At 38.7% G+C, this 144,179-nt stretch overlaps 4 protein-coding genes across 6 annotated transcripts; 2 read left to right on the forward strand and 2 right to left on the reverse strand.

The window, feature by feature from the left end:
- Positions 1-22,731: 22,731 nt before the first annotated feature.
- gtf2f2b (general transcription factor IIF, polypeptide 2b) lies at positions 22,732-48,545 on the reverse strand. Its single transcript, XM_052142141.1, has 8 exons — positions 48,477-48,545; positions 44,199-44,269; positions 44,090-44,108; positions 43,787-43,928; positions 29,642-29,723; positions 29,450-29,549; positions 29,223-29,366; positions 22,732-22,863 (listed from the first exon to the last, which is right to left on the reverse strand). Exons 1-8 carry the CDS (start codon positions 48,543-48,545, stop codon positions 22,732-22,734), a joined length of 759 nt encoding a protein of 252 aa, XP_051998101.1.
- On the forward strand, positions 36,803-38,613 carry kctd4 (potassium channel tetramerization domain containing 4). Its single transcript, XM_052142138.1, has one exon. It carries the CDS (start codon positions 36,814-36,816, stop codon positions 37,672-37,674), a length of 861 nt encoding a protein of 286 aa, XP_051998098.1. The 5' UTR covers positions 36,803-36,813; the 3' UTR covers positions 37,675-38,613.
- A 7,109-nt stretch (positions 48,546-55,654) lies between the features above and the next one.
- tsc22d1 (TSC22 domain family, member 1) lies at positions 55,655-112,757 on the forward strand. 3 transcript variants are annotated; one of them, XM_052142129.1, is made up of 3 exons: positions 55,655-58,778; positions 110,321-110,372; positions 110,948-112,757. In XM_052142129.1, exons 1-3 carry the CDS (start codon positions 56,185-56,187, stop codon positions 111,203-111,205), a joined length of 2,904 nt encoding a protein of 967 aa, XP_051998089.1. In that variant the 5' UTR covers positions 55,655-56,184; the 3' UTR covers positions 111,206-112,757. The 3 variants fall into 3 exon arrangements, with proteins under 3 accessions (XP_051998089.1, XP_051998091.1, XP_051998090.1); XM_052142131.1 differs by lacking the exon at positions 55,655-58,778 and adding an exon at positions 103,558-103,888 and having other exon boundaries at positions 110,948-112,700; XM_052142130.1 differs by lacking the exon at positions 55,655-58,778 and adding an exon at positions 109,527-109,882 and having other exon boundaries at positions 110,948-112,677.
- Positions 112,758-115,390: 2,633 nt separating this feature from the next.
- serp2 (stress-associated endoplasmic reticulum protein family member 2) lies at positions 115,391-119,120 on the reverse strand. Its single transcript, XM_052142142.1, is given in 4 exon segments — positions 115,391-115,431; positions 115,568-115,640; positions 119,038-119,060; positions 119,063-119,120. Coding segments are annotated over 4 exon segments (195 nt in total).
- Positions 119,121-144,179: the final 25,059 nt, after the last annotated feature.

The raw sequence follows: 144,179 nt of genomic DNA on the forward strand, positions 1-144,179 counted from the left end.
TTAAAGATTGTGTCCCATTTTTTATTAACTTAATTAACTTTCTTTCTTCCAAGGTTGAATTTTTGAAAAAAATCCTGGTTGTTTTTTCCATATAATGAAAGTGAAGTGGGAATATTGCTATCAATCTCCAAAATAACAAAAAAAGCACCATAAAGTATCATAAAAGTATACCATATGACTTCTGCATGTGCACTATATTCCAAGTCTTCTGAAGCCATACAATAGCTTTATGTGACACACTACATCAGGTTTGACATCAGTGACATCAAACAACATTGATTATCACTTGTCTCGTGACCAAACATCATTGACATCAAACATAGGTGCCATATTTGAATTGAGAGCTACAGTACAGCAGAAGGGAAGAGTTTGATTGAGTAATGATTGAAATTTGTTCTGTCCCTCATGTAAAAGTATCATATACAGTAATTTCAGACGACTTGGAAATTTATGATAACTTTATGCAGATTTTTTTGCCACTTTGCAGCTCACCAGAACCCATTAGGATATTCTTCAAAATTGCACCTTCTTGTTCCACAGCCATTAGGGTTTGAAACCACATAAGAGTGTGTAAATGAAGACTACATTTTAATGTTGATGTGAACTAACCAGTTAATACAGAGTGGTTAAAAGGTGCCATGCCCATGTCAGTGTACTGGGTGGGTGGTGGGGTCTCTTTTCCTCTCCTTTTCATTGACCTGCTGCTTTCTGACGGCCCCCTGAAGGGTCGAATCAGCCTAAATCTACAAACTGCCAATGCTCTCCCACAGTGGTCCCACACTCTACCCTACTCCTACAAACACAATCATTGTAAACTAACTGATTTAGAATGGACACTGAGGTTAATGCAGGAAGCGATCCGTCAAAATCCTGTCTTGTCCCCAATTAGGCTCATCAGCTGGACTGGCCCTTAACAATTCAGCATTTGAATTTAATAGTGCATTGCATGTAGTACTGAGTCCCAAACAGGTCTATTGACTTACAAATTGATTTGTTCTCACATTTTACCTACAGTATGGGCCTGATTAAACAACGTATTATCCATTGCTCCCATATAATGCAGATGTGCGCAGAACATAGCAACAAGTGATGTACAGGTAATCCAATATGCCCATAAAACAAATCTAAGTTTTACCTACAAACTACCTTTTAATGTAAACATGACACCATTGCAAACACCTTCACTGACACATATTAAGTATTAGGCCAGTGTTTCTCTACAATGTTTTGTTTAACCAAACAACCAACCATCCATACAACCAACCAATCAAAACACCAACCAACCTTCCATCCACCCATCCATCCATCCATTTAACCAACCAACCATCCATTCAACCAACCAACCAACCAACCAACCATCCATTCAACCAACCAACCAACCAACCAACCATCCATTCAACCAACCAACCAACCAACCAACCATCCATTCATCCATCCATCCAACCAACCATCCACCCACACACCAACCCACCCACCCATCTACCAACCAAACACACCCATCCATCCATCACACATTTGATTTAAACTAATACCTGTCTGTGTCTCCTAAACAAGCAGGTGAAGTCACGTGAAGACATTCCAGGTGCAATGAATGTTAGCGGAATAAGTGTCGCCAACCATATTTTCAAATTCATAACCCATGATACCACCTGCACCTATTAACACAGTCGTGAGAGTCAGGGGAGGGCTGACATGACAGGAAGGAGGCACCTCACATATGTAAAATGTCTCCATGAAGACAGGCCCCTTAAACAAGTGTCAATCAGTTGCTCTAGGAGCCAAGAGGAAGCCGAGTAGGTGAGGTGGGTGTGTGCAGTACTGGGCCGGGGCTCTTGTCGCTCAGACTAAGACAAGCCCGGCAGGGGAGCTGATCCAGGCCCTACCCCAACCCAGCAGGCCAGGCAAACTTGCAACAGCCTCTCCATGGGTAAGCCAGGCACTAAACAAGCAAACCTACCAGGCCCCTAAGAGATCAACCCTGTTGCTGTCGAAGACTGAAGCTGGATGGCAAGATAATGGTGTGTGAATATGGAACAATGGAGTTAGCTTCCAATTTGTATTACTTCCCCTATGGATTGAGACGTCTTATCCTGTTAGGAGCTTCTCTCTGCTGAGCGACACATCCCTGCTTTGAGGCATGAGAGGGATAAGCAGCCTAAAGCCCTTGTTATCCCACTTTTTTCTTAAAGAGATTACAATCTTAGCTGTGGTGTGGCTTTTGGGTGGCATGCACACGTCGACTGATGCTTCCCACGCTTGACTGACACCGGGCCCCGGGAGATGTCAACTCTTCAGGACACATCAACTGTCATGGCATAACTCTCCTCAGGTGCTGAGAGGTCTTTACGACACTCAGAAATCTACATTTTCCGGCAGCTTCCGTTTAGTTTTTGCGTGTCAGCTGGAGGCAGGAGCACAAGGCAGGTGTAATAAAGAGATCAGACCCTCTGAAGAGAGCGGGTGAATGGAGGGGAATGCACTCTCTTGTGCGTCAGGGGGCAGTATGAGTGGAATGTGTGAGTGATAAAGACCCTTGGCGGGTTGGTTCTGTTCGGCTCATGCCACAATGGCGTCTTTGACAGCTGAGAGAACAGCGCTTTTGTGGGGCCCTGCAAGTGACACTACACATTGTTGTGAATGCTCTGCATAGCCAGCATTCCCCATCGAGCCTTCCTCTGTGCTCAAGGCTTATCAAGAATTCCTTCTTGCTCTCGCACTTCTTTTTGTGTGGCTGTACATTGTGTTGGCAGATAGTGTGGAGGCTGAAGGACTAGCACAGATTGTTGCTAGTCTTGCTGATGACCTCATTCAGACATGAACAGTACAGTAAAACATGGGCGGATGTGGTGCAGCTCTAGAGATCAGATATTATATACAACAAATTAAAGGCAAATAATCCAGCAGTGAGAATTTGCAAAAATCACCATTACATTACAAGCATTTAAAACAGCATTCTTTCCATACTATGTTCATTTTATGATGAAGTTTATCTAACAGATCTATTAGTTCTCACCAAAAAATATGTAATTTTTATGATCTCATGTTAAATAAGAGACTAGAGATTAGGCAAAATTCAAACGCAAAAGATGATCAAAACAAGTGAAAAAGAAACTGGTGACCAGCTAAGGACCTAAAATGTTCATGTTGACGAAGAAATGCTCATTGACATGTTTCTCATTTTGCCATGTAGAGAAAATAAATTTTTGTCTATGCTGCATCTATCTGTGATCCACATCTGCTGAACGGGAAAACAGGATGAGTAAAAAAATTGAATACGTTTGAATCAGTCCACAACATTGGGAAGTAAAGGAAAACACTTCAATGTCCTAATGCTTCTTTTATAATATCTCTGGTTTGATAAATTCGCTGGATATTACTGAGTTGAATTAGATCCCAGTTGCAACCATAATGGGCAAAACTAATTTAATTTCATCTCATGTTATATGAGTGGATTTGAAAACACACACACACATTTATTTGTTCCTGATAACCATTTATTTTTATTTATTTATTATTTATTTTTTCTATATGCTTAGTTTAAGTCCTGTGGTGTGGCAAATAATTGTTTTAAAGTACAAATATTCCATATAGTATCTGATTTAATACGAGGTAATGCATACATAATAAGCAATAAGTAAAATGCATTTTAAATTAGTTTTAGAAGAAGTTTATCATATCTGCTTTACAAAAGTATTTTGTGCCAATTACTGAAGAACTGTGTGCATGACTGTGATGTTATTTACATTCAAAAATGATGTAGAGACACTCATTTTTGGAAAACAAGGGTTACCAAGAGTTTTGTAAATGATAACACTTGCTAAATTTACATTTAGTTTTACTGCTACAAATTTATAACATATAATTAGGTCTGTCATTAACAGATACACAAAACAGGGTCACTTTAATTTACTCCAATGTCCAGGGTCTTACATTTCACTGGGCCCTGCCAATCGTCAGACAGGGCATGGGGCTTAAGCCCCTGTAAGCCCACACAATTGTCCCAAGTGAATGCCTTGAAGCTTCATAGGCGGTCTCGCAACGCATATCTAAACTTGGAAAAACCTTACACACTTAGCAAGACATTGGTTTTGCCTTCTGCAAAAGACATGTGCAAAATCATGTTCTGTGAAATCTCTGCAGTGCAATGAAGTTTAATTCAGGAGTGCCATCACATGCCACAATTTAGTATTGCCAAATTTGTAAACTTTTTTTTTTGTTGTACTTTTTTGCAAGCAACATAAAATCATATATCAATATAGATAATTGAACCGTTCATGATTTATTTCTTTTTTTTCCTTTTTGAGGGGATCATAAAAGTGAAATTTTTTTCACTGTCTGCTGCATTTTGTATTAAGGTGTTTTTAGGTTTAATGATTCTAATCATCATTTAATTTACTTGGTTGGAACATTTACTTCATCTAACTTAATAAACTGTTTACTAAAAGGTTCACTGCTGGGTGATGAGGTACCAGCTGACTCCTTTTGCTGCTCATGTGTATTTACAAAAAAACCACTTACTCATTTGGACCTGACAACTTGCTGCACTCATTAAGTATGATGTTTATAATTGTCACTTTTAAGGGTGGGCGATATAAGCAAATATTGTACTGTGAAGTTCGTATCACTTTTGGTTAAACATATATTACGATATACAATTTATTTTTATGGAAAGTGATTAAACTTCTGAAAGAATCAAGTTCCTATTTGATTTAACTTTGGATCCACTATGTCCAATGAAAGTACTTAAATAAAATATTGTTTTTAATTATCAGTTAGTAAGCTCTTTGTTCCAATATTTACTGAACAAATTTAAATATTGCTGAATAAAAATATTATCAATGTCTGCTTTCATTTTTAAATTTCAGTGAGTTTTCATTTTAAGCTTCTTTAGATGTCTGCACTCTCTCTGCCCTGTATGCCGAGAAATGTTCACATTTAAATGAAAAATAATGCACAACCAACTAACAATGGCTACAAATGCACATTTCCTACCAAACGGCGGCACTTTGCGTCACCGAGATAGCGAGGATACACAAACATTTTTGTGGTTAACACATTTCTATGTAATTGGTATATCGCCCACCTCAAGTCACTTAAAATAGTTTCTTGACATTATCTTTTAGCCTCCCGCATCCCTTGACAAATCTTTTGAAGAAATAAACTGCTCTTTTGAGCATGGTAGTTTTGGAAATGTATCACAAAAACCTGTCTAGCTATTATCCACTCCTGCACAGAAAACAGCTCAAACGTTAATCAACAGCCAACATTTGCCAAGCTAGCGATCAAATTAAACATACATTTACATAACGCTAAATATGACGATCCACATTTTGTTTTATTACTCCTGACACATTTCCGCAGGTTATCAAGATAAATGCGAGAATGTTGACTCACTCAGCCATGCTATACACATGTACGGTTAAACGTTAGCCTTTTAGAATAATACAACGTTAAAAATTAAATGGTCAAAGTCTAAATCTATAATAAGCTATAAAAAAATAATCAATATGCATTACAGATAGCTAATTTATCTTCTCACATTCATTGCTCATGCTTCTCATCTTCTCCAGATGGGAAATACAGCCGCTCTGCAGCAGCACATTCAGTTAAGCAGCAGGACAACCAATTGATTTTGACCAATCACAACGATTCCAATCACAACACAAAAGGTAAAGTCAAGACTGGATCACATATGTGGATTCTATTTTGAACTACCAGAGCTAAAAATGCAGGTTAATGAAGCTGAAATAACGGAGAATAGTATTGCCGGCAATACTAGCGGTGGCAGCGGCCGTAGTTTAATTTCACTGTCAAACAACACCATCAGTCACAGAATATGAGACATCGCCAATGATGTTAAAGAAAAATTATTATACTTAGTTAGGCAGAACCCATACTATGCATCCGCGGATGAGAGCACGGATGTAGCTGGGCAAACAAAAGTATACCCTTATGTAAGGTTTGTAAAAGACCATACAGAGGAAGATGTTCTGTTTTGCCACCCGCTTTCATCAGACACAACTGGCAAAGCGATTTTAAGTGTTTTCGATCATTTCATTCTAATTGAAAATGTTGATTGGAAAAAATGTGAGGTATGCACCGTTGGGGCTTTTGCAATGATGTGGAGGTTAAGTAGATTGGGTGCCATTTAATGTGTCTGACTTACTTACATTTGAGAACCCCTGATCTAATTTATCCACAATGATCACAGTTCTCTTGTCTAAATACGTTGACCAAGGCCTCTGAATATAATCTAAATGCAAGTTTGTAGTGTATCGACTCTGCCCTGCTATTGTGGGAAGATTGCACATTGTGCAAATTGAACCTCTGCCAACAGAGCTGACATTATAGCAGATTGAACCCTATCATAGAGGGCACGGTAATGGGGCTGGAATTGGGCCGGTTTCGTGTCTTTCACCATCTGACAGAAAACAAGGGATTTTATTAAGACAAAACATCATTCTTTGCCATGTTCCATGGCCCCTCCCTTTTCCTGCAACTTTATTCTGTCATTCTGCCTAACATCTCCATTTGTGTTCTAGAGAAGAAAGAAAGTCTTATGGGTTTGGACTGACATGGGAGTGAGGTGGATGATGGCAGAATTTTCATTTTTGAACGAACTATCCCTTTAAGTTCTTCCAGTAAACTCACTGTATTCTTTAATTAAGAAAGTAACGCAATCCTGCACATTTGAGCATAAAGTTCATAACGTGGTGACAACATCAACAGATAATTGATGTGAAGCTGTGATGAGTACACACATTAAGTGCAAACAAGTGTTTTCACACATATGCACGTGCAATCAGACCCAATCACAGAGCTCAAGCCTGGCAAACGTACACCTCCAGCTGGTGGGGCCAGCTTGCTAATAGGTACATTGTTTGATCTTTTAGATTGTGCAGCTGTAACCTGAATCTGCTCTTATTTAGAGTGTTTATATCTCCTTCACACGCATACCCTGACATACGACACAGATGTGACAGATAACACACATCAAAGACTTTGTGCAATGTAAGCATTAATTGTGCACCAGAAAACTTCTGTTAGACACTCAACATCCCAAAGCAAACAAATATGCTCTTTTGTTTATTTTCATCTTTGTTCTCCAAACCAAAACTCTTCTGGGAGGCCATAATCAAAGCTTTTATCTAATTGAGAATGTATTCTTTAGAACAACTTTAAACATTGATTTTGCATGAAGTGTATTGTTAAACTTGTTTTAATGATGTCATAATTGTTGATGGACACAAGTCACGAGAGGCCGTGCATTGCAGTGATTTTACCTTGACTACACTGTAAAATCGAATTAGTTGACCTTGCTTTGAAAAAGCATGCAAATCAATTGCCTTAAAAAATGTAAGTAAACATTCTTAATTGGCTCAAGCAAACTGAACTTAATTTTTTAAGTAACGTTATTTAGTTACAAGTAAACTTAACTAATCTGTGCTAAAATACCATTGTTTTTGTTTCATTATCTTATTTTCTCCCCAACTTTCAAATGCCCAATTCCCACTACTTACTAGGTCCTCATGGTGGTGTGGTTACTCACCTCAATCCGGGTGGCGGAGGACAAGTATCAATTGTCTTCGCTTCTGAGACAGTCAATTAGCGCATCTTATCACGTGACTCTTAACCACTTAATCATGACCACAAGGGGGTTACCCCATGTGACCCTACCCTCCCTAGCAACCGGACTAATTTGGTTGCTTAGGAGACCTGGCTGGAGTCACTCAGAACACAGATTTGAACTCATGACTCCAGGGGTGGTAATCAGCGTCAGTCCTCGCAGAGCTACCCAGGCCCCCTAAATTATCATTGTTTTTATTTCATCATTTAGAGTTATGGCACTTCTTATATAGTATAAGTTAAATTATGACTGGAATCTTGGTTAGCCGTATGGCACATTGAAATCTCCTCGTGACTTCTTAGTGCATATAAATCTGCACTTATGTAAAATACAATTGATTAAAGAAAAATGGCTTAAATGTAACAGGTTCACCAGTGGAAACACTGATCACCCTAATGGTGACTTCACACAAATCACAACCATCAACCAGCAACATTACAATTTTTAAATAACAAAATTATTTTTCTAAATAAGTTCCCTTGTTTTGACAAAAAACACCTCATTTATTCAAGCGCAAGGGCTTGTGAGTATTCCACACAGCAGCAATTTTGTACTTGATAAAAAGTTAGTACTCGAACCTCATCAAAATATTGATGACTCATCCTGCCCTCAAGGGTGTGGATGGTGACCAATAAAATGTTCTTCAGAAGAGAATGTCCGTCCACCTTATAACCACCTGCCTCTGACTAGCAATCATGGTTCACAGCTGTGGTGTAAGCTAAACATTGTAGGCTACTTAAAAAATGAACAAGCCTTTCAATAGGGTCCCACCCATCGCAACATCCTGTTTCTATGGGCAATACCTCAAAACAGTAAAGTCAAGTTATTTCATGGGACTTTTCAGCATCTCAGATCATGAAATACTCTCCAATTTGCCAAACATTTCACAGCAGTCATAGCGTCAGTGGAAAAAACACAGTATTACACATCCACATTCAAATAATCTTTTCCTTAAAGTCAGACACTCTACTGCAATTTATTTCCTTGATTGAAGTGCATTTATTTTCTACCCACTACAAAACCCCAGCAGCATGTGATCACTTCGACATCACATACCCTCAGAAACACAATACATGATGACAATGTGCTAATGTTCCACTCCTTTCCATCCTCCAATAGTTGAATAGCCCTTACCAAAGATAAGAGTGTGCATACTCCATTAAACTTTAGGGCTGCTCTGGGACTTTCTGGAATAGTTTCAAGATGAGTTTGTTAAATTTATCACCCCCCCCCCCATCATGGGAATAAAATAATGAAAGGAATTAACTGTTGTGGTCCACCTGGGATTTGGCTTGTAAGGCAGTGTGTCTGTTTCTGCATGGGCAACATTTTTATTTGCTGTAAGACGTGTAAGGTAGTATACTTAGGGATGGGAATGGTCATTAAGACATGCCCTGAAGAGGGACAGAGATGAAGAGAGAACCTTCCACTATGCTTAATATTTCATCCAAAAAGACTAAAAGTCTGTATGTTGTTCCAAACACATATGATTTTTCGGTAACATTATAAATTAACGTTCTTTTTGTTAAGGGTTTATAAAGGGGTTCATTTATGACTTATAATTTATTTACAAATGCATTCTAAATCATTGATTATAACAACATGCATAAAAAGGGTAACTTTCCTGCAATACCTGCCAAATAGTGAACTATGTCACCTTACATGTTATACATACTTAATGAACATTAGAAACCTATGAAAATGTACTTTATTGTAAAGTGGATGCATATGAATCATTTATTAAGGAATTATCAACATTAAAAAAAAAACTACAGTATGTAGAAAAAGTTTAGTATGGCTTAATGGTCATCAGGATTTATTTTATGATATATGCTGTGAATGAGTATGAAGACCTGACAATGTGATGTATTTGCAGAGTACTTCATGTGAGAAGTAGGTAAGTGGCACCATTCTTTTGACATCCACGTGACAAGAAAAGTGACAACACAAGTGAGTAAAGACATTACAGTATATATAAACCCAAACAGCACTGTACTAAAATGGCATAATCCTTCCTTTTTATGTTTTTGATCAATGTAAGCATGAATAAGTGTATTTATTAAGCATTTATAACATGCAGGCTAAAATGTTAACTATTTGGCAAGGTGCAATCCTGAATGAAAGTTGCTCTTTTTTATTCATGTTGCTATTACTGATTATCAATGGTTTGTAATGCATTTGTAAATGACTTATTAATCCTTAATGAAACCCTTTATAAACCATTAACAAAGGGAAGGGCATTTTATGTTTTTGATCAATGTAAGTTTGAATAATTTTATTTATTAAGCATTTATAACAGGCAAGTTCAAATGTTAACTATTTGGCTTAACGTGAGGATTGTATGAATTCGCCCTTTTCAGTCATGTTGTTATAACTGTTTTACGCTGGTTTGTAATGCATTTGTAAATGACTTATTAGTCATTAATGAATCCCTTTATAAACCCTCAATAAATGGAAAAGTAAAGTAAAGTGTTATTGATTTTTCCTCCATAGAACACAAATGTAAATATTTTGTAGAATGACCAGGACATTCTTTTCTATACAATGAGAGGAAATGGTGACCACAGTTGTCAAGCAAGATTTTCATAGCAAGATTTCAGAGATTAATGAGACATTTCTGTCATTACCTCACTCAAAGCTGTCATATAGCTTCAGACTTGGAATCAATTTGGTAAGACTACGTTTATGGTGCATTTCTGTCCATTTTGGAGTTTGACAGCCCCGGTGCCCAATCACTTTCATTGTATGGAAATTCTGCTAAATATCTCCTTTTGTGTTCCCAAAGAGAGTAAGTCAAACGGGTTTGGAACACCATAAGAGTGAGTAAATGAAGTCCGAATTTTATTGTAAACTATCCCTCACAGCGGGAGAGGCTGAGGAGTATATCTCCATTAGTGCCTACTCTTTGCCAACGCATCGCAAAGCACTGGCCCTGAAACAAGAACATTAACAGTAGTGTCCTCCCTTTAGCAGAAAAAAAGAGCAATCTGCAAAACTACCGTTTAGATTCATAATGGGATATTGCTCAAGTGTTATGGAGGCTATTCTTAGAAGAGTTTCTCCTTATTTCATACTCCTCCATTACTGGATGCTATGGGAGGAAAATGATGAAGATCAGTAGTACCTGCCTCCCGTCTGTCTGGGTGTCCCTGAGAACCCTGCTATCCGGCCCAGTTGTCTCCAAACACAGCGCTGGCCCTGAGCCTGCCACACATTCCACAACTTCCAGACAGCTCCAACTTTATTTTCAGGCAAAACGACATCAGCTCACTCAAATGACATTCCCAAAAAAGGCACTGCGGCCCCAGGCTACCCTGACTTAACCATTGAGGAATTAAAACAATATGAGTTATGTCAAATCCAGTAGAAGAAAATGACCGAAGTCTCCAGTACACTAAATATACAAGATAAAGGGATAGTTCACCCAAAATGACAACTTTGTCATCATTTACAAACCCTCATATTGTTTCAAACCACTATAAATGTCATCAGTGGAAGCTGCTTAATGAATGAATGCAATATTTCAGTTAGAGGTGCATTCAGTAATTTGTGGCTAATTTAAAAAGTTTAACCAATGAAATGTGTTTTTGTGAAAAAGGATCTGAATGGTGTACACTCACATGAGATGAAGACTGTACTCATAATAGTTTTCTATAAAAAGTGTTTTTATTATACATGTTGCATGCGGGTCACCCCCTTCAATATGTTTCGCCATGTTGAGATGACATGGTCCGCTGTGTTTCACTAAACGTCAAAGAAGAAAATCCTCTCACTCACTGGCTGCCACGCATGTAGATACGCATGTCTATGCTTAGTGTTGTTTGGTGATGCAAAGAGTGAAAAGAACACAATGGATCATACTTATTCATCGTGCATTAGAAACGGAGACAACAGGAAATTCAGTAGCTGTTCTGCCGAAGAAGCCAAAAATGTCCTTAGCAAGAAGACAGAAAGACCGTCAAAGACAAAAAACTACAGTAAACATCGGTATGGCATACACAAGGTGGAAAAATTTGATGATGGGGAAAAACATTAGTGATGCCAATCTTGCTTTTTTTTGTTAGACAGGTAAGACATTAGCAATTGTTTAGACCACTCTCTAAAATTTTATCAGTAGAATTTACAGAAAACTCCCATTTTCCCAACAACAATTTTCCCTCAGACTGTTTCAAATATGTGTTTAGTCAACGTATAAAATGGACAGTTTTCAGCTGTATTTACAAATACAATCAGAAAGCACATGTCTTCATTCGTTTAGTGCAAAGTAACTTGGCACAGTGATTGTTTTGGATTTTGTTTAAACCATTACTTTGGTCTGCTTGGAAACAAACACTTGAATTCTTACATTTGTTTTTAGGAAAAGCAATCATATTATATTTGTACAAAATAACTTTAGAAATGACCTCAAACGCTGAGATTTTCCAGATGCAAATTATATTCCAGATCTGGAGGGGGCAGTAGAATCGATCAAGCTAATCCACGTCGATAGATGGCAGTACAGCGTCTAACAACACTGTCGTATCGGTACTTAAAGTACACGAAGAAGAGACAATGCAAGCGCTAGCTAGAGAACTAAATGACCCTTTAAAGCGAGTTAAAGGGACAGATGACGGGACACCCTACCAGTCCGACTTAGAAGTTTTGAAGACATGTAAATTAAATGACCAAAAACTACAAAACAATATTTGCCAGATTCCTCAATTGCAAAATAAATCTGAACAGTTTTTGGTTAGAACAAAGAATATTTCATTTAGCCATCTGTTCTTAACTCTGATACAACCAATAATATCTCATCTTTCATTGTGAAGATAATGAAATATAATCTTGTTAAATTATTGTTAACTTGAGAAACCACAACAGGATTCAGACAATTCTTTAGCTGATTTATTTAAGTGAACTAAGAGAACCTGTGATAAATCTAAAAAGCTTGAGAGCAGAAATTAATTTTTTGGCACAGATACAAGGCAAGCGCACCTGTTATTCACATGATTTCCATATTTACCTGTAAATTACTCAATGGAAATGTAAAACTTTGAAATTTGATCAGTTCCAGACAGACTTCCAGAGCAGATTTAAATGAATCTGATGAGTGAACCGTACAGTCCTTAGTTAATAATATAATACAGTTAATATTCATGCACTGTGCCAATAATAAACCTCATATAAAATCCTATGATTTTAGAGTTTAACACTTTCCCCTTTCTAAAGGCACTTTATAATTCTGTGATTAAAATCACATTTTATAAAAGTTACGGGTCTAGGCTACACATTAAAATATTCATATTCCAATTAAATACAATAAAATTATGGCCATAAATATAACATGACAGCATTAATGAAACGCCAATAAACATAAAATAACGGTCAAAGTAAATCTTTGAAACCATTAATATTGCAGAACTTTAATTTTCCAAAGTCTGAATGAGTGCTCAGAATAGGATCCCCAGTAAGTCTAGATTTGATATCATCTGCAGAATGTTTGAGCTTTAAACAGGATTGACTGGTTTGAATGTACTGTCAGTCTTTATATGAATGAGTTAAAGGCTTTTGACTTAGTCTGAGATGTTGAGAAATCACTGATTGTCTTAAACCCAGTTTGAAGACTTAAATTGCACAGGACATATATTACACACTACAACTCATTTGCATGCAGCATGTCTCTGAGGATACACAAACCAAAACAGACTGAGGGACAATAATGTTTAATTGAGTCACTAACTGTTGTATCAAGGGGGAAAAGATTATTGAATAGGCAGCTGAACATGGGAAGATGTTGGTAATTTCAGAATTTGATTGCTTTTCTTGTTATCTCTGAATCCGTGTGGATGTGAAATGTGGTGTCAAGAAATTACTGACACATATTGTTATCTACTATAATTTCACTGTCAAAACATTACTGGAGGACATTGTGAATCAATTATTGTATTGGTTACAGATGTGAAATTCCATTTATTAAGAGTATAATGTAGCTTTATGTTCTCTATGCAAGTTCAGTAATGTACTACTGCCCTCATCTGGCTTGTAGTACCACTTACATACATCACAAGTGCAGATTGTGCTTTGTTATCATGCAATGAAGCACAATATTGAACAGGAAAAGTGAATTTTTCCTATTCAAAACCATACTATATCTATATCCCAAGGGAAAATGAAATTAGTTGCAAATGGCTTAATATTGCCCAGACACTAATTTGACAAAAAGGGGCAGCATTAATCATCTGTCTGTACTTAAAAGCCCAGTTTTCCAGCATTAGATTAAATTGCACTTACTGTAGTATATCAATTGTTTTAATATTACAGGGATGGTTGATCATCAACATTGTTTAAAAGAGTGGTGGTTTAAGATCTGTAGGTTTATTTAAGATTTGAAAGAATATTCCGGGTTCAATACAAGTTAAGCTCAATCATCTGCATCAACGTTTGCGGATTGGCTCCATTGTAAGTTCCTCACTGTAACCCAGATTTTTGCTTTTATTGTATTGTTTGGGGGGAAAAAGGAGGGGCATGTTAAAATAAATGTCTATGGTAATCAATATTATGCCACAAATGTTATTGATTGAGCTTAACTTGTATTGAACATTGAATATTCCTTTAATTTTTATAGTTAATACAGTGTACACCCCCTACTGTATCGCACATGTGATATGGGCAACATTTATGGTGCTTTTATGTACCTTTGGAGTTTGACACAATCACGATCCTCTCCAATATGTTTGGGGGGGGGCTGGGTAGCTCAGCGAGTATTGACGCTGACTACCACACCTGGAGTCATGAGTTTGAATCCAGGGTGTGCTGAGTGACTCCAGCCAGGCCTCCTAAGCAACCAAAATGGCCTGGTTGCTAGGGAGGGTAGAGTCACGTGGGGTAACCTCCTCGTAATCGCTATAATGTGGTTCTCGCTCTCGTTGGGGCGTGTGGTGAGTTGTGCGTGGATGCTGCGGATAATAGTGTGAAGCCTCCACACATGCTATGTCCCCGCATTAACGTGCCCAACAAGCCACGTGATAAGATGCGTGGATTGACGTCTCCAATGCGGAGGCAACTGAGATCCAGTGCCACAACCGATTTAGAGTGCATTGGGAATTGGATATTCCAAACTGGGCAGAAAATCATGTGATCCCAAAAAAAGATCACATGACCAGCTGAATAAAAAAAAAGGATTAATTCACCAACAAAAATATATTTTCGTCATTGTTTACGCACCCCTGTGTTGTCATAACCCCATATGACTTTCTTACTTTTTCTTAACACAAATATGTTAATTTGTAAAAATTTTCACTGACCGTTGATATCTTGTGCACGTTCATGATAGGACACGAGAGCAACAGTTCATGCAGCCCCCTCATGTTATTGGGGTGTTCAAGCAAAACTCGTTTGTTTATCTAAAAACAGGTCATCTACAGTGATAGTGACAAAAGAACCCAACACAGGCAGCTGCACACAAACCAGAGAACACAACATACTAAACATGTCTGAAGAGTTTGTAGTCGAAGAATTGATGCTGTATTGACTTTCCAATAAAGCCAAAGGTGACTTGGAAGTGGCTGTGAGCAGGTCATTAATTTGTGTCAATAAATCCAAATCATTTGGTCTTGCACATTGTCTTTCTTTATTTTGTCCATAAAAGTTCAAATACACTCCATCATTGTTCCACTACCATTGCTCGGTTTGTTTCTCATCAGACCTTATCGTATGCTTTCATGACAAATAAATAGTTCCTGGAATGAAATTATTAATTGAATGATTTATTAGACTTCTGAATTATACTTTTGAAGCTTGAAGAGGTGGTCACCAGTTATTGTGTGACATCACTGAGCACAACATTTTTTCAGTTTCTTCCTTTGTGTTAAAAAAAGAAACAAAATCATATGGGGTTATAAAACAATGACTGAATTTTCATTTTTGGGTGAACTATCCCTTCAACATTGCTACTGCAAGCACTGCCACTTTTTTATTTATTAAATTTTTGGATATTATACAAGTAAATAAACTATGTAAATTGTTTTATTTATGTTACACAAGAAGTATACAGAAAATGTAGGCCTAATGACAAAAAGTTCAGATTATATTAAGATTATTCTGTTACTATATCAAAATTGAGCTAGTTTCAAAGGTGAGCAGGACCAAATAAATTGAGGACTGCTGATCTGTACCATGGCTGGTTGAACAGCGCCACCTGCTGCAATAAACTCCGAGAATATGAGGTCTTTTGGGACTATATAGTGTTTTATAGCTCTAAGTTCCGAGTACATTTTTGTCGGGAATGAAAACGAGGCTGCGAAGGACAGACTCAAAACATTATGATATTGCTTCTGTGATATGTTTGGCAGAAACAGTACATACCGGCTGATTCTTTAGAGGGTGTTCAGGCGGCGGGGTGAGAAGAGTGATGAACTTCCTGCTTCTCAAATGTTCTTCCACAGAAGCCCAAGAAGCACATGCTTAATTTTTCACGTTACAGTACGCTACAATGACCAATGACATCGTAACAGGCAAGTCCAATTTTAACAACAATCTTTAATGCATATACAGTAGATTGGAAAATTATCTGCTGACAGTTACAACAGGCTTTATGTATGGAGATAGCTAGGACATTGACTTAATGACTTGTATTTAGGCTACATTTTAATTTAAATTGTAGATATGTGAAATTTAATCTGGAGATGTTTGAGGCATATTTTACAAATTGGTATTTCAAAAAAAAAAAATTATATATTATATATATATATATATATATATATATATATATATATATATATATATATATATATATATATATATAATTTTTTTTTTTACATGTGAAATAAGATACAAATATTCAGATTATAAAATGAAAGGTTCTCAGTTTCAGAAGATGAAATTCAGAACTCTAGCACTGAGGGTCCGTGTAAAGGCCTATTCAAACCAAGACTGAATTTGCAGTACGAATGTTCATTATGACCTGTTAGATCATTTTGTCATCCAATGTATTTAATTTATTTGTTGATCTGCGATATGGCTCAGCTGAGGAAAGAAAGAACTGACAGACACGAATGGTATCAAATCCTTTCTTCAACGTTTATTGTCTCAGCATTCTGTTATATGGTCCAGAAAACCACATTCCACTGGACCCTCACCAATGAAATAGTTATTTACCTTATATGGGGGTGACATACATTCGAGGTAGTGTGAAACATGAGAGACAAAAACACATTCCTTAGAACATCTTTAGAGCAGGAAACAGCTGTAGCTACCCCCAACAAGAGATACATAAAAGAGGCCTTCATTATTCCACATTACATCACCAGAGAAGTTGAGAAGCATTAATTATTCCACAGACCTTTGACTAAGAACAACGGATTCCTATGGCGCTATTCACACTGGGTCCGACAAATCGTCCGCCGACAATCCGAAGGTTTTTTTACAGAGAGCAGTTGGACTGTGATGAAAACTGACCAGCCAATGAAATTAGGGCTTTTTGTCATTTTTTCCTAATCAACTAGCAAACACAGGCACTCTTTTACTCCTAATATGCATAAATAAGAAGCTAATGTAGAAGCTGTAAACACTTTCTTTTTTAGAATATTTATGTAATGTGTCGTTACCTCATATTATATAATATACCAGTTTTTTGGTAAAAATTGTAATATGTGTAGGCCTATTATTTAATATTTGTGCCTGTTATATGAACCAGGAATTAAAAATAGCAGTGAGGTTCAGCATTTCGTGTGGTCTAAGCTTGTATAAAATCTCACATAAAAAGACTCTATAAACTGCAGTGAGATTTACCACCTCAGCCTCCTGAAACCATGGAGAGAGGCGGCCCCCATATCCTTGGTGACAGTAGTCCCGGAGAGGGAGGAGCTTGGACCGGAGGTGAATCTAAAAGCTAATCAGTTCACCTAGGTCCCTTGTGGAGACTACCTCTTGCCTTCACTACATACGGAGTTTGCCAGGTTGCAAAAGAATTTCTCTGACATATTCTTACCTCTCTCTGAATCCACTAATCTCATAAAACACCACATCGAGACAACCCCAGGGGTAGTGGTAAGTAGTCATCCCTACTGCTTAACCGAACACAAGAAACAGGTGCTATGGGAAAAATTAAAGGCCATGCCCGATATGGGGGTAATAGAAGAATCCCACAGTGATTGGGCCAGCCCGGTGGTTCTGATCCCTAAGAGCGAAGGCTCGGTCAGGTTCTGTGTGGATTATTGGAAAGTTAACATGGTGTTGAAATTTGATGCTTATCCAATGCCTCATATTGACGAAATGCTTGATTGGTTGGGCATGGCTCGCTTTTATTCAACATTGGACTTAACAAAGGAATATTGGCAGATCCCATTAACGTCGATGTCCTATGAAAACGGCCTTCTCCACACTGTTTGTATTATACCAGTCTTGGACTATTCCGTTCAGTTTGTTTGGGGCCTCGGCTATGTTTCAGCGGCTTATGGACAGGGTCCTCAGACTATGCCCCTGCCTATTTGGATGATATCATTATTTACAGTAATGATTGGCAGCGACACATGAAGAATCTGGGGGCCGTTCTGAGGTCGCTGCGATGAGCAGGGCTCACAGCAAACCCAAATTGATAAAACCGCAGTTATTGTGACCTGCCTGAGACTAGGGTTGTGCCGATGGACGATATCATCGTCCATCGTGATGGCTGACCAACATCATGATGTAGAGCCACCATCGTGATGCCACGCCCCCTTTTGCGAGTCTTGCTAGTGTGACTCACTAATCCTAGTCTCTTCTATAGTTAACCTAAAAACTTTGCAGGGATTGCTCTGTAAATTAAATTGAGAATATAACTAATGCATATATGCTATTTTACATACTGTAGTATATGCCAGAGACGTGACGTGTTAGTCTGTGAAAATACCGTGTCAGGCAGGCTACACAAATATTGATCTTGACATTGTTAGCTTCTTGTCTTTTTTTACATGTCTTACACTGTACATTTAGATTAAAATATTTTATGTTGTAGGCTACAAACAAATAGCCTTTATTAATTAATTATTAGTAGTTGTAGTGTCTCAGAAAATCTTGCTCATTGTCACATAGCTCTTGTATACACTGAAGCGGCAGTTTAAGATAAACCCAGACCAGCTGAGCGTCAAATAACTTTTGTCTGGTTAATACTTTTAAAGAAAAATTTCCTTGGCCATAAATCCATAATGTCAAATCAAATGAAAGAAACAAGGTGAATATGAATAACACACATTTATTAAAACATAGAAGAACAACAAATAAAACAAGAAAACGGGAACAACACTCAGACCGAAACTCGGCATTAACATTTCACTTATAATTAGCAGCACAATTAACTTCAGCACAGGCTACAAATTAAATTATGTTATTGAAATATTGTAAAGTGGTCATATGAACTACACAAATGAACGTTTAAAAAATAATATGCAAAATCGAATAGCTCCATAACGGATGGCGAAAAATGCGTAAAGAAGTCTAATATCTTTCACCATAGACCATGTTTAAATTTCGATGTTTCTGGCCAGAAATACCAACATATTCACTTTATCTGGTTTTTAATAAGCTGCGGATTGGAGTAATTACACTACCCGCTGTGCTGAAGACCAGCTCTGATGGAGTACTGGTAGCACATATGCACAGATATTTCCGTGCTAATATTGCCATGAACGGAAACCTTTTGTCGTTCGTTTTCCACCAAGTCAGCGGGTCCTCTTCCCCATCAATGGCCATTTCCTGCAGGTACATGGTCATTTCTGCCTCGACCTTTTGCTCATCAGTGAGTAAAATAACGAAATTATAGTTTTTAAGTGGAAAATAGTATTTATGTAAAGAGATATATTAAAATAAAAAGTGCACAACTCTTCTTAAGTGAAAGCAAAAAAAAAAAAATGCTTCACGTGTCGTGCAACCTACTGATAAAGCGCCGACGAGTCATTAGTTGGGTTAGTAAAATATCGAAATTATAATTTTTCCTATAATTTTAGAAAATTATATGATCCCCCACCACCCCACCACCCCACCACGACGATATCATCGTCCATCGCCATGTTTTACTGTCAACATCGTCAACTGCCAATTTAGGGAACATCGCCCAACCCTACCTGAGACCCAAGACCAAAAAGGAGGTGAGACAGTTCTTGGGGCTGGCTGGCTATTATCGAAGGTTTGTCAGACGTCACCAGCCCACTTACTGATCTCACCAAAAAGGGAGCCCCAGACCCCATACCTAGAGGGGGAGGAGTGCTCGGTGCTGTACATTATTTGGAAGCTCTCTATGGGAGACGAAGTACAGCAACATAGAGAAAGAGTAATTGGCCATCAAATGGGGGGTCATCACGCTCCGCTACTAATTGTTAGGACAAGCATTCGTCCTCTGTTTAGACCATGCCCTCTCCAGATTACCCATTTGTCTCTAGCACTCCAGACGTTTAAGTTTGAGGTGGCCCACAAGTCGGGGGTGCAGATAACTGTTGCGTACTTCCTCTCCAGAAGGGGTGGGGTAGTGGGCAGGCTGAACATTTCCCCTGGCCTGAGTCGGGGGGTGCGGGTATGTGGAGGCGAGAGCATGGTTGAGCGTTTGTCTGGGGAGAGAGGAAGCAGTAAGGGTTTTCATCTGAGATTAATTGCTGGTAATTACTGTTTCTTTGTTTGAAGTAAGAGATGTGGGAAATAGAAGGAGCCAGACCTCAGAGTGAGGGGGAGAAATCAGTTGAAGCTACGAGTGTGCTAGCCACTGCCAGTCCAAAATTATATATATCGTTTGAGTGTTTGTGTGAAATTTCACTGTTATGCAACGCAGTCAAGCGAACGTGTTTTTGTGTGAAGAATAATTCTATGTTTGAGTTGGATTCGCTGTCTCCCGCTTCCTCAATCCTTGATCTTTGTTGCACTATTATGACTAATAATTGCTCCTGATGCAGCATCTGTCTAAATTCAAAGGTTTCTGAAATTTAGCTGGTTTGTAGAGATTAATTAACTCCTTGACGTGCTTAATCACTTTATTACTGAATTGAGGTAACATCATCTATGATTCACACTTTGTTTATCATCACAGTGATGAATTGAGCCAAGGGAGAGCTGCCTTGTTTAAGTTTGCTAACACTTAGTTATGAACAATAATTAATTTGATTATCGGGTATGAAAGATTGAATGAATGGAGTAATGAAATAACAAATTGACACATAACCTCCCTCTTCCTCACTTAGATGGGATTCAGAACACAGGATATATATGCTCTCTCGCTAGGGTCATTGCATCAGTTGAGAGCAGGTGGATGGTGCCCTTTTAAATAAAAATGCATTTATTTGTATAGGAGACGGCTGTTAGCCTACCTATACCATCAAGGACTGCACTTGTATGCAAGTGTTCATAAACAATGTCAAGGGCCCTTGTGCCTCATCATATGAACACATTACGCCTGTTTGGCACATATGATGGCAAGTTTGCTTAATACTGTACTTTATATTTGCAGAAGTAAAGCCAAGCTGGAGTCAACCATGAATGTGGCAGAAAAAAAAAAAAAAGATATTAAATAACTCAAAGGATTGTAAGGTATAAGGCTTTAAACTATCCTAAATACTGTACATCTTCATTGTAAATGGTTTGGCAACATGGACTAGATGTCAAGAAGTTACCACTGAAAAGATGTGCAATGATTACTGCAAACTGCTGAGGTCACGACCAGAGAAACTACATAATAGCATGTATTACCTAAGTACATGCTTTCTGTGGAGGTTTATAGGTTCTAAAGGCTCTATTGTGACTCCTGTTTCCTTGCCAGTTTTTCCACAGGCAAAACTATAAATCCAAATAGCATGATGGATCAGCCCAAGCAGAAGAAAAATAACTGCATTTCTTTGAGGGCCGAAAGACTGAAAAATTTATGAAGGTGATGATGAAACTGAATTTCACACCTACAGTACCTACCACACATGACTTTCACACATTAGACAGGGCTTGGACAGAAACCCCAGATGAACAGCTATATAAATGCCCCCTTTATGAATATAGGACATTAAAGTTATAATTGTCTAATGCTTTGTTCTCCCACAATGATATTGGACCAGTTTCATAATAAACATTGCTGTTTATTATGGATGCTGCTATTATAAGATTGTTGTATGCATGTTATAAAGAAATAAAATTACTTTGTGGTCATTTGATCACATCTCATTAACACATGTTTGTAAAAATGAGAATGTATAACATTTCTAAACAGCATTTCTGTGATGCATTTAAGGCATGCATTTTTAAAAGGTCCATTTGGATCCTTAATTATGATTTTAACATTTATGTAAATGTTTTGAAGGAAAATATAAAAAACCTTATGTTAACAGTCAGAGAACGAACATTATCTAAGGACTTGCAGATGAAACTTACAAAACCAACCCATATTTCACCCTAAAATCATAAGTAAAATAATTGTACTTCTACTTAAATGATACTTTTATAAAGTACATGAAGCTGAACAACTAGGGCTGGAGGATATGGCCAAAAATAAAAACAAATTCATATCGTTCATAACAAACATGGGAAAGGAAATGCATTCCACATGTTTGTTAGACCTCAACATTTTCTAAATAGTATTTAACTAAATAGTACATTAATAAACAGAAATGGAGTTGATGTCAGAGTTGCTGTTGTGTTCAGTCAGTGCTGTCTTGTTCGGCACACAGCGATATCATATTAGCTTGATAGTTAGCTAGCAACCTAATCTCATTATTGGTTTACATGACTGCATGAAGCTAGTACTTTCTAACTGGCTAATTTCATGACTGTGAATCAGTTAGCTAGTTGTGTATAACTTTGCCGAACTGCTTGCTTATCAGCGACACTCACATAGGGTGACCAGCCGACGACAAAAAAAAATAAACAGTCAGGACACAACAAGAGTTGCCAAAGTATACTGATGAATATCTCACACACACACACACACACACACACACACACACACACACACACACACACACACACACACACACACACACACACACACTTTTCTTTTGTTTGTTTTTTTTATACTCGTGTTGGTTTCTCAGAGATCAAAAAAAATCTGGCACAAAAAGAAACAGTATGTGGGTGAAAAAAACGAAACTAGGTATTGTGCGAACAGTGGCATTTATGCAGCATTATTCTAACTTTTCCTCATCCTCCTGTCCTTCCTCATAGTGGCGATACTCTGGCTTCAGCTCCCAGGTGCTCTTATGAGGCCCTTTTGAATTGTACACTCCAATCTCTCTCAAGATCTCCTTCAAGTAAATCTAGAGGAAAGAAATTTATATCAATAGGCAACCAGAATCTAATCATACATGCAACCTTGTGCAAACCCCGCTTACACATGTATGGATATTGTATTTTAAATTAATTGAATAATACTAGTCTCAGTTCAGGAGACTCTGTGTTGTCAGTAAAAGGTTAAATTTTCGACGTACGGAGTCATGTGACAAAAGAACATGGCACCGATCACAGTGGATTTTGTCTTTGGGAGAAACGCCAACAAAACTACATCTGGTAAGAAATCTCAGATTTGAGATTTATCACAAAACGCCACGCTGCTAAACAAAATGTACACTGTGTACTTCAGTAAATTTTTTCCTTAGACATCCTCTATTTACTGTTCATTTACATGTTGAGAATCAATGGGATCATCTGAAAAATCTAAAGCTGAAAAATGTTTATGTTCAGAGGCTTTATATGGAGTTAGGATTTCTAACTGTTCTGAGACCAGTGCAGACAGACAGCACACTGGAGGTTAAATCATACACTAAATAGGCAAGGGAGCATCCTATATCTTTATATGAATGCACACTAAGTGCATTCAATCCTAAAATCCATCTAAAAGTTCAGTTTCAGACTGCAGATGATGTTTGGACCACTCAACATGTTTGGCAGACATGGGACAATGGTAAGCAGCACATAGATTCTGAATTTATAATGTATAATTATATTTTAACATGGTTGGCAGTGATTGGTTGATGCTGGCCATTACTTTGAATCAGATTTAATTATGCACATTTCTGATGTAATGTCTGTAATGTCTCAAAAACTTGAATTTATTATACATTTATTCATAGGAACATCAAGCTTACTTGTAATATAATCAACCATGCATGGCTTCCAAGAAAATAGAGAATATTTGTGCTTTCTTGTTGATTTCTTGTTCATTTTTAACAATTTAGAATGTCTGTACATAAGACGATATGCAAATGCAGATTTAGAAGATTCAAAGTATCACATTTGCATTAGAGCATAAGCTCTTGAGCATTTTGAACTGTGTTTTTACACTCCTAATTTTGTGTGACCTGAAGCTATTTAAAGTTTAAAGTACAGTTAAATGGAGCATGATTTTGAACCAATGATATTTCATTGTGGGTCGGGCTACCCAGCTTGACAGCACAGAAATGGAATCAAAGCAATCAACCAAATGTCCTGTCGCTCATCATGGCTGGTTAGGACAAAAACTAAAATGCTTTCTTTTTCAAAACATTCCCTTTATTAAAGTTTCTTCATTGGCACACACACAAAAAACATTCACTTTACAGACACAGTGTGCAATAATATTCTTCCATATGTAATCAAATGATATTTTAACACAAATAATGACATAGGGGGAAAAATTAACTAAATCAATTTAAAAAAAAAAAAAAAGTAGAAGTAGTGTGGTTATGGTTCAATTATTGTGGTCTTGTTCAAATTAATAAAAGTTTTCCATACTGCATAAAAATGTTCAGTCTTAAGAAAATCTAATCTTTTCGAGTTGAAGGTGGTACATAACATCTTTAATCAGGGCAGAGCAGTGAGGTGGATTTTTTTTGTTTCCAATTGAGCAAAATCAATCTACGTGCCAAGAGTGCAACAACTCAAAGCAAAATACGCCAAAAAAATGGGTCTTTTCCCAACACCTCTGACAATAATTGAAAAAAACTGAAATCCAGTAATTACGAATATTAGGACACTTCCAAAACACATGTCCTAATGATGCTGGAGTTTGACTGCATCTATCACATAATGGGTCCACAGAAGAAAACATCTTAGAGAGCTTTAATTTAGACAGGTGAAGTCTATGTAAGATCTTGAATTGTACTAAACCATGTCTAATACACAAGTGAACCAATTCTTGTGCTTCCTCCCATTGCCAGTATGCAATATCTATTCCAAGGTCTTCTTGCCATGCTGCTCTTACATGCTCTAATGAAACATCACATTCCAACTGTGATAATGTATTATATATAACGGATATTCCTCCTTTGGTAAATGGATTCTGTAGAAACAGTGAGTCCATCTGGGAGGTTGATGGCTCATTAGGAAATGATCAAAACTTTTATTTTAATTTTACACATTTTGGAAGGAACATACCCCTTTTTTGGCCCAGATCTGAAATATTGAATCAATTTAAGCAGTTAATGGGCTTAAAGTAGAGCATGCCTGCCATTTAAAATGCCTTCTTATCTGATTCCAAATTTTGAGTGAGTTTGAAACCACTGGATTACTCAATGCCTTCCTCTTGGCAAGCTGAACAGATTAAAGCTTGCCAAGAGGAAGGTGAGCATGATTTATTTTCCATATCGCACCACTCTATCGACCCCTCCTGTATACCAAATGAGTGCGCTCTTATATTACATGCCCAGTAATACAGCTAGAGATGAGGCAGTCCCATCCCACCTTTCGGTTTAGTCCTCTGTAAATATATATTCTTGATTCTGGGGGTTTTATTATTCCAAATAAATTGGGTAACTATTCTATCCAAAAAAATTTATTAAATGTAAGCTGGGATACACTGGAAAATAAATAAATATTTGGGGAAAATACAAATTTTCACCATATTAATACGACCTGCTAAAAAATAGGGAGATTGGACACTTCTTAAAAATGTGTTGGGTGTATTCATACAGCGTCAGAATATTTTCTTTAAAAAGTATAGAAAAATATTTAGCTATGGTGATCCCTATGTATTTAAATGAGTTTGTTAAAAGGGAAAGAGGAAAGTGTTTCAAATTGGGCCTTAGGATTGATTGGAAATATAACTCTCTTAGAAAAATTTACCTTATACCCTGAGATATTCCCAAATGTATCTAAAATTGACATAATGGTTGGCACTAATTGCAAGTAGTTGGACATGTAAACTAACAGGTCATCGGCGTATAATTATACTTTGTGTCTTTTTCCCCTCTCATTATCCCACTATAGGCTGGAGATGCACGTAGAGAAATTGCTAAGGGTTCTATTGCAAAAGCAAATAGCAGGGGTGAAAGAGGGCAACCCTGTCTCTTAGAGCAACTTAATCGAAAATAACTAGAGCTATTATTATTGTTTTTGCATAGAAGCTTGGGGTGGGCATATAGTATTTTAATAAATGAAATAAAATTAGAACCAAATCAGTTCTGGCGAAGAGGTAATCCCACTGAACCCCATCAAAGGCTTTTTCTGCATCCATAGAAATAGACCTCGGGCTGAGTGGGATTGGGATATGGTGTACTGTTCTATTTGAAGATCTGTCTAAACATGAACTTAATACGAAGTTTAAGTCACCCCCCATTATCAATTGATGAGTATCTAGGCAAAATGTTCAAAATATACGTATATAAATATAAATTGTTCCTCATCTATATTAGGAGCTTATATATTAACTAACAATATTGGTGTGTTATAGAATTTTCCAGCTACTATATCATCCACTGGAGTCAGAAATAACAGAAGTAACTTTTCTTTAGGAGTATTGCTGCACCTCTAGACTAAGTTACAATTTGAATGAAAGATTTGTCCCACCCACCTTCCCCTTAATAGTCCCTGGTCTTGGTTCCTTATATGGGTTTCTTGTAAAAATGCAATATCTGCCCCTAGTCTCCCAAGAGGAGCTAGTACATTACCTGATTTATAGCCCCATTAAGCCCCTTACAATTCCATGAGACAAACTTAACTGAATTTTTCTTAACAGCATTTACTTTCCTTCTAGCCACGGTCAGAGACTCGAAAAATACTGTGAAGTGTGGCTTTTGAAGAGGAATGGGAAAAAAGAGAATAGAAAAAATGTGCCAATTCATTTTCTTAACAACATCAAACAACTTGAACAATTTAAACAATAGCTCCAGTTACCTTTCTCTGATTGAGAGGTACACAAAAAAGGGGTCGGGAACCTTTTTTCACTAAGGAGCCAATTTTTTTATTTTTGGTTGATATATTTGTTCGATAGAGCCATACCACAAACAAATAATTTAGTATTTTTTAAGTTTTTCAATAAAATACAATGTTGATATTGCCCATAGACTACTCAAAAACAAACAAAAATGCAAACATTAATAGGTAACATGTTGCAATATGGAATTGAGTACACGTGTTTGTGCAGGTCTCCATAAAATTACTTAATTTTACTTCATGCAAATTTGTACTTCCCTTTTGGGCTGAGCGATATGTAAAAAACATTTTAAAAGATAAAATCGCATTTAAAATATCAATATCCGATTATATGGTCAATCCCAAAGGTCGGTGAATATTTTTGCTTTATTGATTTTGCTTTAAAAATGTAATTTATTTATTGAAACGAAATGTAATTTATTTATTTTAAAAAATACATAACCACCTCCGCAAATCCGAAAAATAACGGTCTCTAACGGCTCCATTTGCGTGATTTGCAATCATGCAAGTATCAGTATGTGGCAACAGGTGCAAATTACTAGCATACAACTTAAACTAAAGACAGTTATAAATGTAAATATAATTATAATAATCATCATAATAAATAAGCCTAAAAATTTTCCCAAATGTGTGTTCTTATCGAATTTGGTTGTATTGTTTTGATCATATTTATGCTGCCTAAAGAAAAAAAATAGAACTCAATTTTAGGTTCAAGGTGAACATTTCTTGTATTACCTTGTGATTTAATCACTTTCGTCTTTGTTTATTTAATACAAAGATACCTGTATATATTACTGAACCTGCAGAGTTGTGTTCACAATGTGTAAGAGCAAACTAAACTCGCAGTACCTCACAAGATGATCTGAGATCATTTGCAGCATTCTCATGGACTACATTATTCTTCCAAACAGTTTTCAGTTGAATGAAAGAGAGAGATGGTCTGTTCTTGAAAATATAATGAAGTGTGTTTCTTCAAACACATCAGCATTTCTTGTCATGATCTTACAGGTCACCCACCTTTTGCAGTTAGATGAGCAAAATTACTCGTGCATGAAATGCATTTGGAGAGAAGCTTGCAAACTGGATTGAGTCTCGTCGCATTTTGCGGGTGCTATATCACACCCTGGTCGCACATAAAAAAAACGAACGTTCATAAAATCGCTCGTAGAATATGCTCTTAACAGCTAAGATCAATAGTTATTGGGAAACGAGTCCCAGAACTCTATGAATGTTCGTGTGTTGGAGAAGCACTTTCATTGCACTAAACAGTTCACTGCACACACACATCAAATCAGAAGCGCATTGGCAGCTTTTCTTTTGTCGGTTCTTCAAAATATAATCACGTTTCTTCAAACGCGCGTCTTTGTGTCTAATTTCTTGTTGTATATCTCTCTGACAAGTCTTTCAGGTCGCCTTCCACAGTGGCTGGTACATCAGCAAAATACTCTGCATTAAAAATCTGCATTTGGCGGGTGTTCATTTCAAACCTTGTTTACCAGATGTAAGCTGTAAAATTTGTGAGAAAGGAAACCAAAACGGTGTAATTTACTTCAACCTTTGCAATCGCACCCACACTTTCTGTTGGAAAAGTATCTCTACAAAGTTTTAAATGATCATGTGTTGGTGAACGGTGAGTTACCTGGCGAGCCACTTGATTTTTAACAAAGAGCTACTTTTGACTCGCAAGCCATAGGTTCCCGACCCCTGGTCTAGGCTTTCAGTTCATCCATCTAGGTTTGAGTTTTCTTCTCAATAAATTTCTCAGCTTCTCGAGGGTGTTCGAACGTGTACCTGATTCAGTCCACGGCGATTGAGACAACCTTTATTTCTAGACAACTTCAGGATTTTTTGCTTGTCAGAATAGTAATGAAAACAAGCAATTATTGCTCAGGACCTCTCTCCCGGCTTCGGTTTTGGCACAAGAGTCCTGTGCGAACAATCTACAGTCATACTGGAATCTCCCAAGTCATTAGCTCTGAATCAAACCGGACTTCCAACCTCCACTCCCTTTGGAACCCCAACGAATCTTAAATTCTGTCTCCGGCAGTATTTATTTTTATATAATTATTATTTATATATAATTTTTCATGCATTTTCTTGTGTTTTTTGCCATAATTCCATGAGACTTCACTAGTACTGCCACCCAGTCCGTCATGTCACTCAGTGCTTTCCCCAGCTCTGTGCACTCGTTTGTTGATTCGCTCGTTTTTCTTTCACCGCTTTCTGTCTTCGTATTATGCTGGATCATCAATGTAACTTTTGTACGAGCTCAGTTTCATGTCGAAAGGTACATAGCTACAAATCTTTGACAGAAATTATATAGTTTCATATGGCTGACTAGTCTATTGAGCAATAATCACTTTTTTATTCGAGGAGCTCCCTTCTCTGCTGCTCAATCCATTCGGGCGGAAGTCCCCAAAAACTCTTGTGATTTCCAGTTTATCAAGTAACACCTAGTTGGGAGTTTGCACTTAACTGGTCAACTCACCACTGGTTGCTTTGTGATGTCCACCAGGTCTTTAATATTGTAGTACTGATGCTTCTCAAAGGCAGAAAAGAGCATTTCCAGAACCTTCTGCTTGTCAGCTCTTGCACGTTTGCCTTCCTCTTTCTTCTTCTTCTCATATTCCACCTAAACAGAAAAACAAGAAATCAAGAGGATTTATCTCACTGTATTTCTGACATATTTCTCTTGCACACCAATCAAGCACTTACACTATGGCTGTGGTTAGACACAGGTTTGTAATTGGTTGTAACAGCTTTGTCAAGCCTCTGAGACAAACGAAGAGGTTTGGTGGATTCTTCAATCTGCAGCCTGGGAATAAAACAAATGTCTAGAGGGTCAGATGTATGTGATTTGAAATGTATTTGACAGGATCAGATCATTCTGAATGAAGACAGACATACTTCTTTAATTTCATGTAGCTCTCAGTGACTGCAGGTCTGCACTCAGCTCGATGCACAACCATGCCTTCAAGAGCCACCTTATCTGAACAACAAGGACATTTGATGTTGTTATTCTTTACACAAAATTAGAGGAATAGTTCAGTACATTTCTGTACTCATTTACTTATCCTGATGGTGTTTCAAATTGTATCGACTTTCTTCCAGGGGACATAAAACTAAATTTTTTAACTAAATGTCCTGATCGCTCTTTTGCATATATAATGAAAGTAAATGGGGACCGGATCTGTGAAGCTGTGAATTACTGATTTTTTTTAAGTGATCCACATGACTTTTGAACTATATTCCAAGCCATATGATAAGCTTTTTACAAGGAGCAGATGATGGAAAGTGGTAGGCGCTGGCTGTGGAAGATTACCTCTTGAGGATTCATTCAGTTCACAGAATTTTAAAGCCCTAACATTAATAGCCAGCTGTTGAAAACTATCTGCTCAGAGAAACTGACTGGGCACCACTCTTATCTATTGATAATTTAGAAATTGCACATCAAGCTCCTATAGATAAAATAAACAGTATAAAGAGTAAATCCATACGATAACAAAGTGTTTTTTTCCCCTACAAAATTGACCAATGAAATCAGAGAGTGGATGTTTTTAATAAAAGACATTTCTTTACTCACTGAAAAGCTGCATATTATGGACATACACTTTCCATGGAAAGCCTTGGGGGGATAAAAACACAAGCACACATGGTTTCTCCTTGAATCACTTCCTAAATCACTCTTTTATAATCGTTTATGCTCACGTAGGACTCCTGTTGTAATTTCGGTGAGCTCCACATGACAGAGAATAGAGTGTTGTGGTGAGTTGGCACGTGTCATCCCTCCAACATTTCGCCACGGCAAGTTTATCATACCTCTGGCTGAAGAGAGCGAGATCTCAGCAAACGGTTGGCAAGCATGACACCCTTGGCCAAAATAGAGTTGTTTTGAGTCTGTTAGGGTGGCGCCAGCTTTACATGCGCACCAATGTGCTTTTAACTCCAAAAAATCTGATTATATTAAAACTATCAGACAAAGCATGTAAATCGCGTTTACATGAGATTTGAAATAATAGCTTTTAACGTCAAATTGCAAAGGAGGCATGCGCACAACACCTGCATACATTGGATAAGACGGGAAGAATGGCAGTAAAAGGGGTAATGGGCAAAAATCTGCCAGTGGCGATCAGTGTCTTCTTAAGCCATTTATGACCTTACATTGTTTCAAGAACTGATGAGGTAATATGCATGTGTGTCATGGTGCAATCCACTGGTGTGTCAACACAATTGACTCCAAATGCCATTGGATCTTGCGTGTCTTGTAAACAAAACACCATTGACGAAGCACGTCTAGTGGGATCATATTGATTTGCAATCTACAGTAAAGGGGAAGATTTAATACATAACATTTTAAACTACTCGTTACCCAAACATATTGTATGGCTTTAGAAGACTTGGACTACTGCACACAAGTGAAATTGACAACTTTTATGAAACTTTTAAGGTGCTTTTTTTATTATTTTGGAGCTTTGAACACTTTAGAAGGGTTTGGAATGACATGGAGAGGAAATTATGACAATTAAAATTTTTGCAGAAACAATTCCTTTAACATTGCACAGCGATGCTCACTCACCATTGTGTCATGCATAACACCATGACTCAGTACAAAGGATAAGCTAAAATTTGTGCATTTTGCCAGGCCCCCCAGCACAACCAATAGCTCCACTTGGCACTGAACATTAATGTACTTCAAAAGGAAGTGCAAAACACAAAACCCCCCTTTTCAAATTCAACTTGACATTTGAAATTTTATGATTCAGCCAGTGGGTTTGTATGCTTTTGTCCTGAAGTGTTTGAACCAGCAATGAGTGATGATTTTAATCAAACTCCAATGAGCTTCTCTGTACCTCCCATGCAACATTATTGTATTGCTCTGCTGTCAGCCAGCTCCCATTTGTTGGCACATTGTGAAGTTAGTCTAATGGATTGGCTTGCTTCCACTGATTGTATTAATTGTACAGCAATGTCTGTAATACCTTGCGGTCATTGCCCCTGAGGCCTTTAGAAAGGGCAGAAATATTTCACTCACAAAATCCATCAGGGCTTCACTAATGCGTACAATTATTGTCAATTATTGCCAGATGAGTGTTGGAGCACTTGTTGAGTAAGTCCATAAAAACGCCCACTTGTGTTTCACAACTTCAACAAAGCATCCATTTTCCTCGCAATTACCTAGAGGCTATGAAGAGGGGTCAGGGCAATCCAAGACCTAAAGGTTCACACATCTCCTCCCCAAACATCATGTGACCCCCGCATCTTACGAGCCCTGTAACATTACATAAGTATTTCCACAGGAACAATATTCAAATCAGCAGGAGATGCATTAACATGGGCTCTGAATGGAGTAGGACTGTTTGGGGGTGGTGTGAGTTGTTCAACCTGTTGGTGGGCTGAAGTTCCGCTGCTGAGATGATAGAGAGGTTACGGGTCAATCTTCCACCTCCTCAAAAGATCCCACCAGATTTCCTTCCACAGATGCAGAGAAAAAGAGCAGCAACATCCACGGCCCTCATCAGGACACATCCTCCCTTCCTCCACTCTCACACACCCACATGCATCCCAGCATCATTCTTCAGATGTCTCTTCATCAGCATAGAACAGTGCAAAGAGTCTTTTCAAAGCCTTAAGGTCTCTTTAGCTCATCACTCACCACGGACCCTGCTATTTTGATCATTTGTGTCTCCTAGCAGATATTTTCTAAATTTTACAATACAGTAGCATTTAATTTATGCTTTTCAATTAAGATTTTTCATTAGTTGTGACACTCCTGGCTTTTGATTGAGTACCAGTCTTTTCAACACTGAAGTTTCATAGGTGCCTTAACACTGTGGAATTTCCATAATCTTTTGTGAAGACCTCTGAGTGAGTAGAGGGAGATTTATGACAATAAAATAATAAGACTCTTAAATCAGCTGCCTCAACACCTTTTTAAATAATGTGTGTGGCACAATTTTCCCCCGCTCTAACTCTGTTGGCTCCATTTACATGTTTGTTTGAACTACTGCGCACTTGATAATTCAAGTGTCTGCATACATTAATCACATATAGCAAACCAAGTAAATTTAGTTTTTTTTCTCTTATTACAACACTAAATAAAGCATAGATTTTACAGTCATGGGTGTAGTACATACACTACAAGTCAAAAGTATGTAGACATCTGAACACCACACCTATCTGAGCTAGATAAGATTTTAAATTTCAAAACCATGACAATTCATCCCCACCTTTGCTGCCATTTAGGATCTAGTCTAGTTGTGGGGATTAGCGTACGTATTAATATATATATGTATTAATTTAGCAGATGCTTTCATGCAATGGAATGTGGAATGAGGAATACAGCAAAAGCAATTTGTCCATTCCTCTGCAATGCAGAGTTTCAAATTGCTCATAGAAGTAAAAGTACAAGTTCCCCAGTGGTAAAGACGCTGGCTACCACCCCTGGAGTTCGATAGTTCGAATCTCAGGGTGTGCCGAGTGACTCCAGCCGGGTCTCCTAAGCAACCAAATTGGCCCGTTTGCAAGGGAGGGTAGAGTCACAAGGGTTAATCTCCTCGTGATCACTATAATAAGTTGTGCATGGATGCTGCGGTGGATGGCATGAAGCTTTCACATGCGCTATATCTCGACAAGCCACGAGATAAGATGAGCGGGTTGATGTCTCAGACGCGGAGGCAGTGGAGATTCATCCTCCGCCAACCGGATTGAGACGAGTCACTACGCCACCAAGAGGACTTTCCAAATTGGGAGAAAAAGGGGAGAGAATCCAAAAAAAAAAAAAGGAAAAAAGAAGACAGTTAGAGCATTAGCAGGATAGGGTCAAGTGCTCACAAAATAGATGTGTCTTTAAATGTTTCTTAATAGTTTCAGAATCAGCTGCTCGGGTGGTGCTCAAAAGGTTGTTCCAGGTTGAAAGGTTGAAACTCAGAAAGTGATTTTTTGGCACCAAGTGGCGCCCATCATCTGCCAATTGCAAGCTTCCAGTGGGCACACACTGCAGACTCGAAGTAGTAAATGGGGGGCACGGAACCAGTGGCTGTTCTGTAAGCGAGCATCAATGCCTTGAAATTGACACACGCAAGCATTGGCAGCCAGTGCAGTTTGATGAAGAGAGGCGTGGCATGCGTGCTCTTGGGCTTGTTGAAAATCAAACACACGCTGCATTCTGGATCAATTGCAGAGGTTTGACTATACATGTAGGGTATCCTGTGAGAAGAGCATTGCAATTGTTCAGTCTAGAAATAACAAGAGCTTGGACAAGACGTTGTGTAGCATGATCAGGCAGGAAAGGTCTGATCTTTCTAGTATTGTACAGTGCAAATCTGCATGATCGAGTGGTCTTTGCGATGTGGTTAGTGAAGTTCAACAGATCGTCAAACACTACCTCAAGATTTTTGACTTTCCTGATTTGCAAACACAGACACAATAGAGATAATCAGCCATGACGTCAATTAGTAGACAAACACGGAAGGCTTATTCCCCAAGGGTTCCCTCAGGATTTTCTTTAGGGTTTTTATAATGGGGTTTTTCAATTTATGAGTAAAATAAGGTCTGTGGTTAACATTACTTGACGTTACATGGACGTTTTGTTCTACAACATAAAATTACACACTTTTATACATCAAGTGTGAATTTTGAAGCCGCCATGTGTTTAAAAAATGTATGCTATTCTTTTAGGGCTTCATAATTCACTGAAGTATGAAAGTGTGTAATTTATGTTGTAGAACAAAAAGTCCATGTATCATCAAGTAATATTTACCATAGACCTTATTTTACTCATAAGATGAAAAACCCTATTATAAAAACCCATAGCAAAATGCAGTGGAAACCCATGGCGAACTCGGTTCATAGTTTTTGGACTACAACCTGTACAGCTCTAAATCACACACTTATGTTGGGCAGTTGGCATTCCAACTTATCCTAAATGTGTTCAATGGTGTTCTGATCTGGACTTTCTTCCACAGCAGACTTATGCTGGAACAAAAGAGGGCCCACACCAAACTGTTGCCTCAAAGTTGAAAGCATACAATTCACTGGTATGTCTAAAAAGCACAGCATTTGCTCCATTTCGCCTCCATTAATTGACTCAGCATTTGTTGACACGTCAAATTCTTTGGCGGAGTCTAAATAGAATCTCTTATTCATGTGCTCTAATCTACATTTGCTTTCTTGTGCTTATCCATAATAAACTAAAATTAATTTGAGCCTCCCTAAGTTGCACAAACAAGTGCACTAATTAAAATAATAAATGAGATGTATGGAAAAGCAGGTCTGTGGCATAATTAATGCCTGTTTGTAATTCAGATGCAGCTGAATAAAACCAATTATCAAATGATGATTAAAACCATGACTGTGCCATCCTCTATAACGTAATCAGTCATATGAATATAATGAACCTTCACTGGATCTGTAATCAGATAGCTGTGTGCGTCACTTTGTTTTTAAAAAGTAGTGGGGACAGTGGAGCCGGAACCATTTGTGCTGTGTATTTGGCTTAGCTCTTGAACATTATTTAGGCTATCTTTAAATCATTTACGATCCTTTATTGCAGTCATAGCAACAGGTCTGAAAGCTCAATTTTTTAATAAAACCAAATTTGCAGCTTTGTGTTAGTGGATGTATATTAGGAGCAGGGGAAAATTTATGAATTTTGTTTTTTAGTTTTTTTTACTGAAACATACAGCTAGCAAATTCTTTTTAGATTAGAGCACACATCTGAGAGCCGTGTGCAGGAGAGGACATTGCCACTTTACGCCACAAATGAAAACCACAACCACTCAAAAAAAAAAAATAATTAAAAAGTCCAATCCCAGATCACATGATAAATCACACACAAACAAAATAAAAGCTCCGAGTCATTTTAAAAAGTGGTGGGGACAGTAAATGATGCCTATGACTATTGTTTATTTTATCAAAATTAAGAATCCTTCAGTGAAAAAGTGAGAAGAATGTGTCTTAGGTGATAACACTATGTATACTCTATATCAGCTGGTTTAAATAAAGTCAAATCGACTACAGACTGCAATTTAGACTCCATCCAATCTCAGCTGACAATGACGTACATTGCACAAATGCTGGCTCCAAAGAGTCCCTTTCCCCAGGACTGCCGTTACTCTTATAGTGTTGTTTAGAGTCAACTTACATGGCACAATTCAAGAATGACTGACATGCTTTGTAAGTTTTAGTGACATTACTCAAAGAGATGTCACAGTAATTCTGCTGCTGTTTAAGGGCATGTCTTCCTTGAGACAGACAAAGGCTCAGGCTCTTTTCTGTAAGACAGCCCATGTATAGATGGGGTTATAATAAGAATATCAATTCCAGGTTCTCATCACTGGGTGGTTTACTTGGTGACACAGGACCATACGTCTCCCTTTCATGTCTAACACCCTTAAAGATGGCTTGAGGCCAATTACAGGCTCGGTGCCCATAACTTCAAGATAAATCTTACTTAAAGGCTTCTTCTTGGCTCTACCATAAAACATTGATAACTGGGTCGCTCAAAGCAAAAGCAGCCTTTCTCTCTCAAAGAGAGTGAGAATGCTTCAATGCATTCATCCCTTTTGAAATGAAGAACAGACAAATAATTTACATAACTACACCTACATTGTACTTCATCTAGCTATCATTTACCGATAACGCTGCCAATTGTCGGCAGATCACACCGATAGCTCTTCAAAGCAAGGACTTAAGATAGACATGAAAACATCTCCCACTTCTCACAGTTTAATTTGAAGTAGTTCATTATGTGTGATCCCTGTGATATGGCTCTCTCGGTGAGTTCACGTGCAGCCACCCAACAGAGGAGCTCTTTCATCACAGGACAGCAGCGCTAATTGCCGAGCCAGAGTCAGAGAAGGTGCTGAAGTGGAAAGGTGATTAAATTCAGCCTGTAGAGTGGAGGGCAGTGTGTAATGCGCTCTCTTTCCCGAGCCCACACCACTGACACAGTAGAACCCACCCTTAACACCCCTCCTCCTACTGCAAATGTAAGAGTGCATGCGCACACATATATGTATGTGTGTGTGCTTGGCTGTGAAAGGCTCAGACACTGCTGGCAGCGCACACTCCTGTGCTCCATGCCAGCATCGCTCAGCTGCGCTGTTATTTGTTCGCCCGCCCACTCACGCGCACACTCCACCAGGCTTGGTGTGAGGAACGGCATGGAATGGAATCTCAGAAGGATGGAGAGCGAACTGAGACACATCAACCCAGACTTGCTGCAGCCCAGCAAGAGCTTTAAGAAACCTTCCTCGGGCACCATAACCATCAATGTGGGGGGCTACCTGTATGCAGCACAGCGGCAGACCCTGGCAAAACACCCTGGATCTATGTTGGAGGAGATGGTGAGCGGGAAGATGCCTGTGGTGCACGTGGACTCTATGGGCAACACCTTTATTGACCGTGATGGCCCCATCTTCCGGCATGTCTTAAACTTCTTGCGTCTGGGTGAGTTGGTACTGCCCGATGACTTCAAGGAAGTGGGCCTTCTACGGCGTGAGGCCGACTTCTACAGGCTGAGCGAGCTGGCCCAGGTGCTCCTGGACTGGGAGCAACAGCAAGCCACGCAACGAGAACCAGCCTTCCTGGAGGTGACGGATAGCCACGAGCGCTCCCAGGGTCTGAGGATCTACTGTAGTGACACCAGCTTCACTGAGAAGGTGAAGAATCGCCTGGTGCAGATCTCCAAGAGCCGGCTAGATGGCTTTCCAGAGGAGTTCGAGGTGTCATCCAACATCATCCAGTTCCGGCATTTCATCAAATCAGAGCAGGGCTCTCGGCTTGTGTTAAAGCAGGACAGCACGTTTGTGTGTACAGTAGAGTGCCTGAAGCTGGAGACCGTGATGCTTGCTCTGAAAGGAGGCTTTCGTCTACTTACCAGCCTAGACAGTGGTCGTGGATCAGTGGTTCAGTGTGAGGCTCTGCATTTTGTCAAGTGACCCCACCAGAACTAACCACATGGCCTGCTGAAAAACCATTGCATTTATAAATGCACCAGTGTCGTCAGCCGAAAACATCTTCTGGAATTCTCCACTCTGCTTCTACATGACATGCACTAACAGCCTTGAAAAACAAGATATTATGTATTTCGTAGGGTTTGTGTTAGTAGTTTCTTCTGTTTGCAAGTTGTTTTTACTGATGATGATGGTGGAGTACTGTACTTCAAAAGGCTGAATGCAAGTGCAATAATAATTTCATTTGTGAGCAAATTTTGTGATTTCTGGTAATGTGATACAGTGTAGTGAACAATGTGTTGTAATTTTGAGTATTTAAGCTTTATTCAAAATTATTATTATTTAAAGCACTGTTTAAATGTGAAACGGTTTAAAAAAAAAAAAAAAGACTGTAAATCTAAGTGACAAATCTGGACTGCAACACTGTGTATGAGTTTGTCTGTGAACTGTGAGAAATCTTATGGCTGTGCAATGTAACTTGACAAATTACTGTGTGCTGTATAAATATAGCTACATTTCTTTTTTCTTATATGCAGTGAAGTCAGCTTGTAAGAGACAGCACCACTGTCCTAAATTGAAAGTTTTCATTATTATGCAGTAAAATGTGACCTACAAAGCTCTGTTTAATAGTTGTCACATTTCCTCCAGCATTGATCCAAATTCTAAATGTATTAGTGCAATGTTGGAGCGTATGGCATACATACAGACATACATCAATCACTGATATTCCAGTATCTGTGCACTGAATCTGAAGCAATTCTTCTGTATACCCAGTAGGACATAAAACTCATTTTTTACAGAAGGAAAGTTCAGCCAAAATAATTTATTCTGTCTTCATTTACTTATCATCGTGTTATTTTAAAGCTGTGGAACACAAAATTAGATTTTAGGCAGAATGACAGTCACGGTCACCATTCACTTCCATTCTGTGTGTGCTTGGGAACTACCAAACATCATCTTTTGTGACCCACAGAAGAAAGTTATATGGTTTAAAACAATATGAGGGTGAGTGAATGATGACAGAATGTAAAGTTTTGGTTGAACTATCCTTACAGAACAAGCTCATGTTTAAATCAGTACAACAACATATTTAAGAGTATTAAAATGTTGCTGGTGAACATTTATGAAAATAAATATGGGAATGCATCAAGTTCAGAATACATTAATCATCCTGAGAGTTAGCAAAAAACATTCAGAGTGCATTCAGGAGAAAAACATCTCTGTTTAACACAGCTAAATTCAGTTACAGTTCTAAGTTGCCCCTTTCGAAATTAGGCAATGGCAGACATATGGTCACACACACTTTGGATTAGCTGACATCTCCACACACTAGTATCCATCTGTTTTCATCAAATCTGTCACGCAATCTCCCATTAAAATGAGTCAGAAGCACATTTCTGACACTGGGAAAGAGTTTGTAGTGTGGAAATTAAAAACAGGGTCCTTTTTAATTGCAGATATTAATCATTTATTTTTGGTGAGACAGGGCAGGGCTTATAAGCCGTCAACTGTGGCTGATGTGTTTCTAACTTATTTAAATGGAAGAAACCCATTATTAACTGAAATATTCATGGATTAGTCTTGCATACAATTGTTGCCAGGCAAATGAGACTCCTACACACCACAAAGATGCCAAATATTCTCATCATGTGCTCCCAAGGACACATGACTAATGGCTCCTTTTCAAATTGATCAATGTTAGAGGTCAGGCTAACATGTGGCTTCAAGAATATGCCCTTAAGAGACCAATTTGTCAGTAACAGAGAAAATAGCACGAGAGAAAAAAAAAAAGATTTCTGGTTCAAAGTGTGAGCTTTAATAAAAGTCACACCGCTATGTTAGACCAATGCGAAATAGGCAAGAGTCAGGGCCCTCTGTAAAAGAAAAGGCACAATTGGAACAAATCAAAGCAAAGAATAGTTTCAGAAAGTGGTGGAAAATAAAACTGCACAAGCCAAAGGCTGATGCAAACACAATGAAGCACAAATTAAATGCCTTCAATTTCACATAAACTTGCAAACAGGAAATTTTAACAATCACCAAGATATTTTGTCCATATACATAGTACACACAAGTCAACAAGCCTTTTGATCTTTGTCCACCTTTAGGTTAAATTAACTTCATGTACAAGGAAGGACTTCATGGACTTTTGGTTAAAATTCAACAAGATTTTTTAGATTAGAGGATTATCATTAACCAAAGATGCATTCACCCATCTATTACACCAAGATTCATATTAACAGTGAAACTGCTGATTTTAAAATAAAAATATTTGTCACCAAATGGTAAGTAGAGTGAAATGCTTAAATCATAATATTTTATCTTATGTAATTTAAAGGGTTTAATGCACTAAACACACTTACAAAATCACAAATGTCACAAAAATGCAATTGAATAAAATACATAAATCTACATAAAATGCTAATAAAAACGTGACATCCATAGCAACAAGGTCAACTCCACCTTACTAAAATTGCTCCTAGCAGTTTTGTGAATGGGTTAAGCAAAAACTCCTAACTAGGAACTCTTTGGAGAACTCCTAGTGGTAAGAGACAAATCTTTGTGAATAAAATGGCCCCTGATAATCAAGGTCACATGACTCTTTTTGTGCAAGCTGAAAGGCGACATTTCTATTTCTAGCCACAGATGGAAAGCTGTGCTACTGTAAACAAAGACGACTTTCAAAAAGATACCGCACATGTGTGCAATCAAGTCCAACTCTTTGGGTCTAACTTTAACCTGGCAACTGGCTTTATGTGCCATGTCAATCAAGTCAAACGGCCTCTCCTCAGCCTTGTGGAGGACTATGTGCGATTCACAAGCAAGAAAAAAAAAATTCAAACTTGACAGCTTATCAAAATAACAGCAGCTCCTCCAAATATCACCGCATCTGGTAGGCTACATCCACTTCTGCTTTCTGACAGACCGACTGCTCACAAAAGAACATAGAAAGAATTCAAATCTAGCAGTTATGTAATGAGGAAAAAAGGGCGTGAGGTTTTACATTTTCTATTTACACTGCAAAAATCAGTAATTTTGTCTAAACATCCTTAAAAGAATCAACATTTATTTGAGAAGCAAAATTACAAAAGATATTAAGACTTGCTTTCAGAGAAATCTAAAATAATAAAGTGAAAATTTTAGTACATAAAAAAAAGCTCTTCACCACTGGGGAATTTTTTTTTTACTCAATTCAAAGGGAAAACAAGTTTACAAAATCATGCTAGTAAATAAATAAAATCAACATAATTAAATTTTGCTTCAGGTAAATGTATCTTGTTTTAAGGATGCAGTATTCCAATGATGAATCTAAATTCTGCAGAAACATTTCACTCAAGAATCTGTGCATCTATAAATCAGTGAGCCAAAAGCCAAGCACACGTGTAACGTGTCTGAATCACATATTTTAAACCGAGGGCCATTAGACGTGACTCTTCACCTCTACTTGCTGGTTCTCCTGAAGAGTTATGAAATGAAAATAAATAAATGTAAAGAACAGTTCAAAGTAATCACTGTTCATGATCCTAGTTGCAGGGTTATTTTATTAGTTTTGGCCTCTAAGACACAGACAAACAAGCATTTGCTTCTGCTCCCTAATCACATAATGACGTACAGTATTTCTCTCAAACAGCTTAAAGTCTTCTTCAATACTAATAAAAAAATAAAATACCAAAGAAGTGTTTTTGCATTACCCTACAAATCCTTTCAAAACCCTGAACTATTTCAATTCACAACTTACTGAGAAATACACATGGCCACCATTCCACCCCCAGAAAAAGCTTTTAGCTGTACAAGTAGAGCCTACTTCGGTGGCTTACCTGTTGCTTAGCAACTGCTTAATCAATACCTGTGGCTTGTAAGAGCCAAGCAGACAACAAAAAAAAAAATTGGGAAAATTATAATCCTAAGTGAACAAAAGCACAGAACAATTGCAATTCCACACTTGGCATTGAGTGCATTTCAGTCAGGCTGCTATTATTATGTTGTGCATATGAGCTGCACTGTTATTCAGTATAGTGATCTATAGAGCGATGACCACCCCCAAAAAAAAAAAAAAAAAAAAAAAATCAAACTTTTCATCTATTCAAAATTACATTAAAGAAACTGGCCTTTGAAGACTGCAAGTTTATGTGACTTAAAGATCCTGGTGGACTAAATGCTTATTAGGGCAAACAAGCTTTGTTTAGTTTGCCTTGAAATTATGACAATAATTATGCACTGACGTTTTTGTTCTGCTAAGGTGTTCGTTTGGTGATATTTTTCATGTTCGCACTCTGAAATTCCAGACCTAGGAGAACTCCACTAGTCAAAGAGCGTTGATGATTGGTTAAAACTAATTGTGGGAATGGTTTGGATGTGGCTTTTTTATTTATTTATTTTCCTCAACTAACTAATTTAAAACCTCAGAGCATAGTATAAAACTTGTTTGCCTAGGGTGCTTTAGTTAGTTTAGGAGAAAATGTTTGGCTTCGTTCATCGTATACTGCAAATTAGGCGGGGTGATCCGTTTGGTGATACAAAATTACACAGTTCACTTTTGATGAGTTGTACATAAAATGTGTAAACAAATTTAAACAAACACTTATTTTACACAGCATTTTCTCAAAATGGCTACAAAAATATTTAGAAATATCCATACACTGATGAGCCAAATCATTATAAGCACCTGCCTAATATGTTGTTGGTCCTCTGCGGGCCACCAAAACAGCGCAAACCCGCCAAGCTATGGACTCTACAAGATCCCTGAAGGTGTCCTGTGGTATCTGGCACAAAGACATTAGCAGCAGATCCATCAATTCCTGCAAGTTGTGCCGTGGCTTAGACTTTTTGGTCCCTCACATCCCACAGATGCTCAATAGGATTGAGATCTGAAGAATTTGGAGTCAAGGGCAACACTTGAACTCTTCATCATGTTCCTCAAACCATTCCTGAACAATGTGTGCAGTGTGGCAGTGCACACTATACTACTAAAAGAGGCCACTGCCATCAGGGAATACCATTGTCATGAAGGAGTGTACCTGGTCTGCAACAATGTTTAGGTAGGTGGCAAGTGTCAAACTGACATCCACATGAATGGCCGGTCCCAGTGTTTCATGGCAGAACATTGCCCAGAGCATCACACTCCCTCCACCGGCTTTCCACAGTGTATCCTAGTGTCATCCTTTCCCCAGGTAAACAGAGTACACGTACATGGCCATTCATGGGATTTTAAAGAAAATGGTACTAATAGGACCAGGCGACATTCTTCCAATGGTCCAAGGTCAAGTTCCGACATTCACAAGCTCATTTTAGGCACTTTCGACATCATGGGAACTCTGACCAGTCTATGACTACGCAGCAGGGTGCGATGCACTGTGCTGTGACACGGTCCTTCCATAAACATCATTAACATTTTCTGTGACTTGTGCCACATTAGACCTTCTGTCAGTTCGGACCAGATGGGATAGCCTTTGTTGCCCTTGAGCATAGATGAGCCTTGGGCACCCAACACTCTGCTGCCGGTTGAGGTTTGGCCCTCCTCGGACCACTGTTGGTAGGTACTCACCACTGCTGACCGGGAGTACCCCACAAGTCTTGCCATTTCATAGATGCTCTGACCCAGTCGACTGGCCATAACAATTTGGCCCTTGTCGAAGTCGATCAAGTCTACTGCCCATTTGTCTTGTTTTCAACATGTGGACTACGAGAACTGATTGTTCGGTTACCATCTAATCTCCCCAAACCTTGAAGATGATCAATGTTATACGCTTCACCTATGTGTGTTATAATGTTTTGGCTCATCAGTTTAAAATGTGTGAAAACATTACCAAGGTCATAGACTTTGGAACTGACACCAGGTGGAGAGACAACTTCTGTTAATTGGCTAATCAGGTGCAATAATTGACCAAGGCTGATCACCTCAATATAGTCAGATATCAAGCAAATAATCAGATAGGCCTATTCTAAAGATAGAGCTATTCATAAAATTAAAAATTAGGGATATTAAACTATCCCTTAACCTTTGCTGTTGGACAGAAATGTGTCACAATTATCAAATTCCCTAGTGTAACCCTTACCTAATACTAATTACAGTGTCTGAGACAATTCTTAGACTCACCTGGACTCTCTGTAAAGACAGCAAGGGTTTGACCCCCCACCGCCTGTATGGCAAAGGGATGTTCTCTGGGGGTGCGCACTGATGAAACCTTCTCACCAGAGCACTCAACAACTGTCAGCTCCTCATTCAGATTGAATGACACCTGAGGATATAATTAATCAGTCTCTCTATTAAGAATGTTCTCTCTCCCAAGCCCAGTATCAGAAAGGATTCCTATCATTCTAATTATGCAAATCAACAGTGACATCTTACAAACATAACCCATAAGTGAAAGTGTCTTTATAAATATTAATAAAAGCTTACCACAGTCTTCCCTTGAGCTCTTGGAGAGAGAAAAGAGTATGGGTGAAAAGATTTAATACACAAGTGTTTAAAAAAATTAATTAAAAAAACGTTTGTAAATAGACCTTACTTGCCAATTTTAAGTTTGCCTACTTCTCCTCCAGAAGCTTTGGCCCATTGCTGAGAAAGGTATTTGGGAACCTAAAGAAAAGTGAATACACCTTAGCTATTTTTCTGTTTCCGAAGATATCTCTGTTCAAGCACCTGTATTGTAAACCAATTACATTTTCGGAAGATGATGTTAGTGGTCCTTGCCCATGCAAAACACACCACCACTCTGCCAGTGTTGCTATGTGGTCACTACGGGGTTTTGTGTGGTTTTTAGCTCATTGTTAAGCAGTAGATAGAGTGTTTTAAAAAGTGTTTTTCTGTCCGTCAGTGATATGTTTTTCTCTGTAAATATGCGCTTGGCAGATGCTTTTGACTGTTGCACCACTTTACAATGTTTTTTTGGCAGGAGCCATGTACACTAAGTGCAAACAGTGATTGATGCTATATATTTCCTAATTAAATACTATCTGTGTTTATTCAGCGTCCCACAGACACCCTACAACCCCTACCCATAAACCTAATCTTCTTTTACAAAAATGAACCATGGTTTTACTATAGTAACCATAGTATCACCATGGTATTTTGTAGTGATATAGTAACCACAAAATTAAACATGATTACTGTAACACCATATTATTGTAGTGACACTATGCCTAATTGCATTAAAACTATGGTTTCCATGAAACAAATATGCTTACTACAGTATTACTATAGTAAAACCATGGTTAATTTTCATACGGGTAAGAGGAGCGATACAATCTACACATGGCTGATGCCAAGCTGCAACAGAAAGCATCACCCCACTCTTCTCAGGTGAGGAAGAAATGCATGTGATTGACAAACCCAAACTGTGGTAGGTGCTATTTTCACCTGGAGCAAATAGTCTGTTTTTCTCGTGCAAGGGGCACTGTATTTTTTCGGCACCATGTCAAGTTTATAAGTGTGTCTCAATACACTTGTTATTCTATTTTTTACCCAGAACAAGAACGTGTTTGGCCTGAACCTGAATTTTTTTTTTGCCTTTTTATTGCACTCCAGCATAGAAAAGTAAAGCCAAAATGATACTTTGGTTGTCCGCATCACAGATGCAAAGTGGCGTCACGCTAATTTCATTATCAGAACAGTCTGCGCCGACTATCCAGGTGCGTCTCAGATTTTCATCATTCGTATTTGCTCCTGGTCAAAATAGTATACTTTGAAAGGTGAAGCGCTCAACCGTGTGCATCGCAATCCAGAATGCAGAAAAACAAAGTATACCAGAGCCTTTAGACACGAAAGCTAGGGATCTGGGTACAGGTTGTGTGATGTAAATTTCGTCATCAACAGAGAGCTCAAGCACTGAACGCATGTGGCCCGGCTTTTATAACCACACGTACTTAGATCAGCAGTATGCGCATGCGCCTGGAATTATTTGCAGTTATTAGTGGGTCCACAAGGTGGCAGCACTCATAACTGAGCTGTTGCTTCCACATAGAAATGCAAGAACATGTTATCACCAGTAAACAGCAGGAGACAAAGATGGAAACAACAACAGTGGATGTGCAAGTCAAGAGCGCATGTGTAAGGAGGTCTGGAGATACCTATATTTGTACAACTCGAGTCTGAAGGAATATAAAGACATCTTTATGTGCCTAAATTCCTGAAGAGTAACAGTCCAGTGTCCCGTTGTAGCATGCATGCGCAGTCAAATGGTGGATACTTTGAAACATAGGCGTCATTTATGGGTGGGAGGGGGACATGTTGCTACCACTTTTTGCCTTTGCCAAATTTGTCCTCAATACTTTTTGAAAAAGCTTTCATCAGGTAAGTGTCTAATGCAGAATAAAAATCTCAAGTTTTTTGTTCAGGAGTTTCCATTTCGTTCATGTGTGTTAAAATAAGTGGCAATCCAGTGCTGAAGTTTTTAATGTAATGATGAGTGCTTGTTGTGGCTGTTTTCAGTGGCGTTTGGTGGCAGCGGACTTTGATGTTCTCTTGTGCATCCAGACACACGCTGTACTTATTTCGCTGTCCGCAGCTTGCACTCATGTCCAGTTAATTGCAAAGAACAATGCGAACAAACGTGTCCCTGCTCATGACATACATCAACTAAATATATAAACTTCATTTATTAAATTCAAAATTTGTATTAGGGCATATTATAACCCAGAACTAGAGCTGAAAACTTCACCATAAGACCAATTAGCTGCATGTTGTATTGATCCATGTATTTGTCCACTGACTAACAAAATCCCGGTACTGATGGTGTCACACGTCTGGATCAAGTTAATGATCAAGTTATAGTGCTTGAACTGGTCACTAAGAATGACTTTTTATCAAAACAGTAAAAGTTTATTTGACATTATCTACACATAACCTAATTAATATTCTCGAGTTTCACCACTTTGTGATGTCACAAACTGTCCCCACCACTTTCTAAACAAAAATGACGCCTGTGATTCGAAAGGCTGCTCGTTCAACTGTACACATACGCTAACCATATGTGGTCAAGCGCACGTTTTCAGCAGAGCTGAGTGGACATTTTCAATTCATTGCTATGCTCGCAATGTGGACTGTGGGATTGAAAGGGGTGTGGAGAAAGCGCTGAACTTAAGGGTGGTCGAGAGCACCAAAAAGTTGAGAAATGCTCAACCTCTTGCAAATAAGAAGTGGAAAACACCAGGGTGACTGAGAGCTGAGAGTAGTTGCGTCTGTCATAAGAGCTTCAAAATCTGACAATAATGCTTACGTTTCTGCTGTATTCACTGCTTTGATCACATTATAATTTTTATTTCTGACTTAAAACAGACTTCAAATGGTGAATGCACAAATTCTTTGTGCCAAAAAATATGGCTGGGTAAACAAAAGTTTTATCAAATTAAAACTATAAATCGCACATATGCATTATTATTGCTCGTGTTCTGAAAACACTGACACTCATTTTGTATGTTACAAACATGCCCCAAAGCACCAGCTCTTGAGCATAGCAGGAGTCATCCAGTGGACGTATCATTAAAGCAAGTTCTACACTAAAAGGCTCAAAACAACTCGCTTTGGCCAAGGGTGTCACACGCAGACTCTTTTGCTGAGATCTCTCTCTCTTCATTCAGAGGTATGACACACTTACTGATTAAAAATGGCGGAGGGCTGACACAAAAAAACAACATGAGTAATTTAGGGCATTTTCCGACCTGTAGCTTGCTTCATTTTAATCAGTGTATGTGATATGTAGCGGAGTGTGATAACATTTTTAAAAAAAAGTTACGATCAGCTTGTCATCTTATCAGTTCATCTTATCAGTTTTTCCAGTACTTGAAGCCATTAACTCAAGGAGTCCCAACGGTCAAGTGATTAACACCTCCTGCTTAGAAGTGCTAATGCATGCTCCGTCTCCCTCTGCCCTTCAGGTGATTATGTTAATGAGGCTAACACCAGAAAATCATTGGAAAAACCGAAGTATACTTTGGGCTTAAAGGAATATTCTGGGTTCAATACAAGCTAAGCTCAATCAACATCATTTGTGGCATAACGTTGATTCCCACAAAAACATATTTTGAAATACTTTACTTTTTTTCTTTTTTTTTTTAAATAAAGCAAAAATCAAGGTTACCGTGAGGCACTTACAATGGAAGTGAATGGGGACAATTTTTGGAAGGTTTTAAGGCAGAAATGCAAAGCTTATAATGTTTATAAAAGCACTTACATGAATTCTTCTGTATTATTTGAGCTGTAGATTTATTTAAATCTTAATTTTTACAGTCGTTTTAGGGTTTGTTGACATTAAATTATGGCAAAGAAGTTGTAATATTGGATATAACCACTGATCTATATATATATTAGATTTATTGTGATAAAATTTAGTTTTATATATATATATATATATAACTAAATTTTATCACAATAAACTCATGTTAACGCGCATATTGTTTATGACGTATGGCTATACTTGGAAATAGTATTTTAACGTTTATGGATTGGCCCCATTCACTTCCATTGTATGTGCCTCACTGGTAATTTTTTTTTTTTATTAAGAAAAGGAGGGGCAAGTCAAAATTCATTTTTGTGGTTATCAATATTATGCCACAAATATTGTCGATTGAGCTTTTTTTTTCCTCTCCAATTTATATCGACCGAGGAAAATTACTTGTGCACCTCTTCTCAACGAGCAGCACGATTTTAACCATTCATTTACACAAGTTAAAATGTATGTGTTCATTTTGAAAACGCCCTAAGCCAGTGTATGAGCAACAGTAGATGCTTGCCGTAGCATTCACCATTATACATACATCCCAGAAACCAACTTTTGAAAATCACAAACCTTCACCAGCCAGACTCCTGTATTTTGTTTGGCTCTAGTTAGATCGACGTCTTGTCCTTTAACAGACATGTCTGAAGTGCGTTGTTGTTGTTCTTGTTATTAAGAAAGCCCTAATTGAACTACAGTAATATCCTCTTCGTTTAAGAAAGGAAATCACGTTTTAGACAGCATGCACGCTGGTTGACACCAGTAATTTGCCTGAACGTCTGATAGATTTTATATGTCTGTATGCACTCCCATCTAGTGGTCACGTAAAGAGATTGATTCTGCAATGTTTTGTATTCAACTAAAGACTAATCTGCCTACATTTGTTGTTTAGCCGGCCGAGTTTCATTAACATTAAAATTAAACGATAACCATGTCTAAAGTGATTACTATACGTCTTATTCGGAATAGGCTATATAAAGTGATGGCAATTGTGAAAATAACCCATATATTAATATATATTTTATATTTGTTATATATAATATATACTTAAAAATGAACGTTTTGTTATGTTTTTTCCTCTAAGGTAAGCTGCCACTAGATGTAGCTAGTGTAGTTTGTAGTTTTCAAATGCTAGTCCTGTTTCTTATGGCTTTAGATCAACTCATATTGAGATATTTTCAAGCGTAAACTTGCTAATGGTGGAGCATTAGTGACTGCAAACAGATATAATGTAATACAAAAAAAAAAAAAAAAAAACGATGAACATTGACAAATAAATCAAATTGAAGCTGAGAGACTCAATTCAAAGCTTTATTATCTTTTGCTTGACATTAAAGGACACAGTTGGCATTTTCTTAATGTCAAATAGTTAATAGTTTGATACTGTTGTCAAGTATCTTCCAACTTCTGGGTTTTATTTTTCTGATCTTATTTCACTTCACAATATCTACCTATTTTGAGATTGTAGAGATCATCTTGGACACAAATGGTTTACACCAAAATGCATTTCTTTCACCACATGTTCATATTTCAAAAGAATTCAAACCTTCTCTTAAACGGGTAGCTATGGGTAGATTATTTGCATATTAGACAGTGCTGAAATGTAGGGTCAGCTGTCCTTGCTCTCACTGGGAAGGACATCATCTCATGAGGTAGAGGACATTGGAATAAACTACATTCATTCAGACATACATATCGATAACTGAACATTTTAAGGTCATTACAAGCGTTGAAACAATTACAAGTGTTGTTTTACCCAGCAGGCTACACAGAGAACAGGAGAGGAATTTGTCAGGTTGCGAGCAAAAACGGATAATGTCATTTAATGCCTATAATCCATTACTTGCCTTGCCTATTCACGTGCCCCATAAATACACTGGCTCATGTTAGTAAACTTGTAAAACCTGCTTGAGCATGTTTACATAAAGTATTTATTAGTAATTTGCCATGCAATTTGTAAGTTATTTATAGTTGAATACAGAAGTTTACATACACCTTAGCCAAATACATTTAAACTCAGCTTTTCACAATTCCTGACATTTAATCATTAAAAACATTCCCTGTCTTACATCAGTTAGGATCACTGCTTTATTTTAAGAATTTGAAATGTCAGAATAGTAGTAGAGAGAATTATTTATTTCAGCTTTTATTTCTGTCATCACATTCCCAGTGGGTCAGAAGTTTACATACACTTTGTTAGTATATGGTAGCATTGTCTTTAAATTTTTTAACTTGGGCCAAATGTTTTGGGTAGCCTTCCACAAGCTTCTCATAATAAGTTGCTGGAATTCTGGCCCATTCCTCCAGAGGGAACTGGTGTAACGGAGTCAAGTTTTTAGGTCTCCTTTCTCGCACATGCTTTTTCAGTTCTGCACATACATTTTCTATCGGATTGAGGTCAGGGCTTTGTGATGGCCACTCCAATACCTTGACTTTGTTGTCCTTAAGCCATTATGCCACAACTCTGGAGTTATGCTTGGGGGCATTTTCCATTTGGAAGACTTATTTGGAACCAAGCTTTAACTCCCTGGTTGAATTCTTGCAATGTTGCTTCAATATATACAAATAATTTTCCTTCCTCATGATGCTATCCATTTGGTGAAGTGTATCAGTCTCTCCTGCATCAAAGCACCCCCACAACATGATACTGCCCCTCTTCACGGTTCGGATGGTGTTCTTCGTCGTGCAAGCCTCACCCTTTTTCCTCCAAATATAACGATAGTCATCATGGCCAAACATTTTAATTTTTGTTTCCTCAGACCAGAGGACATATCTCCAAAAAGTAAGATCTTTGTCCCCATGTGCACTTGCAAACACTTTTGGAGCAGTGGCTTCTTCCTTGCTGAGCAGCCTTTCAGGTTATATTGATATAGGACTCGTTTTACTGTGGATATAGATACTTGTCTACCTGTTTCCTCCAGCATCTTCACAAGGTCCTTTGCTGTTGTTCTGGGATTGATCTGTACTTTTCGCACCAAACTACGTTCATCTCTAGGAAATAGAATGTGTCTCTTCCTGAGCGGTATGATGACTGTGTGGTCCCATGGAGTTTATACTTGCATACTATTGTTTGTACAGATGAATTTTGAAATTTCTCCCAAGGATGAAACAGACTTGCTCCACAACTGTTTGGGTCTTGGCTGATTTCTTTTGATTTTCCCATGATGTCAAGCAAGGAGGCCTTAAAATACATCCACAGGTACACCTCCAATTCAGTACAGCTCCTATCAGAAGCTAATTGGCTAATTGCCTAAAGGCTTAACATAATTTTCTGGAATTTTCCAAGCTGCTTAAAGGGACAATTAACATTGTGTATGTGAAATTCTCCCGCGACCCTGTACGGATGGATGGATGTGAAATTCTGACCTACTGGAATTGTGATCTAGTCAATTAAAAGTGAAACAATCTGTCTGTAAACAATTGTTGGAAAAATTAATCATGTCATGCAAAAAGTAGATGTCCTAAACGACTTGCCAAAACTATAGTTTACTAATATTAAATCTGTGGAGTGGTTAAAAAATGAGTTTTAATGACTTCAACCTAAGTCTTTGTAAACATCTGACTTTAACTGTAGCTGATCATCTTCATTATTTCTTAACTGACAGTTTTGTTGTTTTTTTGGGTTTGTGCTTTTTTTTTAAACTAATTAGCTTTTTTCCTGCTTTACACTTCATTGAAAAGCCTGTTGATTAAGACTACTTTCAGACACTGCTCTCTGGGCCTCAAACAATGGTTCGGGATCATTGTCAGTGGTTTTTTTTTTTTTATACAGGGCACTTTGTCTTTAAGGTTCCTCAAGAAATGTGTGAAATCAGAAGTATTTAAACAGTTGCATTTCTTCATAACAACAGGAAGCATGTCCAGGCCTTTTTGCTGACTTTATAAGGGGAAAAATTATGGGAGGGGGGGTATTGTCTTTGTGCCCCCTCTGAAACTTCTGAGTCCCCTCGGACCAATGCCAAAACCTCCTCCCACACCCATTGTAAGGATGTTGAACAACAACAAGCGAAATTATCAAGGAGGATCATCCCTCATTCTGAAAAAAAGATAAACAGCCTCCACCCTAAAAGGTCCACCCTAAGGATAAAAATTCCCTAAAAAAATCACATCCTAGGACCATCCCTGATCGTGTCCCATATTGAGGCGACATTGGTATTGGTATTGGTATTAGGGGGAGGGACATTCTCTATTTAGAGAGCATTTTATTGCAAAAAACTTGGATTAACACCTGAGAGCAAGATAAGGTATAAATATTTTTGTGTCTGTTTTCCTGGAAGAGAGAGAATGTGAATTTTAAATGCATATATCTGCTAAAAATTTATTTTGTCAATTTTTAGGAGTACACTAGCATATAGATCAGCATATAGCCTCAAAGCAATCAGACATACACTAGAGGCCAAAAGTGTGGAATACAGATTTTGCTGATTTGGATTTAATTCACCAAAGTGGCATTCAACTGATCACAAAGTATAGTCAAGAAAATTACTGATGTAAAAAACAGTACCATCACTATTTTAAAAAAGTCACTTTTTATCAAATCTAGACAGGCCCCATTTCCAGTAGCCATCACTCAAACACCTTATCATTGAGTAATAATGCTAAATTGCTAATTTGGTACTAGAAAATCACTTGAAATTATATCGAACACAGCTGAAAGCTATTTGACTTGTTAAACGAAGCTTAACATTGTCTTTGTATGTGTTTTTGAGTTGCCACAGTATGCAATAGACTGGCATGTCTTAAGGTCAATATAAGGTCAAACTGACCTAAACTGTCAACTGACATACTGACAGCTAATGCCAAAAATGCTAAAAAAAAATCTATTTTTTTTTGTTCTCTCCACCTTTTCTCCCCAATTTGGAATGCCCAATTCCCAATGTGCTCAAGGTTCGCGTGGTGGCATAGTGACTCGCCTCAATCCGGGTGGTGGAGGACGAATCTCAGTTGCCTCAGTGTCTGAGACCGTCAATCCATGCATCTCATTACATGGCTTGTTGTGCACGTTAGCGCGTGTGGAGGCTTCATGCTATTCTCTCCGGCATCATGCACAACTCACCACGTGCCCCACCGAGAATAAGAACCACATTATAGTGACCACGAGGAGGTTACTCCATGTGACTCTACCCTCCCTAGCAACCGGGCCAATTTGGTTGCTTGGGAGACCTGGCTGGAGTCACTCAGCACGCCCTGGATTCAAACTCACGACTCCAGGGGTGGTAATCAGCATCTTTACTCACTGAGCTACCTCCACCCGTGTGGAGGATTTGCTGAGAACACTTTACAAGAGTTTAATATTTGTTAGTAGTAATTTTTTACAATGTTAAAGCCCTGACAATACATTGTGATCAGTTGAATGCAATAAAAGTGAATAAAAGTACCAATTTATTTGGTGAAAAAAAAGTACCAATTTCTTTCCATAAGAGCAAAATCAGGACATTATTCCAAACTTTTGGCTGGTACATAACTGAATTAAGTTTGTTTTTTCCTTCTATACCTACTCTCTTTTCATATATTAAATGAGTAACAGTGTTTTGCTCCACTCATCCTTCAGTAACAGCCTCTTTGCAAAGTCTCCATTACATTTTGCTAAGTTTCCAAAACAATCCACACCAAAATTTGCTGCACAAACGGTTAAGGTAACACAGAAATAATTAAGGACCATGATAAAAATAAACTTCAGCTACTCTTTCCAAACGTTAGGATTCTTTAGTTTTCATTAAGGCCCTAAAATTTAAAGAACAGTGCTAATTCTTATAAAGGATCTCATTATATATATATATATATATATATATATATATATATATATATATATATATATATATATATATATATAAAATCTAAAATACCTGTTTACAAAATGAAAGCAGACTCCAGTGTATAAATTGCCCATTATTGTTCAGGAGCACAAAAGCGCTCTCTATTTTTTGTTGTGGAGTGCCAGTGTACTTTAAAGCTGCTGACAGCACAGACGCTTACATTGCAATCAGCTCTCGCTGGCTCTCTCCCTCACAAATTTGTATGGATGGGCACAGCCTGTCTGCCTGGTCTGGACATCAGGGCACGCCCATTTTGGGACTTTCAGACCTCATTTCCTCGTACTTAATGTGTTGCATTACAATCATTCATTCCATTCCATATGTAAGAGCACAGGCTGGGCAAGGGCATAGGGATGTGTCAACCTTTTCTAAAGGTACTTAAACTGTAAATTAGCTATTTGTGAGACTTCTGGTTCCTTGTCAATTTGAGCACTGTCTGTGTGTGTCAGGCACAGATTGCATACACCAACGCTGCATATTAGTCCCTATAAGAAAAAGCACCTGTTATATTAGGCATGCAGCATAGAAGTACATTTTAAGCAAAGGCCTTGAAAATAGTGAATTTAACTGAATGTAACAGTAGCTTTTAAAAGGCCATATGGAATACACATGTATTTTGATGCACATGTTATCATTACCCCTAAACATACACTGTATAATGGAACACATTATGGTCACACAGTCCAAAATGCATTCTTCAAACGTGCTTTCAACACATTTTGACCTAGTTTTAATCATTGACCATTCCTATCTAAATGTAGCCATTTTTATAACTACATTTTAACCAGCAGTTATGTGTTACACAGTTTTACAACTTAGCAGCGATAATGGCAAATAATTAGAGATATACAAATCTAATCTTATACATTTTTATATTTTATTCCCTTCCATGTGACAAAGATGCTATTCTCATTGTTACAGCTGCCCTAAGCAAAATATAGTTGTATCAGTGCACATGAGGTACATTTTTCATCGTAATGCCATAACCTAGTTTTTATTGTTTGACATAAAACACACATTAGAATAAAGGTTTAAGTTCACTTGAAGTTAAAATTATATTTGGATTCAAGGCTTTTACAAGTTCATATCAAGACTTTAAAGCAAAACACGTGAATAGTAGACACATTATCTATTCTGTGTAGGTGTGCTGGAACTTTAGTTCTCTACTCCCCAAACAGAGGAGACTAACAATCAGTGTGGGAAATAATTGTGTCAGTGTGGATGTGTTTGGTTGTTCTCTTCTGTCTGTGGAAATATCTGGCTCCTCTTTCAGTGTAGCTGTTTTGTAGAAACAGAACGAATCTCTGGACTATGTTGACAACATTGTGGTCAAAAGGTTTGTTTACATCTTGTTGATTTAGCCCTGTAGAAGACTACACACAGTAACACAACCTAATATATATATATATATATATTTATTTATTTTAAATTTTTTTTTTTATTAAAGATTATAAGTTAAAAACTATTGCTTTTGAACATATACAATGAATTTGGCATGATAAGATCCTAATCCTGAAACCTTTTGTTTACAAAAAGTTTACAAAGTGACTATATGGGGCCCTGGTAAAAAGCATGTTTTGTCCTGCTCTTTTTGTGTTCGTACATCCCTTCTTCAATGTCAAATAATAATAACTACAGCGGAAAAATAGATGTTATTCTGGGTGTTTGCTGCCACCGCACAGTTACCGATTGCTATGATAAGAAACATCCCACAACAAAGCAGTTGCCTTTATTTAGGTTCCATTCGGCATTTTACGGAACACTTCGCCAGCCGTCTCTAGGAAACCGACCTTCCCCCCACCCTCCGCCCATCATCCTCAGACTCGCTCGGCTTTATGTCTGGTCGCTGCTGTGAACGTGAACTGCCATGCGCGGTGGCCATGTTATCGTGCTCTCCTCCCTCTTTCGGGGGACTCGTCAGAGACTCCAGCACTCATAGCACTAGCTACATTACAAGGAGGCAGCTGGTGAATAGGATCATAGTGGGAGAGAGAGAGAAAGGGAGAGAGTCACACCGCTAACACCGTACTAAAACAAAAGAAAGGACGTGATGGAATAAAGCAGGACCTCGCAGAGTCGCTCGGCTTCTCACTGTCATCTGACACCGGCTGAAGGACTTTGTTTTGGCTGATTTCGCGCTTTGTTGACAGCTAGACAACAATTCAAAATGCGCCTGGCAGTTTGAACTGTGATGGGGAGAGACTCTGCCGTTGTAACGTTGGATATCGATCGCCCTGCTTATCTCTTGGCAGTCTGTATCTATTTCCTCACGTTTAAACTTAATATGCTGTGTTGAAGTGTTTTGCGTGGATATACGCTTAAAAAGAGCGGCTGAAGCCAATCCATTTCAGCTAGCTGGTTAGCGGCTGTTAACTTAGCATTGACATTAGCCTGCTCCTCATGGTGGACATTTAAACACATCTCAAGTGGAATAATTTTGGCAGTTACAGGAAAGTGCTGGTTATATGTGGAAATTACTCGTGTGGATTAAAGTTCCTTCTGAAAAAGAGCTGTTGAACACGGCGGTTCTCTTAGGCTGTATTTATACCTCTGGCAGAGACTATCCTCTCGACATGAATCACCACGACCGATCCGGGGAATCCGCTAGTGCCCGAAAAACGGTTTACCCAGCGAGACGGGAGAGTAGCGGCAGCAGCACGGGTGGTGGCGGCGGCTCCTCATTGACAATTTCTGGTAGCACCAGCCTTAACAGCAACAACTTGATGTTGGGGGATGATTACTCACCACCTGTGCTGAGTCAGTCTCAAACACCAGCCACATCCTCACTTGGGCCTCAGAACCCTCCTCAAAGCTTGAGTATTCCTTTACAGTCAACCCTGTTACCCCCAACCCTGCCCACAGCAGTGGCACAGATGAAGAAGAAAAGTGGCTTTCAGATCACTAGCGTTACCCCGGCTCAGACATCTGTCAGCACTAACAACAGCATTACAGAAGACACAGAGAGTTGTGATGACCTGGATGAATCCCACACTGAGGACCTGTCCTCCTCTGAGATCTTGGATGTGTCCCTATCACAGGCTAATAATGCTGGAGGACCGGAAAGGAGCTACTCTGAGGAAACGCTCAATAACTTCCATGAGGCGGATACCCCAGGGGCCGTGTCACCCAACCAACCACCCATCCTCACCCAAGGATATTCACATGGCACGATGGTTAATGGAACCATTCACCACCACCACCACCACAATCATGGGCAACATTCCACTCCCTCCAGTAAAGCCCATCCTTCTGTGGTTGGTGCTAGTGGAACACAGATCGGAAAAACATTGGGTGCTGCAGTGACATCTGGTGTGAACTCAAGTTCTGGAACTTTAGCCAGCACAGGCCAGAAAATGCTTTCAAATGTGGTGGGAATTATTGAAAATGCCTCTGTTGGCACAAACAGTGTCATCTGTCAGCCTTTGGCTACTGTTGCCTCAGGAACTGGAATGATCTCTATGGCTTCAGGTGCCAGTATTAGTACTGGAAATCCTGTAACAAGTAATGTTTGTATGTTAAATTCTGCCAGCGTGCCTGCTTTGTGTGGCATCAGCACCAATAGTAGCAGTGGAAATAACTCCCCTGGTTTGAATGTTAGTAACCCAAATGTAAACTTGACTCCGATTCAGAGTGGAATAATTGGCATGAGCTTCACTATGGCCACCACTGGTACCACTTCAACAGGTGTGGGGCCAGCTGTCATTGGCCAGCATGCCGTGTCTGCCCCCTCTGTCCCTGTGGTTAATGCTCAGACTCAACAGGCCCAAGTTCCTACTCCTGCCTCCACCAGCTCACGTTTTAGGGTTGTAAAATTGGACTCTACCTCTGAGCCTTTTAAGAAAGGTAGATGGACGTGCGCTGAGTATTACGACAAGGAGGCCCCTGAGAACACCCCCAGCACCCGAACAGCGGAAAGCATCCGCCAGTTTATGCCTGAGAATGTGGTGTGCCTGGAGAGAGACTGTGTAAGTGGGAGCTCTGTCAGCAGCTCGGCCAGCAATTACACTGAGAGCCTGGGCAGTGGTGAGAAGGGTGGCCCCTCAGCTGTGCAGCAGCAGACCTTCCAGCAGCCCCCCTCTCAAATGCATGACTACTCATCTTCTAACATGCCCATGTCCCAAATGCAACCCCAGGATGTAGTGCATGCACATCATAAGACTAATGCTGTTGCCCCAATGCCAGTGGGCATTCAACAACAGGCAGGCTTGCAGACCACTATTGGGCTCTCGTCTACTGCTGTGCCCCCTCATATGCCCAAGCTGACATATGCTCAGGCAGCGCAATCATCTTCCGCTCAAGCCCTGCCTGTGGTCACCCAGCAGCAGATGGGCTACCCACCTGCACTGCAGCCAGCTGCACCAGTCCAGGTAGCACCAGTTGGCAGCCTGCCACCTGATTTCCCTCAATCCAAGCAAATCATCAAAGCTGTGGCACCTGCACCATCACAAACTTTGCCCCACCTGGCTACATCCATCCCACCTGTAACGGTGTCGGGGAACGGTCAGCAACCTGTGGGCCCTCTGCAAACCCCTGCTCCTGCTAAGCCACTTCCTCAAGGACTTCTACAGCCACAACAGACAACTGCCCCCCAGATGGTCCAGGTGCCCATTGGCGGTGTCATGCCACAGCTGGTGCAGTCCGCTGGGACCGGTCTCATCCATCAGACCCAGGGGCAGCAGCTCACCTCTCACCCCTCCATGGAACAGCAATCACAGCTCAGCGGTCAAGGCTGTGGCCCCCAGTTTGTCCCGGCTGTGACTGCTAGCCTGTCCACATCAAGTGTGCCTCATAATATTCAGAGTGATGCCCAGTCCAGTTTGATGCAGAACGGCTCAAAAGAGGCTGGGCCAAGGCCCACTGTGGTGCCCACATTGCTTGAGGATGCCCAGCTTCTTCTGTTACAGCACCAGGCCCTGCTCATGCAATCCAAGCCAGCCAGTGGTGAATGTGCCTCCCAGACCGGCACCTTGCGTGGTCAAGAGGGAAGCAGTGGAGTCAATGCCTTAACTGCCTCGGCCAGCCTGCTGAAGAACTTGCCAGTAGAAGGAGAGGAAGATGGGTAAGTTTTAGTCATGTTTTAAAATCATGTACTTCACTTCCCACTCATTTGCCTTTGTTATAAAATTACAATATGAATAGCTTTTATTAAAAATTATGCATGCAGGCATTCAGAGTTGTGGCTTAATCTAGTGCTATAAACATAATTTATGGTGTGCATTAATTATCACAGCAGGCGTTTTTGTGGACTGTTGAGAAGAACTATAGACTTCCACTGTGGAGTTATAAATGTGGTCGTCTGTATAGAAAGACTGCTTCTTTGCTTTCTTTATATAGATTCTCAGGCTGGATTTAAAAGGATTTTTATTTTTTTATTTTTTTTAACAAATTTCTGTCATTTACTCACTCGCATGTTTTTCCTGTCATGTTTGACTTTTCTTTTGTGGAACATAAAAGGAGTTTAATACTGTATCAGTCGCCATTCACTTTCATTGCATTTTTATTTTTTTATTTTTTTTTGCATACTATGAAAGTTAATGGTGACTGAGGCTAACATTCTGCTTAACATCTCCTTTTGTTTTCCACGTAAGAAAGAAAGTCCTAAAGGATTGGAACAACATGATGGTGAGTAAATTATCACATTTATATTTTTGTTGATCTATCCCTTGGCCCACTCACTGACTTGTATAATTCAGGCCTCAACCCCTATTCATTAAAGCCATTCTATCATGCATTTTGGGACTAAATGCATGACTATATAATAGCTTAATTCTAATGCTTTTAAAATGATAATAACTGATGTTTTGTGACAAGATTGCTTATAAGCTATAACATTGTTAAATCCAAAAGAGATCAATGGTGTACTGTCTGTTTCAGTGGTTGGGTTGTCTTGATTTTGCGCAGATATAGCAGTGTACGCTTTCGAAAGTGTGTGGTAGACCTCAGCAGCGAATTAACATACCTTAAAATATTTTCTCATATCATAACTCTATTGAGCTTAAGAGAGCCTTTTTACAAGTGTAAACTATATTTTCAGTCTTTTTGTTTTTTTGTCTTCTGTCACTGCAGTCCCTAGGTGCATGCAGTATGAAACCAAGCTCTGCATTTACAGTACATTTCTTAAATTAAATCAACAAGACTGTAATGCATTGCCAATCCACATAGACATACTGTCAAGGCAGTGTGAAACAAGCTTGCAAATGTCAAGATTTGTGTTAAGTTGTTGTCAAGAAACAGACGTTCATGTTTATACTGTACTGTCTTTATGCTTTCTTCTAAAAAGAAGTTTCCTGTGCTTGACAGAGCTTGTCTAACAGATGTCCCAGGGATGACAGAGTGCTCTGTAATATGACACTCCTTAATTAAACACAGATTTGTCACAGTGCACACATCATTCTGGCACCAAATGTTTATTTCAGGTGTTGGTCTTAATCGTACTGTAAAAGCTTTTTCTTTTCTTTTTTTTACCTGGCTCTACTGTATAACAATCTCAGATCGCTAGCTCTTCATGTCTTTCAAAGGACCAGACTATCTGTGTATTTGTCATATTCCAGACACAAAGTGAAATGTGGTGGTCCCAAAATATCAGGATCTTTCACGATCTGGATTTTCTACCCCCTTTTCTCTTGATTTGGAATGTCCAATTCCCAATTTATGCTCTAAGTCCTTGTGGTGGCAAAGTGACTCGCCTCAATCCAGGTGGCGGAGGACGAATTTCAGCTGCCTCCACGGTGGAGACCGTCAACTCGTGCATCTTCTCACGTGGCTTGTTGCACATTAGGGCTGGGATAAACTATTAGTTTTTAAACGATTAATCTAACAATTAATTTTTCCAGTCCGATTCGATTTCGATTCGATTATCTTCCCATTAATTGACTAATAGCAATTTATACATGTTGATTTACATATCTCAATGAAAAAAAAAAATTAATTCCTTAACATTGCAATATATGTTTATTGCTCTTAAAATTCCAAAATAAAAGACTATACAAGTGCAAAGTAATGCATTCTGATGTCTAGCGTTCAATAAAACCTTGAAGCCATGAAAACACATAGGCCTAGCTTACTGAAAAAAGTGCATCTTGTAATTCTTCTTTCAGATTAAAATAACAACAACTTCATGTCTAGCATTCAATAAAAAGGTCACCCAAAATACTTGTTTAGAACAATTGAAAGAATACAGTAACCAATGTAAACATGAGGGCTTTAAGCTAATACAGAAGTGCTTTTCCAACAAAAAATAAATAAAAATTAACAGCGACAGTGGGAGCCAGCAGCCTGTCATGGCGTCCTTCCTGAACCAACAGAATTGAACATTTATGTTGAAAACACATAGTCCAAGCTTACTGAAAAAAGTGCATCTTTTAATTCTTCATTCACATAAAAATAACAACAACATATAGTAGTAATACACTCTGCCACTCACCTTTTTCTTAAACTCAAAAATAAAATTCAAGTAAAAGTGTACAAGAGCAAAATAATGCATTCTGATGTCTAGCGTTCAATAAAAAAATAAAAAGGTCACCCAGCCACCCTTTCTTAGAGCTATTGAAAGAATACAGTAACTATTGTAAACTTGGGGGCTTTAAGCTAATACAGAAAGTGCTTTTCCAACAAAAAATAAATAATGAAAATAAACATTCAGAATTCAACATTTATGTTGAACATACTGAAAAAAATCATCTTCATTCACATGCAAATAACAACTTACACTCTGACACTTTCCTTTCACCTTAAGAATACTGTGCGTGCGTACGTGCGCGGCGCCTCTTCAGGTGCTGGTGCATTGCTGTGGTGCTAGAATGGAAAGCCATCTCCATTTTGCAAAGACGACATATCACAGAATTGTTTCCTTTAATGTAAAAGAATTCCCATACTTTAGAGGAACGAGTGCCTTGCACTTCTGATAGTCTGAGGAGCCACTCGTGTTGCTACTACTCTCCGGCGCCGCCATCTTTGTTTTGGGTCTGATGAATCGACGCGCATATTTTGCATCGACGTCGCGTTGTCCCAGCCCTATTGCACATGCACAACTTGCCACGCACCCCACCGAGAGTGAGAACCACACATTATAGCGACCACGAGGAGGTTACCCCGTGTGACTTTACCCTCCCTAGCAACAGGGCCAATTAGGTTTCTTAGGAGACCTGGCTGGAGTCACTCATTATGCCCTGGATTCAAACTCATGACTCCAGGGGTGATGAGACGTCTTTGATTTATATTGTGATTATCAACAATCTCAAAAATAAAATAAGGCTCCTCCTTGAGACGTTGTGTGTAGTTGTCAGTGAAAAGTCACATCAAGCATTTTCAATCATCGTTTTCATGATCGATCACTGCGGTCACTTCTGAGTACTCTAGTATTCGTGCCCATTCCTAATTGTGATGAATCGTGTGATATAGAATCCTGACCTGTATCGCTTGTATCATATCGTGAAGTGGATGCCGATACCCTGCCCTAAAAGATACAAAATGTTTAATGCAAGAAGTAAAAAACATTACAAATAATCCAGGCATGTTTTTTTCACACTGTTATTCACTAAATTAACAAAAGGAAGAATTGTATAGTAATACTATAAAAACATTATTATTAATAATTCTTAATATTAAAATGAATTGTATTATATCACCTGCAAAATCTGCACAATATATTGAATATTAAATATATCACGCAACCCTGATTCCTGCAGATAAGGAAGAGCAAGTTTATTTATAGTTACATTTATCTTTGTATGTTGACATTATTATGTAGCTAATTAGAAAATAAACAACCGCATGCCTATAAACTCATTAAAATGATTAATATCCTTTTGAAGTTAAAGCATGTGATTGACATGTGATGTGAAACTAACACACCTGTTAGAGTCAAGTCGGTCTTCCAAGGGTGTTTTTCCTGTCGGAATAATACATCTAATTTTGTTAGGTTGTGTGTAACATAGCTGTCCAGCAACCTTGTTGGCATATTTTTGGTGTGTTTGGATGAAAGTCTTCAGCACTGCTTTCAAGAGAGCTGGCCATTTGAATTATGACTTCCAAAGAGCCTTTTGCTTCTCAATTAGAAAACGGTTAGATCTCAACCTGATGTATCAGTCTTTATTTCTCTGTTTTCAAAGACTATCAGCCAGTCCTGTTTTGGTTTAGAGAATGAGCTCACTGTAACTGATGAGATCATATAGTTTTCTCCCATTTTGCTCATGCTCAATAACAGATTAAGTCAGGGCATATATATATATATACACACATATATACATATACATTTTTCCCCCTTTATTTCTTTTTCACGGTCATAGGTAACTGTTGACCGGCAGCCTCATATTGAAAGATTATCATCTCACATTTGCTTTTTTGAATGTAATCTGCTCTTGGCACTGATAGAAGCATTGAGAGTCAATGAATCACTCACTGTGTGGAGATAAAGTAGATTATATCTCCAATTAATGACCCTATGGAATGGGAGAGGAGAGGAAATGCTTTCACTCAGCCAGATCGGGCCACAGCAGATAATGTGGTAGTACAGATTTTGACCATGTGTACTTTCTCTTTTAGTCCCTGAATGATAGTTGTTTTCACTGCTGTTCCTGCCTCGAGTTTTCCAATGTTCCTCTCTGCCATAGCTCTCAAATTGTATTTACTGTTTGGTGTGTACACTTCTTGTGGCACAATTTGTAAGACTGGGTAAAAATATAGCTTTTCCAGACTAGCCACAAGCTTCGTTTAAACAGTCTTGATTTCAATTCTTAAAATTCCAAGATTGATATATATATATATATATATATATATATATATATATATTATTTTTTTAGGTAAAAGTTTACTTTAGTTTTGGCTGATATTATATTTATTAAATAAATAGCAATTTAACGTAATAGTTTGGGCCATGTCATTTATTGTTTTAAATTTCCATTTTTTTTCTCAATGTAGGAAGTAACTTACAGTAATTTACAGCATTAAACGAGACTATTTATTTAATATGTTATCAAAATATACATTTTTAACTAAAAAAATATCCACAAATGAATCAGAATTCAATCAATGGAGGAGCTTGTGAATCAGAATTGAATTAAGAATTAAAAGCTACAGCAGATAGGATGATTTTCAGCAAATTACATTTGTCTCCTTGCACAAAGCTGTCTTATGGCTTCAGAAGACTTGCAAGATAGTGTACGATTCTTATGAAGTACTTAATACTTTTTATAGTACTTTTTTGGTGCTTGGAATATACATTCTCTTCCACTTTTGTTGTATGGAATAGAGCAGCGGGGACATTCTACCTCACATCTCCATTTGTGTTTTCATGGAAGAAAGAAAATAATACAGGGTTTGAATGACACGAGGGAAAGCCGAGAGTAAATGAGAACAAAAGTTTTAGTTTTTGAGGTGAATTATCCCTTTTAATGTGGTTTTCAGCCACATTATTACTGAACATCAGAATGGTCAATGAAAAAAACAGCAAAATGCAGGTTGTCTGATTTAATAAATAATTATTTGTAATGAACACAAAATTGTTTCTTTTCTAAACTTGTTTTATTTGCTTTGGATTAATGTAATTCTCTAAAATGTTAGTTAATAAAAATACAATTGTTAATTTTTCATAGTGCTTTAATGTTACTTAAACAACTTCAGATTTTTTTAAATGCATTAAATGTTGATATTAACATTAATAAAGATTAGGACTGCAACTAATGATTTTTTGAACGATTATTCGACTATTCTTTCAATTATTGCAACGATTAATCATTAGCTCTTAACTGACTATTCAGCTTGTGTCTCGACTTAACAGGTTTGTATAAAATGTGCTTACTTACAATAGCGGACAAAATCATATTTTAAAAATACCTCTAAAGGACATTCCCTGAATTACAAGAAAAGTTTTCAAGGAAGTTTACCCTGCAAATGTTTACTTCTGCATTCCAAAACCTGGAGTGTGACAAAGGTCTATAGAGCTGCGTTTCACTGATTTTCTTCACAATTAGATACAAACTGTGACATACAGTATATGATTCACTGCGTCGCGAGCCATCATGTTATAATCTAGCTGCACCAAACGCTCACGAGGGACGAGCGTCCCCGCACCAGAGGGTGCCTCAACCGGGTACAGTTTTAATCTGTTCCCCCTTCACCCGACTCATAGAAGTGGTACTGACCGCACAGAGAAATGCCATTTTTGGAGTTTGTTAATGACCCACTTCCTTATTATTTGATCTTCAATAAAGGATACATTAAATGTATAATGCCAGGTTGTTTGCTTTTTAGATGCTCTGACATGCAAATTTTGCTTAAGCAGAATGCCAGAGCCGGCTCTGATTTATTTCACGAAGACAGTGCTTCTGTATTTCCTAATTTGGTATTTTTGCATTATAATTCCCTCATACTTTGCGATTTACATCACCTGAAGCTGTTTGGAAAGTTTAGAGTGCATCTGGACGTGTTTTTTCTTCCTCTCATTACATGTCATCGTTTCATATGATCATGTTTTGTTAAATTACTTCAAACGACTATTCGACAGTGAAAATTTTTGTTGACAATTTGTTTATTGTCGATGTTGTCGATAACGTTGACCAATCGTTTAAGCCCTAATCAAAATTAATGAATGCTGTAAATGTTTTGTATATTGTTAGTCATATTAACTAATATTAACAAATGTAACCTTATTGTAAAGTTTTACCAAATCAATTTGAGGCTACTTAATTGGGTCATTTAAAAATAAGTTAATTCCATTATGTTGAAATTACGTGAATAAATATTTATAAGAATTAAGCTAAACCAAGAGGAAAACAAATGTTGATGTAACTTGATTGTTTCATGTGACACTGATGTACATGGCTTAATCATGTAAATATATTTTGTATATTTGTTTTTTTGTGTAATCCAAGACAAGAACCTTTTTTATTAATTTCTTTTGCCCAAAGAAAGCTCTTTGTATGCGCTTCTCTCTTTTAGGATGATGTCATTTGGATTAGAACCTGTCCTTCCAAACTTGAGAGCAGAGAGCACAGCAAAAGTACTTTAGGGACTGAAAGCTAATAGGGGCAGAGACCGCATGAGGTCAGCTGAACTGGTTTCTCAAACACATTCACAAAAGGCATTTGCGCTTGTCTCAACTCTTTTCAGGTTGAAATCTGCTGGCTTGTATATTCTTTGGTGACAACATACAATCCTCAGTTGCTTTGCTACTTCCTACTTCGCTTGATTGGTGAAGTTTTTGTCAGATAAATGACAAATGTCGACTCTTAAAAAGTAAATTTTGCGATCTTTTACTCCCTTTGATAAGTCCTTTTGAGATTTCTGAACGCACATTAGGCAAGAGATAGTTATAAAAGATATCTGCATGATCGAATCTAGTAAAAGTGTTGATTCTTGTTTTTAATAATAGTTTTGCTCTGTTCAGCACTGTCAATTGTCCTGGCAGGATTTCATTTGTTTAGGCCAAATTGCACAGCCATTATGCAACGCATTCGCATGTAAACATTTCATTAATTTGAGGCCTCACGCCTCAACACAAAGTGTAAATGAAAGCGCTAGGGCACAGCTACACATTTTATTACTTATAAAAGCATATTTGCTAAGTGGATATGTTCAACTGGCCTATTTAGCCAGCCCCATTTATTTGCGGTTCGAACAAAAGAATGGAGACAACCTCAGTCTAGCTTGCTCTGAGGCTGTTGCATTGTCATGTTATAGCGGACAATTAATGTCCTGCTTTGATCTGCTGGATACAATCATTGAAGTGCATGGCATCTTTAGTTTTTATTTTCATTGGTTTAATAATGTTTGTTCAGTGATGAGAGTAATTAGCTGTTTGTGTTTAGCAATTGATGAAGAGGGTCTTGTTTTATCAGTAAATATTTCTATAAATGTATGCTGTATTTGCATAACCATGCCCTGGCCACTTGCTCTATAATCCTCTGAAATTATTTTAGAAGGAACAGAATTAATGTAAAACAATAGTAAAACAAAGAGAGCGTATGCTTTTTATTTTTTAGCATAGTTTTTTTTTTATTAGCATTCTAATATTTTTATCTTCCCAACTCCAACACTCTTCACAATCATTTCTGACATGAAAAAATATTCTTACTTTTCATTTAAGGGTCAGTTCTGTGTTGCCTGATTAAAATGCCTTCTATGAAATCCAGATTGCTGCTCTGAAATGAAACGGTTCCCCAACCAAAGCTGTTATTCATGCCTCAGCTACAGCCTGTAGGTCAGGAAGTTTTATCCCTTTTTATTTTGGCTTTCTAAGGGCAGTCTGCACATGAGTCAGCATAGCTGGAAAGCTGCCTTTAGCTGTGGTTTCAGACTGGCCAGGAAATCTTGTGTGCAACCTTAACCTTAATGTGCTCATGTCGTGTTCTTGCTCTGTTAAACGTGTACAATGAAATTTCCTCTACATGTATCACCAGGCTGGATGGAGTAAAATAAGTTCTCCATGGAAATAAGTTCTCCATGTTATTGATTTCAGATAAATGCAAAAATTATTTTATCTGGCTTTTTGGGGTGGGTGGTATGATCATGGTATGAGTAATTTTATATCATGGTTACAGTATGTATCAGATAGAAAGACAAAATAGTTTATATTTTAAATGACAATGTGGTATTGGCTATTTGTGGATAATCCAGTAAATTAGCCCAAGTACTTTTCTTATTAAATTATATTCTCTATTTATTTAGAACTTTGGTGCTAACCACAAAATATATTAATATCACATAAATTATAAGTCTGGCATCAGTGCAAAGATGAATTTACAGTGTAAAATTAAAACCAATTAAATAATATTATATACAGAGCACTTTATTAGGAACACTGGTCCTTTTGAAGTGCCCGAAATGGTCGTCTGCTTTTGTAGCCCATTCTCCTCCAGGTTTTGACATATTGTGCATTCTGAGATGCTATTCTGCTCACTGCAATTGTACAGAGTGGTTATCCGAGTTAACATAGCCCTTCTGTCAGCTCGATGCAGTCTGGCCATTCTCCATTTACCTCGCTCATCAACAAGGTGTTTCCGTCTGTAGAACTGCTGCTCACGGGATGTTTTTTGTTTTTAGCACCATTCAGAGTAAATTGACTGTTGTGTGTGGAAATCCCAAGAGATCAGCAGTTACAGAAATACTCAAACCAGACCATCTGGCACCAACAATCATGCCATGGTCCAAATCACTAAGATCACATTTTTCTCCATTCCTATGGTTGATGTGAATATTAACTGAAGCTTCTGACCCATATCTGTATGATTTTATGACTTTCACTGCTGCTTCACGATTGGCTGACATTATTAGATAAGGCATGAATAAGTAGGTGTACAGTTGCTCCTAATAAAGTGCTCTGTGAGTGTATAAATCTCTTGTGAGATTTTTACCATTGCACGGTGTATATATAGTCAGACCGCCCATCTTTTACAGACTGTACAAATGACCCCAAATGGTCAGGTTTTCCCACCAAGCACCTTGCCTGCTCCCTTTGGGACGGCTCCATCTGTGCAGTGTGTCTTATCTCCACTTCCTCCCATCCCTGCAACAAACACCATGTGTGACACAGATTATCTACATGTCAAGTTCTTGCCTCTGTACAATTCTTAACTCCTAATACCAGCCAACAAGCAAACAGCTTGTGCACAAAGTAATGGCAGCTGCAATACAGAGGCACCTGAGTCTAGATTATCAATCATTTGGGTGCCGTCCACCTAGATTTCCATGACAGCTAAAGAAACATTTCACCTCATCATTTACTCACCCTAATGTTGTTGCAGACCCGGTCACAGTGTCATGCTTTGAGGGCTGAGCAAATGCTCATGCATTACAGTAGCAGAGGATGTGTGATTTTGTGCAAATTACGCAATTTAAAAAAAGATAGGCCCTGAATCTAGGCACGACGGGTCAACTGCCAATCACAAATTTAAGACGAAAATCGGCAGGTCGCGATTGGTGGAAAATCGATACTACTACTAGGCCTGTCGCAATTATTATGCATTTTAAATTCCAGTCACATGCTACTATCTAAGTAAGGGGATGAATGGCATGTTTGAGTGTCTCATTCAGTTGAACTCTGATTGTCTTACTGAGCTGCGCCGTGGACCACTCTAAATGCAGCCCCTGAAGAGTAACCACTTTTGAACCGAACTTGAAGCACCGCGATGTGTGCGCTGTCTGCGCCATACTCCCGTGAAAATATAAACAAGGATTTTAGTGAATGCTAAGTGTTCAGGTTTCACTTTCATTTAACGATTGTGTAATGGCAAATGTTATTTGCTGTTTTGGGTTCATACGTGCTGTGTTAATGACACGCAGTGAAACAGAGGAGCCTGAGATGCTAGAATGAAGAAACAGAATCTCAAAGGTCGGTCTTCATGTGATATATAACAACTCATGGGTTTAATTGGAGAGCCTAATGTAAAAGTAATTTGTGAAAGTGAAGAGTTTTGGATTTTTATTAACCCGTTACTTAATAGACCACTGTAAATAGTTCTATTGACCTCTAATCTGAATAGTCTATTAGCGGAGTGCATCCCAGATGATGTTGTTCTGAATCTCAGAATCATGCTGCAGAGGCCAAACAGAGTAATATCTCAGGTTTTATTGATTACATAACTTTATTTTTTGTGTGTGCACAGTCTGATGTGACTATTTAGCACAGCAGCACGACTAGAATAGAAGAAACATTACTGTGACCCAAATGACATTTATGAAAATGTGCAAATGGATTCAAATTTGTCATCGCATATTATAATTTTTAAAAGCAAATGGGTTTAAGATGTGGCACTGTACAGTTCTGTATGGCAAAGAGGACTAGATTATCAGGAAATTATGACCTAAATTGCACTCTTTCCTTTACACAAAGCTTTCGTATGTCTTCAGAAGGCTTGAGATACAGTATGGACAAAATATTGTTTTTACTATTTTTATGACTTTTACTTCTACTTTTGATTCTTCTTCAAAAAAAATGTTTTAAGCTCAACAGTCTGAGACCTTCACTTTGATTATATGACAAAGAGTGTCTGGTATATGTCTCGTTTTGTGTTCCTCATAAGAAAGTCATAGGGTAAATAATGACAGACACTTTTTTTTTTTTCCTTTCAACATGAACATCAGTGCCATCTTATGAGTTGCTTCTATTTGATGTGAACTCATCTGATTGTATGGAATGCTCCGGTCATGATGGGGTTTATCATCGATCTCCCATCACTTTGTCCAGAGTAATCCCCTCTCTTATGTGAGGAGGCTGAATGAGTTCTGGGCTCTGTATTTAGCATACAGCGTGCCGCTGTGAGCCATTAGCACTGAGTCATTGTTTCAGCCACGCTGCCGGTGTCGCCTGGCTGCTAGCCATCTCGCGCTTTCTGTGCAGACCCCCACACGCTTGTCCATCCCTGTCCTTTATGCCGGTCTGCCTGCTCGTCTGAGCTGCCACCAAGCTGCTATAGCAACCGACAGTCCTAAAACCCCCTTGCATAGCTCTTCCAGAGCCAGTTGTCTTCATCACTCTCGCACAGCCTTTCGAAAAACTGCTCTCATTCAGCAGCGGCTACAAATTCCTTGGTTGCTGTTTTAAAACCATGCCATGCTCCTTTTGGGCTGGAAATAAGGAGGACTATAAAATTATTGATTGGTTGTTTGTTGATTAGTGGCAGAATACATGCAAATTTATGCTTTGCCTTTCTGCCAAACACTGAACTAAAGCGGTTTCTTTGCCCTGTCATGGCTTTTTTCAAGGAAGCATGAATAAAGAACAGATCCCTACAGAGGGCTCTGGCCCTGGGTTTCTTTCTCATCCGGGGCTGTTTTGGACCACGTCTGTGATCACTCTGTTATGTGCTGAGTGGAAAACTACAGGGGAAAGCAGTGTTGATATTTAGCTGTATCAAGTCACAACAATAAGGATGGCTTGGTGAAAGTGTGAGATAGTTGTTGGCAAGTCAGTGGAACTGTCACTAACCCTATCGTTAAGTACAGAGTTATCTTGCATTCATTGATAACACACGTTTTAATGCCTAGCAAACTAGGGCTGTGCAATATGGATAATTTTTTTTTAATATATATATTGAGATTTTTGGTTAATGTTAGTCCTATTCGTGAATTTAAAATGTAACACATTTAATCTTAAGTGATTGATTATATTTTCAGATATTTCTTTATGCCCATCTTTTTTCACCTTCCTGAGTTCTGTTCTCTCACTGTTTTTTTTTGTGCACTGTATTCTGATAAGTTAGTGGACCAATCAGAATAATGAATTAAACATAACAGAATTCTGATTATATATAAATTAAACAGCTTGCAGCAGTTTAGAAATTCCATATTTAGTGCCCGACCGATTTATTGGTCAGCCGATATTAGCCTTTCACACATATATCGGTATCGCCGTATATGTTTTCCGATATGTGCATATAAGAATATATTTTCAGAACATATAATGTAGAAAACAATGCTTGGGGTGATTTGGATCATTTTGGGTGTCATAATGTAGTTTGTCCAGCAGAGCACACTCTGACTCATTGTTTTCAGAGCTGAGCAGACAAACAATGTGGATTTACGCTCCGTCTTCGTGGTAAGTTGCTAACTAGTTTGTGAAATACATATTGGAAAGTTGTAAAAAAATGAACCCATCATTTTCCCTTTTCAATATACCTAATATAACGTTAACCCTGTTCCTGACAACCATGTCAATCATGTTTATCACAACTGTTTGCTATGTTAGCGAGCTATTGTTTGTCAGTAATGTATCATATTGAAAGGTAAACCAAACAATTGCATTTACAAAATGTTATATTTAAATGTCTGGTTTTCCACTGTTGAATGTTTCCCCTGAACTTGTATAGCAAAATACGGTGCAACACGCTGCCGCTGTTTATCTCTCGCCTCGGCAGGTGTGTAAATGCTTCTTGTTTTACAACCTGCCCCTAATTGACTGGCAGTAATAAATAGTCACCATTTGACTGATACTAAACAGTACTACGGATGTTTATTTAGCTATAATTTTAATTCTTTATTTAAATGGTCAGCAACTGACTGATACTGAACATACAGTACTGATTTTTATTTAGCTATAATTTTAATTCTTTATTTAAATGGTCAGCAACTGACTGATACTGAACATACAGTACTGTTTATTTAGCTATTGTATTTTTATTTATTCTTTATTTTCTCAGTGTTCATTTCAATTGGTTGATAATGTATAATAATAATAAAAATAAAATATTCTTAGATAAAAATATTTAAGAAAGCACCCTTCTGAGTACCTTTGCAAAGTCAGATCGATGCACAATCCACATAGAAAAGGTCTGTTTTCATTCCAGCTCAAAAATTCACTATATCCTCCATAAAGGTAATCTGTCAATTTACCCCCTCTAAAATCGGTATTGGAATCCCATAACGGTCTGGCTCTAATCATATTGTGATTTTCTTTTTTTTTTTTTCTTCTTCTTTTTTTTTTTATTGTGACATTTTTGTTTGAATACTCCTTTTTCAGTTGTCTTAACGGCATAATTTCCCAAAGTATGCTGTTATGCAGCAGGCTGTAAATGCTTTTTCAAATGACAATGTATTAGTGTGGACATAGTCTTTGGTTTCATAACATTGTTGTGACGAGTATTTAAATATTACAAAGGTTTGCACACGACTGTCCATAGAAAAAATCTTTTTAGGAATTTGTATTCAGAGGCCAAAAAGAACGGATGTCATAAAATATTGATTATTAATTGGCACGTTTTTTTTATTGATATATTTGTGGCATCGATATTTTAAAATTAGCTGATATTTAAATTCATTTAAGATATTTAAATTCTCACACATTCATATTCACTCGGTTAGCCACTGATTAAAAGTCTGGCATAAAAGCGTTGGGAGACCACAATACCATTTACTGAAGCACTCTCACACAAATGCACTCACACAGGACAAGCTGAAGTGGCACAGGAGATGGTAGTTTTGGTACTTCAAGAATGAACAAAGTGACGTTGATCAGTTTGCAGGTTAGTGAAACTGGTGTAACTGCGCAAACTGAACGATTACAAATGGCTATGTTTATTATGCAATTTCTCTATGTATCTTTGAAGAGGTTTCATTCAAGCTGTCAAACCACAAAACAACATGCTTGTAACTGAAAATACATTGTGTAGGCTTAATGAAAAATGCATGTTTACAATAGATCATCCAGTGATGGTTAAGGTAAATAATCTTTTTCACAATCAATCAATTCATTTAATGGAAAACGAATCGGTTACTAACGTAACCTCGGTTCTCTCTAGATGAGGGAATGAGTATTGCGTAAGCTAGCTTACGCTACGGGAAAGATTAATCTTTTCTGAGATATTGAAGCCAAAAAAATTATCCTTAATTTTGTATCCCTTGTCAACGCAGTGCGGCAGCTGCAGACCTTGAGCGGGCTAGCTAGCGAGCTCATTGGTTGCTCTGCGGCAACTGCTGCAGCCTATAGACGAGCTTGGGCTGAACTCGCGATCCAATGAGAGGCGTCCAGCGCTCACTGCATCAAAGCCCGCCAAAAAGGGCGTGACTAGAGTGCATATAAGCGTAGTTCGTAGGCTGGAACCCTGGTTTTCATTGAATGAAGCGAAAAATCGCTCGTGGCGCGAGCACGGCCGGTTACGCAATACTCGTTCCCTCATCTAGAGAGAACCGAGGTTACGTTAAGAACCTCTCGTAAGAGAACGAATCGGTTACCTCGTATTGCATAAGCTAGCTTACACTACGGGAACCCTTTGTCAACGCCGTGCGCGCCAAGCATCCACTGCATGAGCCCCAGGGAATTAAGGGGGACCCGGGGGAGCCCTTGTGAGTGGGGAATTAATATTTGGCCGGCAAGAGTGTGGGCCAGTGTGTGTATAGTACATAAGCACATAGACAGAGCGGCGGTGCCGGTCTGTGTGGACTGTGTCCCATTAATGCAGCTCACCAGGGGAGCTGTAGCGTATTAAACCGCTAGCAGTTTAGCCTGCAGAGCGGGTACTTCCAGATTGTAAAATCTGACAAAGGTGGAGGGAAGCCCAGCCCGCTGCCACACATATGTCGTGAATGGAAATCCCGCTGGACCATGCCCATGAGGAGGCCATGCCTCTAGTGGAGTGAGCCTTAATGCCTAGCGGGCATGGTAGGTCTTTTGACGCTGCGCGGCAGCAATAGCGTCCACTATCCATCTGGACAGTGTCTGTTTCGAGGCGCGAGACCTGTGGTGCGCCCTCGAGCGAAACGAAAAGCTGTTCGGAGCTTCTGAAAGATGCGGAGCGCGCAGTATACAATCTCAGTGCTCTGACTGGGCAAAGGAGATTGGCGTCGCGTTCGCTATCAGATGCTGGTAGCGCCGACAAGGAAATGATCTGTGCTCTGAAAGGAGTACCGACCACCTTGGGGACGTAGCCATGTCTAGGCTTTAAAATGACCTTGGAGTCACTTGGTCCAAACTCAAGACACGCAGGCTGACAGATAGCGCGTGAAGGTCTCCTACCCGTTTAACTGATGATAGGGCAGTTAGAAAAGCGGTTTTAAATGAGAGGTGTTTCACATCCACGGATTGAAGCGGTTCGAAAGGGGGCTTTCATAGCTCGAGAACTATAGAAAGGTCCCAGATAGGAACCGATGGGGGCGCGGAGGGTTCATCCTTCTAGCTCCCCTGAGGAAGCGGATGACCAGCTCGCTTTTACCCTGTGACTGGCTGTGCAGGGGTTCAGCGAACCCGCGACGGCCGCCACGCATACACTTTGAGCGTGGATGGGGATCTGCCCTTATCCAGCAGCTCTTGTAAAAACACGAGCAGCGGCGACACCCCACATGTCCGTGGGTCCAGGTCTCTGTCGGTGCACCATTTTGAAAACACAGACCATTTTGACGCATAGAGTCTTCTGGTGGAGGGGGCTCTAGCGTGTATGATGGTGTTTATTACTCCTTCTGGCAAAGCGACGGGTAGTCGTTGATCACCCACGCGTGTAGCGCCCAGCGCTCTGGGTGGGGATGCCAGATCGTTCCGCGAGCTTGCGAGAGGAGATCTGCTCTCACTGGGATGGGCCACGGCGCTGTCAGTGACAGCTGCGTAAGCTCCGGGAACCATGTTTGATTCTCCCAGCACGGGGCTATGAGGAGCACCGAGTGGCGCGTTTCCCTGATCCTCTGCATTACCTGTGGCCAGTGCGTCCTCGCTTTTCGAGAAAAATATTGGGCAGTGAGAGTTCTCTTCTGACGCAAAGAGGTCTATCTCTGCTCTGCCGAATATGCGCCATAACGTCTGGACTGTTTGAGCGTGCAGGGACCATTCCCCTGGGGGAATATTGTCTCTGGACAGTCTGTCTGGGCCGTCGTTCAGGTTGCCTGGCACGTGCGTCGCCCTCAGCGAGCGCAGGTGGCGCTGGGACCAACTCAGTATGCGTTCGTCAGATGGAAGAGGTTCCTGGATCTGACACCGCCCTGACGGTTTAGATAGGATACCACAGACCTGTTGTCCGAGCGGACCAGGACGTGGTGACCCTGAATGATCGGGAGGAAGCGCACGAGCGCATACTCGACCGCTATCATTTCCAGACAATTTATGTGAAGGAGCTTTTCCTGAACTGACCATAGGCCAAAAACCGGAGAGCCCTCGCAGACCGCGCCCCAACCCGTGTTGGACGCGTCTGTCGAGATGACTTTTCGGCGAGATACAGCTCCCATCATCACTCCCCGCTGATACCACTCGGCCACTGTCCAGGGCTGCAGAGCTGAAATACAGGTCTGAGTCACTCTGATTGGCTGGCGGCCTGTGGCCCAAGCCCGGCGAGATGCGCGGGTGTTTAGCCAATGCTGAAGCGGGCGCATGCGCAGTAAACCCAGTTGAAGTACTGCTGCATTTTTTTGTGTTCAGTGGAGGGATATGAACCATTTCTGGACATGTTTGTGGTCAGAGAATATATTGGCAGGACAAGTTAAAATCTGAACTCCTGACTTGGCCAGCTGAAAAAAACATTATCTGAAAAAATTATTATATTGTTGTCTCCCGTAGAGGTACTAGCTATGATTGGTGTATTACTGGGCAGTGCCAGTGTTTGGAACAGTAACCAAGAGCTTGTTTTCTCAGACAACCGCCTGTTCCTGCTGCATGGTCCCACGGGTCCTCTGGCCATCTGTATTTGGAGTACTAGTTTGAAACAGGGACTTTCCAGAAATGGCCCCCTGAACAAATCAGGCCCTATCCTTGTCTGGTTAGTGGGAATCTGTCCTTTTTGTCATTTAGCCAGGGTTACTTTGTATGGTTTATAATCCCAACACTTTGAATAAACCAGAATGAACATCAGTAAAAGGTGTTTACATGCAATGCAACATTAGGGTATTGGGCAAAAACCTGCATGTGCCAATCAGATTTTTATTTAAACCAGGTCCATTGGCTCCTAAACTGAAATATTAAGGAGCCAAATGGCTGTTTTAGTAGCCAAATAACATATTTTCTCGATTTAGATAGAAAGCCAAAGAAAAGGAATACTGATAACCCGTTCATCGAAAGGTTTAATAAATAGTGTGTGTATGTGTGTGTGTGTGTATTTTATATATATATATTAGTTGAGAAGATAAGTTTGCATTCCCTTTTGCTCATAAATGTTCACACTTCTTTCATGATTTCTACAAATATAAGAGATAAAATATTTTTTTATTTAGTTCTGCCCTTCAGAATATACATTACAGATATTTATATAAAGTATAATATGCATATAGTAGTGTGTTGTCTTCTTGAGCATCAATGAATATTTTCACCTTGTGTAATAGTTGTGTACAAGTCCCTCAATTGTCCTAAGTGGTTTTTTTATTTTTTTTATATTGACCTAGTCTTTCTTTCTGTTACCTAGACACAGAGACTAAAAGAGTGCAAATAGAATTAAATCCCAGATGCAGTTTATTGTGCTACTCCAATCCCAATCAATAATTACCAGAAGAAAAAAGACCAAAATACACACAAGACTCTTATTTTGAAATGTCTGCACTCCCAGTTGTGAGCTCACTGACGGCTGATTCACTGAGAAAGTGAATCGGATTCAAACTGTGTTAACCTGTGCCCTTAACCTGTATCTAAACATCTTACACCGCCATGCATCCCTTACCTGGCACAGTCATTCAAATTCAAAGGTGCCTTTCTCAAGAGTGCTCTTACTGGCTGTAAAAGCAGAATCCTTCATTAATTGTTCTGCATGCAAATCCCAGGATGTTTTTTTTACTTACACGGGAAAGATTTGAACCTATTTTTTATTATTGAATCTATTAATTTTGTCTTCACCAGAAATTTAGTTTAAAAAAAAAATCTTTATACAGTAATCACAAACGAATGGTGCAGCCTGAAAAGCGGTGAGAAAAGTAACAGTTGTCACGTGACAACACTCCCCTCGTGCATGTATTTGCTGCTTCAGAAGAGGTCGGACAATAATTTATACATTAATAATGATTCTGAGAAAGTTTAATAGTAATTTAAATTAAAATAAAAACATAGGATAAAGTTATTTCTATGTAGTAAAATTGCCCAAATATTGGGCATTTCCGATCTTCTAAAAGTAGGTTCATGTCGTATCCATGGTAACAGTAGAATTGTATTTCTTTAAAATCTTGCTCATTGTATTAAATCCGTTACCGGTTTCCCATAGCAGAGAGAAGTGTCTAAGGGATTACATGCAATGTCCTAATGTCATTTCCTTAGGTAAGGGAAAAATCACACTTTAAGTGTTATGCTTAAGGAAAAAACGTATGGTGTTTTATGCAAACGGGCACTGAGCTCTTGAGTTAAAACCCTCAGTTCTTTTGGGGTGATATATGAAAAAGATCAGTTTCAAAAGAGTCATTTGTTCACAACTCTCTCCCGCTGGGTTTATTGTTGCGTGCGGTTTAAGTGAGCTCGTCAGAAACAGAATGGTAAAAAGCGGTGCAAGAAACACTGGTTGTGTGCATTCTAAAAATATATACAATAACTCAAGATGATATCTGACGAAACTACATATGAATATGCACACAACGCGACTGTCCCAGTGGCGACGATTTAAAATTACTGTTGCAAACAATTAGGTAGTTGGGAAGATGATGCTTGATTTATTGATTCAATTGCAAAGAGTATGTAACTCTCTGTGCTGGAATAAGCTTTTTTCTAGCTGTTGTAAGTGGATGTGTTCTAGCATATCAGGAAGGCTGTGTGGACACTGTAGTGAATGGGAGCATGTTGACCATAAATGGCGTCCTTTCAAGATGTGGTCAACTGTGTCAAACTGTTTTTGTCGCTCTTAGTGTGTAGATGTTGTGTTAAAGGTTTGTTGTGTTCTCACTCAGAATGCTATTTAAAAGAATGAGGTTATACCCAAAATGACTGGAACTTGCCATTCTGGTCTTCTCGTAGCATTGTAAAGCTGTGTGATCCAGCGCTGCTTTTAGTTCAGACCAAGCCTGTAGTACACCAAACTCGAAGCCTGTAGTACACCAAGCTGGGCGATATATCGTCGCCACAATCTATATATATCATCATAAAATGTCAATTGATAGATTTTGCTATATCGTGTATATTGAGATGTAAATTTCTATGTGCGCAGCGTGGGCTTATCTATTAGTGGGCAGGGCTTCAAGTGAGACTTTGAGAATTTAAGAAACATGGACAGGGTTTAAAACGTTTTCAGCGGCCGACCAAGGAAATTTAATAACGTTCATCATGTTCGGTGCTTCATTCTCATCTGACGCACAGTTCTATGTTTCATGTGAGTGCTGCGTGTGCTATTCCTTGAGCACAAGTGTTTCCAGCAGGATTCCCGATATTTACAGGAGAGGGCAGAGCGGGATCACTCGCGCTACTCAATAAATTTGTACCCAGAAAAAAAACCCCTGAGAAAAGCATCTCCACAGAACGGGATGACTTCCAACAAAGTCAAGAAAATCAGAGGAGCTTGTTATTAAAACAAATGCGACATCTTTGGTATGGGTTCACAAAAGCCAGCACAGAGCAGAAAAGTGTAATCTTTAAACTGTGTTGCATGACGATAATCACTCGTTATACAAGAAATCTGTTTTACCACCTCCAGTGAAGCACCCAAAAAATATTACGAAAGCCAAAAGATGCTTCACATTAATTCAGCCATCTTTTTTTTTTTTTGCATCTTTTAGATTTATTCTATTTTTATTTTCTGCAAGAAGTGTTTATTTTCGTCGCATTATTATTGTTGTTATTATTTGTATTTTATTTTTACTTCTGCATTATGTTGTATTACTTTAGGAAGATCTAGAGTTTCTTGAGGAAAGTTTATAATATTGGTCAACAACATAGACTGAAATGTGGCATAATGTGAAATTATTATGGTAAGAATACATCTATGGTAAGAATTATTTAAAACCAAGTTATTGTGGGTTTTTTTTGTTTTTTTTTTTGGTTTGACTTTTGTCAAGCTCCAAAAAATAATTATTATACAAGAAGAAATATTTGGATGCATTTAATTCATTGACTGAATTACCCAAAAATAGGAATTACAATATGGTTTAAAGGGGTCATGACATAAGTAATCAAATTTGACTTGATCTTTTGACATAAGAGATCATTGTACTATAAAAACATACTGTAAGTTTCAGAACTGAAAACTTCCTCAATAGAAAAAGAGCACCCTAACCCTAACCAGTTGAATTTATACCAAGCTGAAAAAACATCATGTAACTTGTGACGTCACAAGGACCAAAGACATCTGCATACGCAACGCCTATTTTTCCGTCATTGCACCCTTGGCCCCGCCCACTTGTGCTCTGTCACACAGGTGAAGAGGAGAGGGAGATAGGCCTGTCATGGGAGATTCATCCTAAATGGACTTACACACCTTTTATGTGCCTGTCTGGATTTAAATGGTTTTCTACATAAACATGCATAGAAAGATGTCTTTGACCGCTTGGTACATATCTCGGGCCACTTTTAAAAGATGCGGTGTCAAGTTACAACGCTGAAGAGGAGAAGCTCTCTGTCATTCAGCTGAGCACAAACAATACTTGAAACTGGATGTGGATGTGTCTTCAGTGTATTTTAGAGTGTATTGTATGTTCTGCTTATAACACCAGTAATTTCAATCTTTGCATGGGAACTGTTAGTGAAGGTTGAGGCAGTTAAAAACATTTGGACTACACCACGTCCGGTGTAGGCAGGGTATGAGTGTTAACAGTTGTGCTTGAGTGAACAGTTTAATATATTTGGATGCAATGTGTTGGATGTGCGTTATGTGAAAACACTGATATTTAGTTTTATAATGTTGAGTTGGTTTATTCTCTTCTGATTGTTTAAAAAATGGCTCTATTCGAGGATAGCCAAGTGAAAAATTATCATTTATTACTAAAGTATGACAGGTTCAGTTGTTTACTGGCCCCATACACACACAGAAGTGTTTACACACATCAGTTTTCTCAGAGTAACAAAAACGCACATGAGGCATGGCTCCAGTGACAACCATGCAGTATTGATGGACAACTTTCCTTTGGGTCCACACACAATTCAACCAGCCGTGGCACCAAGTAATGTGTGAGTGAGTGTGTGAGTGAGGTAAATGCATATAAATGTGGTCTCGTGATGTGGTCTGCTCTCACATTTCCTCACTTGTGTTTCCTCACTCTGCTTGTGTGTGTCACATGCTGCCCACAATCACAATGGAAAGGACTGTCAATACAGTATTAAGACTAGTACTTCCCTTTTCGTTAATTGAGCTCATTCAGTGTGATATACCATGAATCCATTGGAACCATCCTCTCACCAGCCCCTTGGATGAATGAGGCTTGTGATTTAAGCCTGCAGTCTTGCAAGTCAGCATCTAGGTATTGGTGGAGGTTTTAATGATGGTGTTGATGGCCCTACTGTCTAATCGGCCGGGGCTTTTGTGATGAATCACCATTGTGTCAGCTGCCATGATCAGTGCGAATTCATTATTGAATGCTTATTGAAGCACTTTCCTATTATTTAGCCTTTTAAAATACTCTACATTCCTGTTCTACCATTATTTGTAGCAATTTGTGTGCCAAATGACATACTAAAGGATGTTTAAGACAGCTGGTTTACTGTCCAGTAAAGAAGAATCCCACTGCTCCCTTTGAGAGTGAAGATGAATGAAATTAGTTTGTTCATTGAGTTCAGTGAGTTCAGGCCTGTTCACACAAGTCTTCTGCGAGTAGGGCCGTGCCCTCACTACACGATTGTTGCTTGGATTTTGCTGTTGCGGAAGAAGGTGTGAGGTTTACGTCAAAAACCTAAAAAAAAATATTGTGAAATCTGTGTTCGCTCTGTCACTTACGCACATTAAATATGAGCAATTCAGGGATGTGATCTACAGTGACAAGAAAAAGTATGTGAACCCTTTTGAGCTGTTTTTTTTTATTAATTGGCCATAACATATGATCTCATCTCCATCAAAGTCATAAGTATAGACAAACATGATGGTGCTTAAGCTAACAACACACAAACAATTGTAATCTTTCTTGTGTTTACTGAATACATCCCACTAAACATTCCCACTGCTGTGGGAAAAGTAAGTGAACCCTTGGATTTAATAACTGGTCGATCCTCTTTTGGTAGCATTAACCTCAATCAAGGGTTTCCGGTAGCTGCAGAATAGATTTGCACAAAGCTCAGAAGGAATTTTGGACCATTCTTCCTTAAAGAACTGTTTTAGCTCAACCATATTCTTAGGATGTCTTGTGTGAACTGCTCTCTTGAGGTCATTCCACAACATCTCTTTTGATTGATAGGGTTGCTCCGATACAAACATTTGGCTTTGGTACGGTACCAGCTCTGGTATCTCAATATCAATACTACTTGGGCAAAAAATAAAAAAAAAATCAGATTTTTTTTTATTAAATGACACAAAATTATTGACAAAAAGAACTGCATAAAGTCTTACAGATAAATATTATGCCTTTTTCTGTTTTAATTTTTCTGGATTCCATTTTAAATGTTTTAAATAAATGTTATGATCAAAATGTGTGTAATCATATACGTACTATACAGCTTTAATTAAATGAAAATATAATTGTTAAAAAAAAATAAAAAAACTACTCGCAAGTTGAAATATCCTAGCTGCAACATTAAAAGTGAATGAGTTCACAACCATTTATAAACTAAACGCACTGCTCTGAAGATGGATACTGTTGGACACACTGCATGAAAATCAAGCATTGGTATGTGTTGCGTGTGTTTGCACGCATGTATGCCTGTTTGTGTGATGGAGATGACAGAGCATATAGGCATTTATATCTCATTTATTCTTTGGCGTGCAATGCATGTGACTGTATATTATTTAATCAAATTACATCTTTCTGTTGTTTAATGATCACACTTGGCCATTTTTTTTTTTTTTTATTATTTTCAAATAGTCTTTGATTTAATATCAAAATGAATATATTACTCTAAACACTGATGTTTTCAAGCATGTTAGATTTAATCGCCATGTTTAATCGCCAAATTTTGAAGCCAAAATGATGTGCTATTTAAAAATAGTTTATACAAGTTGTACAATAATCAATAAGAATTGCATAATCAAACATTAAGAATTTACTTGATTAAATAGATTTAAAGGAATATTTTGTTTCCGCACCTCAATTAATACAGTAGTTTGCAGTACAGCTTAATTGAAAAAATCCACATAGCTCCTCAAAGTGCAGCACACTATTTTGAATTCTGTGTTTATGTATTTCATGGCCAAAATTCTGACTTATTTTGAATACGCCTTTACTATAAATAGAACATTTCAGTTGTTGAATGTGTGTGTCCCAGCTTGCCTCATGTGCTCTCAGCATCAGCAGAGTGTCTGTGATTGTTAAGACAGTCACACAAATACAGACTGTGGCTACTGGATAGACAGTATTGCATAAGAGTGCTAACGAGTACTGGATGTGACAGTCAGGCCGTCTCAGGCCACTGCTATTGCCAGGTCAGGCCACTCATTCTATGAATAGATTTTTTTATATTCACATTATAAATATTCACATTATAGTCTCTGCCTTATGAGTTTGAACAATTAAATTGCCAGCCAAACATCACTTCAATCTATTATGACGGACTTCAGAGGATGAAATGATGCCAACTCCAACCTGCATCACCTCGGTCTATTTATGGACTACGATCTTGAAATGAAATGCTTGGACTAACTATTGCCAACAAAAGCCTTCATCAGCCAATTAACAAGGACAATTGCATCTATGTGAACTTCTGCAATTAATCAAGATGGACTTCAAATACTTGGTCATTAATCTTACAGTTCAAACACAATCGATGTTTAATCACTGACCCTTAACACTTAGTTTAATCATTTTAAACCATGATTTTACCTATACATAATTAATATTTACATTACATTCATAATGTTAGCCAGAGGGGAACTGGCCCCCACAGTGAGTCTGGTTTCTCCCAAGGTTATTTTTCTCCATTAATCTACATCTTATGGATTTTGTGTTCCTTGCCACAGTCGCCTACAGCTTGCTCACTGGGGTTTTTAATACAATTATCATTTAATTATTTTTAAACACTATTAAAAATTGTATTTTATCTAAATTACACAATGATGATTAATCGACTTTATAGACATTACAGTTTTATCGTCTGTTAATGCTGATATTCTGTAATGCTGCTTTGAAACGATGTGTGTTGGGAAAGGCGCTATACAAATAAAATTGACTTGACTTAAATCTAAATGGTTTGGTGCCATGATAATCGACAAGAGTACATTTGTGTGGTAGTTGTTGTATTGTCATTTTGGAGCTTCACATCTCCAAGTTCCCCCGAACATTTTATTTTATGGGAACAAATGACCAGAATATTCTTCAAATTCACCTCAGAGTTGAAAGTCATACATCCTTTTAAGTATCCATATTTGATTGATTTACAGAGCTAGACTATTTCTTCAGAATTAATGTCGACATTTAAGTGAAATGGCATTCAGAGGGAACATCCAACATCCAGTAAAATAAAAGTGAATGTGCACAGTTTAAAGCTGTTTGAACTCTGTCATACTCACTAGCTACTTGTGTGGTAGGCTGCATAGTTTTCTAAAGACAATGTCTGACTCATATCTTTCATTGCTGAGGTCATGAAACAAGTTATCAAAGCATTGTTGTGACACTCATCATGATGGCATCAAGGTCACGTTCACAAACTTATTTTCTGTTATTAAGAACTAACCATTGAATTAATAGCTTTCCTACATGTCTGGAAAGAACTTGCCTTTTGTGATCAGACTTCTGGAGTTCTGTTTGTTTTTGGGCCGGTTGTATCCGATAACCTGAAATTAACACTTCCAGAGCTGCCACTCCCTCAATTTATATATTGGAGGTGAGCGTGAGTATTATTGAAAATGGTGGATACAATGATTTTGGCTTGGGAGTTTTGCAGGGGAGGTCAGTGTTGTCACAATCTGTGGATGTGGCAGCATTGAGTTGAATGGGTGTGCGCGCAAGCCATGCTCATATTGCCCTCTAATGGCCATTTTTTGACATTACTGAAGCTTATGATAATTGAACGCTTCATGCCCATGAACTTTATGCCACACCTGTTTGTGACAGGTGAACTGAGAAGAGTCACTTACTACAAATATTTCTAGCCAGCCATTAAACTGTATTTTGCATTATATTGTAATGAGATTATGTCCCTCTGACATTGAAATAATTTTAATGCTTTTCTCTTTTATTATCATATATTATCTGCTTTTGCAAGTTTGTGATAAACAGTACACGTCAATGTGTTATTCGCAACTGTCTCTCATTAAAAACGGCAGGTGTTATAAAACAAGAAATTTTGTTCTTGATAAATTTGTTTTGGTGACTCACTGCCAGGAATATTTCACATAAGTCAAAGCACGTGGAGTCCTAAAAAGAGAAAAGAACATAGATTATAGGCTCCCAGATAAACTTTTGATTTGTATGTTTGTATGCCTTTGATTTGAAGTGTGCCTATCACTTACATCACCAAGGGTCAGACTATTACAAAAACAAATTACAGTTAGATTATGTATTATGTTTTAGTTTTTTGCATATTCTGTTTGATGTGCATTTTTAATTTTTTACTTTAATTCATGCATCAATCCAACCTTTTTGTTGTGGAATGCTCTTCTAACTGCATTTGGAACAGATTCCTATTAGCTGTAGCCTATTTCTAGGCCCTAGGACAAACATGCTTGTTCTCGCTGTAACATTTACTCGGTGGAAAGAGGATGTATGAATACCATAGCAGCTCATGTAATCATTTTTGCTTATTACATTGTTTGCAGGCTATTGAGAGGTGGAGTGTTTGGCCTTAGCCTTATCCCAGAGAAGCTTCTAGTGGTCAAGTGATTCATTGTAGCATACTTGCATGCAGTGCTATGGTGCCATCTATGGGTAAGCAAAATGTAAAAAAAATAAGACATACAGAATGTTTAGAAAACTAAAAGAAATGGCTCAATTCTTGATGAATGACTTTTTGTCAATTAGCAATATTATATTGTGGGAGTGTGGCTTTAATAATTAACAAGCTTGCTTGCTTTCACTGTTTGCAAGTTTGTTAAAATTATTTTATATTATACATTTTTTTATTGTTGATTTTGTTGTTACGTTTGGTCATTTCTTGTTTTTTGCAGTCTTTAGTTCATTTTCTACTCCAAATTAACCTTCATGGTGTTTTGTGCACCATGTTGTGGCCTACGTGTGCAGGTCTATTTTTTTTTTCTAATGCAGGGTGATGTTTGCATAGCATGCATTAGACTTCCCTTTGGGAGGCTTCTAAATGTCATGTAGTAAATGATTATAAGAAAATTTCAAAATGTGACGTTGCAATAAATTGTTAAAAAAAAAAAAAACAATTTTTTACCACGTGTAACATATTTGTAACTAAGGAAACATTGCTGAATTTACTCAAATGTTTGTTAATTTTACTCTTATCCATGTCATGCTATAAAGTTAAGTAGATTTTAGAAGAAAAAAAATCTAAATCTTACTAGTAATTTTTTCCCAGTGCAGTTACTTTTTTAGATTTTTTTAGTTTTTAAAGGGTCATGAAACCCCAAAACACATTTTTTGAGATGTGAACAGATATGTACTGGATGCACATCACTGACAACAATGATAGCACTCATTATGTTTATTGTAAAGTGTTTTTATTTATTTTTTGAGCCATTTCATCTTCCGGTTTCAAAAGGAAAGTTGAAGCAACGTCACAAAAATGAGGTATATGGCAAACTGAAGAGTTAGTATTGGTAGGACAGCATGCATTTATGTCACTATATTCTGAGCGTATCTCAGAATATAGCATGTCTGTCGGTTGGCCGCTGTCACGCTTCAAATAAGAGGCAGTGGTGTATTCCAAGTGTATTTGGGGAGGCTTTTCTGTTTAGACGGCACCAATCGCGTCTTCTCGCCATGTGTGAACAAACAGGATAACACGAAAGCTTGTTCAAAAGCAGAAGACAATGATGAAAACCCAAATCTCAGTCATGCCAACTCTTTGATCTACTTTACATAAAGTTCCGGATTTACGTGTATTGTTTACTGGTGTTATGTCGTCATGACAGCTGAAATACTTGATAATTTTGAACACACCAAGTTAGTAAGTGATTTATCATACTAAAGTCATGTTTAAACTTTATCCTCAAGTATTGTGTCTATACAGCATTGCTAGTTTTGATGGTAGTGTCTGCTCTGTGTGCTGTTCTCACTTCATTCTTAAAAGTTTGAATAAAATATCAAAATTGTTTTACAGGTTTGCAAACTGCTCTATCATCTTAACTCTTCACACTTTTGTCCCATGATTAATATACAGCCCAAAACCTTTTTGTTTTTATCTTCACTCAATGTCATGGTTCAGCAAGTAGGACTTGACCCCCCTCCGTATTCCCTCTTTCCACCCACAATACCAGCCCACATATTTACATATTTTCCTGCCCGATACTGAAGTCGTTTCTCAGTCTGAGGTGTGAAAATAGTTTCAGTGCTTTTCTGCATTTTGAAATATTAACTATTCCAATAGATTTGTAATCAGACCACCGCAGTAGCTAAAGAAACTATGGATTTTTACATGTTCTGAAGAAAATTTGAGTGGTGCTTGCCTGTGCAAAAGTCACCTCCATTATGTTCAGAGTGGTTACTTGCTAGTTGGTTACTTAATGTCAATGGAGCCCACCCCCAGATCTCCATGATAATTCTATGGAATTTTATGCCAGTTTTATTATCCGGCAGGCGAAAATCTTATGTGGAAAGTCCTAAAACCTAGGTATAAGCACAATATTAATAGTGATGCTCACCTAAGTTAGCCCCATTTAATATTTTATTTATAATAGGCCTAGCAGCTGAACAGTTTCTTAGGCCCTTGTTGCCAAGAAATCTGTCATTTTAAAATGTTATACTGTATAAATTGTGAATGAGTACTGTTGTTATTGACCATGTTGACTTCATATTTGGCTGTTTCTACAAATGAACAGTAGAGGGCATATGTGACCATTTAAACTGCATGTAAATGCCTCGACCAGCCTTGCTGCTTTGTGTGGTAACATCAAATATGTTCCTGGTTAAATGAGCTAAATGATTTAGATCATTTTAGCTTACTTGTATATCTCTATAATTGATTATGACTATATCAGTAATAAGACCAAACAAATTAAATGCCCTCATGGTGAAATCTTTTGTAGAAATGCTTGACATACATGGTCAGCACATATGACTGCATGTGTAATACACTGTCTTCCCATGGTCATGGAAACCAGGATGGTCATGGAAACCAGGATGAAGTCATCCATTGTTTATGTTTTGAAGTTTGTCGGCTCGGCAGTTGTCGCATCAAGATCAAGCATTGCCATCACAACAGCATCATATCCTTATAAAGCTTATTTAAATAAAGTTCCTGCTTTCGTGTCCCTGGTGGAAAACAGCATCTTTTTTTCTCGTGTCCCTGGTTGTACAACAGCATCTTTTTTTTACTGTAATACAGTAAAAAAAAAAATTCTGTTACTGTAATGAGAATAATCTTTGAAAACAATAGGAATAGTAAAAATGACGTTTATGATCATTTGGGGTAAGGTGACTAATCAGGCCCTTTATTGTCTATTTTCTCAGATTGATGTGTATGGAAAAACATTAGTTGTTTTTCAGTGTTTAATTGTCTTGACCTCATGCTGTACTGAGCCAGTGAGAAGTAGGGGTGCTGTTTGTTGGGTTATGTTATAGGTTCATTAAAGTGTAAAGTTTCTTTTAAAATCTAAATTGTTGTAGCGAAAACACAAAGTAGCCCAAGATTTGTTTTGAACAATGCGTTGGCTTATTTCCTGAAATATTTTGTATGAAATTAGTAACCAGACACTCCTTTTACTAAAGATGACATTCGACTTGTTTCGCCAGGTACGTCATAAGCCTTGCTGCTTTGGAAAGTTTGTTCATTTGAAATTAAATATCCCTCCTACCTGCACTTTTACGGTTATAAGGACATTTTAACAATGGGGTTTTAGATCTTGCTTCAAGCTTTCGTCATGCAGGATGAAAGTGTAGATGTTTTTGAGAGTTGAATCACCTAATGAAAGGTTACCTCTGCATGGTCACATTTATTATGGCCAAAACATCATCAGCTACTTTACACTCCCATTCCAAATGAATCCATTTTACAGCTGCTGTTATCTACATCTGTGTCTCACAGTAGTACATATCTGCCTGGGAACATTCCACGAAATCATATGCAATTCCAGTTTTGTCTTCAGGGAAAGCATATTCTGCGTAGTGACACCTTGCTGGACTAGATTTCATATCGTGTTTTGAGGGAGAAAAAAGCATGTTCATTAGGCCATTACACAGTAAACAATATTACACTATATCATTATAACAAAATGGATTTCCAGGGTATTTCAAACACTAAGTATCCATTGCAATGTACATTTTGCAATTAAAATTTGTGCAAATCATTCCTACCTCAGGAAATCGGAACTGTATGTACTAAAGTTTCTTGGGTTAATTTACTTCTATTTGTATGTAGCACTACTTTGTCGATCACTCACTCTGGGGCAGTCAGGTTGACAATAAAGCCTGTAACTTATCCATCCTGTTTAAATGCTGATGTTTTTTGGCACAACAGATCTACTAGCCACACTTAATTTTGATCAAAGTCTTAAACGAATGATTTTATATCAGTGTTACTGTATACTATCACGATATAGATATTTTGGCTAAAAATTCAATAATTAAAAAAGGTTTGTATTTTAAATAACCATGTAGTAACTTAATTTGGGAGATAAGTGTCTCCAAATAGTGTAAAATTGTCAAGATATTTAGAAAAGAATAGAATGGAGTATATTTTGATATATTTTTCATATATCAAAGAGATGATGCTAACGTCCGTTACGCTCACATATTGCTGTGCATACTGTTTGTGATTCCAGGGTCTGATGATAAATTATAATAAAAAATAAAATAAAAACAATCGTGACAGTTTGTTTTTTCTTGTGAAAACATCATTGCTTGCCTATTGACATTGAGTGATACACTGCCCTCTGGTGGACAGAACATATACAACTTAAATTTGATACCAAAATAGGTTTTACTGAAGGCATTAAATGGTCAAAATATTATTAATAAATATTCGAATATATTCGAATATTAATATTAAAAAACAAACGAACTTCGAATATGATTTTTGGGCAAAAGTCAAAGCCCTATTGCTAATCTATAATATTACGTGGCGAGGCTAGTTAAAATGTATGTAAAAATCTGAATTACTAGCCTGAACAGGCCAGCAGAAAAACATCCTTACTGTTGAGCTCTGACATGTTTATCAGACATTGTAAGGAGACAATGACATCTCACAAGTGTGAGACTGGGAGAAAGACCTAGACATGATAGCTAGGGATAGAGAGAGTGATTTGGAGGGGGACTGGCAGAGCCCAGCCGGTTATAACCGGTCTTGTCGACTCAGTCAAGCTCACAGTCCCTATAGTACAGTTACAAAAAGACAGCTGGGTTTTCCCTGTTCAAATATATTCCTCACATTTCTATTTGTCTTTGTCATTTACACCCAGCTAGTGGCTTCAATTCATGATGACTATAAGGTCTCAAAGGCCCAACAAAAGGTCAAACAAATAGCAGTGCTTAGTTGATGATAGAAACACTGAAGCTAAAACCAACAAACAAAAGAACTAAGACAATATGGCTGTAGGGTTAGTTGCTATGACCGTATATACAGTGCGATGGTAGAAATGTGTCGACAGGTAGAGATTTTGCTATACCGCTCATTTATATCAACAGATTTATTAGCCCAGCTATCAGTCGGCAGGAATGTTTAACCTAATTTACATGTGTAAGTGATGAAAAATCCTGGAGTAATAGGAAGTTACAGTGTGGGATGTATACCAAACAGGTACCATACACACTCATTATAAAGCTTGGAAGAGCCAGGAGATTTTTTAATATAACTCCAATTGTGTTTGGGTGAAAGAAGATAGTCATATACACCTAGGATGGCTTGAGGGCGAGATTATGGGATAATTTTCATTTTTGGGTGAACTAAGCCTTTAAATAGGGTCCGTCTGGCCCGGCTTAAAAATATGTGACAGCTCGTGTCCCATATTGATTCGATATGGGATGCAAAATTTCATCTTTAAATACGGGATGATCCAATATTTTAAGGGAGGAGTGGCAATCCTAGTCTGAAAATGCATTGATTTTGCAACGTTTATACCCCTCATCCACACAAGAATGTTGTTTTCCTCCCCTGAAAACAGAAACGCTCATAAAGGCTCTCCATAACCACATACATTGGAAGAATGATGTTAGGAAACTGAAAACGGAGTTCAACCTTAAACAGCTTAGTGAAGATGTGGCCTTAGTTTTACTGTTTTGAATATTCTGTGTTTTAATGCATACCTCATTCCACCCCCTGTACCTCATCCATTTATTGGAGTTCTGCCCACACCTCTTTAGTATTGTTTGTTTTTTGCACATCCACACATTTTATGTTTATTTCATATCTATTAAAGTGTCCTATCACGGGATATACATTTCATTGTTCATTAAAGACAAATAAGTACTATATTTATACAAGTTACTTTGTCACATTGATTTTCTGTGCGACAATGGTGAATTATCAGTATTCCTTATGCACGTACACATACATATTATACATACCATTTCTTACTCAAGGTGGCGCTGATTTGTCAGTGATTAACTTGATTTACATTTGCACTGCAATATGAAGCAGCAGCAAAGTGGAAGTAAACAATAGCAAGTGTAACATGAACAGTATGACTTGTCATTTGGGTGTACTTCTGAAATTATTTAAGTTGTGCATCTATTTAGATTCAATAAGTGACTGAGAAAACACATGACGCTAACGTCACCTATGACGACGCTATGCTAACGGCCCAGAGGACCAATAATAGCTTTGTTAATGAACTTGCGATTCACAACTTCAACAGGCGTGAAAAAGCCTCGGAATTTTAATTGAAAACAACGTTTCAAGCAAACCCATTTACAAAAATAAATAAATGCACATAACATATTCGAATATTAAAGGCTGCCTATTATTCGTTCGAATATCTTTTTTTATATATATATTCGAATTATATTCGAATAACGAAGTTCGGAGTCAAAGCCCTAATTAGCAATTAGCAAGGAGAGCTTTTATATTTGCAGTAATTGCTGTAGATTATACAGCTTGTATTATATTAACACCATGATGTTTATGATTTTAAGTAGACTATAACAAGTCATTCTTTGAATATCAACTAAATCAAATTTTTGTTTGCCAGCTTGATCTTTTCCTTGGTTACATACGCTAGCAAAATTCAAATCAACATACAATACATCACAGGAAACCAAAAGTTTTGAAGGTATAACAACATCATGTGCATGATCTACAAACATACAATGAAGTGACAATGCAGCAAGTGACAGTTCATTCAACTGAACTAACATTCTCTCACATTGGCAAGAGACCATCCTTATTATTTAGCCCACTTTTGCTATATATATGTCAAATGCATCCTTTCACAATGATAAAGGACATTTGCTTTTTAAAGCATCATAACATTGAATGGAAAATGTGGAAAGTTGACAGTCTTCATTAAGGAAAAGCTTTAATGTCCCAGTCGATTACTGTAGTTTTAGTTTAGTTTGCCCCCGCAATACATTGACATTTTATAAACCACTGTACAGCCAAACGGCGATTGCCTTGAACAGTACCCAGAGATTAAGACCTGATTACAATGAAGATGCAGAAGTCATGGATTTGCATCTGACGTAGACTAGTTGTAATCTAGGATATTGGTTTCTCTCAGAGTGAACTTTAATAAGAAGCGGTTTAGATCAGGGTGCGTGAAAGGAAGAGGAGAGTGAACGGAGTAAATATAGCCAGATTTAAGCACTAAATCACTTTGGGTGAGGTTAAAAAGTAGACTCAAACAATGCCTTTAAAAAAACGTTTCTCTGATACCAGCTTATAGTTCGTGTTCAAAGGTCACCTTAGTTAAACACCGCAGTTGGCCTGCGAGGTAAACTTATTTCCCAATAGTAATGTTAAGCATTTCCTGAATTGATCAACTGCACTTTGCATGTGATCTGTCTGCATGCACACTATTGGAGCACAGAGTAATGATAGGAGCATTTTTTCAAAGACCAGACATGCTCTCTAGTAATCACTATCCCTTCTGTCATTAATACCAAGAATGGCAACCAGTTTGCCAGATCAGCAAACTCGTAATGTGGTTACTAAATAGCAGAGAATTCTTAAGTTTGTTAGACTTGGGCTTGAGACTGTTTTGCTGAAAAACATGGTAAGCCACAGTGCCTCTGTATACTGCAGCACTGTAAAGGCTGAATTAGTCTGACATGTTCTTTAACTCCTAGCGAGAAGCATTAGGCCAGTGCATGAGCAAGGCAATGACTTGTGTCTGAACATGTATTTATTCTACATTGACAGCACTCCTATCTTGTGCACACAGCACACATCTGTTATTCTGCCAGTCCATTTGCCCTGTGCCCATGCCCCTTTTCTGTCTAAACAAAGTGCAGAAAGGGGAGGACTGGCAAAGGAAGTGGAGCTGTGTTCCTACACAGTGATTATTGTGAATGGGGGTCCCCTCGCAGAACGAAGCAGCAGTTATGTAACACAATGAGTACAGGCTGGGCTGGAGTCTCCCTCAGGTTCTCTTCCACTTGAGTGGAGAACAGGGTTATAGGAAAATGCCATTTAAATGAGGGATTCCTGTAATAATAATAATTCCTTGCATTTATATAGCGCTTTTCTAGGCACTCAAAGCGCTTTACATAGTATAGGGGGAATCTCCTCAACCACCACCAGTGTGCAGCATCCACCTGGATGATGCGACGGCAGCTATAGTGCGCCAGAACGCCCACCACACACCAGCTATTGGTGGAGAGGAGATGGTATAGTTATGTAGCCAATTCAGGGATGGAGATTAATACGATGCCATGGTAGATGTGGGCCAATGGGGGGGTATTTGGCCAGGACACCAGGGATTTTTAATGACCACAGAGAGTCAGGACCTCGGTTTAACATCTCATCCGAAGGATGGTGCCTTTTTTTTACAGTATAGTGTCCCCGTTACCCCCTGCTGGCCTCCCTAATACCACTTCCAGCAGCAACCTTGGTTTTCCCCAGGAGGTCTCCCATCCAGGTACTGACCAGGCTCAACCCTGCTTAGCTTTAGTGGGCAACCAGGAAAGAGATGCAGGGTGATATGGCTGTAGTCTCCACAGAGACGGTGGTTGCTTTGGCCTGGACACTGGGCCCCTTCTCTTCTACACATTGCCCCCTGCACTGAATTATTCTGCGGCTTTTTTCCCTTAACTTTCAGATAATGGAATTATGTGTTGGATATTTTGTCTATGTTGACTTTATATAGCTCTGATGATTCAGCAGAATGGTAATCCATATGACCATTTTATTTTGTTCGGTTCCAGAGCTATTAGCGAAAAAATAAACTTATTATTTTTAAAGCTAATTATTGCTCCACCTAGTGTTGGATGGATTTTAGAGTGTGCACCTGAGTAGTGGGGGGATTTTGTACCATCCCATAAAGTTTTGATCTTTACGATTTACGGTCTCTGTCACTCAGACACTTTTAGGGTAAAAAAAGACCAAGGGATGCACCGAAATGTCAGCCACTGAAAATTTTCAGCTGAAAATGGCATTTTTTGTTTTGGCCGAAAGAGAAAAAAGGCCGAAAATATGAGCCGAAAATATATGCATCCCCGCTCCTCAGTGCTCAGGTTTCACTCTTGATTGATCTTGCCATAATCATGGCGCTACAAAGCAATGGCTGATGTCAGTGGTGTGGAAATAATTCAAAGCAGTACCGCTGCTCCCTTTTTGCATATTACGCAGTCTGCATAGGGCCCCAACTCCCTAGGAGGGCACCAGAAAGTCCACCGGGTGCCTTCCTCGCACGTTATATGTTATTCAAGGACCCGAAAGCAGTTGCAGAACACAGACGATCGAATCACACTCAAATCACGAGAACGCGACAATCCTCAAGACTACTGGTACATGAACAAAGATCGCTTTCCATTGCTTGCGCAGACTGCACGCAGATATTTATCTGCCCCAAGCATCAGCACACACAGAGAGAGACTATTCAGTGCAGTATCTCATGTTCTTGATGAGAAACCTGCCACTTTTACTTAACTAGAAAGTAGTCCAATTTGCTGTGTGTTATAGCAATTACATTAAAATTGGTTTAGCCCTGCAAAACTTTGTTCTTCACTTGAGGCTACACCTGTTTACAGTTGAGGTTGGTTTTAGTTTGAATTACTGCTGTTTTGCACTGTTGTTTTGCACAATAATTTTATATTAAAGGATGAATACGCTTACATAAAGAGAATAGAGGCCCTCTGCCGTTCTGTGTTTTGACTGTTGCTTTCATTAAAATGACTGTGCATATTTAAACTATTTGTATTTGCAAGATGCTAGCCTAGAGCTGCTAAGTTCATTACTTGACTGCTGTTTTGCATATCATTATAGTTTTCTAGAACGTTACATTATTTGGATAATTGGTAAAAAAAAAAAATCTGTTAAATTTTATTGTTAAAGAATTATATATTTAATATTGTTTTAATATATTTTCTGTCCAATTTTGGTGCGTTACTTTAAATAAAAGTGTGATAATTTTATTGGTTTTTAGTTTTTCAATTCAGATTCATTAAATTCATGAACTTAATTAAAAAGTAGAATATTAATAAAATGTTTTATATATATATATATATATATATATATATATATATATATATATATATATATATATATATATATATTTCAAAAAAAAAAAAAAAAGAAGAGTTTTCGGCTAAGTGCATCATGAATTTTTGGTTTCGGCCCAGTAGTTTCATTTCGGTACATCCACTGAAAAGAACGATAAGAAAATCAGTACTGTATATAGTCAAATACATACTGTATATATACTGTATATAGCGCTTTGGTGCTTGGACCCCAAAATATGCATTTTAGAGTTTTGCAAATGTAATTTTGTTTTAATTCCAAAAACTAAAAATTAGAGGTAGGCAGATATATCGTTGCAGATAGTTGCTTACATGAACAGTTATCTGCAAAAATCTATGACGATAGTTGCAGATAGTTGTTTTATTATCATTCCTCTATGTTCCGCTGTCTCCAGCACTGGAGGAATCTTAATTGTAAAATGGCTTGGTTCTACAGTATAACAATGGCCTTTAGAAATGCAATAACAACAGTAACTGACACCGTTTTGGGATTTTCTCACTTCAGTGGATATTCTGTTATTTACCTTTATTAAATAACCTATACCGCCTTACTAATGGTAACATTAGGCCAATATCTTTGTGTCTCATGCTGTGGCCATTATGCTCCCTTACTGAATGTTGCCTTACACTGAGTCACTTGCCTGTTATTGCAAAGCGTGTATACTGTGTTGCTGCAGGTGTGATTGCTCACACAGGCCAGCACACGACTGCAGAGATGCTTATGTGGAGGGAGGGTTTGGAATGTGTCCCACCTCATTGCCCGACAACTCTGCGCTGTCATCATGGCTCTTTTCCATAGAGCAAACTGGCTTCAACTGGTTGACCCTGAACATATATGTTCTTCTCAGAATTAGGGCAGAGCAAAGAGAGAGGAACTCTTTTCACAAACTGACATGACAGATGGAGAGAGGCAGCAGGCGGGGAAAAGAAAAAAAAGACAACTGAGTAAATTATTAGGTGAATATGTGGATTTCCTCAGTTGTTGTATGTGTATTTACATAAGGTTTCCCTTGGTACATAACATGGACAACTTTGCAAAAAGACGTTTGTTCGGTTTAAAAATATATAACATTAAATTAGTTACTATATTAGTTCTAAATTGTTTATATTTTTCAAAAAATCATGACCAAGTTTGTTGACACTTTCTATTTGCCAAAAGTGTCTGAATACTTTTTGGGCCACATAATGCATTTTGTACTTATTTTACAAAATATTAACTTTTAAATTTAAACAGAAAATGTGCATTATCCATTGGCAAGACTATAGATATTTAGGAACTAACAGTAAGTGAAATGACCACTTCTTTTAATTGGCCAAGGATACACTGTTACCAACTGATGCCAGTAATTTCAGTTGGTCTATCACTATTTTAGAGGACTGATGTACAACTTCAATTTACATTACTAAAAAGACATTACTTAAAGTTTAAGGGGTTGTTTGCCCCTCAATTGCACATGAAATTGAACTGGAATGATAAAAAGTGTTTAACCATAATTCACGAGCTGAAAAGGCAGGCCTGTTATCTCTCTTGTTACACCAGGGTAATTACTGCTCAGTCTGTACACTAGAACTCTACTTTATCCAAGAACCGTGTGCTTTTGATATTGTGCTGTTCATGCACTGTACACATCCTGTAGGGTTGCATGAGGAACATTGTGTTCCCATATGCAGTCTGAAGAAGATACCCCATCCTTTTTTCTTTTTTTTTTTTTTTTAAAAGTGTGGTATCAGAGTGAGATGGATGGAGATCATAAGACTTCTCTCTAGGGTGGAACTGTTTGGACCAAAAAAATCTAATTGCGATTTATTTTGGAAAATATTCAGCATGACTTTTAAAGTTTAAAACAATAATAACAATAGAGTGTTTACTTTTTCCCAAAATTAAGCCATGGGCAAGCATGCTCTACTGCCAATAGAAATACTGTTAAAGAAAGGGTGTTCACACTTTAACCCTCTTAAGGCCAGATATACTTCATACAATATAGAAGAACAAATGGGTAGGGCATAACCAAATCTGTTAACAACTATTATTATTCTTGTTATTATTATAAAACAGCACCATAACTATGTAATATTTTCTTAACCTGCATGCAACAGCTTTATTTTAGTGGAAGCTTTTATTTTGGCGGTACACTAGGAAGACACGAAACAAGAGAAATGCTCTCGTCGACTTTTCTGTTCACAAAAAAATTGTGTTATGAGGTTACTTTAGATTTGGACAGTAACTTTTAGCAGCCAATCATATTTGGAATTACACAAATGTGCAGTTTGTGAATCAAGAGCGCTCTGTTCATTAGACTCGCGCATGCTTTTAGTAACACCACAGAGAACAGAGCTGTGCACATACAGTAAGTGCAGTGAGCAGCACATCCAGACAAATTTATTTCATTAAATCGCAGCCTTTGCTTTTTATATGATGATTTAAATTTGTCTTGCTTAATCATTCAGCCCTACTCCTCCCATTATCCTAGTGCTCATATTTCAGTCTAAATTTAATCGTTTAGCAGCCACAAAACATGAACATTGTCTTCTTGCTGTGAGATGCCTGATATGTAAAAGTTATCAGCCTTAACTCTGCACTACAGGCTGCTGGGAGAATGTAATTATAAGATGGATGCTTGTTAACTTTACCCTGGACAATGTTTATTCATCTTGGGCTGAACTTTTACTGACTCTGTGACTCATATTTCACATCTATTTGCTTTAAAGCCATCTGTATGCTAGTGTAGACCTGAAAGCTGACTAAATTATCCTTTAGCAGATATGCGCATTTAAAATTTACCATCTTTCTATACTAAGAGAAAAAAAAGATTTTTTTAATTGTCTCAATTACCCTCCTTCTAATACCACCTGCAACCAACTAGCAAGATGCAAATCATGGTTCATATCTGTGACTTAAGTTATGAAAAATATATGGGGCGAGCCCCTTATATGTCCCACCCAAACTTCTGTTTCACTAGCAAATACGTCAACAGGGGAAAGAAAACTGAAACTTGTCAATTGTTTTTATGGGGTTATTAAAATATATTTGTAAGCCTTGTTTTTTTTTTTTTTAATAACCTAAATTATTCCATATTTATTATATGAGATTCTAAAGTTTTAAAGGAGGGTTAGTTTTGCTCTAGATTTTTGCACCAATTTGACAATCATAGAAATGGATATTGCCAACTTGGCCACCATTAATTTTCATTTATGATGGCAGACCCACATAATATCGCCATTCGCCACATCTTGACCGTGTTTGCAAACATACAGAAAAGTCCAAAATTCGCATTAGGAACTTGACTGGCCGTCTGTATCAAGAACATAGTGTACAATGGAAACAACCCCCCTTTCAGATCCCCCCTCAAATCGCGACATCCCAGCCAATGTCCCATTCAATCAGCCCCAATGAACTGGAGCTTAACCGCACCATCTCAATGGCTGTTTGTCTCAGTCTTTACTGTACAGTTTTTGCAGTGTTCATTTGAGAAAAGTGCACTTAAATAGCTGTGGATCAACAACTACTAGAATATATTGCATGTAAAGGGGCTATAAGTTTCACACAATACAAAATAAAATGGGTGCTTGGGTTCCCAGAATCTGACATCTCGACAGTGCCTTGTCTGTCACTTTATATAAAGGCTACAGTGCTTCCAGACAAAGGGAGAGGGTGGACTGGTGCAGATTTGGTGCATATAACAGCGGCAAGGCAAGAAGGCTTCTGCTATACTAGCCGTGGGCCTTCATGCTTTCTGTAGTGGAAACTAATTAAATGACTAATCCTGCTAATTCCAGGTTTCACTCCACATTACTTATACCTGTTTTGTCTGTGTGCACACTAATAGCAGTTACATAACCACAAATGTTTGAGGAAGTCTGTGACCATTCTAGTTCCCTAAATATTAGAGGCCAATGCTACGCTACAGACATTAAAATGGCTGAGCAACCAAACCTGTGGGAATCCAGAGGTATATTGCCCCATGCAAGATACAAAAAAACAGAAGTAAAAAAAAAAAATGTCATGTCCCCTTTTTTATCCTGTTTTTCTTTATAGTAAAGTGTAGACTGGAAATTAGGGTTGGGAGAGGGAAATTAATTTTAAATTTTTAGGGAAATTCTACACTCCTAAATTCTCTGCTAAACATATATAATTTCCTTTGTGGTGAATCATGGAATTTTAGTACCCTTAAGTACCCTTTACAAAAAGCATTGCCATATTATACTAAGCAATAAATGTGCAGTCATAGTAAGCAATAAATATGCAGCTATTCTTGCATGCTTTTTCTCTTGCTTATGGAGTGAAACTTGCTGAGGTTGTCCAGTCTATTCTGTGTGTGCTGCACTGTCAGAGTTTGAACTGGAGAATACAGGATGGAGCTCTGTTGTGCAACCTGCTGCTGTCAGCCCAATTGGCAAAATGACACTTTCTCTCACGCAGAGTGACAACGTGGCCCTCATTTGTCTGTGTCGAAATCCCACAATGTGATCCCAATGATCTGCACTCTATACAACAGGTTCATTGAATTGCATCTTTTTCAATCAAATACATTTTTATAAATTGCTTTGTTGTGTGGAGAGTGGTAAAATCTACAGATGTAAAAATGATCACTGCAGGTACATATATGTTGTCAGTGTATATGTATCTCTCAGTTAACAAAAAGATAAATCGATGATGAAAACTGAACGTTCAAAGAAATGAAAAGTTTGCATTTATACACTATTCTTAAAATGTTAAATGAACACATCTGTTCAAGGTCTTGTAAAAAGTGATAATGTGGAGCAGAACCTGCAAATATCCGGATTATATTTGGTTTTACATACAGCTGTGAGTCAGCCATTTCGATCATGAACAGCATCAACTCCATTTGTTATTCTTTTCCCTATGATTAGCAGGACAGATTTTTTTCCTCACTGAATAGGATGATACTTTATAGAGAAAATGGAAGAAAATACATTTTATCTTTTTTTTTTTTCTTTTTCAAAGGTAAAATTAAATGTAAATGTATTAAGTAAACATGACATTTCTTTATGGCCATTGTTTTCAAATGTGGGTTGATATTGTGAGAGGGCTTCAGCAGATCTTAATGTTCCTCCGCAGTTTTTCTAATTTGTAAACAATAGCCCTAAAATGTTAAAATAATTTTTGTTGTTGATAATTAAAGTTGATTAAGTATTTGTTAGTTAAGAGCCAGTTCTTATGAAGGAATTTATGGACAGATTTTAAAACCATGAAAACTCAATATACATTAATATAGTATACCCTGTGACTATTTTAATATAAATAAATTCACAGTATTAAGGGAGGTTTTTTAAGTAACATGTTACTTGCGATGAAAGTGTTATTTAAGATCAATATGGACAAAATTTTGGCCCCCGCAAGAAAGTAGTTGAAGAGCCCTGGTGTAACCTTTTTTATAAATTTGGTGGCATGGAAGACTCTGAGTCTCAAAGGTTCTGACTGCAGGGCTTCTGTATGCATCTGTAGCAGAATCTCCTACACAGCTGTTTAAACAGTGTCCAATTCAGCTGCTCTCTTTACGTAACTCTCGAGTCTCTGCAGCCATTCAAATCCTGTTAATCTATTTTACATGTAAATATTGTGGCTACCCAAATTTCAGGTTGGGGACACCAGGATAATGACATTTTTGGCTGGTTTTTAATTGTCAAACAATATAGACTAAGAAGTCATTTATTCACATTAAACTTGGAAACATATGTAAATGTCCTTGTAGGAATTTTTCAACAAATATTACACTCGTAAGAATGGCATGAATAATACACATATACAAACAAAAAAAGTTGCAGTTTGGATTTAAATAAGCAGACACTTAAGAGCCTATGATTGGGCATTATTGCAGTGATTAAAATGTTTCTGCTGGCAACAATTCTTTTAACCCTAACTGATGCAGTGTGTAGCTTCTCATTTCTTAAACAACCGTGGTTGTGGAAAAGATGTTACTGTGTTTCAGAAGGGGCAAATTATTTGCTTGCCTCAAGCAAAGAAAACAATTAAGGAGATTGCTGAAATCACTGGAATTGGGTTAAAAACTGTCCAATGCATTATTAAATCCTGGAAGGATAGTAGTGAACCGTCAGCTTCACGGAAGAAATGTGGTCTGAAAAAGAAATATTGAATGATCGTGATCCGAGATCACAAAAACACTTGGGCATATCAACAGTAGATCTCACAGCTACTTTTAATAGTGAAAGAGCATTTCCACATGCACAATGTGACGAGAACTTACAGGATTGGGACTAAACAGCTGTGTGGCTAAAAGAAAGCTACTTGTTAGTGAGGCAAAAAACGACTTAAATTTGCTAGGGAGCATAAAGATTGGACTGTGGAGCAATGGAAAAAGGTAATGTGGTCTGATGTGTCCAGTTTTATCCTATTCCAAAGCGATGGGTGCGTCAGGGTAAGAAGGGAAGGGCATGAAGCGATGCACCCACCATGCATAGTGCCCACTGTACAAGTCTCTGGAGGTAGTGTTATGATCTGGGGTTGCTTCAGTTGGTCATGTCTAGGCTCAACAATGTTATGCGGTAATAAAATGTCAGCTGAATGTACTGAATGACCAGTTTATCTCATCAATGAATTCTTCCCTGACGGCGTGGTTATATTCCAGGAAATTGTGAAAGAGTGTTTCAGGGAGCATGAGGAGTAATTTTTACACATGAACTGGCCATCACGGAGTTCTGACCTTAACCCCATTGAAAGTATTTGGGATGTGCTGGAGAAGATTTTAAAGTTGGCTCGACTTCCCCGTCATCAATACAAGATCTCGGGCATAAATTAATGCAACTGTGGATGGAAATGTTTTGACATGCATAAGGTTGTCGAAACAATGCCACAACGAATGTGTGGCATAAATAAAGCTAAAGGTGGTCAAACGAAATATTAGAGTATGCAACGTTTTTTTTCTTTTTTACCAGGCAGTGTATTTTATTCATATAGATTAATATTTTATATTTGATGTAAGAATATAAATAATGTAATTATATACTGTAGTTCTGCCATAATTTATTTCATACAACATTTTACAGAGGTCAGGTTAAACCCTCCATTCTTCATTTTGTGTAAAATATATATATAAAAGAAACTGTTGAGTTTCAGTGTAGTTAGCATTTCTTCCAAATTTGCTACAAAGTTAATTACAATTAGTAAATTATATGACTGCTTGCTGTCATATACTATAAAATGCATGCAATACTCATGATGGTGTTTTCTGTCAATGGAGCCAAGGCTCTCTTAAGAGGTATGAGCACTTTATTTCTTTGTCAGCACAATGCCGGCTCCACACATTTACAAGCACTAATTTTTTTTAAGTGCGCAGCACATGAGAACTATATATTTTTATCAGCCTTTGTGGTTTAATAATCACACTGACAACGTGATTTTAATTTGTGTGCTGAACGTTTAAGGAATGACATTTGTACGTCAGATGGAATTGCTTTTTTGGCATCTTTGCATTTACGAACACAAGAACAATTTCATGAGTGCAGTATCGGACCCGATTCTGATACCAGTATCTGTATCAGGACATCCCTTCATATTTCTGACATTGGCCACATCCACACCAATCCGTTTTTGTTGGAAAAATTGCTTTCAGTTTCCAAAGTATGCTGTAATGGTAATGTTTTTTTAAATGCTCCCGTTTTCAGTAAAAAAAAAAAAAAAAACTGTTCAAGTGTGGATGAAAGCCGTAAACATTGCAAATCCAATTTCAAAATAAAAATGTTATAGAATGGATGTGGTGAACTGTATTTAGAACATTGAGACCACGTCTACCCTAATACATTTTGAGTTTCTTAGCGTCATCTTTTTTCTAAATATGCGGTAATGGAGCGTTTGCATAATGCTAATGAAAGAGAGACTCTTGGATAACAGTATGGGATTAAATAAAAGAAGTTGATCATGATTATTGCAATTAAGTCTAGTAATTGCCATTATGTAATAACATTACTCGTGACATGACAGGCCTTTGTCAAATGAAAATGCAGGGATTTAAAACTAATATAGTAGACTAGAAGATTACTTCCTTTTGAGCTTTGAGCTCACAGAGCTTTCTTAAAGATTCTGAAGTATTATGAAGCCATCGCTCAAGGTCTCGGAGTCAGTGGAAAGCTACAGTCAGTGTAGTGGCCATCAAGTTGAACTTCAGTGGCTGTATATTCCTGCTGATGAGCTGTTTGTAGGGCACAGAAAGACATGTAAGCACAGAAGCCTCACACTGCCATTCAAAGCCATCACGGAGTGTTATTTAAACGGGTGCAATCCTTCCATTGTTGGGATCCATATTGTTTTTTCATTGCAAGCAGCTTAAGCCTAGGGAGACGTGTATGTGCTTCACCAGCCGTGGATGCTGTAAGCCTGCATCGGGCTACAATACTGATGAGAAGTGACAAGATAAGTCGTAGCTCAAGTGCAGGGGCCCGTCTCTTCTCTCCACAGGGAAGAAATGCACGCTTCTGTGCCGGGAAAAAGAGGAGGGAAAAGGGAAAAAAAAGACATTGGGACAGGATTGTTTGGATAGCTGTTAAGGGCTGACAGCCCTGCACATGGCTGTGTGAGAGAGAAGTGATCACTGGGAATATTTCAATCTCCGTTGCTGGTTTATGTAACTGTCACGTGATCTTGTCAATGACGTGACATCACAGCTTGCCCTACTCTTGTTTTTACCCAGTCGTTCGCGAATCTCCCTGTAAGATACACAAAGACCTAACAGTGGAGAAAGGTGAAGATTGGACTACAAAGCCACTGGCCTTTTTGTTTTTTTTCTAACTTTTCTACTGCTGAAGAAGATAAAGGAAGGGAAATATTTGCCATGCCTCTTTGTAAATGTGCACGTGTGTGCGTCTGAGCCTTGTTGGGAATAGAGGAATAAGTTCTGTATTTGGAGGACTGCTGATTGAAACATCAATGAGAGAAACAGTCCTCCGAGTCCAAGGCCAAGACTAAATGGCCATGAAGCTATTGTTCTGGGAGTTAGAACAGCATTTGAAAAGGTAATGTAGCTGAAAAGAGAGCATGTTTTTGGTTTCTACAGCCTTTGTTTAGATGCTTTCAGAATCTTGATTAAAAGATAAAAAGATGGAAAATGTATGCAAGTACATTGTCACATGATGAATGAAAGGCCTTGTTGGGTTTGTTGTCTCAGAAGAGCTTTGATCCTTTTGAGCATCATATATGTGTCAGATTAATCTGCTTGTTTTAATGAGAAAATTATGTTCAGCCTTTTTCAGTGTGTTCATTAGGAGATGGAGCGGGTATCCAAGTGTATTTCAATTTTCAGAAAGCAGTATTTGAAGTTGAAACTTAAAATATCCAAATTCACAAAGTAGTCTATAATTTGGTGCAATGATGTGTTTTGAGACTGATATGCATGCCAAAACTCTCCTATGTTTTTTTTCTTTCTTGTCAGAGTTTCCTTTTTCATTGTATTTGGCAGAAGTGATCCAAGTGTCAATGGTAGTAGAATATTTAGTTGTTTTTTTTACATTTGCACCAGATTTACGTATAGAACCTTCGTTATTAAGCTTTGATTGAGAACTTGTTCTGCATGCTCATTATGAGTACACTCAGTCCAGAAAACCTGATCCGGGTTAAATCAGATGTTCATATTTTGTCAAATTATAGCTTCATTTAGTCAGCTGGAATTAGTGTTTGTCATGGCTTGTAGCTTGTGGCCTTGGTTTCATAATTGTGGTGGTCTCGAGTAAGATGGCAAACTGTGATTATCGCATAAAGAAGTCAATGAAAGGTTGGTTTCAGTTGAGAGCTCTGAATGATAGTAGTGAGGTCGGGTCATGGACAGCAGAGGTATATTTGGACTCTTAATTGCTTAAATCCACTTCAGTCAAAGAGCCTGGAACAGCTAATGGTGTTCTGAGCTGCTTAGGTTCGTGCTTCATTTGGTGTTCTGCTACACTTAATTAGGATAAGTGATCTATACATATTGGACGCAAGCAGAGACTTGATTTGAACATTTCAGCAGTTCAGTTTACTTCCGTATGTTCAAATTGTCTGTTGTAAAGATTCGATAAATAATTTTGATTCAATACTTCAAGAAAAAAAGAATTCTCAAGTGGGTATATAGGTATTGTTGTTTGTTATTTCATATTGATGCTATTAATTTAAATTATTAGGCTAAGTATTATTCCTCCTTGGGCTCATTTAATGTAGAATACTGTGGGGCAACATTGCTTTATTTTTAAAAGAAGGTGAAATTCACTAAGAATGAATTGCTGTTTATTTGCATGCGCCATTTGCGCTAGTTTAGCGCCTGATTAATTTACTCAGATCAGCAAACTGTTTATCAGGGACTGTACAGCATCACTCCACTTCTATGGCTGGTTATTGATACAGATTTCCCAATTCGATGTCGATTAATATGGGCATATTTCAGTAATGATGTCCATTTTGCCTACATATGAAAGAAAGCTAATGCCGGTAATTTTACAGGGGACTACGGCTGAGCGATATGTAAGAAATATTGTCACAATAATTTTTATTAAATAAATTGCCAAATCCGATTACACCTTCAACCCCCCTGCCCCTGTTCCTGTTCCGTATTATTATATGACTCAAGTAATAGGCCTAAGTAATACAAATAAATGGGATAAAAAATTATAAATAAATTAAAAAAAACACAAAAATATCATTAAAACAGCACCAATCGGTTCTTCGCTTTCCCCTCACCTCTCTTGCAGCACAGAACTTCTCATGTGTGTCTGCGACAAGCAGTCCCCCGGAATGGGTTTTCAGCTGGTCACATATTTACTCCATTCCACAATGCTTTAACCTCAGAGAAGGTAAATATGCTTGTTTCCATTTTGGGGGAAAAAAAGCTCATTTATCTAATGATAAGACGTCCTTGAATAGCAGTTTAATTCCATGGCCCTCAAATTAAAACTTTTCTTTATGGAGAGGATGATGAATACAAGTTAGTGTCACAAAGATATGTGTTTTGAATACGTTTAAAAAAAGACGTTGATGTTTTGTCAATCTCAGTATTTTTGCCTCAATAACATTTCATTGTCTTTTCTCGACAGGCTGTGTTTCCTTAATTATGACATTTTTGATTTATGTGCTGTTTTTATCAAGTTGTTAAGCAATATTGTATGCTTTAAGTCATGTCTGAGTCTAGAGAATCGGTTATAATTACTATATTTATTGAAAAAAATTGAATACATTTGCAATGCAGGACCAATAAGAGGAAACCTTAAATAAATAAAGAAAATAATGACAAATAAAATAAAAAAGCCTGTTGTAAATATAATTCACCAAGTAAAAGTTGCCTATCATATTATAACAGTCAGCACATTGTTGAAAATTAAAATAAGTTCACCTAAAAATGTAAATTCTCATTTATTCACCAATGCATCCGATTATTTGTCAGATATCATCAATATCCAATTATATCGTCCTATCGTCCAGCCCTACAAAGGAACTTCTAACTAGGTACATTACAAAAATAGACATTTTACAAATTATATTTGATTAGTTTTTCATAATTTTGGTACATTTTAGCTTTTTAAAAGTCTGCAGATCCCTTTATTCCATCAATAAATATATTATGTTGCATATGTTTTATTTTGTTACATGTTTGTTTAATGTATACTATTTACAAGACTTTAAATTGATTTGTTGATCATGTGCTAAAAACTGGCATTTCTGTATAGAGCATCTGTAAATGAGTGCATGTGAATGAGAGAGGACTCGAATTGCTTCTTTACCTCAAATAAATCATTGTGTTTTGTTTTTGATCAACAACTGACTGTAGAGAACAGAAGGGTATTAAAAGAGACATTATTCAGTGACAAATTTATTGCGTGGATCTCATCTTTGGACACACATTACACATGTGAATGAATGAAACCAAACTTTTACACTCAACGTGCAGTGGATTATATTGGCAAAGGATTCTAACCTTACTGGTGAGTGAAATCTGAACATTTACCAGCCAGTGGCTAATCCACAGATTTTTTTATTTGCATAGTGCAAATTCTGGTCTCATTTGCAAGTGATTTACTTGCATTTTAGTGTCATCACATAGTGTTGTAAAATATTGATTGTTTGATTTAGGAACCAATAGCAAGATCGTTCATATGAAGATTGCGATGCATCAGAAAATCTATACTTTTACCCATTACTATCCACTATTGTTGTCTGAATCATATATTTAATATGCAGAAATTGCACTTGACTACACTGCACATATGGAGATATGCAAGGTTATAATGCTCTTCAACATCATTTGATGAATTATTGCTACCATTATCACCTCATAGCATCTCATTATTTTTATAAAATTCAGTTTACCAGATGTTTTTCCTCAGATGGTAACCGCCATGTGTGCCGCACAAGCCCTCAAAAGTGAAGCCAAAACGTCTCGATCGCCCCCTGTTGACTGGTCCTAGTATAGGTCATAAACCCCGCCTCCCCATGTTATTCAACGGGACGTGAGACCAACTAAACAATTAAATTACACTTCACATATCTTTTTTCCAAAGATAGTTTCTGTCATTTACTGTAGTTTCTATCACGTTGATGTAATTTCAAGTGTTTGTTTTCAAAATAAGTTTGTTTTTAGTTAGTTATTTGATGCTATAAAAACGGTGCTGTGGCATCATGATTGACAGCTGTGATTGACAGGTTCTCTGAGCGAAGTAGTCACTGAAGCACCAACTGACTTTTTTTCGGGATCTTCGGAGGACTGAGGAGATTGGAGCTTTACATTTAATATCTAAATTTCTATAATTATTTCACACCGTTAATCACACTCAACTCCCAAGATGTCAGCGCCATATAGGGACACTGGCGGCTTCAGTTCTCACCAATGGAAAAGAGCGAAAGTACGTCGTCCATCTTTTTTTACAGTCTATGATAACAGCGCATTGTTCATTCTGCAAGGCTATTAGCATGAATTTTTGCGAATATAGCGCAACCTGTAATGAGCCTACTTCACATCAATACATGATAATACTGATCCCCTTTAACTGTACATTACCTGCGTATTACAAAGCAACTTCGAGAAATATGCCTATGTATGAAAGAGAGCTAGATATACAGATGTTGGAGAACACAGTACAATATCTGAATATAAACCATCATCTTATTAGGTTTAAGTTAGTGTGTGATTATTTTCCTAGAACAGTTTGGCCAGATTTTGTGTAATTGAAAGATTGATGGTTTGCATTGATGGATGATTTTTTTACTGTACTATGACATATAACTTCTGGTCATCCTTCAAAAATAATGATACATTTATGAGGTGCATCATGCTGCTCCTTGTGTATGATATAATTCTCTATTGTATGTCATTCTGGTTAAACTTTAAAACGTATTTGCGATGAAAGTCATGCATTTTGTTAAAAGTTAAGATATATGTCCTGTTCTCTGACAGCTGAATCTATGTGCTTCAGTTTTGAAGCAATGCAAGTCATGCGTGTGTGCATGCTCATATAATATGAAGCACGCTGATGTGCAGTTGAACATGTTAATTAAAGCTCACATGAGATTAGTTAGCTTCGCCTAAATCATATGGGACAGAGTGTTTCCTAAACGCGTGTTAGAGATGCTTCCATGCTTTTGGGCCTGGTTATACTTAGAATGTAACATTAAGTTATTAATGAAAGCGTTAGAGGAAATCTTATATATAAATATACATACACATACACACACACACACAGTGCTGTGCAAAAGTAAAGTTTTAGGCACTTGTGAAAAATGTTGCATAGCAAAAATAATGCCATAAATAATTTTTATTTATCACTTAATGTCATACAAAGTCCAGTAAACATTGAAAAAGCTAAATCAGTATTCGGTGTGACCACCTTTGCATTTAAAACCGCACCAATTATCCTAGGTACACCTGGTCACAGATTTTCTTGGTTATTGGCAGATAGGATGATCCAAGCTTCTTGGAGAATTTGCAACAGTTTTTCTATCTATTTCAGCTGTCTCAATTGCTTCTGTCTCTCTATGTAATCTCAGACTGTCTCAATGTTCTGTGGGGGCCATGACATCTGTTTCAGGGCCCCCTGTTCTTCTAATCTTTTCTATTTGCAAAAGTAATGTTTGGGTGTCTAATATTTCCTATTGACACAATAAAGCGCGCGCGTGTGTGCGTGTGTGCGCGTGTGCGCGTGTGCGTGTGTGTGTGTGTGTGTTGGGGTTCCCTGGGTCTGGATGTGGTCTGTAAATGTTGAAAACCTCTCATCTGCTCTCCACTGCAGTTCCACCCATTGCCTCTAAGTGGGGACATGTAAAAACATTCCCATTCTCGTCCGTGTATTTAATACAACAAAACAGCCTGGATAACGTTTTGGCCAACGTTGTTTTACAAAATAAAAACATGGATCATGTTTTTACACCGCCCAAGCAATAAAAACTTCTTCAAGAATTGATTGTGAGGTAAAGTTTAGATGCTGGGTATTAGAATTGGGCAGTTTAGAGCGATTGTATCTTTTTGATGGAAACAACACCGGTTTGCTCCAACACGACAATCTTATAAGGAAAGCAGTGTTTATGGAGACCGAGTCGGAAGAGCGACAAACAGCGGCGTCACTGCATAGATTAGTCAAATGCCCTCGCTCTCAGCCAATGGCGTGCAGCACAGTGCTGTGTGAAATAAATTATGCAAATGCAATAGGCTGCAGATATTCACCAGCGCAGAGATGAGCTGACCTTGGAGTTCCTTTGTGCTGCGGCACTGGATGTACGGTCTCTTGAAAAAGCGAGCTTTTCTGCTGGGCATTTAAAAGCTCACCGCATAATATTTCAGCTAACGTACACAAAGGATGTAATATTCAAAAGAAAGGCTGCAGGAAGGACACACGTTCGCGTCCGTGGTCAAATTCATATGGAAGAAATAGCATGAATTCTCCATGCTATTCCGTGGCGATGGATCTGGGTGTTTGTCAGCTTAGACATTTTTCAATATCTTTTCTCTCATCGTTGTTGGGGACCGAGACTTCTTCCGTCAAGCTCGACAATAGGTAAAAGTGTCAGAATTATCATGTTGGCATTTAATAACAATAACGCTTGTGTCCTGCATGCAGTCTGTTCTGAGAATATATATAATTAAAAAAACATAAGCTGTTTTTTTTTTGGGGGTTATAGTAAAAATCGCGTCTACATTGCTGGTTGAACGTTTTCATTTCACTCTTTCATTTGGTCGCATAATAGATGAGGCTGTATAAGTCATATTTCCTATAACATCTTTATCTAGATCTGCCTTTCTCATTGTGTCATGTTTATTAATGCCACAGAATACGACAGCGTAGACAACCAGAGACAACCGAGTGGTGCTATGTTGTAGATTTGCTTTTAACCGATAGTTTCCGACCATTTATGGATTTGGAATGATGTCTTTGTTATTGAAATTGCTTTATTTATTTAAGCAATCAAGTAACGATTGACTTTTTCCCCCACAGCTCATCGGGTGCCAGTGTTGTGGCTATAGACAACAAAATTGAACAAGCCATGGTAAGTCATCTTGTTTTTTCTTACCATAAATAAAATTACATATGTCAAAAGTGACGGAGATAATTTGTTTACGGAGTGTAGAGTTTTATCAGTATCATTGTAATGAATGTAATCATAAATCAAATGTATTGTTGCTCTACGATAGCGTCGTTATATGCTTGTTTTGTTCGTTTTGATGTATTTTACGTTGCAAGACATTTCTGTATAGTCATAGTTTAGTTTGGGCGATAAACGAGTGAAATGTGTAAAGCGTTTCGTGTTTGTTTGCTGACGCGCGTTGTGCGCCTTGTTAATGTTGCTAGGCAAACCCCAAAGCTTTTACAGCAGTTAAAAATATCTCTGCTTCTGATTGGTTGGACGCCGTGTGGGACGGCCATTTTGTGCGTTTGGTGACGCCGAGCAGTGTGGCATAAAGCGAGGGAGGGACTGTGGGAAGAGATGCTTTTATATGCTTTATTACACACTCCTACCTGTGGCCTCAGTCATTGCTCAGATGATCTGTTTGACTACTCAATGACATGATAAATGTGGTAAAAAAAAAGACCTGGAAATAACTATTTGTTGTCCATTCTCAGGATCTGGTGAAGAGTCACTTGATGTATGCTGTTCGGGAGGAAGTGGAGGTTTTGAAAGAACAGATTAAAGAACTGATTGAGAGAAATTCTCAACTTGAACAGGAGAATAATCTGCTGAAGAATCTGGCTAGTCCGGAGCAACTTGCACAGTTCCAGGCACAAGTTCAAAGCGGCTCGCCGCCTTCGTCCACACAAGGAGTGCAGCCGCCTGCACCGTCAGCCCAACTGGCAGCACAAAACTCTGGACCGTCTGCATAGCACAGAATGAATGTTCGATGAAACGGACATATGACTCACTCACATGTAGACTGACAACATTTGCACACCTTTCAAAACTTGACACACCAATGACAATCCAGTTTGCTGTTGACCGATATTGGACGTTACCAAAAATCCTTGGACTGCAATTTGTCAGGTGGAAGAGAGTAATCCGAGAGGACACAATGTAAAGAATCACTGTGCCTGTGTCGAAAGTAATGTTGGTGTTTTCCATGTCTCCTTTATGTAGACTGCAGTCTTTTTTAGACTGAGCTTCTTATAATAAAGCAAGCACTTTTACGGTCATGAATGTGATGAAACTTTGAACATCTGCCTCTCTGTGCCCCATCTGGCATTGGATGGTAAATGCAATGATGGCATTGGTGTAATCATGATACTTTTTTGAATTAAGAAAAAGGAGGTATGATTCTTAAAATCCTCATTTATTCAAGGCTCTTTATCTGTTCAAGAAAGACAGATGAGAAGTGAGCTGGAAATCGAGGTGGGCAGGCTGATGTATATTATTGTATGATTAGTGTAAGTATTTTGTAAAATAGCGATATTATGCGAAGAGGTTACAGAGACACTATATAGTTTGTACAGATTTAAAGGGTAGAAGAGGTAGTCGTTGGCTTGCCCAGATACATAATATTTTAAAATGCCATTAAAACAGATTCAGTCTTGCTCTGTTTATCTGATAAATGGAAACTACTCATCTAACACCTACTGTACACTACTTTGTTCTCTTGAAATGATTTGAAGTATTACACCCATGTGATTTCTGTTTTCAGTTTTGACAGTGAAGTATTCTGGATCAATCATTTAACTTACAATTACTCTTGACTATCATATGCAATAGCTGACATGGATTTTGTATTGTGTACAAGTTGTATGCTTCTGTTCTGTGCATGTTGTCAAACCGGGATATAAGTTGTAAATTACTGTAATTGCACTTGCCAGTTGCACTTCACAACTCTCAATAAAGTCATGTTTGTGAAAATGGCTGTGGAGCTTTCACTTACATGACATGATGATTGTCTTAATTTGACCTGGCATTGAATTGATAAAGAGATTGCTAAAGTGTTAATTAGGATTAAGTGCCAAGCGTGTGTATAGATTAGCGAGTATTTAACTTTTGTATCTTTGGTTGGATGTTTGGTTATAATTTCACAATGATCTGTAATTTACTCCTATTCAAAATGCAGATATATTGCAGATACCTAGAATTAATTTCTTACTAGTTATAATTCCAATTTCTCATATCAGCGATGCATTGTTTATTAGTAAAAAACTCTTCTTTTTTTTATATTTGTAACTACATTGTTACTATTGCAAATGTCCATTCCATTCCCATATCAGGAATGTGTTTTACTGCAATGTAATTTTTTTTAAATCAAAAATGAAAATTTCTACTAGTGCATATGTAAAATTACTGATATCATGTAATCCCTGATTCAAGAATTAGTTATTTAATTTCTGAAATTTTTTTTTTATTATCTATAATTCATATCCTGCACATACATGATTAAATGGCTTGCGATAATCATGGCAAAACTGAACCGGCTCCGCTGACTTTGACACGTTCCGTTACTTTTTTCACAACATGTTCTATTGATGCTGTATAAAATGGGTCATATTTTAAATAATCCTTTACAGTACTCAAAAGGCATCACAGCTATTGAAGTCCGTGAACTTGACAGCTGTCTTAGGGTACATCCACATTAATCCAGATACATTTTAAAACAGCGTTTTCGAAATACTCTCCACCCACATGTCTTTTTCAAGCTTTTCCAAAAGTTTCTCATCCACACTGAAACTTAAATATTTTAAAATCAAGAATTACCATTTTTAATAGTGCATTTGTAAAGTTACTGATATAAGAAAATGGGCTTTATCAATAATAGAAATTCCATTCCTGTATTTTAACTAGTGACATTTTTTTTGGGGATATCTACAATTCATATCCTACACGTATAAGATGACTTGCGATATTCAGGGCAAAACTTACTTTTTCCAAAAATTGATGCTGTCTAAAATGGGTCATATTTGAAATAACCCCTTTACATTACTTCCTATTGAAGTCAGTGAACTTGACAATTGTCTTACAGATACAATTGAAATTTTATGTTCCATTTTTGAAACACTCTCCATCCAAACTGCCGTTTTCAAGTGTTTTCCAAAAGTTGCTTGTCCACACTGAAACATATGAAAACTCTTAAATCCCCTCAATGCACATGCAAAATCACCATTCCATGTATGATATGAAACACAATTGTCCTTGTGTTCAGTCAACAACAATTCCGAGTAAACTTCCCAATCCTTTGAAGGAATGCAATGTAGCATTTCTCTTTAACAACGCTATCAGTTAATAGTTGGCAACGCTGCAACAACATGGACCACCATCTTGATTGTTTTGGGTTAAATGGATCATATGACTGCAAATACGTCATAGTTTTCAGATGTCTTAATTTCCCGTCTATACTGCAATGCAAAGACACATTTATCCACTTGGGAGAGCGTTTTGAAAAGCTCAGTTTTCGCTATCAAAAACACTGTCTCAGTGTGGACAGCAGACCAATGCATAGAGAAAATTATGTGTTTTCAAACTAAAACATATTAGTGAGGATGTGGCCTTAAGCCAAGTGTAGACTACATGACTTGCAGTCTGCGCTCTGCAACTCACAGTCCGGTTTTTCGTCATGCTGGTGCGAACACTTTAGGACTGTAGTGTATCAACTAAACGACCATTCGTCCTTGACTGAGACCATGTGTACACCTGGTATTAAGATGAGTTTTGGGTGATCCAATCACAAATGTACAAGCGATACATCAGTTACAGTTTTTTTTATTTTTGACAACTTTGGACTTTGGGTGTTTGGATTTCGAGGAGAGGTAGCTGAAAATAATAAAGACATTGAGTAGATGTGGATGATTTTTTTTTTCTAATTAATTTTTGTCTACCAAATTCTTGCTCTCTTTCAACAAACATGAAAGAAGGCTCGTGCTCATTTTGCTATTTGCAAAAGGAAACATTTAAGAAAAACAGATTCAAATATTATAGACAGAGGGTAGGCAGATGTGGGTGAAGTTTCATTTAATTCAAATCTAATGATTTTTTGTCTTCTGCTTCCTAATACCTTTTCCTCCACTTGCGCTCTCTATTTCAATGGCTTTGGTTTATTGTCTGTCTTTCACTTACCGGGACAGTGCGCACACATTACGACAAGACGTCTAGATATCAGGCTGTTTTGAAAACTGTTGCAGCATCTGGGTTTAGATTCGTCGCAATAGCGCGCACACAACAAGAGCTTTTGTTGTGAGATCCAAGACTTCTCGTCGAAGACCAGTCACCGACTCAAAACATCAAAGGAGACGAGCTTGAGTCGTGTTGTGTCCACTTAGCTATCTCAAATGAAGGCCCTATCTTAATTGTTACACTGGCAAATCTAAACTGCAATAATTGGATTTAAAATGACCACACTCTCAGCAGGCTCTTGTACTACAAAGCTAGCAAGTAAAAGCCAGATCAAGAATTTTCTCCGTCAATACAGCACCATTGTTAGGGTAGTGGATGTTCAAAGAATAAGCATCAAGATTTATAATCCAGATGACCCATAAACTTTCCCTGACTGTCGTCATCAGCCAGCTCCTCGGGGATTGTCCATACAGTTAATGTGCTGTCTGCCAAATTGCTGCAAGTTTTTTGAAAATCCTTCATTGGAAGCTTGTAACTATTATATAATATAACACATTCATGAGCATCCATGTTTGAAAATGGACAAAAATCGAGCACAGTAAACACAAAAGAAAGTTCTGGGGTTTGAAGTAGTTTTGAAAAAGCAGAACATATATGCAGCAATATCCAAATGTGTTTGAGGTTTATTTGAAAAAGGTCACGCAAACACTGTTAAATAGAGAAATATGAAGATGATGGCACGCAATCAGTGATCACAAATAAATATGGCAAAATTGATAAAAGCGGAGAGTCAACAACAACAAAGGCTCTGTAGAAAAGCACTTGTTCTCTTTTCCCAGGGTCTCTGTAAACACGTGTGATGTCATGTACTGTTGTACACTTTTTCCAGCTCAGCATATAACCTTCTGACCCACAAGAAGGATTTTGACTATCTGGCCTTCTGTTGTGTCATTCAGATGCAGGATAGAGTATGTGAAGACTTCTGGGACTCACATTCCCATTCGAATACTTTGAATGATCTGAAAAATGGCTGAAAAGAAGAAAGAATATCAACTTTTAAATTCCAGATTCAGTCTATCATTTATTATTGTTATTAAAAACTCTGATATTAATAACAATCAGCACAGAACTTATAATTACAAGGTCAATTCAAATTCTAATATTACCTGATCCACAAACAACAAATACAAAGAGTGCCAAGAGCCATGGGCCTACAGGATATTTCTCTTCTTGTGGTCGCTGAAATGGAGCAAATCAAACTTCAAGTTTTCAAGAAGTTACATACACTTTGTTAGTATTTGGTAGCATTGCCTTTAAATTGTTTAACTTGGGTCAAATGTTTTAAGTAGCCTTCTACAAGCTTCTCACAATAAGTTGCTGGAAGTTTGGCCCATTCCTCCAGACAGAACGTGTGTAACAGAGTCAGGTTTGTAGGCCTCCTTGCTCGCACATGCTTTTTCAGTTCTGCTCACAAATGTTCTATCAGAATGAGGTCAGGGCTTTGTGATGGCCACTCCAATGCCTTGACTTTGTTGTCCCTATGCCATTTTGCCACAACTTGGAGGTATGCTTGAGGTTATTGTCCATTTGGAAGACCCGTTTTCTACCAAACTGTTTTGATATGTTGCGTTAATATATACACATAATATATTAAATATGTTAATATATTTTCTATCCTCATGATGCCATTTATTTTGTGAAGTGCAGCAGTCCTGCAGCAAAGCACCCCTTCAGTATTCTTCAGTTCAAAAAGGTAGTGGGCAGGGTGAGACGGGTCCAGAGTGATTTTTCCAGCCCTTTTCCTCACTCTGGAAGTGTACAATTGAAGGGAGGGCAGGGGGCAACCAATAAATCTGCTCAGCAGTCCAAACTGTTGTTTGTAGTCTTCTGATGTCCGATTTTGTATCTGAACCAAACCAGACAGTTATTGAAGTGCAGAGGACAGACTCAACTGCTGAGTAGAACTGGATTAACAGCACCTGTGGCAGGTTGAACTTCCTCAACTGGCTAAGGAATTACAACCTCAGCTGGTCAATGTGGGTCTCCCACTTCAGGTCCTCTGAAATGGTAGTGCCCAGTAACCTGAATGACTCCACTGCTGCCACAGTGCTGTTTAGAATGGTGAGCAGGGTCAAGTTGGGGTGTTACTCCTGAAGTCCACAATGTTTTGAGTGTGTTCTACATGTGGTAACATCTAAATTAACTGGTTTTATTCATGTAAAATTATTTTTTTCAACATTACTGAATCAACCTGAATACACTAGGGGACACCTACAAAACTATTTAAAGGGTAAGATCAGGTAGAAATAACTTCTAAAAGGAATATTCAAGGTTCAATACAAGATAAGCTCAGCATTTGTGGCATAATATTGATTACCACAAAACATATTTTCAACTCATCCCTCGTTTATTATATGAAAGCAAAAATCTGGGTTGCAGTGAGACACTTACAATGGAAGTGAATGGTCCAATCCGTAAACCTCAAAATACACATGGTTTCAAAAGTATAGCCACATAATGCAAGCAATATAAATGTTTTGTGTGATAAAATTGTTTACTAATCTTCTCTGTGTAGTTACATCCAATATTACAACTTTGTTACCATGACAACACAAAGCCGGTAAACCCCATGAAATTGTATTACACCAGAGTGATATTAACATGTATATTGTTTATGTCTTGTGGCAGTACGTACCTGTAAAACAGTTTGTATTTTAATGTTTAATCTATTGGCTCCATTCACTTCCACTGTAAGTGTTTTATTGTTACAGCGGTATTTAAATAAATGAGGGACGAGTCTAAATATTTTTTTTGTGGTTATCATAGGTGTCACTTTGTCAAAAAAGTGGTGTTGAAATTGTTTTTTATTTCTGTAATTGCTGATCTCCTGGGATTTTCATGCACAACAGTCTCTAGAGTGTAAAGACAATGGTGCGAAAAAAATTAATGCCAGTTTTGTGGGCGAAAATGGCTTGTTAATGACAGAGGTATGAGGAGAATTGACAGACTGGTCCAAGCTGACAGGAAGGTGACAGTAGCCTAAATAAACACACATTACAATAGTGCTATGCAGAAAAACATTTCTGAACATTCAAATGTTGAACATTGAGCAGCAGAAGACCCCTCTGGGTACCACTACTGTCAGCTTAGAACAGGAGACTGGGCAGCCTCAGTTTTCTGTTCTTGGCAGACAGATGTGGAACCCAATGCAGTCTTATGCTGATTGTAGCCCATCCGCCTCAAGGTGCAACGAGATGCTATTCTTCTCACTACAATTGTACAGAGTTGTTATCTTACCGTAGCCTTTCTGTCAGCTCGAACCAGTCTGGCCATTCTCTATTGACCTCTCTCATCAACCCCTCTCAAGCGTTTACGTCCACAGAACTGCCGCTCACTGGATGTTTTTTGTTTTTGGGACCATTCTGAGTAATCTCTAGAGACTGTTGTGTATAAAAATCCCAGGAGATCAGCAATATCAGAAATACTCAAACCAGTCCGTCTGGCACCAACAATCAATGCCATTGTCCAAATCACTGAGATCATATTTTTTACCCATTCTGATGGTTGATGTGAACATTAACTGAAGATCCTGATCCGTACCTGCATGATCTTGTACATTACCCTGCTGCCATACAATTGGCAGGTGAGATAATCGCATGAATAACTAGGTGTACAGGTGTACTTAATAAAGTGGCCAATGAGTGTATATTTGCTATTTGCTTTGCGATTTAACAACAATGGAGCTCAAGATTTGGTGCCAAAAGAGCACCCGTCTGGATGCACGAGTGAAGATCGCCACCCGCCAGGGCCATAGCAAGAAAATCTGGCCCTAGTTTCGTTACCACCTTTTACCCTATTAGCTATGGCCATGCCGCCAACTATCACTCAGTGCCATTGATAAAAGCCGCAAGAACACTCATTATAACATTCGAAATAACACATTTCAGTGCTGGATTGCCACTTGAATAACACACAGGAATGAAATGGAAACTCCTGCTCAAGAACTGGAGATGTTTGTTCTGCATTAGAAACTTACTTGAAAGTTATTTCAAAAAGTGGTGAGGACAAAATTGGCAAAGGTAAAAGTTGGTTAAATTGAATCATGTCATGCTCAGTTATTTGTGAAATCATTCTGTTTGAATTAAAAACAGAATTCAGGTGGCAAAAGCCATTTTATCTGATGATATCATTTATTTAGTCCACATAGGACCTACTATTAAACTTCTCTTGGCTTCACATGGATGTTGATGAAGTTCCTGACAATGGTTGAACTCTACCTTTACAATGCAACCGTGGCAACAACATAAGCGTCAACTTTAAATCTGTCTGCTTTGCATCAAGTTGACTCATAAAGCACACAGCGACTATGATTATGTAAAATAATAGCGTGTTTATGTTATGTGTGAATTTAGCCACTTTATTTAAGAGAATGAGCGATAGTGGATTAAGACTTTAATAACCCACTTATACTCGCTATGTGTTATTACAACAGTATCGTGAAACACTGATCATTGCCTCGAAAGGACCATACCAATTACAATAACACTTAAATCAAGAACATATACAAGAAATCGGCTCAGGAATGCCACGATAATCATTTATTCCTGTTCATTCCGACGTCAAATTACAGTCTCACCAGTGTCTTGGCCACGTTCCCCTCTGAGTGATGTTTTTGCTGTGCTTCTCATTTGCCATCCGGATTCTTTGTTTTGCTACCATCTTCCGACACGGTAAATGTGAAAATGAAACTCTACAGTAAAATAAAATGTATTGCTTTAAATGCGGTGATGTTTTAGTCCCCGTTTCCTTGCACCTGCTCCCCTAAACCGAATTATGCGGGACGGAAGTGCACCTCCATGTAGCCGAAACACGTCTGAAGGGATAAGCTCCATCTCTCAGCTGTAGGGAAGATAGCTGTCACACTCTTGACTCCAGATAAAATTTCTGGAGTTGTATGTTTACACGCCCCAACAGCAAGTTGTCCTACCCTATTGGAAAAGTTGTCACAGTGGAACCTGTCATCTATTATAGGCTTTTCAGCCAAATTTAAACAGTAAAACAGTTATGAGGCTCAAAACAATATGAAACAGCAAAAATGTCAACTGTAAAAATGTTAGCTTAAACTATCAAACCCTTGCTTTGGCCAACACATATTGTAATGAATAAATCTGATTCATTCAATTCAACCCTCAGAGACCCAGTGTAGCAGAAGAGCAGTTAAGCAATACACATTTTTTATTAAACATTGTAAAATCTACACTTAACAGTAGCTTTGGGGGGGATTGCATATGGAATGTCACAGCTTGCTAAAGTCACATAATGTATGCTTCCTAAAAACATGTGCAAGGAGGAAAAAACAAAATACATCATCAATCACTATGCTTCCTCTGTGAGGGTTGATCTGTATACAGTACTGTGCATAAGTTTTAGGCACTTGTGAAAATGTTGCATATTGAGGATTTCTGTAAAAAATGCCATTAATAGTTTTCTTTAATTATCAATTTATGTCATACAAAGTCCAGTAAACATTAAAAAAAAAGCTTCATCAGTATTTGGTGTGGCCACCTTTGCCTTTAAAACAGCACCAAATCTCTTAGGTACATCTGGTCACAGTTATTCTTGGTTATTGGCAGATAGGATGTTCCAACAGTTCTTCTATCTATTTAGGCTGACTCAATTGCTTCTGTCTCTTTATTATGACTGACACAATGTTCAGTGGGGGTCTCTGTGGGGACCATGGGATCTGTTGCAGGGCTCCCTGTTCTTCTATTCTAATATTTTCTATTTGCTGAAGATATAATTAACCATCTTAAGACAAATGCTTTTGTGAAACATCTTTTTTTGCCTAAAACGTTAGCACAGTACTGTACATTTATATTAGCTATTTAATACACAAGTGACAACTCGCCCCAATAACCATTAGACAATTTTTGTGTCCCGAGAGCACAGGTCAGCTTTTCGGTTAACGTCTACATTTATTATACAGTCGACCCATTCCTGAATGGATGCTAGTGTAGATTTGTTGTGTTCAACTGTTAACCCAAAAGCTATTATTATCTACAAAAATGAAGTATTGACCTAGGTGTTTGAAAGCTACATACAAAACCGCTGCTATAGAGAAAACAAATATTTGTGTAATTATACTTTTGAGAATGTTTCTTATTACACTCAAGGCTAACCTGCAAAATAATATTAAATAAAATAAGCATGTGATTTCCTCCGATGCAACCTATCTGAGGATTTGTCTAGTATGCAATGCTGTAGCTGTCCCCAATATGTATTTTCCCCACAACATTTGCAGGTGACTTTTGAATCTATTTATAATTCTTTAGGGAGTGTAACACTTTTCTACAGATTTTTCCTATTACTGTCAAAGTGAATAATGCCCATATTTTGCCATATTTTTTAGATAGTGCCTGTAAATCAGATACAAGGCTGCCTCAGCAATCAGCACAGGTCCTACAAGACGATAAAAGGGGTTGCTTAGCAACTGCATCAAGGGGGTTGTGCAAAGCAGTGCACAACTTCAATGCCACAACAGTGAGCTCAGGCATCCTCCGGACTAAGATTTCACTTCACATAAACCACATTATGTGGATCCACGGTGCACTTTCCATTTCAGCTGTGTCCAAGACTCATCTTGCCTTGAAAGACTTCACACTGTGCACATAGCTGTGCAATATAATGGCTGACTAGATGATCTTAGATTTCTTTTGAAATGTTCTGATGTATGTGTATGTTTTATAAAAATAAACCAATGCAATTAACTACCCCAACTACCTACTTTATTAATGATGTATGTTTAAATATGCAGGATTTGAACACATGAAAGACCTCACATTGTACATATAGTCAGTAAAATCACAAAGTTCAAATGTGCAATCAAATTGCCCCAGATATCTAGTTTATTGAAAATATAAACATGACAGAATAGAAATGCATTTTCTTCCTTTTATATGGTTAATTACTTCTAAGTTCCACCAAGCAGCCCACCACTCTGACTAGACACTCCATAAAAAAAAATATATATATATATATATATATATATATATATATATATATATATATATATATATATATATATATATATATATACATACACACTGTAGATTGCTCTTTTTAGCCATCTGTTTTTAACCTCCAGATTTGAATGATTTTAAACAAAGAGCATTGCAGGTGATTAGTTTGAGAAATGAGTCCTTGTATATTGCATGTTTATGTATCACATATGATCTCATGTACTCAGACGGTAAACGGTCTGCAATTATATAGCGCCTTTTTAACCTTAACGGTATTCAAAGCGTATTACACTGTGACTCATTCACCCATTCACACATACATTCATACATCAATTGCGGCAGTGCTGCCATGCAAGGTGCTAGCCTGCCATTGGGAGCAACTTGGGGTTCAGTGTCTTGCCCAAGGACACTTCGGCATGTGGAGTCGTGTGGGTTCGATTACCCTGCGATTAGTGGCCGACCCGCTCTACCAACTGAGACACAGCCGCCCACATCAGAGGCACAGACTCAAGCACTGCATTGACTTTGTGCATTCAACTCAGGCTTTATCTTTTAATATGACCACAGCACATACCACAACACAGGAAAACTGAGATGCATACTAATAGTGAAACTGATTCACAAAACATAAACACTGCTTGTAAATATAGATATTTGATAACAGAATGCATAAAAGTAACCAAACTATCAGATTGCTTGAATTATAGTTCATTTACATAATTACATAATGCCAGAGTCAGATGGATACAAGGAAACAGAGGCCAATGCCAGAATCCAATTTAACACAGTATATGACTGTTACGAATGGAGGCAGACGAGGAGAGCGGATCTAGATGCAAACTACTTTTATTAATTTAGACAATAAACAAACACAAAGGAAAACCCACAATGGGGAAATAAACACAAGACTGAGGAAAACGGACACACACACACACACACACACACACACACACACACACACACACACACACACACACACACACACACGGTATAAATACGTGGACATGGGAAGACAGGAACCAATGAACAAACAGAACTCAAACAAGATAACTAGGTGATAAACTAAAACAAAAGACAACTAACGAGGGCAGGTGAAAACAATGAACAACGAACGCTAACAGGGAGACTGTGGAGTTAAACAAAGGACAAAAGTGAAAACTACGGAAAACAAAAGGGACAAAAATGGAAAACAAAGGGACAACGGTAAAACAAGACAAGGTAACCCTAACATAGCCCCCCCTCAAGGATCGGATTCCAGATGATCAAAAGTGACAAAACAAAAAACAGGAAGAACAAATGTCCATTGACTGGGGGGAAGCTTGTGGTGGGCAGACAGACCAAGGGGAGCAACGAGGGGCAGACAGACAGTCCAGGGGGCAACGAGGGGCAGACAGGCAGTCCAGTGGGCAACGAGGGGCAGACAGGCTTTGTGAACCTGGGAGGAGGCCACTGGACAGGGACTGGGTCAGGGGACCTGGGAGGTGGCCACAGGACTGGACAGGTCGAGGAGGCCTGGGAGACGGCCACAAGACGGGGACAGGTCGAGGAGGCCTGGGGGGCGGCCTTTGGACAGGGACAGGTCTAGGTGGTCTGGGAGATGGCCGCAGAGCAGGGGCCGGCCCAGGGGACCTGGGAGGAGGCCATCGGACAGGGACAGGTCCCGGAGGCGGAGCCATAGGAGGCTCGGGAGGCAGAGCCGTGGGAGGCTCGGGAGGCGGAGCCGTAGGAGGCTCAGGGAGGCAGTGCCATAGGAGGCTCGGGAGTCTCTGGGGGCGGAGCCGTAGGAGGCTCGGGGAGAAGAGCCGTAGGGCGCTCTAGAGGCGGAGCCCTAGAAGGCTCTGGAGTCTCTGGGAGCAGAGCCGTAGGAGGCTCGGGAGGCAGAGCCATAGGAGGCTCGGGAGTCGGAGCCGAAGGAGGCTCGGGAGGTGGAGCCGTAGGATGCTCGAGAGGCGGAGCCCTAGAAAGCTCTGGAGTCTCTGGGAGCAGAGCCATAGGAGGCTCGGGAGGCAGAGCCATAGGAGGCTCTGGAGGTGGAGCCGTAGGAGGCTCGGGGAGAAGGGCCGTGGAAGTCTCGAGAGGCTCTGGAGGCGGAGCCCTGGAAGGCCCGAGAGGCTTGAGAGGTGGAGCCCTGGAAGGCCCGAGAGGCTTGAGAGGCGGAGCCCTGGGAGGCCCGAGAGGCTTGAGAGGCGGAGCCCTGGGAGGCTCGAGAGGCCTGAGAGGCGGAGCCCTGGAAGGCTCGAGAGGAGGAGCCCTGGGAGGCTCGAGAGGCGGAGCCCTGGGAGGCTCGAGAGGGTTGAGAGGCGGAGCCCTGGGAGGCTCGAGAGGAGGAGCCCTGGGAGGCCCGAGAGGAGCCCTGGGAGGCTCGAGAGACTTGAGAGACTTGAGAGGCGGAGCCCTGGAAGACTCGGGAGGCGGAGCTCTGGGAAGCTCGAGAGTAGCCCTGGAAGACTCGGGAGGCAGAGCTCTGGAAAGCTCGGGAGGTGGAGCTGTGGAAAGCTCGGGAGGCAGACCTCTGGAAAGCTCGGGAGGCGGAGCTCTGGAAAGCTAGGGTGGCTCAGAAGGCGGAGCGCTGGCTCGCTGACGTCGGAGGCTACAGGCGCTGGCTCGCTGACGGCTGAGGCTACTGGCGCTGGCTCGCTGACGGCTGAGGCGACAGGCGCTGGCTCGCTGACGGCTGAGGCGACAGGCGCTGGCTCGCTGACATCGGGGGCTAACGGCTCGCTGACCGTGGCAGGCGTGGGCTCTGGCTCGCTGGCCGTGGCAGGCGTGGGCTCTGGCTCGCTGGCCGTGGCAGGCGTGGGCTCTGGCTCGCTGGCCGTGGCAGGCGTGGGCTCTGGCTCGCGGAGACTGGGGAGCAGAAGCCTTTCCTCTTCTCCTCCTCCTCCTCCGGGCGGACGAAGCTAGCAACGCTGGCTCTGGGAATGACGAGGCTGGCAAGGCAGGCACGGAAAGCCCAGAAGCGGGAACCGGGATCGAGAGAGGTGGTTCCCCGGCGGCGAGTTCTTTCAAGACTAGACTTACATACTCCTTCCACGTGAGGTCTCCGGGGTCCGGCAATTCCCTCTGCCGGTGGCTTGGTAGCCCGAGCCGGTAGATGGTCTTGAGGGATGTGTCGTCAAAGCCGGTGTGGATGGCAACAGTGGAAAAAAAGTGGGAGTACTTGCGGTAGGTCAGATCCGCCTGGGCCAGTTCCATAAAGTAAGCTGCTAGATCCATATTAGGGCGGTCTATCATTCTGTTACGAATGGAGGCAGACAAGGAGAGCGGATCTAGATGCAAACTACTTTTATTAATTTAGACAATAAACAAACACAAAGGAAAACCCACAATGGGGAAATAAACACAAGACTGAGGAAAACAGGCAGGGAACACACACACACACACACACACATGTTGTGTTTCCATGTTTTATGGGGACTTTCCATAGACATAATGGTTTTTATACTGTACAAACTTTATATTCTATCCCCTAAACCTAACCCTACCCCTAAACCTAACCCTCACAGAAAACTTTCTGCATTTTTACATTTTCAAAAATCATAATTTAGTATGATTTATAAGCTGTTTTCCTCATGGGGACCGACAAAATGTCCCCACAAGGTCAAAAATTTCGGGTTTTACTATCCTTATGGGGACATTTGGACCCCACAAAGTGATAAATACACGCTCGCTCGCTCTCACACACACACACACACACACACACACACACACACACACACACACACACACACACACACACACACACACACACACACACACACACACACACACACACACACACACACACACACACACACACACACACACACACACACACACACACCAGGCTAACAACATTCAACGATAGACAGTGACTAACCAAACAGACAGGGTATAAATACGTGGACATGGGAAGACAGGAACCAATGAACAAACAGAACTCAAACAAGATAACTAGGTGATAAACTAAAACAAAAGACAACTAACGAGGGCAGGTGAAAACAATGAACAACGAACACGAACGCTAACAGGGAGACTGTGGAGCTAAACAAAGGACAAAAGTGAAAACTACGGAAAACAAAAGGGACAAAAATGGAAAACAAAGGGACAACGGTAAAACAAGACAAGGTAACCCTAACAATGACATACATGTTTCTCTCCCTGTCTCTTATTTTTCAGTCTTTTTCTGTATTTCTCTCTGTTGGAGTACAGTAAGTTATAAGACAGGTGGATACAAAACAACAACAAGGGCTATGGTTTGAGTCTGAAAGTTGCTGTGGTTTGAGTCTGCATGGGCTTACCACACAATCTGTGGTCCTTCAAATTGTGAACAGTCTTTGACAACCAATGCAAAAAATTGTCAAAACTCCTGCTTTGTGTTTTTTAATACCAATGTGTTTTGTGCAGTGAATCACTGGCTGTAAATAAAGACATTTAGATTAAATTTAGAAACCAAAATTGTCTCGTCCGATATAGCCTTTGTCATGTTAACAATTTTGTATATATTTGGGCATATGCGGTTCATGGTAATATTAATAAATTACACATTTTTGTTTAATATGCAATGTAAAATCTGGATCCTGAAATATAACCAGTGGAGAACCACTGTTTTACAGGCTAGATATTACGATCAGAGGCAAGCACTTCCCCCTCCACCAGCCCAGTGAATTATAGGCTCAGGCAGAGCTGTAGCAGATATTTAGGTCATGATGCAAAGTACTTCCGTTCACCCCCGACACATCACCTCAAAAGTCACATCTCAGGTCTTTGTCCCAGTTTAAGCTTTGTGGAGCTGGCACTGTAGATGTGTCCCTCGGGAGCAGACAGAACAAGAGGGGCCTTTTGGAGACCCTTTCCATCTTTGTTTGACTCTTTGTGGAAAGCTGTGCTGTCTCTGGTTTTTGGAGCAACGGCCGCCTCTCTGGGACACTCAAATTACAGGAGACCTGTTTGGCGAGGTTGAAAGAACTAAGAGTAGCCTAATGTCCTCCTAGAAGAGTAATTTCCATTCATGTACAACAGAGATTATTTAGCAGAGATGGGCCACTTCGATTAACATTAGTGGGAGAAACTGGAACACCCAACGGCAACTAAAGGCCAATGTAGAAAGAAAGTCCCGCCTTACAGGTAAAAGAGCCAATCGCCTTATAGATACAGACATCACCTGTCAATCAACTCGACAAGGCATATGCGCACTAGCTGTACAAGCTGAGAAAATGTAATTTTTCAGCTTAATATTTACGAGATTTCGCATTCGCTTTTCCCATTCAAGTCGATAGGAGCTGCACAGTCATGACAGTAAATAGCCTCCTGAGAGCGTTCCAAAGATGGCCGACAGTGGACTGACTTGCTAGAAAGACTTTGTGTACAATGAGCTATTTTCTTTGTGTGCTATTGATTGGTCAGGAAATGAGATGAAGAGCCATAAAATTCAGAGGCACCTGCAAATAAGAGGTGAGAAATTGTATCTTTTTTATTTGTTTTGTTTCATTTTGTTTTGTTATGAAGACCGATTTGTTTTGTTTTGTATGGAAGACCGATTTGTTTTCTTTTGTTGGATGTTCATCCAATCCTTTAGAGTGCTACAGGTAAACATATTTGACTTACAGTCAGTAATTGGGACTCAACTCAAACTAAATGTTCCCTTTTGTACAAAGCAATTAACATTGATTACTAAACAAGAAATAATGCAGAAATGTATATATATATATATATATATATATATATATATATATATATATATATATATATAAATATTCTTCCTGTTATATAATAACTATTTTTAATTTCTTAAACATTTCTTTTATGTAAAATTTTTAAAAAAGATCCCAGATTTTCAATGTTGTTCTCAGACTTTTGGACCCCAATAGGAAAGAGATTAGTTATAACGATGTATAAATACGGATGGATGCTGGAATGAGGTAAGCATCCACTGACATGTAGTGATTGACAAGATTAAATGACCAGCATCCATTTGGAGTAATGTATTAACTTTATGTTTGAACTTGTATAAATGTATGAACTCTGTTATTATGTATAAAACTGTCTTGCATGATGAAGCCAATAATGTTGATATTGTCCATGAGCACCTGTGCTAGAAATACTGTCTTTAGACAAACTCCTTGCCTGAAAAAGAAAAATGTATGTGTGTGTGTGTGTGTTTGCACTGGGCATGCCTGTTACCCTTTGTTAATGTTTCCTCATGCCTTGCCTCAATTTGTCCTTCATGCGTTTATTTTGCAGCTGTCAATGGGATGTATCTGTGGTTATTTTGTGTACATTGTATATTATTAGGTGTATATTGAGTTGTGGAACAGCTGTGTTAAGTGTAAATCAATGTTTATTGTAATTATCATACTGCTATGTTGCTCGGAACTGCACACAAGACTTTCACCCACTGTTGCACTTGTGTATATGGTTGAGTCACAATAAAGGGATTTAATTTTATTTTGATTGATTGACAAGTGTCAATCACTTTGACAAACCGGGCGAGGTAGGGGAGGGGAAGAGACAGCAGAAGAAGAGAGAGAGACAGAGAGAGAGAGAGAGAGAGAGAGAGAGAGAGAGAGAAAGCTTGGCCGTCTCCCGGATACACCGTCAAGTGGTCCTCAGCCAGGCGGACTGCATCCTCCAGCGATGTCGGGTTGTGTCTCCAGACCCACTCTGCAGTCCTTTTGGGCAGACAATTGATGAAATGTTCCAGCACCACCAAGTTGACGAATTCCCCGGCGTCGCGGCCCTCTGCTAGCAACCACCTCCGGCAAGCATCACGGAGCTGCTGGGTGAATGCGAATGGGCGGTCAAATTCCCCGTAGGTTAGTGCCCGAATGCTCTTACGATGTTGCTCGGGGTTCTGGCCGGCCCACTGTAGGATTTCCCGCTTCAGGTCCGAGTACTCAAGCAAGTCATCCACCGGCAGATGTTGGGCCGCAAGCTGTGCCTCCCCTGACAAAAGTGGCAGTAGGTGGACTGCCCACTGCGTCTGGGGCCAGCATGACCCCCAGCGGCCTGCTCGAACAGCTCTACGAAGGCTTCGGGGTCGTCATGGGGACCCATCTTGTCCAGGGTGATTTGTGGTGGGGATCCCATGACTGGTGTCGCTGCTGGAGTACCCTGTGACAGCAAGCTCTTGAACGCCTGCCGGTACTCCACCTGGGCTTGCAGGAGTGCCTCGAAACATTGCTCGTGTTCCGCTTGAAGCTCTTGGAGGGCCTGGCATTGAGTCTGGTGGATGCCAGCGAGGGTGTTGATGACGTCCAAAATAAATAAAAATGTCACGGTTACTGTTGTAACCTCCATTCCCAGAGGGAGGGATATAGACGTTGTTTCGAACAAAGTGACACAAGGGGTCTTCCTTGGGAGCCTCGCGTACCTCTGAACTTGAGAAAGAATCTTTCTTGACAGAATTTGCATATCCCGCCCCGGACATACGGGTATAAAGGGAAGCGGTCGTGCATCTGTCAGACAGGTTTTTGGACTGAGGAGCCGAGAATAAGGTACGGCCAACCCAGTTGAGACCACGACACGTCTGGACACATGCTGTAGGGACACCTGTCTGCAGAAAACAGAGGTCTGTCCACAGGTTGAAAGTCTGACGGCAGGAGGGGGTGATTATCACATGGTATGTGCCGCGGCACCATGCCCATCTCGGAATTCGAGTCTAAAGCCAGTGCTGAAGCGGTCTCATATGCATCAGCCCAAGTGGTGTGACTGTGGCTGAGGATGCCATATGCCCCAGGAGCCTCTGGAATTGTTTTAGAGGAACCGCTGTGCCGGGCTCGAAGAGAGCGAGGCACCTGAGCACTGACTGTGCCACTCGCGAGACACACTGTCATTGAGACTGAGTCTAGCTCCATGCTTAGAAAAGAGATCCTCTGAACTAGGGCGAGCTTGCTCTTTTCCCCGTTTACCTGAATCCCTAGGCAGCTGAGGTGCCTGAGCACCTGGTCCCTGTGAGCGCAGAGTAACTCTCAAGAGTGAGCCAGAATGAGGCAGTCGTCGAGGTAATTGAAGTACCGTTCACCTTAAGGAAGGTGAGCCACGACCGCAACGCTGCCTTGGTCATGTTCTTGCATGAGTACATGAACCATCCAGAAATGCCGCCTTAGTGTGATCGCTGCCCAGGCACACGAGGCAGCGTCTGTGGCCATCAGTCTTGCAGGAACTACACAGAGGTGGAAGGGCATCTTTAAAAAGACGCGCCCTGAAAAGGATGTTCAACGCCTGCTTGTGTATCACTATTTTATGAGTGAAAACTCAAACTCTTTTAGAGAAATTCAACTCTTTTAAGGAGGGAAAACACTCTTTCAGACAAAGAAAGCACTGTCAAAGTGCCCAGGGGCGTTGACTGCATAACGTGCCGAGAGAGAGAGAGAGAGAACGCCGCTGGAAATGCGCCATAGTATCCAACAGCAGTGCTTCTTGCCAACAGAGGTGAGTGGAACAGTGGTGAACTTCAGCTTGCTGTTGCACAACCGCTCGGCTCGGAAGAAAAAATCTGACTGACAGACACACACCCGCTTCCCTTTATACCCGTATGTCCGGGGGCAAGACATGCAAATTCTGTCTGCCAATTTCTCATTGGCCTTTCAAATTCAGAGGTACGTGAGGCTCCCAAGGAAGACCCCTTGTGTCACTTCATTCAGCACAACGTCAAGTGAGTGACAGAAGGGGAACTGTGTTATATGGCCTGGTCTGACGAATCTGGATTTCTGCTGAGGTACACACTGCAGCCTCAGTTTTCTGTTCTTGGCTGACAGATGTGGAACCCAATGCAGTCTTCTGCTGTTGTAGCCCATCCGCCTCAAGGTTCAATGTGTTGTCCATTCTGATATGCTATTCTTCTCAATACAATTGTACAGAGTGGTTATCTGAGTTACCGTAGCCTTTCTGTCAGCTCGAACCAGTCTGGCCATTCTCCGTTGACCTCTCTCATCAACAAGGTGTTTTTGTTCACAGAACTGCCACTCACTGGATTTTTTTTTCTGTTTTTTTACAACATTCTGAGTAAATTCTAGAGACTAGTTGTCTGATGCCTTTATCATAACTGCAATTGGCTATTTTAACTGCAGCCCCCATAATAAGCATTGATTTCTCAAATAACTTTTCCAAAAGTCCTCTTCCCTCTTATACTGTCTCTGTTGAAACATTGTTGAATCAGTTAAATAAAGTAGCTCACTGTATTCTTTTGACCATCTATTTATCAGTATGTGAGACTATAGAAGATTTTTAGTAGGTTACAGTCAAGGCATGAATTCTTGTATTCTCTCTATTTAATTAAATAAATAGCATGCACACTGACATAAAGCAGTTCACCCAGATTCATTCCCAAAAGCAGGACTGTGCAAACAGTGTCAAAACACCAGGCTCAAAACATGTATAAGTGGGTCACATAGTCACACATAGGAACAGGGTGTGAATTACACTTTGACTTTTGTTGGCCTTTGTTTTCTTTTCTTTTTGTGTGTGTGTGTGTCTGGGGGGTGTAGGGGATTGGGATGCTGATGTTGCTAACACAGGTAAGATATTTATAAACATATATTTTTATTAATTTATTGAATATTAATTATAATACATAAGCCTTTATCAAAATATTTAATATATTTTTCAGGTATTTCTCATTTGGTGCAACTTCTATGAAGAATGGGACAAAACAATGCCTTGGAAACTGAACAATTATGAAGAAATTTTTTTATGCTGTTTTGTAGAAAGAAAAAAAAAAAATGGCCCTGGCCCTGTAGACCCCCTGTGATTATTACTGTTTAAAAGACCTATTCATACTGGCACAGAGAGACTTGTGGGGTGGGTTTCCATTTGAAAAGAAATGTGTTGACCCACACAGACAGTCAGCTTACTGTACACTCTGTGGGTCAAACTCTCTGAGAGAAAGACAGAGAGTGAGAGAGAGTCCACACTCTGTTCAAAGGTCATTCATAATTGATTCACTGAGCTGTATCTAGGCAGTTCAGAGAAACGCATGCAATTTCATTCTCACGCTAACATGCGGTCACACCCTTCTGGAGAACCTGGCAGATTACTTGTAAATACAATATGGCAGGCTTCACACAAAATCATTAGAAATTACCTTTACAAATGCATCTGTTGAAAGGTGTCATTAATATGTTATTTTAATTTTTAATAGAGGAGAAAGAGCAGTCAAGTCAGTCAAGAAGTGTTCTTGTTTCAGTCAAATCCTTATAGCCATATTCTGGGACAACAGAAATAATGCCAAGCAGAGGTGCTATTGTGTTTAATATTTAATTGTGTACAAGGGGATAGCATACACATAGTGTTTGGGCTCAAGATGAGGTAGGCCAAACACATTAACACTGCAAAATAATTTTCTTATCAATAAACTAAAATTTTCTTAATCATTAGATTGTGTTGTTTTCCCAGTAAAAATATTTAAGCATCCTAAAAAACAAGATACATTTGAAAAGCAAATTTGTGCAACATGTCAATATCACCTGCAACCGACTAGCAAGTAGCAAATCATGGTTCATACCTGTGTGACCAGTGTTTGGTGTAACTTGATAAAAAAAAAAAAATAGTTACTGTAACCTAGTCAGAAATAGTGGAACACATGACATTTTAAATTCTTGTAATCAGATTACAGACTTTCAGATAAGGGAATTATTTTTAAGGACATTACTTGTGTTTCACATATTTCTACAATAATTTTATTTTTGTACAATATAGCTAAGTTTGTGTCTCTGTGACAGCTGAAGGGTGTCTGACTATGAACTAGGAGCAAATAATATAGACATTAATTGTGGAAAAACAAAACTTTTGTGAAAAGTGTTTAAGAAAGTAACTTAAAATGAAAGTTCTAAGTATTGTGATTACTTTCCAGCTTAGTAACCAGAAAAAAAACGTGGCAAAATTTTTAAGAGAATTACATTTTAAGTAATTTTCAGTGGATTACTTTTTTAGTAAATTACCCAACACTGGCTGTGACACACCTTAAGCCTATGGGCTATTTAAAAAAAGCAGGATGAGCCCTTCGATGTTGCACAATTGTCCTGTTTCAATTGGGATCTAAGAGACTTTTATTCAGATAATATATACAAATAGATTTATGCTTTAAAAACAAACCAAAAAAAGTTTGCCAATGGAGTACGATTTTCAAGTGAAATCAAGTCCTGTTATCTTACCTAATTTTGCTTCTTAAGTAAATTGATCTTGTTTTAAAGGGATAGTGTGATCAGACATTTGAAACTCCAAAAATTACATAAATGCAGCATAAAATGAATCTATATGACTCCAGTGGTTAAATCCATGTCTTCAGAAGCAATATGAAAGTTGTGGGTAAGAAACCGGTCAATATTTAAGTTTTTTTTTTACCATAAATCTCCACTTACACTTTCTAAATGTGACAATGTGAAAGTGGAGATTTATGGTAAATTAAACACTGACACTTCTGTACTATGTAATTTTGTAGTGTAAGTAGTGTGAGTAGAATGCTTACACTAAAAATGTTGGACACTTAGCGCTCGTGGCTTGCCATACGTAGCGGATGGGGCGGAGTTACCGGGCTACGTTGCTAGTCTGAAAAAAACCCAAAAACAATTGTAAATTATAGAGAATGTACAGCATAGCAAATAGCGAAACATCACTGAATACAACACCTTACAAATTTGAGTTTAATGATTTACCAGCATGCTTTGTGAACATGTACATTATTTTAGAGTTAAACACATTTTTAGAAATGTAAAATCAAGTTCTCATAACTTCTCAATTCTACCCACAAAATGATGATTTAAAAAAAGCATACATTTTATTTGTTTTATACATACGGTACATTAAAAAACTGAAACAACTTTGGGGGCACATGGCACCCCCAAACTCTACCTGTGGTTGATATTTAGACAGACCCTGATAATGGATCTTCTTTAATCCTGCTTTAACTTCAAGACAATATTTTTCTACACATACTTTCATAGTTATGGTGGCAGAGGGGTGCACAACACAACAAAATTAGCAAATGAAAACAGGGAAAAAAGACACAACACAATGAAATTAAGAAACCTCACAACAAAAAGACCACAGCACAATAGAAATCAGCTACAACATGATGAAATTAAGATGCAACACAAAAAAAATGATAAATATACAGTATATAAGTTTACATACGCCTTAGCCAAATTTAAACTCATTTTGTTTTTACAATTCCTGACATTTAATCGTAGAAAACATTCCCTGTCTTAGGTCAGTTAGGATCAATACTTTATTTTAAGAATGTGAAATGTCAGAATAATAGTAGAGAGAATTATTTATTTCAGCTTTTATTTCTTTCATCACATTCCCAGTGGGTCAGAAGTTTACATACACTTTGTTAGTATTTGGTAGCATTGTCTTTATATTTTTTAACTTGGGTCAAATGTGCTGGGTAGCCTTCCACAAGCTTCTCACAATAAGTTGCTAACTGAGTCAGGTTTGAAGGCCTCCTTGCTCACACATGCTTTTTCAGTTCTGCCCACAAATGTTCTATCGGATTGAGGTCAGGGCTTTGTGATGGCCATTGAAATACCTTGACTTTGTTGTCCTTAAGCCATTTTACATTTACATTTATGCATTTGGCAGACGCTTTTATCCAAAGCAACTTACAGTGCACTTATAACTCTGGAGCAACCTGGAGTTAAGTGACTTGCTCAAGGACACAATGCTGGTGGCCATGGGGCTCAAACCAGTGACCTTCTGATTAACAGATATGTGCTTTAGCCCACTCCACCACCACCACTCCACTCCACAACTTTGGTCTGATGTCTTGAGATGTTGCTTTAATATATCCATAAAATTTTCCTTCCTCATGATGCTATCTATTTTATGAAGTGCATCAGTTTTTTGTCATCCATTTTGTGAAGTGCACCAGTCCCTCCTGCAGCAAAGCACCCCCACAACATGATGCAGCCACTCCCATGCTTCACAGTTGGAATGGTGTTCTTCGGCTTGCAAGCATCACCATTTTTCCTCCAAACATAACAATGGTCATTATGGCCAAACAGTTCAAACAATTTTTAAAGTTTGTCCCCATGTGCCCTTGCAAATTGTAGTCTGGCTTTTTTATGGTGGTTTTGGAGCAGTGGATTCTTCCTTGCTGAGCAGCCTTTCAGGTTATGTTGATATAGGACTTGTTTTACTGTGGATATAGATTATTGTCTACCTGTTTACTCCAGCATCTTCACAAGGTCCTTTGATGCTGTTTTGGGATTGATTTGCTATTTTTACACCAAACTACATTCATCTATAGGAGACAGAATGTGTCTCCTTCCTGAGCGTTATGATGGCTGCGTGGTCCCATAGTGTTACTTATATAGTATACGTGCGTACTATTGTTTGTACAGATGAACGTGGTACCTTCAAGCATTTGGAAACTGCTCCCAAGGATAAACCAGACTTGTTGAGGTCCACAATTTTTTTCTGAGGTCTTGGCTGATTTCTTTAGATTTTTCCATGATGTCAAGCAAAGAGGCACTGAGTTTGAAGGTAGGCCTTAAAATACATCCACAATTACACCTCCAATTCAGTACACCTCCTATTAGAAGTTAATTGACCAATTGTCTAAAGGCTTGACATCATTTTCTGGAATTTTCACAGTAAATGTAAGTTAGTAAACTTCTGACCCACTGGAATTGTGATATAGTCAATTAAAAGTGAAACAATCTGTATGTAAACAATTGTTGGAAAGATTACTCGTGTCATGCACAAAGAAGATGCCCTAAACGACTTGCCAAAACTATAGTTTGCTAATATGAAATCTGTGGAGTGGTTAAAAATTGAGTTTTAATGACTTCAGCCTAAGTGTATGTAAACTTCTGACTTCAGTTGTAAAAAAAAATTGTGACACATTTTATAGGCAACTCAATTCCAGGTGTCCCTTAAACCAGAACACATTAAGGCGATTGGTGGTACAGATTTGGTTTAAATATACCACTGCTGACAAGTATTGTTCCAGAAAATGTACCATTAATAGTCTCAGGCTTTTATTTTTCTCATTGGCAATCTAATGACTTTGCAGAGACCTCTGATGTATAGCTGATTTGCACCCCTGATGAATATTAAAAGGCAAACTGGTTCATTTGCTCTCCAGCTTGTCCTTGAATGAAAGCAATAGCATCCTTTTTTATTTTGCATTGCCATGCAGTCACAACTTAGCTGTTATGAATGTGCATGCATGTGCATGTGTTTGTGCTGTCTATCCCAAACACACATGTTCACATTCACTATGACAGATGGCCAACCACAAGGTAAGACTCCTACCAGACTGTGATGAGGAGGAGGGCGTGGCCGGGCCACGAGGGAGCATGCTGAATTAGTGGGAGAGAGATAAGAGGAGCAGCCAAGGATTCCAGAGAGAGAGAGACAAACATGGAGCTTTGTGTGTGTTCATGGTCGAGGTCTGTTATTATGTCCCATTTTGAAGTTATGTTATAATTAAAGTCTTGTTGAGTATTGATCCGGTTCCTGCCTCCTCCTTTTCCGAACCCTGTTACACTGGTGCCGAAACCTGGGAATAGAGGAAGACGCACCATCAGAGAGCTGAGGAGTTATGATATGGTGGTACTGGAGCGGTTCGCCCGAAGGCGGAGGAGCCAGCTGCCATCTGCCAGGAAATGGAGAAGCCACTGCCAGTCGCTAGAGCGCGGAGGAGCTGCTACCGTCCACCAGGGGGCGGGGGAGGTCGCCGCCATCCGCCAGGAGGTGGAGCAGCCGCTGACGTCTGCCGGGAGGCAGGGGAGTTCACTGCTGTCCACCAGGAGTTAAGGTCCAGTGCCATCACCCAGCGTTGCGGAGTACCGCTGCCCAGCTGACCGAGGACCGAGGATTGAATGGTGGCGTGGTCAGGAACCAGAGTTTTTTCTTTTCTCTCCCTCTCTCTCTCTGTCTCTCCCTCCTCCCTTTTTTCCTTTCCCCTCCGCTCGTCCTACCCAGGTACCCAGGAGGCGGGAAAAACCAGCCAGTGAGGACATGGCCGGAGGGGCAACTCCTCCCCTCCAGGTGGGGAGTAAGTCAGTCTGGAGCATTCCCCGGCCTGAATTGGGCATGGCCTGGCCGTGAGGGTGCACGTCTGGCGCTGAGTAGTCCAATCAGGGGCAGAGAGATAAGAGGAGGAGCCAGGGATGCCAGAGAGAGAGAGAGAGAAGACACACATACACACGGAGCTGCTCAAACAAACAGAGCAATGCCCTACTAATGCAAAATGCAGTATGTACGCCAATACTGAAACAGAAAAATAGATGTAAAATACTGCACATTGTTTTGTTTTAGTGTGGATTTTGTAGTAACTGTCATTTTCACACTCCATTGTCTCTGAATCAAGCATAGTTGAGTGAAACCTAAGAGAGTCTTAGAGAGCCAATTTTATAACTCAATTTTGACAAAATCTGTAGTTAATGTGTTTTGCCTTTACACGGCAGTGTTTACAGCCAGTGAATGGCTTATTTATACATCTTTGCACATTAAGATTGGATAGGAGAAACTATTTTAACTCAGAAAAATTTATGAACTTCACCTTGCATGGTATGTACCAATGCAGAACACCAATATTTACACACTTGGTTTTCCCTCACCTCCATCAAAGGACATTTTATTTAGAAAAACAAGCACAAATTCTGTCTATTCAGCCTCTTTTCATACATTAAATGCTTTTCAAAGGAACTCAGCTTGTGCAATACAGCTAAAGTCAACAAAAAATAAGCAAGTTTCCTGCCATTCGCTCTACCAGGTGCAGACAAATGCAGCCACACGTGGGTTTAGACATGTGACCTGAAATGCCAGCTTGTGTGAATAAGCCGTCTATTGGTGCTGCCAACCTGTGCCATCGCTCAGGCCAGTGGAAAGTAGGTCATTCCCTGACAGGCCAAACAGCTTTGCCCCCTTCACTGCATGCATGACAGAGCAGCACAAGCTGCTTATATTCAGCATGATGCTTTTTAAAAATGATATAGTGGCCCCAAAAATTGTTTGGACACTTAACATGCATGAATGTCATTGCGTTCGTCAAAATATCCAAACCAATAATGGCATTTATTTTAAAGAAATATTGCTCAAGCACATTTTTCAAGCAAAACATAAAAAAACAACTAAAAAATAGATTAAAAGTATAGTATAGATTAAAAGTATTTGGACAGTTTCTAGTTGTCAAACATTTGTGGTACATGTTCATAGTTAATTTGCTGAACACTTCCTGTGGATACTCTGCTAGGACACCTGTGTGAACTTGTGGGGAACTGACTTCATACATCTACTGAAATCATCTTGAGTCCAGATGGTTAATAGCCATCTCACAAATAGTTAAGAAAAGTGAGTTAGTTTTGAGAAAAGCTCTTGCACGTTTGGTTTGTAGATGCAACTTTGATATTTTGGTAACACTTTACAATAAGGTTCCATTTGTTAACATTAGTTAATGCATTAGGTATCATAGTAATACAAACTACTCCAGAAATGTCATACAAAAAAAATAATGACATAAAAAGACTACAAATTACATTTATAACTAATACATTTACTATGAATTCTCCTCCCTGCCCAGTAAGTGGCGATATGCACAATGAATGGGAATCGCCAAAAACAAAAGAAGAATAATGTGAAAGTGAAAGTAAACATGGAGATTTATACTCACACCTATCATATCATTTCAAAAGACATTGATTTAACCACTGGCGCCATATGGATTACTTTTATGCTACCTTTATGTGTTTTTTTTGGAGCTTCAAAGTTCTGGCCACCATTCATTTGCATTGTATGGACCTACAGAGCTGAAATTTGTTTGTGTTCAGCAGAAGAATGAAAGTCTTACACTGGCATGGCATGAGGTTGAGTAAATTATGAGACAATTAAAATTTTTGGGTGATCTATCCCTTTAAGTAATGTTAACAAACTTAACTTTATTGTAAAGTGTTACCAATATTTTTTATCTAATGCAATGAGATTAATGCATTGTTAAGTTTGTTTTAAGTCCACATTTGTTATGCCATTGTCCCTGATGAAAACAAAAAACAACATAAAAAAGCCTAGGCTGATAAATTGGCTGGCTTAATGAGGCATTTTGGGCACCTTTCAGCTTTCAGACATGAAGACCATCTTAAACCACCTAAGACCAGCCAATCAGCTTAGGCTGGTTTTACGTGTTTATTTTTTCAGCCGGTACATAATTATGTCTAGATTGCATTTGCTATTATGATATTCAAAGCTTTCCCTATTTTGACTACTCAGAGGGAGTAGCCCAAAGAGTTTCTTTACTGCCCTGACTGGGAAAACACACTCTTTGAGAAAGGCTGAGTTATCTAAAGGCTTGCATTATCTTTCCATGAAGATACGTCAGCCTTGTTATGCCATAAGTCTGAAACACCATCCACAGGGGAATATAGTCATAGTCTGCATTTAGATTTTGTTTAGATTAGTGGTTGGGTGGTGGAGTTCCCTGATTGTGGAGTAATCTTTAAGTAAACTACAGTCTGGAGGATAAATGTGCTGTGGCAAAACAAAGAGGTGGAGTGACACATATATTATTTGTTTGTGGCCTCCTTCATGTAAGCCTTTGGGCATGGTCAAAATCAGCAATCTAAAGGACAGGACACATGCAGGAGTGTTTAGATAGGGTGTACATCCCCTTTTGAAACAAGCAAAATACTTAAATATTGCAAAAATTTCTTAAAACTAAGCAAAAATAAATAAAAATAGAATAATAATAAAAAAGGACTTGGAATTCTTGCAATAGGCAAAAATATCTAGCTACTAAAATAATAATGGACTAAACTATACAGAACAAGATTCATTTTACACATGTATATCAAGTTTTAAGATCCAGTAATATTTGGCTAGATGGAGAGATATTCATGCTAGTTTCAAGAATACTTACGAAGGAGTTTTCATACACATTTGGTAGATGTTTATGCTTGATTCATAGGGATTTTTCTTTGTTGCCTTATTAAAGTTGCAATATGTAACAATTTTCATGTAACATTTGCCTTTTCTTTGCCAATGTGTGAACGGCTTAAAAAAATGAACCCTATTTGGACTTCCTAGGTTGCCTATTAAAACCTGTAGACTGCTTTTTCACTTTTGTAGGGAAAATCCAAAAGATGTGATGTTTATGTGCACTCCCGTTTCTCTTCCGCTATTCAACAGTGTCAACAAACATCAACACTAGGTAACGTTATCTTAGAGGTGGAATCCAGCAAACATCCGGATACCAGCACAACACCGACTCCTAAATAAACTCATAGTAAGCCTTAAAAAAAAGAAAAAAACATTTATCTACTGAATCCCTAAGCGGGAACGTGATCGTGGTTTAGTGAAAACTAGAGTGAACATCGGCAGGGTATTTGATTCCTGGGGCATTTCATTCTGTTTTGGGGATCAAAACTGACCCTGAATTGGCATTCTTCTTATTGGACAGGTAAGCTTTGCTTAAATGCAAAGCATGTGAAATATAGTGCCATAAGGATTGATCTGTTTAATTTTAGCTAAACTACAATAACACATCTAGCAAGCTTGCTTACTCCGGCATAGGACTTACTCCGGCATAGGACATTGACTGCATTCGTATAAATGCAGTCAATATGGGACGGATTACCGACCGGGCCAATGGGGCCGGTGCCCAGGGGCCCTTGACTACCAGGGGGCCCTTGACTTCCCGGGGTTGCCCTGGGCTTTAAGGCTACACAATCTAGTTTGATGATCCCCCCCGCTTGAAAACTCTTTTGGCCATGAACAATGAACACGGGGTCAACAACTTTTGGAGGGAGGGAGGCTCTTGGAGATAATTGGCCCCAGGGCCTTTGCAAGTCATAATCCATCCCTGAGTCAATGTATCACACAAAGAAAAGTGTCTCAGTCTCGCATAGTCAGACCTATATCCACAATTTGTTTTAGCCCTGTTCCAGCACTGGAGAGTCAAATATAATATAAAGTCTCAAAGTTTGTAGTAAAACAATCTTTACTGTGTAATTTTAATTATGCTACCTCATCTGTCAGCATGATGCCAGTGAATCACGTTCAGTCTCTTTGTACCTTACGTCATTGTTTGCTTGCTCGCATCATTATGGAGTGTGTACACAAGTGCGAGCGACATGTTGCTGGCTGCAGTTCACTTAACGGCCACAGGTGTCATTAATAACAAGGATTACTGAATCTTACATACTGCACTTTTAAAATGTGTTCTGCTTGATTCCAGAGGGGCAATAGAGACACTAGTGATTTGTTGTCCCACTTTTAATTTAATGACAGCAATCAATTGAACTGGTATTAACTACAAAACTTTGTGCATAACCTGATGATTCATGTTTTCTAGTAGGATTTGAGAATATTCCAAAGAACATCTTGTGTGCTTCCATAGAAGCAAGGACAACTCACCTTTTGTACAAAGGAGTTAGTGACCTAAAAATTTCACGATCATGTGCAGAATCATATTTTTCTAAATGTTCTTAATTCAAACGTAATCTTTAACTAGTTAAAGTGATAGTTTGCTCAAAAAGGAAAATTATCTAATAATTTACTCACCCTCGGGCCATCCTAGATGTCTATGACTTTCTTTCTTCCGCAGACAAACAAATGAAGATTTTTTTTAACAATATCTCTGCTCTGTAGGTCCTTACAATGCAAGTGAATGGTGACCAGAACTCCAAAAGATCCAAAAAGGAGATAGAATCAGCATAAAAGTCAACCATAAGACTTCAGTGGTTTAATCCATGTCATCTGAAGTGATCTAATCTGGTTTGGGTGAGAACAGACCAAAATATAACTCCTTTTCATGATAACTCTTGCCATTGCAGTCTCTAGGCATGATCATGATTTCAAACTTGACTACACTTCCTAGTGCCATCTAGTGCTCTGCGCATGTGTCAAGCACTAGGAAGTATAATCGACTTTAAAATCTTTTCAAAGTTGAAATATCACTTGAGAGATTATTGAATTTCTATATAAGATATTGAAGATCCATTCTCTAATTGTATGTCTTAATACCTTATACCATTTACCATATACAGTATAATACCTAATATCTTAATACCTTAACACCAAATTTTGCTTCTTGAGTGAATTTGTCAAGTTTAAATTGAGATATTTGTGACTGGCAAACAAGATACTGATTTAAAATAGGATTTTGTTTTGTTTTTTTGTAGTGTATTTTGTCCCTTTGTGCCAAATCCTGAAACAAACACAGCTGAGCAGATTTCGAACCTTAATCCATTATGAGTTGAGCCTGTTGTTAATGATGTAATGTTTGAGATGGACATTCCCCATGGTAGTGTTGGTGAAACGTTTCTCACTAAGTGACAGGTTGAAGGGCAGGTTTCACAGTTGTGTGCGACAGACATTGTCTCTACAGCAGGCTGCAGCTCATGCTATTTGCATGACTCTGCAGGAATTCAGGTGAAAGTCAACAGCTGTTTACATTTAACAGATAACCTCAAGACACTTCATGCTTCAGTAATGCCTTGTGCTGTTAGCTTAAAGGTGCAGTAATTGATTTTAGCCATTGTGCTAACTTCAACCATACAGACTCTCCCTAAAATCCCACCATACAATGACATGTCAGCAAACCTGATGTCATCAAACGCGAATGTGCAAAATGACTCGGAGGCAGAGTGTGGTTCTGGTTGGCTTAAAAAATCCCAGGCTGTTACATCAACTAATTCATTTATTTATTTTTGCTGTTTACAAAGCCAAGGCCTGTAACAGAGATTGGTGTGATTTCTCAGGAAACCTATTTTTTATGCAATAAATATAATTTACACACCTTTAAAAACCATGTAAAATCAAAATTGATACATTGTGGCTTTTAGTCCATGTCTTTTAGCTTTGAAGCCATCTGTATGCTAGCGTACTCTTAGAAGTTGGTAAAAGTGACCTTTAGCTGATATTCACAAATAAAAGTAAATTGTTTCATCTTGCACTCAGGGGCGTATCCAATTTTTTGTCCAATTACCTGTATATGCTTTCTAGAATGAGAATGTCCCCTAGGTAGGACAAGGCACGGGTATCGCACACAGGACACGTTGATGGGATGCAGGTGGCAGTGTAAATATGTGAATCTATTCATCATACACACACATTTTATGGAGGTTCTTGTACTTCTTCAAGAATGAACAAGGTGATGTTTATGAGTTTGCAGGTTAATGTATGAAACCAGTGCAACTGTGCAAACTGAACAATTAAGGCCAAAACATACTTCACGCAAGTACGCAAACGCAGACACGAGCGCTTGGCCAACGCATGGCCAATGCGTGGTCCCATTGTACATACTTTACATATGCTCTTGTGTTGCTCTGGTGGTTACAAACCTCAGACCACAATAGGGAATTAGATTTTCAGTGCTGTGTCCGAAATAGGATGAAAATAAGGTGCTTTTCAAACTGTTTGAAGACCAGTACCTTAAGAGTTCCATTCATTAAAAACAGCAGTCAATTAAGACATTAACTGATAAGGCAGCAAGTCAGCTACCTACGGTTTCGGATGCAGCCTGGATTTGGTAGATGAGTCTATAGTTGAGGAGTGGGGAGAGACAAAGAGAAAAAACAAGTTTGTTTGCATGGACTGGGGACAAAAAGTTGTATATATTTAAAAAAAAAAAAATTATTCAACTCAAATTGCTGCCCCAGTCTCCATGACAGTTGTTGATTGAAAGAAGAAAACTTGCTTCATCACCCCTTGCGGCAATGCTGAGAATGCAGCACATACTTGCGTTAGGTTATGAATTAAGCACTGACAAATTTCACAACACAACAACGAGTGAAATCGAGCATGCGTAGCAAGGTGCGTCTGTGTTCATGTACTTGCGTAGAGTATGTTTGGGCCTTTAGAATTGGCGACGTTTATTATGCAATTTCTCTATTTTTTATCTTTTTCTCCCCAATTTGGAATACCCAATTCCCAATGCACTCTAAGTCCTCGTGGTGGCGTAGTGACTCTATTTAATTCGTGTGGCGGAGGGCGAAATTCTGTTGCTTCCGCATCTGAGACCATCAGTCCGCGCATCTTATCACTTGGCTTGTTGAGTGCGTTACCGCGGAGACATCATAGCACGTGTGGAGGCTTCACGGCGTCCACCGCAGCATCCATGAACAAATTACCATGCGCCTCACCGAGAGCGAGAACCACATTATAGCAACCACGAGGAGGTTACCCATGTGACTCTACACACCCTAGCAACCGGGCCAAATTGGTTGTATAGAAGACCTGGCTGTAGTCACTCAGCACACCCTGGGATTTGAACTCGCAAACTCCAGGGGTGGCAGTCAGCGTCTTTACTCGCTGAGCTACCCAGGCCCCAAACCATAACATACTTGAAAAACAAACATACTTGTGTAGGCTCTATTAAAGATACATATACACAATATATCATCCAGCGATGGCTAGAGTAAATAATCTTTTTCTTTTGGTAAAAATTTGGGTGAAGCGGCAGCGATGGTGTGCATACATCAATACAATTGTTTAAAATTTTAGAACTCGCCATACCGTTCGCCAGATGCTTCCGATGTGTGACCCCCTTAATACCACCTGCCTCTGAAAAGCAATAACATGTACAAAATCAATGTTAGTAATAAAAACAAGGATTTGGGATGTTAAAATACTTTCTCTATCCCAGCTTAATATGCAGAGACAACTATAAGGAAGGCATGCATTGGTTGATTTCCCTGAAAAATGTAAACATTTTGGCTTAATAGTACTATTCAAAACATTTCTCTGATTGTTTGAGCATCTCAAACAACCCGATGCAGCAACATTAGCAAGAGTTTGGGAGAGATCTGTTTGCCCGACCAATAGCAGATGGGGAGAG

This window comes from Xyrauchen texanus, chromosome 14 (assembly GCF_025860055.1).
Source record: "Xyrauchen texanus isolate HMW12.3.18 chromosome 14, RBS_HiC_50CHRs, whole genome shotgun sequence".
In the NCBI taxonomy this organism is placed as follows: domain Eukaryota; kingdom Metazoa; phylum Chordata; class Actinopteri; order Cypriniformes; family Catostomidae; genus Xyrauchen; species Xyrauchen texanus.

Excerpts from the sequence above, each read along its gene's own strand:
- kctd4 (XM_052142138.1), top strand. The coding sequence starts at position 36,814 with ATGCCAGCATCGCTCAGCTGCGCTGTTATTTGTTCGCCCGCCCACTCA.
- tsc22d1 (XM_052142129.1), top strand. The coding sequence starts at position 56,185 with ATGTGGAAATTACTCGTGTGGATTAAAGTTCCTTCTGAAAAAGAGCTG. Across the intron at positions 58,779-110,320 it reads GTAGAAGGAGAGGAAGATGG|CTCATCGGGTGCCAGTGTTG; the intron begins GTAAGTTTTAGT and ends TTTCCCCCACAG. Across the intron at positions 110,373-110,947 it reads ACAAAATTGAACAAGCCATG|GATCTGGTGAAGAGTCACTT; the intron begins GTAAGTCATCTT and ends GTCCATTCTCAG.
- gtf2f2b (XM_052142141.1), bottom strand. The coding sequence starts at position 48,545 with ATGTCTGTTAAAGGACAAGACGTCGATCTAACTAGAGCCAAACAAAAT. Across the intron at positions 44,270-48,476 it reads CAGGAGTCTGGCTGGTGAAG|GTTCCCAAATACCTTTCTCA; the intron begins GTTTGTGATTTT and ends ACTTTTCTTTAG. Across the intron at positions 29,550-29,641 it reads AGCTACATGAAATTAAAGAA|GCTGCAGATTGAAGAATCCA; the intron begins GTATGTCTGTCT and ends TTTTATTCCCAG.